General features: G+C 41.0%; 4 protein-coding genes across 4 annotated transcripts in view; all 4 read right to left on the bottom strand.

The window, feature by feature from the left end:
- Positions 1-2,657, bottom strand: part of akna (AT-hook transcription factor) — a 14,160-nt gene extending 11,503 nt beyond the window's left edge. Inside the window, exons 1-4 of the mRNA XM_030767962.1 lie at positions 2,444-2,657; positions 1,957-2,094; positions 987-1,659; positions 72-372 (exon numbers count right to left, since the gene is read on the bottom strand). Coding sequence (XP_030623822.1) covers positions 72-372; positions 987-1,659; positions 1,957-2,094; positions 2,444-2,657 — 1,326 coding nt within the window. The remainder of the gene's footprint in view (positions 1-71; positions 373-986; positions 1,660-1,956; positions 2,095-2,443) is intronic.
- Positions 2,658-13,068: 10,411 nt separating this feature from the next.
- Positions 13,069-70,445, bottom strand: whrna (whirlin a). The gene is made up of 13 exons (XM_030769446.1): positions 69,711-70,445; positions 46,968-47,186; positions 43,806-43,931; positions 36,748-36,956; positions 35,455-35,491; positions 27,158-27,370; positions 26,372-26,593; positions 25,610-25,642; positions 24,142-24,213; positions 22,601-23,090; positions 20,339-20,505; positions 19,445-19,567; positions 13,069-13,251 (listed from the first exon to the last, which is right to left on the bottom strand). Exons 1-13 carry the CDS (start codon positions 70,443-70,445, stop codon positions 13,069-13,071), a joined length of 2,829 nt encoding a protein of 942 aa, XP_030625306.1.
- Positions 70,446-80,709: 10,264 nt separating this feature from the next.
- man1b1a (mannosidase, alpha, class 1B, member 1a) lies at positions 80,710-90,612 on the bottom strand. Its single transcript, XM_030769311.1, has 14 exons — positions 90,569-90,612; positions 89,479-89,619; positions 88,493-88,601; positions 88,137-88,315; positions 87,822-87,961; positions 87,244-87,356; positions 86,803-86,994; positions 86,460-86,608; positions 86,042-86,230; positions 85,037-85,227; positions 82,338-82,458; positions 81,947-82,141; positions 81,294-81,425; positions 80,710-80,992 (listed from the first exon to the last, which is right to left on the bottom strand). The coding sequence occupies exons 2-14, from the start codon at positions 89,578-89,580 to the stop codon at positions 80,786-80,788; spliced, it is 2,019 nt and encodes a 672-aa protein (XP_030625171.1). The 5' UTR covers positions 89,581-89,619; positions 90,569-90,612; the 3' UTR covers positions 80,710-80,785.
- Positions 90,613-93,946: 3,334 nt separating this feature from the next.
- Positions 93,947-131,576, bottom strand: part of LOC115807100 (collagen alpha-1(I) chain) — a 53,214-nt gene continuing 15,584 nt past the window's right edge. The window contains exons 8-69 of the mRNA XM_030767961.1: positions 123,723-124,388; positions 121,839-121,883; positions 121,163-121,282; positions 119,920-119,958; positions 119,761-119,814; positions 119,503-119,556; positions 117,589-117,696; positions 117,369-117,422; positions 117,036-117,089; positions 116,422-116,466; positions 116,122-116,175; positions 115,834-115,878; positions 115,584-115,637; positions 113,806-113,850; positions 113,646-113,699; positions 112,917-112,961; positions 112,621-112,674; positions 111,687-111,731; positions 111,528-111,581; positions 111,128-111,235; positions 110,886-110,939; positions 110,680-110,733; positions 110,246-110,290; positions 109,540-109,593; positions 108,704-108,748; positions 108,224-108,277; positions 107,687-107,740; positions 107,409-107,462; positions 107,039-107,092; positions 106,797-106,850; positions 106,498-106,542; positions 106,263-106,307; positions 105,881-105,988; positions 104,472-104,525; positions 104,334-104,387; positions 104,185-104,238; positions 103,883-103,990; positions 103,724-103,777; positions 103,226-103,333; positions 102,969-103,022; positions 102,720-102,773; positions 102,578-102,631; positions 102,327-102,380; positions 102,118-102,225; positions 101,876-101,929; positions 101,678-101,731; positions 100,705-100,758; positions 100,482-100,535; positions 100,161-100,214; positions 100,004-100,057; positions 99,767-99,820; positions 99,632-99,685; positions 99,434-99,487; positions 99,244-99,297; positions 98,845-98,862; positions 98,642-98,695; positions 98,365-98,427; positions 97,581-97,746; positions 94,941-95,050; positions 94,768-94,848; positions 94,318-94,500; positions 93,947-94,096 (exon numbers count right to left, since the gene is read on the bottom strand). Coding sequence (XP_030623821.1) covers positions 93,947-94,096; positions 94,318-94,500; positions 94,768-94,848; positions 94,941-95,050; positions 97,581-97,746; positions 98,365-98,427; positions 98,642-98,695; positions 98,845-98,862; positions 99,244-99,297; positions 99,434-99,487; positions 99,632-99,685; positions 99,767-99,820; positions 100,004-100,057; positions 100,161-100,214; positions 100,482-100,535; positions 100,705-100,758; positions 101,678-101,731; positions 101,876-101,929; positions 102,118-102,225; positions 102,327-102,380; positions 102,578-102,631; positions 102,720-102,773; positions 102,969-103,022; positions 103,226-103,333; positions 103,724-103,777; positions 103,883-103,990; positions 104,185-104,238; positions 104,334-104,387; positions 104,472-104,525; positions 105,881-105,988; positions 106,263-106,307; positions 106,498-106,542; positions 106,797-106,850; positions 107,039-107,092; positions 107,409-107,462; positions 107,687-107,740; positions 108,224-108,277; positions 108,704-108,748; positions 109,540-109,593; positions 110,246-110,290; positions 110,680-110,733; positions 110,886-110,939; positions 111,128-111,235; positions 111,528-111,581; positions 111,687-111,731; positions 112,621-112,674; positions 112,917-112,961; positions 113,646-113,699; positions 113,806-113,850; positions 115,584-115,637; positions 115,834-115,878; positions 116,122-116,175; positions 116,422-116,466; positions 117,036-117,089; positions 117,369-117,422; positions 117,589-117,696; positions 119,503-119,556; positions 119,761-119,814; positions 119,920-119,958; positions 121,163-121,282; positions 121,839-121,883; positions 123,723-124,388 — 4,638 coding nt within the window. The remainder of the gene's footprint in view (positions 94,097-94,317; positions 94,501-94,767; positions 94,849-94,940; positions 95,051-97,580; positions 97,747-98,364; positions 98,428-98,641; positions 98,696-98,844; positions 98,863-99,243; positions 99,298-99,433; positions 99,488-99,631; positions 99,686-99,766; positions 99,821-100,003; positions 100,058-100,160; positions 100,215-100,481; positions 100,536-100,704; positions 100,759-101,677; positions 101,732-101,875; positions 101,930-102,117; positions 102,226-102,326; positions 102,381-102,577; positions 102,632-102,719; positions 102,774-102,968; positions 103,023-103,225; positions 103,334-103,723; positions 103,778-103,882; positions 103,991-104,184; positions 104,239-104,333; positions 104,388-104,471; positions 104,526-105,880; positions 105,989-106,262; positions 106,308-106,497; positions 106,543-106,796; positions 106,851-107,038; positions 107,093-107,408; positions 107,463-107,686; positions 107,741-108,223; positions 108,278-108,703; positions 108,749-109,539; positions 109,594-110,245; positions 110,291-110,679; positions 110,734-110,885; positions 110,940-111,127; positions 111,236-111,527; positions 111,582-111,686; positions 111,732-112,620; positions 112,675-112,916; positions 112,962-113,645; positions 113,700-113,805; positions 113,851-115,583; positions 115,638-115,833; positions 115,879-116,121; positions 116,176-116,421; positions 116,467-117,035; positions 117,090-117,368; positions 117,423-117,588; positions 117,697-119,502; positions 119,557-119,760; positions 119,815-119,919; positions 119,959-121,162; positions 121,283-121,838; positions 121,884-123,722; positions 124,389-131,576) is intronic.

Below are 131,576 nucleotides of genomic sequence, written 5' to 3'. Positions count from 1 at the left end.
ACTGAAAATGTTTGGCAATATATTTCATTCTACACTGAGGTTTAATGAGCATAGGTTTTCCCTTTCAGTACCTGGAGCTGTTGTACCAGTGCGCTGGCATGCTGTGGGCAGCGGAACTCCTGTGGCACTGTGCTGCTGACAGACCTGTGGCTGTCATTTAGAGTGGAGTGCTCTGTGGGCCTGTCCGAGCTGCTCTGCAGAACCTCCCTCACTATATCCGCAGGTGATTTAAAAACTACAGGAGCTTCTGCAATCATGCCTCTACTGCAAGCACTCTTCTTGCTTTTAGGGGGTTTGTAGCCATTTTTAGGAAAGCGAACTCTGGGCTCAACTTTGGAGAAATCTGGTAAGGGGTAATTCAACTGTCCCTTCCTGAAAATACAGCAAAATAAAAGACACTGTATTAACCCACACACTGTAAACTGAGTTTCAAAAAATATATCATGAAAAAGGTGATGACTAATCATAAATATAAAATTGTGACATAAAACCATGTAATGTCATTCAAAGTTACTCAACTTAACACAGTATTGCTATGTTAAGTATGTTATGATTTTAGAGTCCTACAACCAAATGTCATAAATAACACATTCATGTGTAACATTCTTACCTTTATAAAAAAAAAAATGAATGAGTAAGCTTTATAAATTTCAACTGGGCCCTTTTCTTTTCACCAGTATGCAGTAGCACCTGCGGCTGTAACTCACCTGACATCGCTCTGCTCTGTGCATATCAGTGAAGAGGACCTATGGCTCCTGTGCTTCCTATGATGTGATGAACTGTGTGATTTGGACTCAGGGGATGAATGCCAGGGTTTGGTATTGAGACGTGCTGAGGTAGATGTCTGTGGATCTTCCTGAGCGTGCTGGTTTACTTCCTCAGGAGGGAGACTGTTTGAATGTCTGACAGTATGGTGAGGCCTCCCTATTTTTCTCTTTGATTCATCTCTACTTCCCTCCCCTTGTCTTTCTCTCAGTGCATCTGACCTACTGTTTGGCCCTTTATGCCCGAGACTTTTGCATACAAATAAGGGAGTGCTTTTCTGCATTGACTCCTCCCCCTCAAACTCAATAGTCCAGTGGCGTCTGGGGGTGTGGCTGTGTTGGCTGCTGCGTGATTCTGGTAGGCTCTCGGTGAAAGCTGGCTCTGGAAGTGTCTCAGCTTCAATGCCAGGGTTATCATCCAGCTCCTCTGTGGAGAGGTGAGAGGGAAGGCGATTGATGGAGGGAGCAGTGGAGAGGTGAAGTGAACGAGGCGAGCAAGGAGACCGAGGGGTGACACTTCTCTCCAACCCGACTGAATCACGGACACTACCCTGTGTATGCATCTGCCTCATCTCTGAGGTCAAAAGGTCAGTCACAGGCCCCCCTCCCACTCCATCATGTTTGAGATCATACTGCTCCAACCAGTCACGTCCAGTCGATGCTTGAGTGATAGGAATTGACCTGTTGGTCTGTCCCTGAGGTTCTCCAAACTCCTCCCCTTCCTCCAACTCATCCTCAGTCATGTCTAAGAGTCCGTCCCTCTCTGGAACTGACATCACATGCTGTCTATTTATCTTCTCACTCCCCTCAGCTTCACCATGATACGACCCCTTTCCATTCTCATCCTCACTCCAGTTCTCCATGTTAAGAGTAGCATTGCCATCCAGCTCAAGATCTAGGCAGAAATGGAAAGGAAGAGAGAGAGAGGAAGCATGTAGGCTGTTCATCAGTTTGTAGGGTATGCTGACCAAAGCTTGACGTTACCATAGAGTTCCATAATGTTAGTTTTACTACTTACTTCAACAATTATAGAACTTTTTTCTTGATATCAAGAAATATTTCAAATACACCATCAAGAGTTATTGCATGAAAATATGCATACGGGCCTGAGGGAAAAAAAAAAAAACTGAAGAGGCTATGCTGTCAAGTGTCTGTGGCTGTTATGTTGAGCTGTGTAGGAGGCTAAGCTTACTGTGGGAAGGAGGATTGCAGTCTTCTTCAGTAGGTTCAGACACAGGCTCTGAGTCCAGCAGCTCACTCAGGTTGTAACTCAGCTCTTCCAGGGCAGAAGGGGGGTTCTCTTCAGGCTCTGGAGTTCCAGCATCTATGGCTACAGCAATTATTCAGATTTATTGATCATAATAACATCGATGTACTCACTGATTGCAGTTAGAATATTAAATCAGCCTTAATTTCAAAATGGTAGAGGCAATTCTTCAATCTTTCAAACTGGAAAATAATCATATTTTTTTGTTCAAAATTTCTAATAAGTACACTAGTTTTGTAACTTATGCATCGCAAACAGTGACACTGTACTTCAATGAAATTATCAGTTTTTACAGACACAAAGTGGGTCTTTGGAGGATCCATGTGACAAACCAAGAGGAAGCAATACCCCTGTAAAATACTGAACTTCCAAAGTAATCCAAGAGCGGTCTTACGTTCATTCCAGAGCAGACTATACTCTTCATCAGGGGCCTCCTCCTCTTCCTCCAAGCGCCAAGTCTCTCCAAGGCCAATAATACCGTTTTCATCCATCTGGCTCTGGAAGTCTTCCTCCCTGCCTTCATCCAAGCTCCCCGGTGAATCCGCCCGACTGGTGGGAGAGGTGTAGTCTGGGGCAGGGGTCCAAATCAGAACCCCTGCTCTGGTACTCCCTCCTCTCTTCTCCATTCTCTCTCCTTTTTTTTTTTTTTTTTTTGCTTTTTCAGATCTGTGAGATCTTCCTCGATCCCACCATCCTTGCCCACGGGACTGAGCCGTCAGGATGTTGGACGGCTGTTTAACGGTTATGTTTATGTCCAGTGAGGTGTATCCCTGGCCATGAAACAGACCCTGAAATTATATCAGATGACATTGTGAGTGAGAAAGTACGCATGAATGTAACGTAAAAATAACTGCCATGAAAATTAAAAAAAATCTGCTGTCCTGTAATTAAAAGAAATTGATCAGTAAAAAACCTCACAGCAGAAATATTACTCATTGTGTTTGAGGTGGGACGCAATTAAAAATTCATGTAAATCTACACAGATATTATCATACCTGCATGTAATTACTAATGTAATTACTGCAATCGTTCAACTGGTACAGAGCCCTGTACTAATGAACTGTGATTAAAGACTACAAACAGTAACAAGCTGTTTTGTGTCTGTACACACAGCTGCTCCAAAATGTTAACACTGATCCTCCAAATAAATCACTACATAACTACTGCTGCCATAGCAAACATTTCATCATCATAAACGCTGATATATATCGAGGAATTTGACAGAAATGATTGAAGATGTCGTCTTGAATTACTGTGATACTTTTGTAGTGCTGGCAATAATCGATGGAAATGACTGATTACTGAATAATGACTGAAACATGTTTTTTAGCTTTATGTAGGCTATACTCTACAGCAGGGGTTTTCAACCCGTGAGGCCTCCACCCCGGGGGGAGGGGGGGAAGCACCTGTCAAGGGGGGCACAAGATTGGGAGATTTAAGGCGAAAACCAGGAAGTATGATGTACAGTGAAATAGGAGAGGGAGGGGGTGGCGCAGGTTCAAACATAGATTGGGGGGGGGGGGGGGTCTTTGGTAGTCACAAATGAGTTTATTTTTCGGACATTTAAGATATGTATGTGTGTGTGTGTGTGTGTGTGTGTTTACTCTCTGGGTGATCTCAAAGGATCAGCTACATGGAAGTTTTAATTGGAGTTAGACAAATCAGTCCTAGAGCACTCAACCTCCAGTGAACCTTCCATTGCTATAGCAACCAAGACAACACTCCGCACATGCTGACAGACTCAGACATCAATGCGGCATTTCTCCTCCTGGCCAATCAGCATTCACGGCAATGCCTCACGGCAAAGACAAGAAGTGGAGGAAGAAAAAAGAACTTTCAAGTGTTTTGTTGGAGAAAGTGATACAGCAAGGTGCACTGCTTCATACCTCTCTGTGACATTAAAAAACATTAAAAACAGCCAGTTAGCTAAGGGTACTTGTGTCTTCTCAAGTTTCACCCAAATACCCTAAGAACTAATTTAGACCTGGAAATGGGTCACAAGTTACAAAGAGGAGAGACATAACTTCAGATAAAAAAAAAGGAAAAACAATGTTAAGCAGTTATCATTTGATGTTGCCCTGTGTCTGTCAGTAGGTCTACAGAGTGCCAGTACGTACCATTCCAGCTGCCTATCTGTATGTAATGTGTACACCCCCCCCCGGCCCCTTGGCTTACTCCTGGGCCCTGTCTTCAGCTGCGCTCTCCTGTCTCAAATGCTGTAATGAAGAGTATTTTTCCTTGTGCTATTTTCTCTTATGAAATGTCTCCACAAAATCAAGTACTGATTTATGTTTTAGTCATTCTTCCTTGATTCGATATCTTCATAAAATATGATTCAGACTCTTTAGTTGTGTGGTTGTTCTGCTTTGTCTATTTTTAGAGGAGAGCTGAAGCAGTACACACACTGCTGCAGAAGAAACTGATAGGCTAATGGTTTTACATTCAGCCCCTCAGAAAGGGAACACAGTCACATTAGCTAGTAAAAATACCTAAAGACGATTATTGGAGAGCCACTTATCTGAGACACAAATGCATTCTCATCATACCAAATACACAGTCTCTTCTTTGTTGACCTACACAAGCAGTGAAACCAGTGGTAAATTCATGCCATGTGCTCCATTCAGAATCAAGTGCTGCTGAGTCTATGAAGAACATATCTCAAAGGACATACAGCAATGCACTACGACTACTGCTATTGCTACTACTACTGCTACTTACAATAATAATAATAATAATAATAATAATAATAATAATAATAATAATAATAAATGGAAGTATAAAATCTAAAAAAATTTCATTGCAGAAAACCTTACCTGATACAGTCAATTAGGGTCCCCACCACACAGCACATACACATATGCAGCAACAATATGCTGACATTAAGAAATATTTTGGTGCACACTGAACAGTTTTGGCCCACAAACATGCAAAATGCAATGAATATTTTCTTCCAAGGTTGTAGAATACATATTGTATTTTTGGGACTGAGGTAGGAGAGCCTAACGACCCATGCTCTAGAATGATACTCTGTCTCCTGTGATCCGTAAAAGCACTAATGAATTTCTGTGTCAAGGAAATATGAAACCACAAGGACCTGTAAGCACAACCACACACACACACACACACACACACGGACATACACGCACACACATACCCGCACGCACACAAACACGCGCGCACGCACACACACACACACACACACACACACACACACACACACACACACACACACACACACACACACACAGAGCGAGCCTCTTAATCCCCTGTATGCTTTAGAGTCAGCCATGCTTCATGGATGGTTAGAGTTTTGGGCTAATTAAACATTCTCTTGGAGACTCATCAGCTCCTTCTCCCATCACTGCTGTCAAGACCATTATGATTTCTACAAAAACACATTTTCAGCCACGGCGTCATGCTGTTGTTATAGTGGGTATTTAGAAGCAGTGCACAGCAGAGTTACTAAGACGGCCTTCGCACTATAATCTCTTTATGCGCTAAAGAACTGGCAAGGACACAGAATGAAGACAGTTTACTGGGTGTGCACTGAGACTAAAGAAGTGCCATTCAGAAGACTGCGGTCCGTGTAACCAAAGGTTTGCTTACTCGTCTGTTGTCCAACAAGACTTAGGACACAATGTCCTGAAGTGTGATATTCGACAACATTAACCACGTAAAAAAAAAAAAAAATCAAACCTCTAAATGAAACACTCAGGTTTCACATGGTCTGTACTTTGTGTTTTCACTAAGGGAGGAGAGCTATGGTTTCTGATCGACAGTATGAAAAGAGCATCTCTGTAACTCTCAGTCTGTCTCTCCCTCTCTCAGCGTGTTTCATCGCTCAGAGTAGGTGACGTGCAATTATTCCAGTCTACCAGAGGCCAGGGAACCTGAACAGAATGTTGTGGCTAATCAACTCTTGTCACTCCTGTCTTTCCAATGTGTTGCTTTGTGTTCCTCTGTGACATAAATTGATCTAAATCTAAATTTATCTGTCAGTATGATAAAAACTCATAGGAATATGACATCATGACATATATATTTACAAAGAGTATTTAGAGGATGCTAATTTTGCGCATCTTTACTCTCCTCATAAAGATAGTAAGAGAATTACTGTACATGAGTAACATAAGCCATTTAAGGTTATTAAATCATTCAGGTGTTTTGTTTTGCTAGGCACAGTGAATCAATGTCAAAAGTGTGGGAATAAGACTTATTTCAGGACTCAAAGTTCCACACCAGCATAGCTCTCTCAACAGAGTAATTAGATCTCTATTAACTGGATAGGCTTCCAGTCCCTGGAAAGTGCTTTCTTTGTATGTGATGAAGTTCAAATGACTTGGCATTTGAGTATGTTTTTCTTCCCTCAAATTTTGGAATGTAAAATAATTAGAGCTGCATGGCTCTTCGCTCTTGCTTTCACAAATGTTGAATACTTGCTTGTCTAGCAGGGTAGCCATAGCCAGGTATACCTGTTTGACAAGAGAATGATCACTCAGAAAGTCAGAGATACCATTGATGCCTGGCCTAAATAAGTCAAAAGCAACAGAGACTCTTTTCTCTGAATAAATTCTCAGAGACGTTTGCGAAACTCTTTTTAACGTCTTCTCCTTTCCACTGTTTGAACTTACTTTGATTTCTCAAATGTAATTTTCTCCTGTTTGCTTTTGATACACAGCTGTAGTTTAATAATTCATCCACATTTAAAAAAAAACCCAAAATAATATTTACCGTTAAGAAAACCAAAATCCTCTATTTCAACATAACCAGTGCAACCACGAAGATGCACGACCTCGTTGTCCTTGAGGGCTATGAGTCCATCTAAACTAAAATGTCGTGGGAAACAAGAGAAACTAAATTTGGGGTTCTCAAACTATAAGCAGGGGCTCAAAGATGTATGTAAATACTATTCTTCGGGGACAAATCTGTACCAGTCGCTCGATGTGGAACAATACTCAGTGTCAAACAGAGCAAACTAATGTACGACTAAAAGTATCAGTCAAATCAACCATATTACTGGAACAGCCTAAAAGAGTAAGTACTTAAAACTTACCTTTTAGAAAACCCAAACCGAAAACGTTCCTCAGGAACACGCTTCTAGGCGGACTTCAAAGTCAGCGACCGTGGTTGCCTGGAGAACAGCATACAAACTAATGCCACCCACCTCACCAAACCACTAAGAGACGAGGGAAACCACACGGTGCTAACATTTAATTTTCCCCAAATTTATGATTGCAGACAAAACTCCTCCATAAGACCTTGGCGTTTTTAGATTTCCTTTTATCCTTTGCTTACAATATGTCGTTTGTTTACTCATCTGAAATCGGCAGTAAACTCAACATTGTCTCGAGCTTCGTCCTCGAGCAAATCAAATCTGAAGCTTGCAGTCTCCGCAGCAGTTTCACTTTACACTCATCAGCGCAAAATAACTCCATTCCATTTGTCTGTTCTTGCAATAGCATTATTAAAAGTAGAAACTTCTGTATTAAAGTATCACAAACACCTTGATCGCTTCAACAAGGCAACAATAATTAGAGTAATCATACTACACTCAAGAGCGTGGCGCTGATTTAGGGGCGGGCTAAAGGTTTCAAAAAGTAAACACGACGCTTAATATAAAATGTGCAATTGGTTTATCCCATAAAGGAGGTTGGACCAAGGTTTGAGTGACGTTCCCTCTGTGAACCAGCTGAAAAGAACAACGTAGTGGAACCTGCGAGAAGCGCTATAATAACTTTAGAGCAATGTTACTGGTTTCCATAAGTTTCTTTATTCTTCTCTCTTTTTCATATATTCAGACAAACAGAGGTGATAATAAGGCGAGAGGCTGATTACAGGAAGAACACTGAGAAATATGTCATTATTCAGCGCATGGTAAGCCGTAAAGGCATACGGTTCACTACATGTGTCCACTAGATGGAAATATTGTGTTGTTTTAAGAAGACCTTCCCTTAAATGAAGTGAGTGACGGTAGATGGCAATGTTGACCTATTGTAATTTTGTTATTGTGCAATGCTGAGCACATATTGAAACAGGAAAAGAATAGGAAAAGAGGCACTAATGAAAGTTAAAATTAAAAAAGATCATGTTACAACTATTTTTTATATTATCTTTTCAAATAGAATAAGAATAATTTATGAATGTTAAAATTACAAAAGTACGTATTATAACTATTTCGAATATTTTTCAGTAGAGATAAATTTCTCATTTTGAAATTTTAGCATAATGTGCTCTTAACCCTCAAGACTTTCACTCTCTTTGGGGTAAAACTACTAAACTGTGTTTGTATCTTGTACATAACAGCTGTTTAGGTGGATAGCAGTTTACTGCCATATTAATGCAGACTATTAAATGAACATACCATTACTGCCACACATAACGGGTTCAGAAGAAGCTGCGTTTAGGCCTGTGCTTCAAGTGGTCTGATGGAGAATGTGAATGAAGTACCAGATGTGTATTCTTATCTCTCTCTCTCTCTCTCTCTCTCTCTCTCTCTCTGTCTCTCTCCCGCACACACACACACACACATTGACACACACTTATACTCTCATACACATGCAAACACACAAACACACACACACACACACACACACACACACAAACACACACACCAGACATGTTTACATCCAGGAAAATAAAGTGGGATGTAGAGTTGAAACAACTGAGAGGTGGCTGCAGGGGGTTCTTGATCCTGAACACAAACATGAACAATCCTCCTGGCTCTGCATCCCTGTTTGCAATTTTTTTTCTTTCTGAGAAACACATTTGCTGTGTTTTTTTGAGAAACACATTGAGTGAAAAGACAAATATACATCTGTGTTTGCAGTGAACTCACTTGTTTCTTCAGAGAAACATACAGATATGTTTTGTTAGACACACTGAGAAAGAAAAAACTTTTTCATATGTCCGTGTTCTCTCTCCCTCTCTCTTTCTCTCTCTCCCTCTCTCTCTCCCTCTGTGTGCTCAAGAGGGATATTGTGTGGTCTTGGAAAATAAGGGTAAGTTGGCACCAGCAATGCCATTTCAATTATAGGATATTTCACAAAAACATGTTAGTTGAGAACAGAAGGAAGAGATAGAGCTGAATGCATTTTTCTACATAAGGATTGTGTGGAAAAATAAATCTGTACACACACCTACACTATCTTAATTAGAGACAGATACTTTATTATTTATTTATTTGGTAGGTTTAGTAGGTTTAACAGCAGCAGCAGTAATAGTGGTAGTAATAGTATTTATTTCAATACTTCAGCTAAATGTGTTAACGCATCATCCTATCGTCTACTGGGATAATGCATGCTGTGTTTTAACGCCTGGTAAATGAGATACCATGTCTGCTGTAAGCTCCAGAAGAGTGGATCTGAATGCAAATGTGCCTGTATGCCTCTGTGTGTGTGCACGTGTGTGTGTGTGTGTGCATGTGTGCGCGTGTGTGTGTGTGTGTGTGAGTGTGCGTGCATGTGTGTATTCGTGTTGCTTGAATGAGTATATGAATTCTAAAATAGCCTATTTGTGAACGTCTTCATGTGTCAATGAGGCGTATATACCTATTACATTACATCCCAGCATAGGACAAACTGGTCACACCTTAACTCCCAGTTGTAAGAAATAAAAAAGGAGAGAGAGTTTATTTTTGTGCAGTCATATTTATTGGAAAATTAAACACAATTTCTGTATAAATAGCATGTCTGTGTATAGAGCTTCTCATTTAAACTGTACATGAAGTAGGCGAACGGACAAATTAATACACAAAAACAGTAGAACGGCGGTCTTGTGGGGTACAAAAAAACATAAACAACATAGAAAACAAAGATGTGCAACTGTGCCTAGGCACCCTGAAATAAATACATAAATGGATTCTATATGAAATACCTTTAATATGGGTGATCATGATAAAGTGTTTTGTAGTGGAAGGGAGATAAGATTAGAATGGGTCCACTTTTCCCTTAATCTTAAACCAGAGACAATGCACATGCCCAAAACAGATTACATTAATTAATATAACGTTTTTGTTTTGAGTGTTTGCCTTGAGTGTCGACATCTATCAAACCTATGCTCCTCTTCACACCTCTTAATTGGTATCTAGACAGAACAATCCCAACCCCAAGCCAATAATAACTGGCATGTTTCCATTATCTTAGGTTAATATTATCAGCAAAGCTAATATAAATTTGCAGTGTAACAATCAGTGGTGTAACAGTGCTTACAGTACTGGGAATATCAATGGTGCAAAAAAAGGCTTCTTTTGTTCTCATTTTACAAACATAGGATAAAATCAATGCAGTGGGCAGAATATAATTGCTCTGATATGAGATTTGTGGAACAGTGTAGGCGTCTAATGCATTTCCAATGGTAGTGTTTGGATGTCTATATTACACAGACAGTCCCTCTGTAATGCAAAAGATAGAAACTGAGTGTGGGGTGTGTACATCAAACAATTTTGTCTGAGGAACTCTCTCTCTCTAGTTCTCTCTGTCTCTTTCTTTGACACTCGCTCTTTCTTTATTTCAGACTGAATTCTGAAAACCTGCGTGGTCATTCAGACAAACTCGGAATCTTTGAGCTGTATTTTCCCCTGATATTAAACCTCAGACAGAAAGCAAACATCAGGGGTTTCGAGTGTTTCTCTCTCACATCCAAGAACGTCTCTCGGTTCTGTTTGAAACGATACAGCGAGCTGCTCCTCATAAAAAACGATCTCTCTCCTTGGTTATAATTCTTCAGAAATACAAGTGTTTTATGGCCAATACCTCTGTGCACTGATGGATACACTATGAATATTAAGCGCGAACACTGTAAGATACTGACGAGAGCTGCACTGACAGCGAAAAGAGCCCGTCATTCTCAGGACTGCCATGCAGATGGATCCACTGCTCAGACAGCAGTGAAGGAAAAAGGGGAAAATGCATATAAAGGGCTGATAAACATAAATAAAGTAGAATCTCAAAAAAACGTATTGCGTAAATTAAGGGCGATGCAATAAGAAAAGCACATGTTAGGGCTGAGGTTCCACTGTCAGTCTGAACTTCTGCTCTCACTGCTGCCCGGTTTTCCCGATCAGTTGCTATTTTAGACATACGATGTAAGACTGTACTCAACGTGTGTTGAGTGTTATGACTCAACGCATGTGAACAATTTTAGGGGTGAGATTATAAACATTTTTATCAACAAAATATATCTATATATATATATGTATCATATATTTTTAATATCATGATTATAACTACAACATATTTTGACAGTCCAGGGGTTTATAAATAGAAGATATTTACATATTTAGTGTATTTAAAATGGTGGCATATGTGATGAAGTGAATTTCAAGATGGCTGTTTGTCATATAAGAGGAATAGGGGGTGTAGCAGGAGTCACTGTGCACTTCTACGGTGAGACTCCCCATCTGCTTGGCTCTGTCATTACTGCCGAGCCAAAGCAGTGGCTGACAGTGTGTTCTCCCTCAGGTGTGTCTCCTCCACACTTCACAGCCCTTACCAGATGAGCTCTCTCTCTCTCTCTCTCTCTCTCTCCTTCTCACCCTTCCCCCTCCATCTCTCTTCCTCCCCCATCTCTCTTCAAGTCTCACTCTCTCTCTCAGTGTCACATGCCTTCTCTTTCTCAAGAAAGACACACACAAGACCCCCACACACACGCTCCAGAAGATACACAAATATGTCCACACACACAGACAGACATATACAGACCTCCCCGCCTCACATCACATGTGTTCACTCACACACACACAAACACACACACACACACACACAGACACACACACGCATATGCATACATACTAACTCTAACACTTACACACAAACATCTAAAAAACAGTATAATTTGTTATTTTCTGCATCCACCCCCTCTTACGGGCTTATGTAACACATAAACTGACACACTGGTGGATTGCATGTTTCCCCTGTATGAGAGCTCTTCCACTGACCATCATTCACTAATCACATCCCGCACTGGGAAATTGAGCACTCTACAAGTTTTCATTAGTTTCACTGGTTGCACACTCCCTGATTCTTTCCTTCTCCTCTCTCTGATTGCTATGCCTTACTCCTGATTCACTCTCCCTGATTGGGTAAAGTACCTCTTCATTTTTACCAACCTCTATCTGCATAAACCTGGGGCACATCTATCTCTACTCACCCTAAACCCACAAACCCACAACGCATATCTCATAAGAACCTTCCACATTCTGTCGAGGTGGCAAATTACCACTGAATGAGAGTAATTAACGCAAGACACAGTCGACTGCAAGCCAGCACAAGCAAAAAGACTACAGCCGGCTAGAAACACAAGAAAAGGCAATTAAAGGACTATCGTCTCTGTCACCATCTTCATGAGAAATATTTGTGAGAAGTTGAGCAGCTTTGTTTATAATAATATTTTTTTTCCTTTTATAGCATTTTTTAAATGCATTACATTTTAAAACTCATGTGCATCTCGAAATCAATTCTTTATCTATTCAAATATGCATCTACGTTTGTTCATTTTCACATTTTTCTTAAAAAATGGATGTGAATAGAAAAAAAAAAGTCAAATTCAATCTGACAAACTTTCACATAAGGACCAGAGACTTTGAAGCCAGACTTTGTGATATTGATGGTAAGTCCAAACAAGGCAGAGAATGGAGTTGCCTAATTCAGTTTCTTGGCTCCAATCGCAGGTTGAACAGGATATTGCCATTGGATGACACAGCTGAAAATGCAAAGGTAGATGTGCGATAAATCTCTTCATAAGACTTTATCAGCCTTTCCAAACCTCTGACTCCATTTCAAACCGTTTCTCCACTGCCCTAAAACTCAGAGCTCAGTGAGCTGACATCATGTCCGCTGGAGTGTCCTCTCAAACAGACAGGAAGTAAGCATTGCTAGGAAGTTGTTCATTTTTAAATACTAAGAAGAAAAGGAGTTAGACAGGAGATGGATTAAGATCGGTGAATGACTTCTATCACAGACGGCCTCTCAACACTTCTCTAGTTTCCCTTTGGTGGGGGTTTCAGTCCAGCTGAGTGTTTTTATGCAGTAGGGCAAGGTTCTATAGTGCCACGTTCAATTCAGTGACCAGGAAATCAATGTAATCCTTCTCTTTGGTCTTGAAAGCCTCTGCAATGATGCGTGCCGCCTCTCGGTGCTCCCGTCCCTGTAACGATATTCCATTTACCTCCAGAATAACCTGACCCACCTTCAGTTGACCACAGTTATGGGCTGAGCCTCCTCTCTGATAGGAGAGAGAGAGAGAGAGAGAGAGAGAGAGAGAGAGAGAGAGAATGTAAAACCATTACCGCAGGTTTATCTATCCACAATTACACTGATACATTTGAGAAAGCGAGCATTCAGAACTCTGTGCTCTAGAACTTACAGAGAGTGACATTTCTCCCTCTATCTTGTAATCATCTCTACTTAGAGTCCTTGAAAGTGTAAGTGTGCCGTATTGATTTGCATTTAAAAAAATGTTTTCTGTACAAAAGACTACCACGGACCGCTCGGAACAGAGACCCTTTCAATTCAGCATTTCGTAAAGACTGTTTCATGACATTTAAAGGTCAACAATGCAGTAGCTTTGACAATTTTTGACAGAGTACAGCTGTCATCAGCCTTTAACCATGCTTCCCCCACAGCTATACTGTTATTTTGGGAAAATGAACCGACAGACTAAGTACCACATTTTCAGCGTTCAGAGTTTCTCTGGGCATAACGCGTTGTGGTTTACTAAAGAAGCTGAGACTACTTTGTCTTTCAGACAAAGCTCTTTTTATCAGTGCCCTTATGTACTGCTTCGAATTTCAATTACTCCTTGGTCATAACACCACCAACAAATAGGAGCAACAAGGAAACTGAAATGAGAGTGATAAGGCCTATTGGGCTCACATATTGATCAGGAAAATCCAGTAGATGAGAAACTGGTTTCCGCAGAGAAGAAAAGAATAGAATTGAAGCTTCTCAAGTATCCACCTCAGGTTATTGGGTAGAATAGAACTTGGACAGATATGAAAATGCTAAAAAATAGCTTAAGCTTCATCCTTTCCGGTTGGATGGGTTATTTAAAATGTTTAGAGATCTGTTCCTGTATCAGCTATTTTCTAGTTTGTGGCAGCTCTGAAAAGAAACGATGAGCAATGTTATGCTGAGCTGATGCTTACACCATTGCTGTATTTTTACTCTATAATACACAGTGGTCTTTCAAAACATTCATGACTTTGAGGTATGTATGTCTAAGTTTTAAGGGGGGGGGGGGGGTGTGACCTGAACTGCCTGCATGCAAATCCTATGATTGTGATTCTTTATGTTACTTCTAAGGTCTAATGGGAACACAGCTGCCATGGCAAGGTATTGAAATGGAAATCTCTGCCGCACTGGTCGGACGCTGCGTCCTGTCGAGAGTAAGAGATAAATAAATAAAAAGTTTAAAAAGAAATGGGGGGGGGGGGTTGTCGGTGTGGAAGACAAAAGACTTCAGTCATATCTCACCCGCCACTGGTTTTTGTTGTTGGATTTCCATTACAGTGTTGATGAGGCAACCACAACTGGAGAATTAAAACCCACTCATGCCTGTCTGATAGTCACCTCCCTTTTTTTTTGCACTCTCTCCCTATCTTTCTCTCTCTCTCTCTCTCTCTCTCTTTCTTTCTCTCACTCATTTTCCATCTTGCACGCTCGCCCCCTTTCTCCATTCCCTACACCCACCCTTTGTGTCATGCCTTCATTAAAGCAGCCCTGTTCGTCCTTTTGTCTGTCTCTCTGTCTCTTTTATTCTAAGTGCATTGATTTGCAGTCAAAACAGCAGTAATCAGAGCTCCTTTTATTTCACATTAGCCTCTTTAAGCTCTGCCTTTTAGCCCCTCATAATGCATGTAATCATCTCTCAAACAGCACTGAACCTCGCACACGTTGTTTTAATGTCTTTGAGGGCTTGTGCTTTTTTTTTTTTTCCTTTTCTGTCCTTAGATGTTGTACTTTGTGTGTTTTAATTCTCCTTGTGTCACAGAAAGTTACGTGAAAGATAGACGTTTGTCAAGAACCAAGACTGTAATTGGACACAAGTGCGCAACACGGGAATTTATTCCAAAAAACAGGCAGAAAGGAACAAGGAACTGAAGAGGTACAAAGGCTCTCTTAAACAAGACAAACAGGCTCTAACGTGATCTCAGGCAAGGTCTGTGGCAAGTAACCAAAAGTAGACTTCGCAGGGGAAGTGCAGAACTAAGGAGTATAAATAGGCAGGAGAATTAATGAAATTAACAAGTGAACAGGTGCAGGTGATGAGTGATCAGACCGGTGATCAGTAGACCGGCGACGCTGAGCGCTGAGTGGCTGAGGCCGACAAGGGAGGAGGCGAGGTCGTTACAGTACCCCCCCCCTGACGCACGGCTCCAGCCGTGGAGCGCCGCCGGCCTGGGGGGCGTCCCCGAGGGCGAGGAGCAGGATGATCTGGGTGAGCCCTATGGAATTCAGCGACAAGGTTGGGATCCAAAATGTCAGAACGGGAAACCCAACAGCGCTCCTCGGGACCATACCCCTCCCAGTCCACCAGGTACTGCATGCGGCCCCGACGGCGCCTGGAGTCCAGGAGAGTGCGCACTGTATAGGCTGGTGCGCCATCGATCTCCAGCGCGGGGGGTGGGGTGTCTGGGGGGACCGCATCAGCCAAGGGACCAGGAATCACCGGCCTGAGAAGAGAGACATGAAAAGAGGGTGAAACCTTGTAAGTGGGCGGCAATTGTAAAGTGTAGGTGACCGGGTTGACCTTCCGGAGGACCTTGAAGGGCCCCACAAACCGAGGACTGAGTTTGCGGCAAGGCAGGCGGAGCTTTAGGTCCCGAGTGGAGAGCCAGACTCTGTCTCCAGGCTGGTATTCAGGTGGGTCCCGGCGGTGACGATCAGCCTGGATCTTCTGCTGGCGGACGGCTCTACGAAGATGGACATGGGCCATCTCCCAGACCCTTTCCGCCCGCCGAAACCAATCATCCACTGCCGGGGCCTCCGTCTGGCTCGGGTTCCAGGGACACAGGGGAGGTTGATATCCAAGGACGCATTGGAACGGGGTCAGGCCAGTGGAGGAATGACGCAAGGAGTTCTGGGCATACTCTGCCCAGGGCAAAAATTGTGACCAGTCATGTTGTCTACGGTGGCAGTAGCTGCGAAGAAACCTCCCCAGGTCCTGGATGGTCCGCTCTGCCTGGCCGTTGGACTCCGGGTGGTAACCGGAGGTGAGGCTTACCGTGACTCCCAGTCTCTCCATGAAGGCTTTCCAAACCCGCGAGGTGAACTGAGAACCACGGTCAGAGAGCACGTCCTCCGGAAGGCCATAGCAACGGAAGACATGGTGGAAGAGGGCATCCGCAACCTGGAAGACAGAGGGTGCGTTAGCAAGACCGAATGGCATCACCTGATATTCGTAGTGGCCAGAGGTCGTGCTGAAGGCGGTCTTCCACTCATCCCCTTCCCGGATTCGGATGAGATTGTAGGCACTGCGGAGGTCCAGTTTGGTGAAGAACCGGGACCCCCGAAGTTGCTCGATTGCAGAAGGGACCAGAGGGAGTGGGTACCGGTACTTCACCGTGATGGCGTTTAACCCCCGGTAATCGATACAGGGGCGCAGACCCCCATCCTTCTTCTCCACGAAGAAAAACCCCGCCGAGGCTGGAGAGGTGGAGGGGCGGATGTAGCCTTGCTGCAGGGCCTCGCTGATGTATTCCTCCATGGCTCGGGTTTCCTTCAGGGAGAGGGGGTACACGCGACCACGAGGAGGTGAAGTACCGGGAAGGAGGTCAATGGCGCAGTCCCAAGGGCGATGAGGAGGGAGACGGGTGGCGTGATCCTTGCTGAAGGCTTCTGCCAGGTCGTGATATTGGCTGGGGATCTCAGGAGAAGTCGTGACTGGAGGACTTTCGACAGACGTGGCTGCACAAACTAGCTGTAGGCACCGGTGCTGACAGGTTGGTGACCAGGCGATGATCTCTCTCTCTGGCCACGAGATGACGGGATTGTGGTGCTGGAGCCAAGCTAGTCCGAGGATGAGTGGGTGAAGGGAACCAGGCAGCACTAGAAATGAGAGGGCCTCATGATGGATGGCTCCCACAGTGAGATTGACAATGCTAGTGGTGTGGGTGATTGACCCGCTTCCGACTGGGCGACCATCCAAGGCGTGGACAGAGACTGGAGCTGGGAGGCGATGGAGGATGAGTTGAAGGGCCTGGGCCAAGGCACCACTGATGAAGTTGCCCGCCGCCCCTGAATCTAGCAAGGCTGAAACGGAGGAAGAGAAATCACCGGAGCGAACTGTCACCGGCACCATGAATGGTTTAGCCACCAGAGATAGAGAGGGAGCGCTTACCTCACTACGGTAGGTTCTTCCCCGGGGCAGCGTCCCTCTGATGTACTGTGGGGGCCGAGCAGGTCTCACAGTGCAGCCCGCCAGCTGGTGACCCTCCCCCCCGCAGTAGAGGCATAAACCCTGCTCGATGCGGCGGCGACGTTCAGTGTTGGGAAGATGGGTGTGACCAATTTGCATTGGCTCGGGCTCAGGGTCTGAGTGGGTCTGGAGTGGCAATCTGGCAGGTCCGGAGTGTCGACGCCGCTCACGCAGCAGACGGTCTAAACGAATGGACAGGGCAATGAGGGAGTCCAGACTCATGTTCTCCCCGCGGCAGACCAGCTCCATACGGATATCCTCTCTGAGTCCCCGCCGGTAGATTGAACAGAGTGCTGGCTCGTTCCAGCCACTGGCAGCAGCAGCAGTCCGGAAGGCCAGCGCGTAGTCTGCGGCAGAGCTGGTGCCCTGGGTGAGCTGGAGCAGTCTCTCTCCCACCTCTCGCCCCTCTGCTGGGTGATCAAACACTGCACGAAAAAGGTTCTCAAAACGTTCATAGGTAGCCACTTCCTCACCTCTTCTTTCCCAGACGGCAGTCGCCCACTGCAGCGCCCTTCCTGTCAGTCGCGAGATGATGGTAGCAACTTTGGTCTCGTCTGAAAGGGAAGGATGGTGAGCAAAGTATAATTGGCACTGTAGAATGAAGCCGTGACACTCAGCAGGGGCGCCTTCATAGCGCTCCGGAAGTTTAACCGGTGAATCATGCAGACGGTAAGACTCAGCTGATGGAGCAGGCGGGGGAACCGGGACGGGAGGTGGGCGCAGAGCAGTCGTGAGATGCTCCATGCGGTGGACAACCTCACCCATGGCGGCTCGAAGTTGGGCGAGCTCACGCTGCTGATCAGCAACTGCTTCGGCCAAGGCTGGCACCGGCGAGGACTTCCCACGAGGGTCTGGACTCTCCTCCATTGGTAAGGGAATGTTAGCTGCGTCCAGGGTGGGCGAAGTCTTCTGTCAAGAACCAAGACTGTAATTGGACACAAGTGCGCAACACGGGAATTTATTCCAAAAAACAGGCAGAAAGGAACAAGGAACTGAAGAGGTACAAAGGCTCTCTTAAACAAGACAAACAGGCTCTAACGTGATCTCAGGCAAGGTCTGTGGCAAGTAACCAAAAGTAGACTTCGCAGGGGAAGTGCAGAACTAAGGAGTATAAATAGGCAGGAGAATTAATGAAATTAACAAGTGAACAGGTGCAGGTGATGAGTGATCAGACCGGTGATCAGTAGACCGGCGACGCTGAGCGCTGAGTGGCTGAGGCCGACAAGGGAGGAGGCGAGGTCGTTACAACGTTAGAGTAAATGGAGTTGAAAAACCTCCAAACAGTACGTAAGTCCTTAAGCAGTGAGAAGCTAACTGCAATTCACCACACTTCTCGTATTTGTAAGCTCGTTAAATCTCAAGCTAAATGAACCATGTTACATAGGCTACTCAGTGGCTCAACAGGAGCAAAACAGCATGGCTACTACCATCTAAACCACCAAAGCAGTGCTCAAGAACTTTCGAGCTAAAATATACACTTGCCTGCTCATAGCACAAGTAGGACAGGGAGTGTGGGTTTGGTCATCAGCAATGGACCACTGAAATACTTGGCCCGTTAACTGCGTAAACGCACTGTTGAAGTCATGGTTCGTGGGCTTTACAGCTGTCTAACTGTGCCTCTATGGTTATTTTGTCTACACCTCATTCAAACAGCTCATGTACCCTATAAATAAGCGTCTGTGGGGGAACTCATAATTGGTGCTCTGTTCTTGGCTCTCCATTGTTTCTGGGTCTTTGTGACATGATGGGGACCTTTATAATGAAATGTTATAATCATTGTAAAAGCTGCCAGGTTTCCATTTTGAGGAAACATTGAGTGGCATAGTGTGAATTCATATTCAAATGTGAAGCTTAAATGACAGTGTCAGCGTGTGTGTGTGTGTGTGTGTGTGTATGTTTGTGTGTGAATGTTTGTGTGTGTGTGTGTGTTAGTGCGTGCACATGGGTGGTGTGTATAATTGCATATAGGGATAGGTATAAGGATGTCAAGGTGACTCACCTGTATGGTGACTATACGTGGCAAAGGTTGGCGTGTCTTGGCACCACCTTCTATGGCAATGCCCAATGTGCTGGCACTCTTTGGAACTCTTATTAGAGTGGATGTGGGTTCCAAAAGTCCAGGCTGTGATGCAAACAGAGAGAAAGAAATAGAGGGAGAAAGAAAGACAGACACAGAGACAGAAAGAAAGACTTCTCAGATTGGTTTTGATAATAGCTCTGGAAGTTATTCAAAGGCTGAAAATATCATAATATCACAAAATTATAAGACCAACTGCAGTCATTTCTGAATGTGCTATGCATAACAGTACTGAAGGATCCATTTGTCAGTTGTTCGCTCCAAGGTGCTACAACCGGGTGCTGTCCACCTGAACAGCTGTAACATCTGTCTATGGACACCTATACATAAAACGGTTTTAACAGAGAAGTTTCTACTATACGCGCCGGTAAAGAGAGGAACAGCTTGTGCCTCAATGAGAGATGGAATGAGCATATGACCAGTGGCTAGGAAACCAACTAATGGATGACAACTTACAACAAGCAGAAAATTAAAGAAAACAAATGAACTAAAGGGAGAGGAAAATTAAAATAAATCACAGTTTAAGTCATCTTGCTTTAGGACAGGAAATTCAGCAAAGCAGATTTATGACGGAGCCTCGCCCTGCTCCGTCATCCCAAACCCTTCTTTATCTTTCTTCCTTTTTTTTTTTTTTTTTTACCCCCCCATCCTTATTCACTCGTGCTGACACAAACAATAGAACTCCTCGCGAATCGCTTTGTCAACGCCACTCTGCTTTGCCCCTCCGTCATCCTTCTCCTTCTTTTTCATCTCTTTCTCTCTCTCTCTCTCTTGGATGTCTCTTTCTTTTCCCCGCCGGAGGCATCCCGTCCTCACCGGTTTGGAGGGAACCTCCCCTCCCCCTGCCTGAGCCTCTCGGGAGGGGTGTGTGCGAGCAGGACGAGGGCTACTGTCCTTGCTGAGACGTCCAGACTCAGCGATGTCCACTCCGCTATCTTCACTCAGGGTCTGTCCGCTGTCTGAGAGCTGCGACAGAGTGCTCCCTACGGGACAGAGCGAGCGAAAAGTTCAGAGACAGGTGATTCTGTCACGGTCTCTCTTTCAACTATCATTTCCTCTTTACTTATTTGACTCCTACATTTTTCCTCTTTTTCTCTTGTTCAACAACAAAAAAAAAATCATAGGTTTTTACAACAACAACGCCAAATACTTGTCAGACTAGTAAAAGGAACTAAACTACACTAAACTGAACAAAATCAGTTTTGGTGATGCACTGTATAAGTTATCCAATATTCCCATGTCCGCGTGCTCTCGGATTAGAAAGGTGAGTGTACTTCAGTAACAAGTGGATTATCTGTTGGAAAATTTCAGTTCATATTGTTGCACAGAAAGGCAGGCAGTAAAGCAATGTGCGTAATACGGCACTGTTGCTTTTTTTTATTATCAGTCTACAATAAAAATACTGCGATTAAGTTGTAATAGGGGTGCAGCGGATTTATACTAAAACCAAAAATCCGGTTCTTGGTTCATTTTGGTATGTAGTGAATCTTTCCTTTCTTTTTTTTTTACTTCAGTTCTTGTAAGTGAAGTTTGCTGTTGCTATGGTTTCCGAACTTGATGCCCATTCAGAGAATACATATTCGTTCTATAGGACAATATTCCACATTGTTTATATACCTGGCATCATTAGGAACAACGTTAATCATAATCTAAAGCTTTACCATACGACTCCTCTTTTTCTTATCATTTCTCACCGCGAGAACACATGCGGCATACTTATTATGCGGCACGCAAGGCTTAACTGAGCGTACGATTCTGACAGCTTTAATGTCGACCGAGTAGCCATCTTAAATATCAACAAAACGCATGGTGTCATTACTGAGACCCTATATAATAAAAGTAAATCTGGTCTATAGACATCTCTAGGGGGGAACTTGTTTTTCTTGCTTTACTTTTTCGAAGTGGCCGCATATTGATCTGAAAAAGGTCAGAGCAGTTGGTCATCATTTCGCAGTCTCGTGGTTTTTTTTGTTTTTTTTCTCCCAAAATTCTTTTTTACAAAATAAAATCAAGTACGTTCAAGCGACAGTTCCGAGACTGACAGCCCTCCTGCTTCATTCAAATCACCGATGTGGCAGTACTCGATGTCATTTACAACAACGGAAATCTTTTCATTTTTTTGATGAGGAAACTTGTTTAGAATGTTTAGATGTTTAGAATACTTCCACTCATTGTTACTGAGAAGAACGATGAACTAAAATAACTATTGCTCAAGTTTAGTTTTCTTACACTCATTTTCTAAAAGAGGAGCCTTGAAACAAAATGTATTGAAAATCAATTTTGTTTCATTGTCATTTTTTGAAGTTTTAAAGCTTTGCTGCCTTTTCTGTTAAATTAGTTCTTTTTTGTTCAATTTGTAAATGTTTAAAAAGAAAGAAAAATATAAGTTCTGAGATGGTTCAGTTCCCTTTCAAACAGATAAAAACTGAACCGTGAACAGGGTGAACCATTACGCCTCTAATTTGAGAAATGTTCATCTTTATACAGCATTACAGAAACACATACAGAGTCATTCAGAGATTAATGATGATATTCCTAAGGATAAAAATGATACTGTGCTGTTTCCCCGTTCAGACACTTCAGTCAGATTCCAATTTTTGCTGTTTGCACAGCTTACAAAATGAGCCTATTCATTCTGATCAACAAAAGTGTTCTGTCTAGGAATACTGCCCAACATATGCAAAAATGAATTACATTTCTGAAGATGTCAGCTGTATAAGAAATCCTTTTCAATTAGACATGCTCACTGATGTCTCTATCACCATGTCAGTTTCAGCTTGTCTCAAATTTACAGTGATGTCATAAAATGCTTACCAGCATGACCTGCTATGCATCATAAAAGGTCTCAATAAGATTAGCATTAATAGAATTATACCTGCCCACTTCGATCACACACACACACACACACACACACAATCATATTATTGGTGTATGCAATCTGAGACTGTACAGTAACCCTCTCCACTAAAGGCTTCAATAAAATTGTTCAGTAAATGGATACTGATAATTTAATCAAGGGATAGAGTGAAGGGTACAGATATCTTCTCCACTGATTTAGATGGCAGTCAGCATCCTCACCTCTGCCCTGTGGAAGAGGCCGGACTTCATTGACATCAGGTTCAGCGTTAGGCCTGTGGACCTCCACCATGACAAAGTGCTGCTTTGAGGATGGAGAGGAAGGGGTAGATTTGTCTGGGCTGGAGGGTGGAGGTGGCCCTGGGGGAGCAGGGACAGAAGGTGGAGGAGGTGGCGTGGGACATGGGGTGGATGCTGCAGGTTTGACCCGGCCGGGAGACTGTACCCGCGGGAACGGTCCAATGGGGTGCTGATGGACCACTGACAGCTGAGGAACCGGTACCTCAATTTTAGGAGGATCGGGGGGAGAGGAGGGTTGACTGGGGGCCTTTACGGGGCCACGGGAGGGGGCAGTAAAATAAAGCCCAGCCTGGGAGGACGCAGAGGAAGGGCGTTTACTGCGCACATCTCTCCGGCTGGGGCGACGCTGCACCCCAGGTGGGGGAGGGGGTTTGAAAGAAGGAGGTGAATCTGATGTTGAATGAACTTCATCCTAGGATGAGAGAGGAACTGTTGTCAAACACATTAAAATACAAAGAATGAATTGTACACAACCGAAAAATCGGTTGACTAAAGCTCCTATAATCACTGAGGTTTCGTCTAATAATTTATATTATTAAACAGTTTTATGCAAACTTGTTGTAAAAAAATGTCTCAAGCAATTGTTTTCATCACATCTATTTAATACCATGAGCAAACAGGCAAACACATACATGCGTGCAGACCTGCGCGCGCGCACACACACACACAAACACACACACACCCACACGCACACACACACACACACCCACACGCACACACACACACACACACACACACACACAAGCAGAACAAGCAATTATTCTTTAGTTTTGCATCACAGAACATCAACAGAGACTGTCTCTCTTTGCAGGGAACTCTGGAACAAAACACAGATTTGTATCCTGGGTTGACACAACTCAACAAATAAATAAACAAAAAAAAAAAAAAAAGGCAAAAACATGAGTGGAAATCAAATGGATGGAGCGTTTGTGGTCAGAGAGAGAAAAACAATCAAAACCAACATGAACATGATCTGTTAGAGCGGATTTTTTTTTTTTTTTCCCCCAAGCCAGAAAAGTCTCCAGAAGATTTGCTATACACAGCCCCATTCTGCTGGAGATGGTTGCTGAGGTAACAGTAGATAGAACCATATTCCTGTGATAGGTTTTCATCTTACATCTGGCAGGCAACTTACCGATTCCTGAGAGACGGGTACCAATCTCAAACATATACAGACTTATTAATAAGCGGTTCTCTCTCCCTGCATCCTCTCTCACTCACTGCCTGCTGCACAGCATACCCACTCTCTTTCTTTTCACTTCATTTCTTTCTTTCACCAACTTTGTTCTTTAGTAGGCAGCTCCAGCCCTTCTGCAGTGTGCTTTCCATACCTCCACGCTCGGGGAGCAGGCTGCGTACCCCACCTTCTCCCACTTGCACTCTGCGCGCCCCTCACCTCCTCTCCATTCCCACTGTTTTTCCCCAATGTGTTTGAATTCATATACTCAGACCACAGAGCTCACCAGAGAGATGTCAGGCAGGGCGTTGGCACACTCGTGAGACTCCTCCCCGTTATTTTCTGTCGTGCTGTCATTCTAAGAGACGGGGGGGAGGAGAGAGAGAGAGAGACAGGGAGAGTGACAGAGAAAAGAAAGAATAAGAATAAGAATATAAACGTAATAATGAACAAAAACACAACTGTGCTTCTTTAAAAACAAGAGTTTGCTGTGCATGGTGTCTTGTTATGGCTCTCTCAGAAGGATAGCACCAACCCAACATCCCAGTGACCGATCACAACAGTGATTCAAGACACATGCTCAATTAAACAATTTCATATAGATGTGGATTTTTTGCATCAAAATTTAAAGGAGGGGAATAACTGCAGCATACTGTCCACAGCTCATTGGGTTTAGACCTGCAGCTCACCTCATTAAATCTCTACCCAACCAAAACAGAAGTCTCATCAATTCAAACTAATTAGTCATTCACTGCGAGAATAGCAAGCACTTAGACTAATTCATTTGAAGCTATAATAGGTATGTGCATGCGCTTGTGTGTGTATATGTGTGTGTGTGTCTCTATGTTTTGTGCGTCTGTGTACAAGTGTATCTGTGTGTCTTTTTGTGTATGCGTGTGTATACTCTACTTGCATATCTCTGGTAGTATATCTGAGTTTGACAAAGGAATGCAGAAATTTTACATATCAGTTCTGTCATACATATTTTAACCCACAGAACAGTTCAACCATTCAGCTTTGCATCCCTGTAAACAAAGCTGGAACGCAGCCTAAATAACCAAAGGCAGGGCTTTCAGGTCCTCCACATGGCAGTTATCTCCCTAAACAGCTCTGTGCTGGGCTGCCAAGGCTCTGATTGGTTGTGTGTGGAGCCCCAGTGTGAGAGCAGTACACTGCACAGAGAGAAACATTGTAAAGACCACTCTGTTCCATTCAGAACTACAACTACCTCTGCTCCCCTAATTATGGTTCACATGACTGGCTTCAACAGTAGCCACAGATAAATGCAGACAAGACAGAAAGCTGCTGAACAAACACACACAAGCTTGAAAATACGGTGGATCTTTTGGAAAGTGAAACACACGTAAAATCCACAGGAACAGGGAAATAGACAGACTAAAAAAAATATAAAGCTGCATACTGCAGCTCTCCTTCACACAGACAAATACACACATGCATGTATATGCACACACACACAAAGCACGCATGCATACACAGAATTATGAAACTATACATACATATGAAGAATGCTTTGTTCTTCCTGGGAGAGGAAATCAAAGCACAGCAAGCCCACTGTGTGTGTGTGTGTGTGTGTGTGTGTGTGTGTGTGTGTGCATGTGTGCGTGGGCGTGTGTTTGTGTGTGTGCACGCACGTGTGTGTTCGCGTGTGTGAGTGTGTGTGTGTAAGGCACAGAATCAAACCAAACACTTTCCACAGCAAGCCAACACATGTGTCTATGTAAGCTGAATCCTACCTCCATCATGTCTATCAACCAGAGCAGTCTCTCCTGAACAGTTAAAAAGTGAAGGAGGTTGTTAAACACTGTGTGTGTGTGTGTTTTGTGCTTATAGAACTAACTACATCTAATGTGCAGTGAAGGTATATAGACATTTTAACCCAGCAGGAAAGCAGTTATCCATCTGCTATATCGGCCCAACAACCAAGAGCCAACAGTGCTTTCAGTCAGAGCTCCCAGTGCTTCACAGACTGAGACACAAATGGAAAAAAAACCTAAGTGACAGAATATCAAGAAGAAATACACAGTTTGGAGGAAAGATAAAATGTAGCGAAACAGATTCAGTGAGACAAGACTATGAGAGGAATAGAGAAAGTGATCGAGGTGACACATATCACTCCAGACGTGGGATGAACACACACGCGCGCACACATACACACACACACACACACACGCGCGCACGTACACACACACACACACAAATATCACCTATGGCTCATTTCTCGACTCAAATCAGTTCCCCACCTTCCCAAACTCAGATTAACGAACGCCACGCTTAATCTGATCTCCAGCCCACACATACGCTCCTGGAAACTCGATCATTTAAACCAGCCTCTCTACCCCATCCCATACACACGGATACACATACTCACTCCAGGCAACTCAATCATCTAAACCAACTTCTCTCTCTCTCTCACACACACACACACACACACACACTACCCAGAGCCTCACTTCCCACTTCTTGTAGCCCCACACTTTTCAGAACCCCCTTCGTACCCGTGCGGAGCTGAGAGTGGTGGAAGTCATGTAGGAGGCAGAAGAGGAAGCCAGTGTGTCTGGGTAGGAAACCATGGAGTATGAGTCTGGGTGAAGGGTAGCAGCTCCTGCTCCACTCTGCCGAGCCTTCAACGCTTGGATCTCGCGACGCAGAACGAGCCCGTCAAATCGCTCCAAATCCTGGGGACTGACCAGACCCCGCACCTCTGACAGCAGAGAAAACTGGAGCAGGGACAGATGGGATGTAGAAGCACAAAGGAAAAGTAATAGACATGACTGTGATAAAGTTACACTGTAAAAAGACGCTTTAATTTTTGGAAAATCAAATACATTCTATAAATCAGGGGTTTATTGTGAGATAAAGTGTATCTGGTCTTACATCTACAGGTGGCTAAGAAAAACACATTGCACATAATGAAAGATATACACAACCAATAACATAAATCTTTCCAAATCTCACAAAAGTTGCACTTAAAATCATGGGTGTGTTTAAAATGGTGAGACAATAACCATAAATCTTATAAGTGCAGGAATGAATACAGAGAGCCTGGGAAACAAGAAACTCACATACACACACACACACACAGACACAGACACACACACAAAACAAAAACAAAAACACACACATATGTACAGAATTATTCTTTATCTTTCCATAACTCTCTCTCAAACATACACACACACACGCACACACACACACACACACACACACACACACATACAAATACACTCCCTTCACATGTGCACTCCCTTCACAAAAACACACTTTGAGTCAGACACACCTACCTTAGCGTGAGTGTTAAACAGTTCAAACAGTGCCATTACTAGCTGTTCCACACCAATGTGAGCATCGCGGTATTCCTCCAGGTAGTAGCCCATAGTCTGTCTCTCTGGCTCAGTCAACAGGTGGCGAGCTTGTTCCTCCAGCATTGCCCTGGACTGGTTCACCAGACTGGACAGCGTCACCTGAGAGCCTGCCACACCTTTATAGAACCCTGACTGCAAAGAGAGAGAGAGAGAGAGAGAGAGGAACAGTGGGAGGAAGTACCAGATGTTAGAACATGATCACAATGAAAATATGGTGCATGTCCACTGTGTTGTACGTAATAAAAATGATTCCACTTTGACTCTGATGAAAAGTTTTCTATTATCTATAGCTGGTCTTAGAAACAGATGACGATGATGAGTGGGAGCTTGTTTCTATATTTGAAAACCTCCACAGTCTTGCTCACTGAGGCTATCATCAAAAAAGGTGACTAATTTCATTTGTACAAATGAAATATAGAGCGCCTGTCATTTCTCTGCAACTCCTCCCTCTCCATCTTCTCTTGGCATTTCGTACCCGTAAAACTGCAGATTTTTTATTGGCTTTTTAATCAAAATCTCCACTTCAAAGTCATTTGTAATTGGACTGCGTATACATGAGGGAAAAAGAGAGAGAGAGAAAGAGAGAGAGAGAGAGAAAGGTCAACCTCTGTGCTCTCTGTCCCCAGCGCTCTCCTGAGTCATCCATCTGTCCTGCTTTGTCACAGTCCTGTAGTGGTGTCCCCAGCCCAAAGTCAAAGCACGGGGCCTGCTCAGGCCATCACTAAGTCCACTTACTACCCTAATGGCCTTGGCACTGTGCCTCCATTCTCTGTCCTTGGACAGCTCATCTCTCTTTCTCTCTCTCTCTCTCTCGCTCCCTGTCTCATGCACTTTCTTTCTTTGTTCCATCGAGGGTTTTTTGCTTCTTTTTTCTTTTTTTTGGTATAACTGTAAAAGAGGTCCACCTGAACACTCCTAGACCCCAGTATTTGGTAGTCTGTCTTTTTGGGCTGTGTTCTGGACAGATGCAGTTAGACTGAATGATTGGACTCTTTATTAAACAGATAAACTGTACACACCCCTGAACTGGGTTCAATCAAGAGAAAGACATATAGAGAACACAATCATCTCTTCAATCCTGAACAAGTCTGCAGAAGCAAAAGGCTCCATTAAACTCATTTTAAGATGGATTCACTATTAAAACATGGATATAAATATTATTATAAAGCACTCAAACGGAAATGGGTGCATTCACGTTGCATGGCATAACAAGGGTTGTCAGTGTATGTCTAGAAAAACAAACAGAGCTTGTACCAGTGAGCAGTTCGTCTGGGACAAACACAAATCGCTGCCTTGGATGTGTTCTTTTTTTCTTGCATGAAAATGGGAACACTATCTGTCAAACGAAGGAAAAGAACTCAAGTCTAAGATACTCAGGGAGCAAACAAAAAGCACTAAGGAAAAATGGGTGGAAGAAGGTCAAGAAGAAAAGGAGAGGGGAAGGTGAGCAGTTCTGGAAAATTCAGAACTATTCCGATTTTTGCTCAAAAAAAAAAAAAAAAAAAAAAAAATATATATATATATATATATATATATATATATATATATATATATATATATATACATATATAAATAAACTATTAAATATCCCTGAACAGTAACAAATTTCAACCAAGCAAAGACTGAGGAGCCCCTGGTACAGTCGCCGCAAGTACTCAATTGAGAGTCTCCAAGAGGGTTCATGCTTGCACTAAATGATTATCCAAGAAAAATCACGTCACATGTGAGTTGACTGAACTGAGAGCAGAGCACAAAGGCAGTAAGCTATAATTCAATCTGCTGTTTGGCACACATAGACGGTATGCAGTTTCCATATTTAGTCTGTGTTTAGTCTTGGTTTAAACTTAACATAGACGTGATCTCCACCAAAATACAGGACAAGTAGAAGAACAATATCAAAGCAAGAGGCCTGACTCTGTTCTTTTACTTTTAAAAACAATCAGAGAGGCCCTCTAGCTGATGATGCCACCAAGGTTTGAAAGAGACTAATAAACTAGAACTACAACTCTCTTGACCACAAATTTATTGCACAACCAAAGCACTAGTTCAGCAAAAGTGGCGCTCATATAACATAGCGAAGTCCACCGTAATACGTTGTGAGTGATTATAAAGAGTCTGTCTGATCAATAAAGCTTTGAGAATTTCATTAGAAAGATAGTGGCCATGACTGCATCAATTTCAAAGCTATCATCTCAGTTCTTTAATCATGTGAATTTATAATCACTGGTCAATATCATAATTATAGACAAGGCAATGTTCTGCTCCTTTGGATCACTAGCCATTGACACAGAGAGCAAATACTGCACTGCACAGCCGTTGGACTTTCAAGTTATATTGAACTAAAGTGAAGTAATTAAGCAACAAATCCAACCACAGCTGAGGAAGCAGTGGTATAACTTACTTCTGTAAAGGGCAGTGAAGGACACTTAAAGAGGGTGGTTTAAGCCATAGCTAAAATTCCATTCACATTCTGGCACTAAACACAAAAGCATTGTGGCAGCTATTGATCCAGTGAATTAATAGAGGGGGTTAAGTTAAGAGGAGATTGAGGGCCGGCGGGGGAAGCGTTTCCCTCGTGATGACAGAGATAGCCCCAAAGATCCTCAACATTGATGATTGTGTATGATTTTCAGATCGATGGGCGTACCAGCGATGCTATTGTTTAATAATTTAATAATCTTCTCCTGCCCTCTACCTCTCTCTCTCTCTCTCTCTCTCTTTTTCTCTCTCTGTCTTTCTGTCTCTCCCTCTCCCTCTCTCTCTCTCTCTCTCTCTCTCTCTGTGCATTCTGCATTGATATTGTTCGAAGAAGTCTCTCCGGGGAAATCCATTAAACAAGACTAATTGTAATAACAGATAACAGATAGGCTAACAGCATCCAGACAGATACACCACTGACTGTTGCGTGATGTGTTTATATGCTCTGTTCTATAAGTGATGTGTCTATGTTCTGTTCTATAAGTGATGTGTCTGTATGTTCTGTTCGATAAATGATGTGTTTGTATGTTCTGTTCTATAAGTGATGTGTTTGTATGCTCTGTTCTATAAGTGATGTGTCTGTATGTTCTGTTCTATAAATGATGTGTTTGTATGTTCTGTCCTATAAGTGATGTGTTCATATGCTCCGTTCTATAAGTGATGCATTTGTATGCTCTGTTCTATAAGTGATGTGTCTGTGTGCTCTGTTCTATAAGTGATGTGTCTGTGTGCTCTGTCCTATAAGTGATGTGTCTGTATGTTCTGTTCTATAAGTGATGTGTCTGTATGTTCTATTCTATAAGTGATGTGTTGGTATGCTATGTTCTATAAGAGATGTGTCTGTATGTTCTGTTCTATAAGTGATGTGTCTGTATGTTCTGTTCTATAAGTGATGTGTCTGTATGTTCTGTTCTATAAGTGATGTGTTTGTATGCTATGTTCTATAAGTGATGTGTCTGTGTGCCCTGTTCTATAAGTGATGTGTCTGTATGTTCTGTTCTATAAGTGATGCGTTTATATGCTCTGTTCTATAAGTGATGTTTGTATGCTCTGTTCTATAAGTGATGTTTGTATGCTCTGTTCTATAAGTGATGCGTTTGTATGCTCTGTTCTATAAGTGATGTGTCTCTATGTTCTGTTCTATAAGTGACGTGTCTGTATGTTCTGTTCATTAAGTGATGTGTTTGCATGCTCTGTTCTATAAGTGATGTATTTGTATGCTCTGTTCTATAAGTGATGCGTTTGTATGCTCTGTTCTATAAGTGATGTATCTGTATGTTCTGTTCTATAAGTGATGTGTCTGTATGTTCTGTTCATTAAGTGATGTGTTTGTATGCTCTGTTCTATAAGTGATGTGTTTGTATGCTCTGTTCTATAAGTGATGCGTTTGTATGCTCTGTTCTATAAGTGATGTGTCTGTATGTTCTGTTCTATAAGTGATGTGTTGGCATGCTATGTTCTATAAGTGATGTGTCTATGTTCTGTTCTATAAGTGATGTGTCTGTATGTTCTGTTCTATAAGTGATGTGTTTGTATGTTCTGTTCTATAAGTGATGTGTTTGTATGCTATGTTCTATAAGTGATGTGTCTGTATGTTCTGTTCTATAAGTGATGTGTCTGTATGTTCTGTTCTATAAGTGATGCGTTTATATGCTCTGTTCTATAGTGATGTTTGTATGCTCCGTTCTATCAGTGATGTGTCTGTATGTTCTGTTCTATAAGTGATGTGTTGGTATGCTATGTTCTATAAGTGATGTGTTTGTATGCTCTGTTCTATAAGTGATGCGTTTGTATGCTCTGTTCTATAAGTGATGTGTCTGTATGTTCTGTTCTATAAGTGATGTGTTGGCATGCTATGTTCTATAAGTGATGTGTCTATGTTCTGTTCTATAAGTGATGTGTCTGTATGTTCTGTTCTATAAGTGATGTGTTTGTATGTTCTGTTCTAGAAGTGATGTGTTTGTATGCTATGTTCTATAAGTGATGTATCTGTATGTTCTGTTCTATGAGTGATGTGTCTGTATGTTCTGTTCTATAAGTGATGCGTTTATATGCTCTGTTCTATAGTGATGTTTGTATGCTCTGTTCTATAAGTGATGCGTTTGTATGCTCCGTTCTATCAGGGATCTGTCTGTATGTTGTGTTCTATAAGTGTATTGTTGGGCTTGATTTATCACAAGTAATTCTGGGAGCTTAAAGCTTGATACGAAATTATAATGACGTTATCTTCATCTAACATTAATAGGAATATCAGTGTCACCTTGCTTTTAGGATGATAATTCAAATGATTTAAAGGCTTGGGTTAAAGAAAGTGTTACCTTTTACAGCTTTGTCTTATCTATTATCTCCTGATCAATGAATTTTTAATATGGATATTTCTCAAGGAGCTTGGTAGGCCTGTATATATGAGGTGTTTTTAAACCAGGTTCATCTCAAACGTATGTCTACAGTGAGCCTTTACACGGAGCGTTACTGTCTCCAGGCTTATTCATGAACCTGAGACTGAAATGGCCGATCTGTTTTAATTAAATCCCATGGCGTATGAATCGTTTGCATTTTGACGCTCGCTTAACAAAAAGTGGCACCACAGCATATCATACCCCAGGGCCGAATACGGCACAAAGAATTTTGTGGAGGTCATCTCCTTTGGGGAAAAAAAAAGAAGAAGAAGAAGAGGCAAAAAAAAGGAAAGTTAAGCTCACCCTATGAGGCAATCAGATATTTTCATACTTACTTATTATCTTGCATTTCAGAGCTGACAAATGTCAACACATGATGTAGTGCTATAAATACAGAAGACTCAGCAGGTAAGCAGCTAGAAAACATATGGAACTATATCTATATATTGCTTTCGGCCTGACCAGGTAGACAGATCACATCATATTGAGATACTTGGAGATACTGAAGGGAATTTGGTAATATGACTTCCAGGCAGATCAGCATTCAATTAAAAAAAAAGAAAAAACCTGAAACCTTCCCACACAGGCAGAACACATAAGGCAGTAACTGAATGTGTGTGGTTGTGAGAAAATTTCTGTATGTCTCAAGTGCATTTCAGACAGAGAATGCAAGCGCATGATACCAGTGTGCAGAGGTCCGTGTGATAGTATATAAATGTGTAAAAGTTTAATTAATATTCTATACATCAACAGTGATGAACAAATTACCACAATGGATTTTAATTAGAACTCAGTTACACAGGTTCTATAAAGCATAAGAGTGTGAAATGTCTATTGAATTTGAAGTGATGAAATGGAGATAAATAATTTCACTGACATTGTCCACACTCTATCACTGACAAAGACTTTACCATTTATCTTCTGGAGTTATGGGAAAGTTTTGTCTCAAAGACATGTCCTCTAATCGTGTCCTTTATTCACAGATTTTTGTGACACTTCTGTTTCAGTGACCATTAATTGACCTATACTTCATGAACCCAATCAGCAAACCAATTAGCAAGCACACTTGTGTGTGTGTGTGTGTGTGTGTGTGTGTGTGTGTGTGTGTGTGTGTGTGTGTGCGTGTCGGAGGTAGTTACAGTGCTTCTGTGCTGTGTAATTGATTCATTTACATGAGGAGAGACCAATATACCCAAAAAAAAGGAAATGAAATTAACAACAGTAATTGAAAAAATTTGACATGGACTCTGTCTGATCAGACATCTCTAGAGTTAGTTTGTTTCATGCTGCAGTTAAATGTTACTTAATTACATGCACCAACAATTCAGTGATGTATTTATTCTGCACAGGTATGCAGAATGGAAGAATGATCCTATATGGAAAGTGAAGCCCATTGCTGACAGTTCAATGAAGTCCAAGTCTTTAAACAAGAATACTTCCACTATGGTAAATGATCTGTGTAGCATCTTAACTTCCCTTCAGAGAGACGGGATACGGCAGCCCTTCAGAATGCTAAATGTTTTTATGTATTCAGCACATCTGTATCCACAGCATAAGCACAGCTAGTCTTTATCTGCTGCATGTTTCATCTATTGTCTTCTCCTTTCATAGGGATTAAATGTCCTGTTATAATAATGGGTCTATTGTGATATTCTTCTGTGCATAAATTGCTTTCATTTGCATAGGACCTTGTGAAGTTTGTTCATTAGGTAAGTCACCTTGCAAGCATGTTGTCAGGGCCCCCTGTCTCTTTCTCTCTTTCACCACTCTCTTTCTCATTCCCTTTATCTCTCCTACTCTCGCTTTCTCTCTCTCTCTCCTTCTCTCTCTCTCTCTCTCCCCTGTACTTTTCACTCTCTCTCTCCTTCCTTGCCGGACACCTCACGTAGGCTGTTGTCTGGCCGGTGAGGAGACTAACATTGCTTGACTTATGAGAAGAGCGGTGTGTCGTGACTCATAAGTGTAAGTAACAGGTTTGACGGATCAAAGTGCGAAAGCAGTGACAGCATGACATGGTCTCTTACAGGAAGGGGTTGTTAAAAACCGACACCCCTCACCTCCGCCCACAAGGTCACACTGTTCAACCAACATCAATGCTCTCCTCTTTAGCACCTTGTTTTTTTTTTTCCCTCTGCCCTTTCTTTGTCTTTTGATGCTCTCTGCTTGTTCCCTCCATCAAACCAATATATCCCAACTGTTTAAACATAGAATTCCATCAGGAGAAGCCAGAGATATTAAACCCACAACCCTACACTGTAACTGTGGACCATAAGGTCAGAGTTAGTTACCATTCTCCCTGTAAGTCTATTTCTCTGTGGAAGACTGAAAAGCTGTGAAAGGACAAAATGTTCCATGAGCGATGCAGGAAAAAACCCCCAAAACAAAACAAAACTGAAGACCATTGTTTTCCAGCACAGTGATTTGTGGTCATAACTCTGTTTTTGTGTTAATTTGATCACTAAAGTTCGATAGAAATCAGGATACAAACACTCTTTATTTATCAGGACAAAGCAGATAGACCTTATCTGATCCATTGTACTGTTTGATAATTGAACCCAGCTAATCTCCACAGAGATAATGCCTGTGTACACCACAGCAGGATCCAGCAGTATCTTCAGTGATATATAAGCATAGCCAAAATTCTCTGGGTTTATTATCCATTAGCTCAGAGGCTGTTACAGATTAACATCTGACACATCTAAAACATTAGAATACACCATACAATGCATCTATGATGAGGGTAATTACTACTGATGGGAGAAAAGTTAAGAGAAAATGTCTCTCTGTGATCCACACACTGCTCACCCTCCTCCTATGGAAGTAGAACGTATGGTGTTTGCTGCTCCAGTACAGCAGTTTCACCAGTGTTAAATTAATGGCTGTGACAGTAGTTATTTAGACTCACACTGGACTGCAGCACTGGGCCACAAGACCAATGTGGGACTACAGAAATAGTCTCAGAATTAATCTAATACTGCCGAATTTGCTGTGTGTGTGACCTCCATTGAGAATCTCTCTCTCTCTCTCTCTCTCTCTCTCTCTTTTCAACTGGGGTTATTATATAATCTGTTTGGGCAGATGGAGGAGTAAAGCCAAAGTTGTGCAGACTGTTTCCAACTTTGTACATATGTATAAACACATGCGAAGCACAAACAATTAAATATTCATTAGTTGCAGTTTGGAGCGGAAATCGCCCAAGGGAGATGTTACAGAAATACTAACATAGCTAAATCATTAAGAATGGTGTCAACAAGCCGCTAAAAAAAAAAAAAAAAAAAAAAAAAAAACAAGGAGAACGATAAAGAACAAAAACAAAAACAAAACAAAAAAAAACCTTACCTTTCCTGACGCAGAGGCACCTTGATCCAGCGAGAGCCTGGAGGCCACAAACAAATGAGGTGAGATGGCAGTAACTGGCTTTAAAGCACTTTGCTGCTCTCTGCATATTCTACATCCCCCATTTAACTGGCAAAGAACCCCATACTTTTTAAACATTAGAAAGTGACTGTTCCAGACATTAGACACAATGCCTTTCCCAACTGTCTCAGCTTGAGAACAGTGCTGTTAAACTAGAGCCAAGCGGGAGAGTGATAAACAGTCCTTTATAAAAAGCAACCTTGCATTTTCTCCTCAGTGTGGGATCTGAATCTGAGAGCTCCCTTCAACACCCAGCATCCATTACTGCTAATGACAGAGAGCTAAAGCTGGACACAACCGAGCCCTGTTAGTACATACACGCATACACACAAACACACACACACACACACACACACACACACACACACACACACACAACCCCATACAAACACATTCAAAGCAAACTAATGCTAGCAGAGGAATGGAAAACAGTCAATTCACAGTCAATTCTCTCCAAGCTACAAACAGGTATAAACATCCTACTTTAGCGCCATAATTTTCTCCTTCACTACAAGGGTGGTAATGACTTTTTAGACCATAAGCAAACTCATATATCAACAGGCAAATCTTAGCTGGGCCTTTGTGGCTTATAAAGATGACGAGATATGGAAAAATCAAAGGCCAGCCTATTGTGAGGCTCTCTTTAAATGGCAAATTAAACTCTGCCTTGGAGTGACTCCTAGATTCAAATTAAATTAGCATGGCTGAGCATAAAATTGGTCATTAATAAAATGCAAACATGAAACTTCACCACCCACGGACTATTTATGTCAGGCCAGGCAAAGTTTACCATTAACAAGCCTCCGGACAGATATTACCTTTCCTGAGTCAAGCAGCTAGTCTTAGAGACAGGGATTAGGCCATTTCCTGGAACTAAATTTCATCTTCACTGCAAGTTCTCCATTCAAAATATAATTTAGTCCAGAACAAGTCTTAATCTTTGTCTGGGAAACCAGCCCATACTGTTGGTTTCAATTTGATCAAGAGCACTCTAAACACACAACCTAATGCTGTGTCTCAAAGTCCCGAGACAATTATTATTCAGCGATTCGAAAAGTCATGATTCATAAGACGTGATCCTCGACCACTGCGGGTCACCTGTGTTTGAGTGACTGCTAATAGCCTCAAATAAGGTGACCACAAATCATCTGTGCACGACTTCCCATCGGTTCCTCCGCTCCTCTCCCACATTCATTTTAATCCAGTTTTCCTTACCCTGCCACGCTGCCACTGGCCGAACTCTCCGCGATCTGAGAGCTTGAGATCCACTTGGTTTCTCCCACCACGGTGCGAGCGTGCGGCAGGCGCCCGACGTCCTTCACCGTCATCATCAGGTGGCGAGATGATTTGAGTACACGCACCGCCTCGTCGTGAGGGATGTCCAGGAAACTACGTCCGTTCACTTCCAAGATCTGGTCGCCCACCTGTGGATCAGGGAAGGCACAGACAGGATAGGGTGGGCAGACTGGTGCAGGGAGAGGAGGTACAGACTGGACGTCGCACGAGGTTTAGAGGTTAGTGATAATGTAGGTGCAGGGGGTTGCAGTATTGAGACATGAATACGGTTTATCGTCAAGGAAGACGTTTACATTGAACAGAAATACTTTATGAAATGTGATGATGACAATATGATGACACTTACATCCACCTGTAAATACACAAACAGGCACGCAGACACACACACACACACACACACACACAAACACGGCCTGCTAAATGAAGCACATTGAGTTCTAAGCTTAGACAAGTTCAGAGTCACGTCTCTGTGTTTACTGCTTTCATCCTGCAGCTCCACCTTAATGACTCCTCCTCATCCCGCTGTTTTTCCCTTTATTCCTTATTTTCTCGGTTTCCATCTTATCTCTCTCTTACACTCTCTCCCAAACACACTCGTCTGATGCTTATGTATATGAGGGATGTAGCTAATGTTGGCCTCTATGAAAGGATTAAACAGGAGGTAACTGGCAGAGAGAAATTCACATCTTTCCTCTCCCACCTGGATCAATGCCTGAATCTGCCCTCAGTCCTGCCAGAGAGGCTCCAGGGTAATGAAACAACTACCTAAGTCATGACAATATTAATAAATGTTAAGCTAATCAATACGGACATGAATAAGAAGATTTTTTGTGTTCTAAGCAAACAAGGGAGAGTGCGAATCGATCGATGTAAAGAATGCCGTTGGCCTCACAAACTCTTTCAGTGGAACTGTAGCACTCGGGTTTATTTAGGTTTTTTGTGTGTCTGCTTTCATCTGAAGACCAAATGGGCACCTTTTCTGGATTGTTTATGTATTCAGGTGCACAGGCACGAAATTAACAGGGTATGCTAAGCCTGCAGGCTTTTAGGGATATCTCTAAAATACAGGGATATCTCTAAAATACAATGTCAAACTTGCTCTCAAGCAACATTTACCTTGGGGAAGAACTATTAAAACTGGAGTATAAACAATTTGGACTGTCTTTTGTTTCCAGCGAGAAATCATACATTTTTAATTTCATTCAAATGCCCAGAGTGTGTAAAAGTAATCAGAGATGATAATCACATGTCTGCAGTGATTACATTAAAAAGCACTAAAGTATTTCAGAAGGTAAATCATTAAACCATAACACATTCAAAATCCACACCTACTGAGCAGAAGAAAGCATCCACAGATATGATGACAATATCTCTACAAGGGATGGGAGACTTAGAAAATCTTTGAGTGAAATCATACATGTTCTAGCTAAGTATCAGCACAAGCCTTGGGAATTTCTTTAACTTATCTGATTCACTTAGGAATGGCTTTTGGGTTCTCTGAATAAACAGTATAGAACCACATAATGAAGCTGTTGTAACAGGCAGGGAGGCAGTCCCCACTGTCCACCTACCGCTTCATTTTCTCTGAACTGCTAACTTGATCATCTTCAGTACATTTGACCTTCAATATCAGTAGGAATGGACATTACTCTAAAAAGAAGCCATGCAGACAGGATGGATCAGTCAGGGAAGAGATGAATTGTTAACAGAATAGAGTAAATGTCCATTCTTCCTATATAGCCCTTTCATTCCCTTGCACTCTCCCCCCCCCCTCTCTCTGTCTCTCTCCGTCTCTCTCTCTCTCTCTCCTGTACTTCCATGTATCTGTCTTGATTTGGGAGGACACAGAGAGAGAAAGAGCGCAATAGAGAGTAAAGGTTCAGCATGCTGACATTTTACTCTTTTCTTTGTGTCTGTGATAGAGGAAGGGGAGCTAAAAGAGATTAGATATTGACTTGGCCTGCTCTCTTCCTTTCCGCGGTCTGTTCTTTTTGCAAAGTTAAGCCAGTGTGCCGCTGACACGGGAGGTTGAGGGCCTCTGTAACGTGCACCATTGTTACGCACACGAGACTTCTCATCTCAAACTGGAGTCAAACGTACACAGCGCGATGAAGACCTTTGGCCGAGTTTGACTGTAGTCGGGTTCATTGTTGTGCACTGTCACGAAAAATATAAATAAACAGAAAAACACCTTGGCTACATCGTTTGTTCTTTTACGTGAACATGCATGAATGTACTGTAATGTAATACAATGCATCACTTTGTGGACTGTGAATTGTTAATATGTCATTAAAAAAGATTCAAATAAAACCAACAAAAAGTATGATGCCAGAATCTGCTGACACTCTGAAGATGCTGTCATTTGTAATTACGACATAAATACTACGCACATTTTTAATCTCCGTTCTTCTGCTTCCATCTGTTTTCCTCTCTCTTAATGATGTTTTGTTCTGATGAAGTGTTATGATCTGTTAACTTGCTAGGGAGTAATCAGTTCTGAGTTCATTTCATGCTTGTATTCGATGCTTTACAGTTCTACAGTGCAATGTCAGTAGTCAGTGGTCTCGTTCTCCATTAAGAGATTGATTGAGGATTGAGTTATGTCATTCCCACTCCAAGACTGGGAAAAACATAAAAAAAGACAAATGTTAGTACTACTACAAATGTTAGAGTACTACTTAGAATTCCTGCATACTGATAGTCTTGCTACAACATTTTCTTCTTCTTCTTCCTCTTCTTCTTCATCTTCCTCTTCCTCTTCTTCTTCTTCTACTTCTACATTACCATCCCTTTTCTCTCTATCTCGCTGAAGAAACACCGTGTTCTGCAATTGCCTTCAGAGCTACTTGACTTAATGTCGTTCAAAGAATTGAAAACGCTAAGATGTACTAATGTACTTTTCAGGACCATAGTGGGAATACTAAATCCGAATAAAAGTGATCATTCACAGACTATTTGACTATTTTTTTTTTGGATGTTTTGCATGGCCTGAATAAAAAATGTCACGATGAACATGCTGCACTGCTCTTAAAGGTCACTTTAATACTCTGAGGGAACTTCCTTTTATGATTGACAGGTTCTCCTGCAGAAGAGTCAAGACTGAGGGTAATGACATCAGATCTACGAATCCCTGTTTTTATAATTGGTAGGAACATAAAATATAAGGAAAAAAAAAAAGAAATTCAAAAAGTTCTAAAATGTCTTAACAAAAGTCGATATACATTTCGGCACTCCGGAGAGAACAAGGATTTATTGAAAGTTGTTAAAATGGAAGGAGTTCAGAGGGTAAAACTTCTCATGAAACCCTAATTCTTTGTAAAATCCTCAAAGCTTTTATTGAATCTCGCTTGTTAAACATCACCAGCTCAATACCTCTGATATGAATCCTGACAGGTGGAAACTTGAAAAAGACAGTCAAGTTCAGTCATACTGAATATTTCAAGAGCTCACAGAGAGTGGAAAATGATGAAGATGATACAGAAATGTAGTTTTGCATTTGAACAAATTAATCCATGAGAAATTTACATTTCTGCCAGCAAATTAGCAAAAAAGAATTCTGTTTTATACAATTTGAGTGTTTTCATATAAAATGTATGAACTTATATACATACATCATAAAGTATGTATGTATATGCAAATTCTGTTTCAATATTTACACGTAAAAGAGAAAGTGAGAGAGAAACAGAGAAAGAGACAGAGACAGGGAGAGAATGAGGATGGATATGATGTATGTCCAATGTTTTATTGAGGAACAGTACCTAAAAAGAGGGAGATGCTTAAGTCCAGTGGTCTCTGCACTGATAAATGATTGGGCCTTCATAAGCCTGAACTTCTATGTAATCTCTCTTTATGGGGTAACTTCAGTTCTATAAATGCTTTTTCTTCCAAGCTTTGGTGATGTGATCATTACAAATTACGAGGCGGTCCCATTAAAATGTTTTACCGTCCCCATGCCAAGAGTGCTGCACTGCACCATCACTTCTCCACTGGGCAGAATTATGGAATCTCAGCTCTAGTCCAAAAGTGAGACTGCAACAACAAAGGGCGGAACTGCACAACACACACACACACACACACACACACACACACACACACACAAAGTTGTTCAAACAACTCCAGGCTTGTGATATGACCTCCCCTGTGACTTTCTCTTTGTTTGTCTACCCAGACTCTTTCTCTCACTCTCTCTCTCTCTGTTTCTGTGCATGTCAGTTAGTAATGAACACTTGCAAGTCAAGATGCAGGTCAGCTTCCCCAGTAATCACACCATGCAGTGAGAGGTCTAAATGCTGAGAAAGAGAGAGAGAGAGAGAAAAAGAGAGAGAGAGAGAGAGAGGGGGAGGAGATTCAGAGGATCTTTATTGATGAGCCTATCTAGGAAGGTCAGATTCCCCAGAAGAGCAGACACCTGGACGGGAATCTCAATGTACGCAAGGCAAATGAGCTCCTCAAAGCCCCAGCACTCTTCAGTACGCTTGTTATATCCTTCAATTAAAACTCTATGGGCCTTTACAGCCATTAAGACCACCCAGCATTTCACAGCTGCACTTTATAAGAGCTCTGTTCTCCACAAGTGCTGGATGAGACAGACGGGAGAAATAACTGAATGTTTACAAACAAGCCCCGATTCCCGTCAATGTCACCGTGGTCATAGTCATTATTGCTGTGCCGGGATTAAAGAGATCCCTCAAAACATTCAACAAATGACTGACCCAAAAATACACACTGGCCGTTTTTCTTTCTGACCGCGAAGCAAACCCTCTCTTATTGCGTGGTTTACTAAAGAGGCTGTGAGGACAAACTGTGAAAAGTCACTCATAGACCACATCAAAACAGGCAACATAGTGAGATTGAACACAGGATCCAAGATTTGGGAATAATACTTCAAATGTATGTATGCCATTTGAAAAAGGTAAAATGATGTCACAAAATCAATAATGATGTTATTGGCTACATCTGACACTCTTAATTACCAGTATACTCCGTAATATTCATCAACGCTTGTTTTATGCTATTTTTGTTTTGTTTTTTCAATATGGCACAGTAGGGTTCTCTCTGATTCATTCAATCCATCTGGGGACGTGAGAGAGAATTTCCAGAAATGGAAATTTGCCTTTTACTCCCCATGTTTATCTTGTCACGGTCATTTGTCTGCTCACTAAATGCGTCTGACAGGAGCCTGCCACTGTGAAAAGACAAGAATTGTTTTTGCCATTGTTCTGCCCATTCCTTGGGAGGAGACATTTCGATTTCCATAGGTGAACAAATTTCTGCATTTGGGTAATGCACAAACAGTCCTGGGCATTACGGAGTCAACGTCTGCGTGGAGCCGCACCAGGCCCTGAGGCAATGGGCTCATCTGGCACAGGGCAGCAAGAGCAAAGGCTGGGGGGGGCGGAGGTGGATAACACATGGAAACCGGGGCCGCTGGTCTGCTCCCCCTCTAATAACACGATCACTCAAAATATTGCCCAGCCTGCCAGGAAGGCTCGCTGGCTCAGAGAATTCTAGATCGGAGCGGTGGAAGGTTGATGGAAAGAGTGGACTCAGGTATACACAACCTCCTCCTCATCCATAAACAGCCCTTGGCTCAGTAAGAACATTACAGCTACTGAGGCAGATCATAACAGAAATGCCACATTTAGAACTCGCCATAAAACAGTAACATAATGACATCCGTAATTTTTGAATGATTTTTTTTTTTTTCAGTTCTGAAGCCCGTTTGGATTAATCCCCTGAGAATTGTTACATTTGCGCATATCCTAGATCATACGTACTTAACTGAGTGCGTTTGCGTATAGGGACTTGAACATGTGTGCTTGTGTGAATATGAATACATTCGTATGTGTTTTGGGCGGGTGTGATTGTGTGTTTGTGCATGTGAGAGTGCTGTAGGTTATTTGTCAAACGCCTTTGTGCATTGATGTGGATCAAAAACAATACCAGTGAGATGAGGAGACATCTGTGGGACAAGCGATTGATGTGTAATTTATTTGTCAGGTCAGAGCACTGTAAGTAACCACTGAGCCAGGCTCCTACATTCTTCCTGTTAATGCACACTTTTGTACTCTGCTTGGTTTGTAACAAAGTCTACTTTGAGAAAATTTGAATGTTTCGCTCCACAGAAAGCCATTTTACACACAGTCTCTCTAACTTTCTTCCTGGCCTTTGGTAATGATGGTATTTATCTACAATCACAGTTCCAAATAGAAAGGCAATGCTGTGTGAAAATGGAATAAATGCAGGTTGTCTGAGTAAATGACTCAATGGTTCAGCACGTTCAAGAGCGGATTGACTGAGGAAAATCACGCATTTAGACAAACGCTCTCTGTCCGACACGCGCACACACATACTCACAGGCAGACAACAACAAAGTAACAGGAACCAATTAAACGTTAAATACTTTCCGAAACCAGAAAACAAAATGGAAAATGATTTCCTATTGGGTTTGCTTCGTGTTAAGCCTGAACGCTGTCTGCAAGTGGCATATCTGTCTGTCAGCAGGTAAAGAGAACACTTGTCCCTCACACTGCCTGTGTCCATCTGCATCTCCCTACTGAGCGAGTTCGTGCCTCATCAACACATCAAGGATCAAGGCTGATCAATGTAGGTGTAAGAACTGCCCGCTGCGTAGCCCTGACACACACATAAACACACACACACACACTGCACGCTGCGGTAACCTATCAGACTTGGAGTACGCCGATAGACTCTAATAACACAGAGAGAGGAGTCTGAACCACATTGCCCTGGGAAGCAGCAGAAAAAAGACAGATTAGCAGGAGAGAGAGAGGCAGAGACAGACAGAGGGACAGAAAGAGAAAGAAAAAAAGAGAGAGAGAGAGAGAGAGAAAGAGAGAGAGCGAGGGAGAGAGAGAGAGAGAGAGAGAGAGAGAGAGAGAGAGAGTAAGACACATAAAATGAGAGTGGTTAACCAGTGAAGGAGAGAACAGTTGGGTAGCTGAAGAGCATAGTACCTTCAGTCCCCCAAACTCAGCAGCAGAACCGCGATCCACCCCAGTGATGTAGATCCCCAAAGCGTACTCAGCTCCTCCTCGAATCATCAGACCTAAAGAACGCCCATCATCCAGCACTAGATTCACCTATGAAAGATGGAGAGAAAGAGAGAGAGAGAGGTTATAAGGAGGCACTACATTAAATATGAGCAGCTTACTCAATTCCCTTCAGAGGGCTAGACACAAATAAGCCACAAAGATACGCTGTCAAGTACAAGACCCCAGAGAGAGCGCTAAAGCAAAGAATGTTTTCTCCTGCTGAGAATGCAATGGATCACTGATAATGCTTCAGCATTTCTTTTTAATTTATTCAGTAAACAAAAGCGTCGTCTAACAATAAACAGTCAATTGAATGTGCTTTGGGCATATAGTGGAGCAGAGACTTTATGTCCGCTGGTATACAATAACAAAATGATTTTGTTTGTACATAATAAAAGAACTTGTTTTCTGAAAGGATCACTAACTCGAAATTGCATAAAAATGGACAATATCTCTCAATGGCAATGCTTCAATCTCTCTCAGTGGAAAACAAAAGTGCTATGAAGTAGAGTACATCAATACGTTTGCTGAAAACCAATCAGATTGCTCACATTTGCCCTATCCATCACAAGGTCATCAAAGTAGACAACTCAACTCAGCAGGCACGCTGAAAGATCAATGTAGCACTCTGCTTTGTACCAACACACAGCCTCCAGCTGAATGCCCAGGGTCAACACTGGCCAATAGAAGAAGCCAATTCTTGCTAGTGCTACAATGCTAAAGGTTAGCAGCAGTCATGCCTGAAAATACAGTGTAGTGGGCGCCATCCAATCCCTGTGCATTTGCTTTGAGTGTCATCGTTTATAATGCCACACATTCATAAATGCCTTGGAAGTGAATTATAGTCAGGTTTTTGCGGAGCCTTTCTGGTATTTGCAAATGGATTTTTAAAGTTCAGTGGGTCTCCACAGTTTCTCAAAGTCGTGTTTGCCATGGGGGTTTTTATCAAAATGACTATAAATTGCTTTACTTTGATCTGCAATTGGGTAAACAACATCACAGGAAATGAACTCCTCTTGCTGGGTTTTTCCACCCCGCTAAGATACACCACTAGACCAAAACACTGTTATGGACAAGATTTCTCACACTCGCTGAAGATAAACCGGACTTTTGTAGAATTTTGCTACAGAGTTTCAGCCAGACACAGATTTATATCTGGATTGATTAATAGACGTCTAAATATGAGGAGACAGGAGGTTTAGGCGTAAGGATGTTAGAGAAACAAGCAATACAGATTCAGAAAAAGGATAAGGAACAAATTCGTTTTTCTTTACTCTTGGAAACAATCAGGAACTAACTTTAATTCAATATCCGCTGAGATCAGAACAAACTTCTCTATAATTTGTAATGAGATACCGGCGTACAATTCCACAAGCTCTAACAAATGAGTAAGGAAAAGCATGAAAAACCTTCTGAATACCTCAGTATACAAAATTCAAGACAGGTGTAATACCTGCAAACCACAAACATCTGCTATTGACTCTAGATGATTGAACTGTTGGACTTGCACCCAGTCAAATACACAGTTTGTTTCATACCCACACACTGACTAATGATCATGATAATCCAGACTTCATGCCAAAGGAATCCTCTGTATTGGCAAAGACTTAATGAACATAGACTTAATGATAGAACAGACAGGTTATTTCAAAATACAGTCGTGAAGTCTTTACCCAGAAAGTCCACATTGTGGTAAAGGGCTTTCTATTTGTCTCCTTGGCACAAGCACAGACACACACACACGTAAGGAAAAAAGAAACAACAATTATTTCTGTCACTAAGCCACATTCTCTTTTAATCAATGGGCAATCTTTCATTGAAAAAAGGAGGGAACACATCAAAATATTAAGTAGGTTTTCAGTATTCAGTAGAAGTGAATGCTACAAGAAACACTCTCAGCTGATGTTGGAGAGTTGCTACAAAAGCTTAAGATCAGCGCGGGAGAACTACTTCAGAAACATTTAGACATTTTCAGATGAAAAAAGCCCCAGAGCTCTTCTCAGTGCAGCAGTAATGGAGGAAACACTACAGAACACACTGGGAATGTCTTCGAGAGACAGCAGTTAAGCATGCATATTGCAAAGACAACTTCAAGAATTATGCAGGATTTCTATGTCTCTTCGTCTACACTTTTCCTCCTTAATGTTCATTCTAGTTATTCTAAAGTGCATTTGGCTGTCCCAGATTGCAAATTTATCTTAATTTAATTCACAAAGCAAAAGTAAAATACAAGCAAAATGAAGCCAAAACAAAACACTCCTTACATTCATGGTTTACACTTAAACTTACACTTTTACGTTACCTGAAATCTTTATTTTCGGAAAAGGAAACCATCACCACAGTGCCAAACCAAATACAATTCTATATTACATTCATTTTTACTGACTGTAGGAGTTATATGCAAGACAGATTCTGAAATATATGGACTCCTTCAGACTATGATTTGTGAACAATGCATTGTGCCACATCTACAAACAGTTCTTTTAAAATAGTTGATGAAAAAGTTTCTCATAAAAACACCAAACAAACATTTAAACGACCCCCATCCCCTCTCAAACACACACTCACACGTACACACACATATTTTCACACATACACACAGACACAATCTTTCACGACAACACAACAAAAACAGCCTTTAAGCCATTATGTATTGGAGATTGGAGTCCAGATGAGAGATGAGCCTTTTGACACAGGATAAGGATAGAGTGCGGCAAAAAGCACATAGTTCATTGGTTCCCTGATGCCAGAGATACCAATCAGCCGGCTGAAGGGATAGACACATCAAAGGACAGGCTACAGAGCCTCTCTGTCGAGAGATAACGCAGTGCTCTGTTAGGAAAAGAGAGATAAGCCCCATCTCTCTCCCAAAGCCCGCTTCTCAGCACTGCTTTCATCCTTCACAAACATTTTAAAATAAAAATCATAATTAGAAGGAATCCGTGTAACGGTTTCATGGGAGCTCATTCTAAAAACTATCGGTGTCTGTTAACGATGCCGGAATAGATAGGGCATTCATCTAATCCTGCTCTGTTTGACTTAGAGGCTGCATTGGTGCTTTGTGATGCACGTTCGTGTACTCACTTTCTTCTCGTCTCCCTCTTGCAGCAGCTGCATGTGACTGCGGCGTTGGCTGTCTGTCCGGCGAAGAGTTGCGCTTCGGTGCTCCAGCAGGTCAGGTGGGGGAGACACGCTCCGCCCCGCAGGGTCGACCCAGGTATAAACATGGTTGGTGACATAACCGCCTGGAATACGCCCAACCGAACGTACAGACAGGCACAACTTCTTAGATCCTTTCAGAACCTGAGAGAGAGAGAGAGAGAGAGGGATGGAGAGAGAGGGAGCAATGAAAAAAGTGAAAAAAAGTAAAAAAGAGGCAGAAGTTCAGAGGAAAAGAGAATGAAGTGCAAATACTCATTCAAGCATTTTCTCCATCAGATTTTAACTACCTTATCTCTTACTCACTCACACACACACACACGTAGACTCACTCTCTCACATACACGCACTAACACGAACACACAGAGAAGTTCACTCTGAATCATCTGATGAACTGAAAACCCTTCTTGGTCTTGGCTCATTGGGTTCTGATAGTCTGCAATGGCTGCTATCACTTCACAGATCAGATGTAGTGGCGTTTGAACAGCATGAGGCAGCAGCTGCATTCAGGTGTGAAATGACACCTTACTCCACACTCACACATTTCCTACTGTATTCTTACACGAAAACTAGACCACATACCAAAACAGCACTCCATCCGCTCCAATTCACTTTAACATGCCCCACAGACACACAACATAATTTCACAAACATTCTCGGTGAAATGATCAAGAGTGCGTGTTATGCGCATCTTTAAAAAAAAAAAAAGGCGATCTAAACTTTTGAATGTTCCACACTAAAGACAGTTTTCCCTCAGTAGCCATGAGTTTGGTTTCTGGATGATTCAAGAGACATACCAGCAGCACTTTAGGCAGGTTATAAGCTTAGAACTCTTAAAGAGGCATTATTAATATTAGCTAGTTCCCATATATGGACTATGAAATCAGTGAGCTGAAATCACCTAAATGAAATTAAAAAGGATGTTATTCAGTGATTGGAAAATCAAAAATTATAATGAGGGGGTGTGGCTCATATGAGGTTAGACCTCTTTGCTAAAACCCGTTACAGTAATTAAGTAGTTCAGAGGCCATTTTCACATAAAGGCTCAATATAGAAAATGACATTATATGTGAGAGCCCAAAAAATGAGGGAGCACGTTGAATGTGCTACGAAAGGCAAGAGAGAGACATATAGCGAGACATAGGGAGAGAGAGAGGGAGAGAGAGGGAGAGAGAGAGAGTGTTGTGGAAGGCTGATGGGTGAGATAATTCCGAGAAATGGAGCAGTCCTGTTCCCATGGAGTGTAAGAGTGTGTGAGTGATAAATAAAAGCATTGCTGTTAATGTGCCATCTCAGCCACAAAGTGCTGACTGTAACATTACCTGATAGAGTGTGTCAAAGTGACAAGAAGAGAGAGAGAGAGAGAGAGAGAGAGATAGCATGTACAACGCAAAGGACAGCAGTACTGTCTATCGTTTAGAACAAACCAAATCACTGGATTGACAGACACTATAGAATGGTTTGCTCATGATCTCTTTTGAATAGCAGTGAAGGTGGAAAAACTTTGTTTTGTTGGCTTTTAGAAGGTACCAGTGAACACTGAAATATGTTGGGGTCCTGTCTCTCAATAACATTTGTTAAAGGACTGTAGAAACTCTTGGGTTCCAAGACCGAAAATGCTCAGAACTAAATGTTCCCTGCAACTTAGGAAGCTTGGTTAGATTCCACCCCCTCTTCCCCACATACTCACTCATCCACCCAGCCACCCAGCCACACACACACATACACACACGCACTCGGACACCCACGCAAGCACACACACACACACAAACACACCCTCACGCTCTCGAACTCTCTCAAGTAGCCTGCAGAGAGACTTTCTCTCTTTCGGCTCTATAGTGTTTTATTGGCCCCTCTGGACATGGTGTCAAATAAACTGAGAACCCAGTAATGCATGAGTGTTCGTGTGTGTGTGCGTGTGCATGTGTGTGTGTGTCTGTGTGTGTGAGTGTGCATAGGTACCTGTGCATTTATCTGTATGTATTACAAGTAGGGTGATGTGTACATGGAGTACAGGCAGATCAACATGAACACTGATAGAAACAAAACATGCATAAACATAGAATGGAATTCATTTGTTGAGATTTGCATAACAAAAAGGGGCCAATTAGGAGATCATAGGAGGTAATTAGGTCTGGTTTGCAGTAGTGCGTGTACAGAATCTGATTATGTGTTTATTCAGGGAAGGGAGAGAGAGAGAGAGAAAGAGAGAGAGAGAGAAGTATTTACATGTTTTTGAATCATTATGAGTGATGCCATGGGAAATCAATGTACGTAATGGTCAAAATGCAACAAACTGCAGTGTGTGTGTGTGTGTGTGTGTGCGCGCGCATGCATGTATGCGATGTGTATCAAACTCTGAGAGAATTAATAGAGAGCAATGTTTAATCACAGAGTCATGCAACATGAAGCAAACCCCCTTCAAAACTGTTCAGGCCTTAATCTATCTTCCTTCTCTTCCTTTCAGCTTGTCTTTCAATATTAGCGAACTATAATTCTCTTCAGAGATCTAATCTTTGCAAAATACTATTGACAGCACACATTATTTCCCACCCGTGCCTCAATCAGAGACGAGACAGAAAACAGTCGAGTAACAAATCTTCATAAATAAACAGACGGGGCTAGGCAATCTCCAAAGCTGGAATTAAACATCACTACCCATCCAAACGTACGCAGTTTGCCCCACAGATTTGTTCGATACCATATGATAACACTTGACACCGCAGTCATCACTCATTAGCCGTTAGCGGGTCGGAGGGGCGCCCTCAGAAGGATCGATATCGATATGGCTCCGGTAGGTTAGTACAGTGAGTCCCCAGAGCTTCCAGTCTCAACCCCTGCATTCATATATCCATCACCCACTTCCCTGCCCTGCCTCAGCCAACCGGCCTCCCATCCCTCACGCTTATTTATGACTGCTTCCCTAAGCCCACCGCCGCGACAGGCTGACAGACAGACGGGAGAAGACAGAGGAAAATATAAAGTGATACAACCCCAACGGTGAGGTAAAGATGTAAAGATATTAAGCTTTCAGAGGACGTTTTCCAGATGTTAACTGAAATGGCATCAGATTAAACTGGTTCAGCACATCATACAAACGTCATGGGACAAGTTTATCACGGATGGATGGTCATAGAGATAGGACTACTTTGGAGAGTTTTTTCTAACTAACCACCATCTAACTAACTGTGTGCTGTAGTATCACTAGTGCTTTGCGGTTACGAATAAGAAAAAATGTTCAATAGATGAAATTAGAGGTCAGCGAACGGCTTATTCTGTCACGACCGAGCTTGGATTCCTCCTAAAGAACTGGTAGAAAATTCTAGAAATAGAATGCCTAACACAAGCTTCCAGAAATACTTGAAATGGAACGTCTAATATGAGCTGCACTGATAAGCGCCTTCAAGCATTTACTTACAGACTCTGTGAGAAAGACTAGCTTTACCTGTCATATGTTTCCTCAGATATTCGTCAGGCTTAAGTGTCTAACAGCCATTCTCATTCAAAGAGGATCATATGTCACTTACATCTCTTTTTTCCAAATGGCTGAACGATTTTAGGTAGGTTTCCATTGAAACTCGAGCGAGTTCTTACTTTTAAGCACTTCATAAATTACAGATTCGGTGAAAACGTCCTCAAAATGAAAGAGGAAACTGAATCGGAATCGTTTTCAGACACATTAGCACTGATTTTTTGCTGTATGTCACTGGCACAGGTGCTGTCTGTTCCCATCAGCAGAGCCAAATCAATTAAAGCTTTCATGCATAGCGACACAATGATACACTGTCACGCTTAAATGATCCTCCCAGCAGGCAGTGGGAAGGTGCCTAAGACACAAGCCGGTCTGTGCTGTCATTAGCACTGGCTGGCATATAGACATGCTGCAGAGAGGACAAATACAGCCACAAAGGCACTCCTTAGAACATTCTAGACAGAGCATAACGGCTTTATTGGAACTAATGCTGATTAGGAACAATGGATTTTCTCATTAACCATACTTAACCTAGACATTCCGATTTTAATATCTTAATTTCTTCACACTTTTGCCCAGTGTGATGTTTAAGGTGTTGCGATTTTGATGGGGCAATTAATAACACATTACTTGCTGTGTCTTAATTAGTGGTGATGTGCTAAGCAACCCCTAAGATGGAAATTCTTCACAGGGGATGAAGTCTTTCTCTAATGGGTAACACAACTGTGCAGTAGGATTTTACAGCATTATCAGGCTGTTTAGTTTCCAAATACACAGACAATGGCTATCAAATGCTTCTACTGCTTCAGTCTAATACTGGTGAAGACATACTTCTCTCCATACACTTTTCTCCATCTTTCTCTTGGAATTGAGGAAGAATGTACACAGGCATGAGCGCGCACGCGCACACACACACACACACACACACATATGCCCACATACATCAAAATTTCATCCAATCAAAACTGATTGCTTCCATGCATTGTGCAAATATGGCCAGTTCCTATCGCACGAACCACTATCGAGGATAATCAAACACAATCATCCTTCATAACTTTTGCATGACACTCTATGGACCTGAATGACAAGAAGGCATTTTTTTTTTTAGATCTAAGAATATTAATCATACTAGATAAACATGACTGTGCCCTCAGTAGTCTGCAGATTTCTCATCCCCTCTGTCATACCTACATGCTGCCATGAGCATATCCTTTTCCCTTGCGTAAAAAAGAACACAGACATTGAGAGAGAGAGAGAGAGAGAGAGAGAGAGAGACATACAAAGACAGAGACACAGAGAGACAGGGGGAGAGAGGGAGGGAGGGAGAGAGAGAGAGAGAGAGAGAGAGAGAGAGAAAAGGAATGGTAATTTAAGTGACAATTCAATTGATCTTTTCACGGGTGGAGAAAAGATACCTGAACAGAGCTATTGATCAACACTAAGGTGAAGAATATGTGGACAAGATCAAAATGGAATAAGACTATTAAATAGTCCTGAACTCATTGAACCCATGACAAATTTTTTCACAGGTTCAATATTCAAACCCATACACTGTGGAAATTGTTTCGACTTGTCCACAGCTCTCCATCACGTAAACTTTAATTTTAACAATGCGTCACACACTGTCCTCCATTTTTCTGTTTCAACCAAATTGGTCACATTGTCACATGGTCGCTTTTCAAAGCTGCCCTGAAATAACCCAGATTTCCAACATGTACAAAACAATATTTGCCAGGCTACCTGTCAAGCAGACTCTGAATGTCTGAATAAGTGGCAATATTCATGAGCAAGAAGTCAGTTTGCAAGTTCATTATTTCCACTCTGCTCATCTTGGGCAAGACAGAGTGTGACACAAACCTCACACTGTGAGTGAGTGTGTAGGTGTGTGTGTGTGTATGGTTCGTTGGGCAGTGTGTGCACCTTACACCAAGAACCATCCATCTGTCTGGCACAGCCTGAGACCTAGTGATACGGTTGGAGAAGAGGGGAAACAATGACCCTTTTCTGGGTTACTGTACTGTGCATCCTCCCTGCATCTGATCCTCCTCTCCATTCTGACCTCCTCTCCAGGTCAAAAAACGGCAGTTAAATGCAGGACTATCAGGAAAAGGTCAAGAAAACCAACCAAAGTGACTGGAAAGATGCCCAAAAAGAACAGTGTTGGCTGTAGAGCTGTTAAGTATGGTTTGATTACACCTCTCAGCTCCTTAGCTCTGGGGAACCATGTCTGCTCTGAGGTTTAAACAGGGAGTTTTTACCAGAGGTCAAGTGCCTTTGCTGAGCTCCTAAAACACAGGGCCATTAAGGGCCATACATCTTGCACCCCCTGTGAGCTGCTGTCGCAGATTCATCTCTCTGTTTATGAACGGAGTTATTGGGAAATCTTGATGAATCTAGCACTTGCTGGCAAAGGAACTGTGTTGAGAAAGAGTTCTGAAGTCAGAAACTGAATACAATTCACTCACAGAGAGGGATCATGACAATGTTTTCTCCTCACTTAGACTCTGTCCTCTTTTCCAAAAGTTTAAGACCGAGGAGAGAAGAGCCTCTCATTTCCCTCCTCTTCCCTTCTCTTTCTCTCTAAATGGGAGCGTTTTGTACCCCTTCAAAGTGACATTAAAGAGCAGATGTCCTCTGAAAGAGAGTTTTATTATCTGTTATAAAAAACATGTCACTGACTTTCCTGTCTCACTGACTTTCAGACTTGAAATCCTTAAAAGCTTTTTCCCCCCAAAGCTTTCTCTCTGTTTGCCTGCGCTTGTCGAAAAGGTAGTAGTACCACTTCTCTTGAGGAACAGTTTCTTACCTTTTACCTGTCCCAGAGAAAACCAAATCATTTCTCTTCTCTTTTTTTTGTGACCGTATCTTTTAGAGATCATCACTTTCTCTCCTCCTTTTCCATTGTCTTTCTCTCTAAGTGACTGATGATTCTCTGTCAAAACCTTATGATTCTCTTGTATAGTAAGACATTTCTGTCTAACCCTGTGAAGTCAAAAGAACGATTACCTGGCCTAATACCCAGAATATCTGTGAGTGTGTGTGTGTGTGTGTGTGTGTGCATGTGCATGTGTGTGTATGTGTGTGTGTGTGCGTGCATGTGTGTGTGTGTGTGTGTCGGAGATGCAGACCTTTGTATCTAAGAGCCAGAGGAGTGGAGAGATGATGCATTGTCAGGAGTTTGAATCTCTGTCACTACGGGCTATTCTTTCTCATAGTTTCAGTGTTCACCTATGCAGAAAATTAACTTGAACAGCTGGGACAGTGCCAACACACACACACACACACCTTCCCACACTAACAAACATACAAGAAAATAAATGAAATACACAAACCTAACAGAAACCTAACTTATCTACAAAATCCATTGCTGTGCTTTCCCTAAGGCTCTAGGCAAAGTTATGAAAAATAGTGGCTATTTCTCCATGTTGGACTTAAGTCCAACCAGATTTCTCATTACTTCATTCTCAGATGGATTCACTAATTCCTTTTCATTCATGTAGAAAAAACTGTTCCACACTATCAAATTTTGCGCAATTCATAATCCTCTCTCCATTTGAGAGAGTGAAAGAGACTGTGTAAGAGAGAGAGAGAGAGAGTAAGAGAGAGAGAGAGAGGCAGGATGTTTACAGAAGAGTGTCATACAAAAAGATTTTGTAGTTAGATGGTCAGAGAGTCATTTTGTATCCAGCTAAGACATTTCTTTTCACATGTCACTTCATAATACCCATTTAGTTTAATTTCTCACTAACCTTCCGCCAGTCACAAAATGTGAACACACATGACGCATGTGGAATATTAACGATCATGCACAGAATATATGATGCCTAATCAGACACATAAAAACATGAGTACCTGTGATGTTGTGTTTGTTAATAGTCCTGAATTCCATGGTGATGCTCCTTGCGGTCATAGGACAATGAGACCGGCCTATGTGTCCTGTCCAGACTACTTCATTAGAGGCTTGTCAATGTCACTCCTGGCCTTTTCAAATGAGACCAATTATGGCTGAAGTACATCACAGCCCAAAGAGCGGAGACAAGGGAAAGGACACATCTGAATCACATGCAGGAACACATCACCTCGTGTCATATCAGCACCAGTTCACACACAGGGAATTCAATTTCATTCCCAGCAATATCAGTTAAATTCAATTAGACAAGAGCTAACTGCTCACTTAGATTCCAGTGCACCCTCGCACGTGCGCATACACACCAATACACACATGTTGAACCACACGCAGATCACCAGACAAGTTGCATAATGACCTTGGTCTGTGGTGAATCAGTGACAACTAATTCAATTATGCAAGAAGTAAGCTGCTCAAGTTTTACCCTTAACTCACATTCATAACACACACATTCCAAGAACCACGCATAAGTGCATAAAACAAAACTGTCCTCGGATTCATTTATATATGGCTTGCAGGTGTTGTCCTCTTCTCTAGCTGAATCAGACACATTCTAATAAACCACCCTACATACATTTGGTTTTGGCACCTAAGGCCAATTCAGGTGAGTCACCAACAGATCAATTCAGCTCAGAACTCACTGTGTCATTGGCAAAAGGAAGAGAGAGGGAGAAGAGAGAGAGGGAGAGGGAGAAAGGGAGAAGAGAGAGAAGAGAGGAGAGAGAAAGAGAGAGAGGAAGGTGGGAGAGAGAGGAGAGAGAGAGAGAGAGAGAGAGAGGAGGGGTGGGACATAAGTTCTACAATTATATGTCACTATCCCTCTAGCAGTGGTTCAATTATACGATCAATCAAAGTGATCAACAGAGGTCCAGTTTATCAGTATAGCTATTGCTAAAAGAGAAATACCAACATTCCACATCTGATCATCCAAAAGGCATGCTCCTCAGTGATTTTCAACGAGTACTACTTAAGCTGTCGAGGCAAAACAGATGCATTCACATTTGTTCTACACTTGTATCTGTTTGACCATTGTGACCTCCAACTCTTTGCGGCCTCTAAATTCTCTGGTAACCAACCTCAGTACACACACAAATAGGTTGCTGACTCAAGACAGGATATAATGTAATCAAATTGTTTAATTAGTTAATGACTAAATTATTTCTGGATCTTTTACTTCAGTAGCACAGGACAGATGTCAGATGTGAACGCTGGGAGAGGACGTAGCTGCATCTCCACCGCAGTGGTAAAGGAAAGTGCATGACTGTCAAAGGCATGACAGTGATGGGCAAAGGAACTGACCCAGTACAACATATCTCTTTATTATAAAAATCCATTTACGTGCTGCTGCTCATACATTATTCACAATGCATAGCGCATGACTTTAACATTAAATCCGTCTCAAAGATAAATCAACCAACCACTTGAGACATTTGAGAGGGAGTTGTCCAAAAAGGTACAGGTCAACAAAACTGACAAAGATGATACAGGGGGGGAAAAAAAGCCTTCCGCCGGATTATCTAAGAGTGCATTAACTTGCAGAAGGTGCGTGTCTTGACCCTAGTCGCTAAAAGCGTCTTGCGTATTTCCCGTCCTCCTTCCCTTCTGTGGGTTGGTCTGTTCACTGTAACCATGCACCCACATAAACTGTCACATGAGGGATGGCATGACATAGCCACAGCTCTGGATTTAGGTCCTGCCCAGTCTTTAAGTGAAACAAACACTTGCTGACTGATCACTGGTCATCAGGTCGGAACGTTAAAGGGAACTTTGTTAACCACAGCACCTTCTAGTGCCTCTCTTAGGGGGACTATAGGGAGAGGGATTTTATAGTTTCTTGAAAAATTCAAGAAAGCAATAATTTGTCATGGACTGATGGAGGAGTGCTGCTTATTGTTGAGAACAGAGGAGAGGAGTATGTAGTAACGAGTTCAATGTAACAGTATAATAATATATTAATAAATTAGGGTCTGATGAACTAGCAAATCACATGACAGGAAATAGGCTTGAATCCATTTAAATGGTTCTGAACCAGAAGTCCATGTTAATCGAAACTCTGCATCGCTAGGACACCGCAGTGTTGCTATAACTACAAAGTATGGAAGAGCAAGCGCTGACCCCTTTAGGAAATGAATCAATACTTGTTTAGAGGCCATTTCTCCTTTGCTTTTTTGATATTGCTGACACAACCAATCCGGGACTGCACATTGTGTCATTATTTCTGACCCTTTTTTCCTATTCCCCACTCCAACTAAATTGCAGTAAATGGAAAAAGGTCACTGGCTGATCCAACACCTATCTGATGAATCCACAGGGAAGCCAAAGAGCCCAAGTTATAACTAACGCAAATCAACAAATGCCAGTCCTCTAAGAGAGGAGTGATAGCTAAACCAACCAATCAATACATTCGGTTTCTTTGCATAATGAGGCATTAGGCATCTTAATTATCCTTGGTAAATTTATTACACCGAGACCATATGATGTGGACAATGAATGATAGCCAGTGTTGGAAGAATTAATGAGAAGTTCAAGGCCTTGCACTGGGTTGGGCTCAGTAATCCAATAATTTACTGGGAGGGCATTGGAGGTGTTGCTGATGATTTTATGGCCTTCACTCCTCCACCCCCTAATCCATTACAACATACACTGGTGGCTAGTATTAACACGGGAGTTGCAGACACACTACTCTGCTGGCAACATCGATCATCTGTGACCCCAAAGGCTGTCCCATTTAAGAGGGAATTATTTGTTGGAGTGCAGCATCCAAATCTGACTGATAAAAATTTCATTCATACATTCAAAGCACACAGCTATAAGTGCATCTTATTTTTCCTGAATAAGTTCTGTCACTTTACTGAATCTCTTTGCTGAAACCACTTATTTTTCTCAAGTGCCTCTCATGCCGGTACATTTACAAACTTGTCACAGGAGCAAGAAAATCTTCAATGCTCATGCGAGGGCTGAGGACAGAGAACACAGACTTAAGAGTGTAGTAGTCCTGTCAAACCCAGCTTTAATTTTGCCCACTCTTACATCCCATACAGCAATGCTGTTTGCCAATAATTACTGCAGACCGGAAGTATAAAATAAGCCATGGTTGGGTGGATGGATTGAACAAGGGTAGCAGAGAGTGCATTTGAGTGCCACTATGCTCAATAAACAAAGGAAGTTCAGAGAGGTTAAGTGGCCGGCGCCCAGGCCCTCTACACACACACTATGGCCACAGCAGGGAGGAGGAGGAAGCTATTTATAGAAGCAGACAGGAACAAAGAGGAAGAAGGACATTATGCACTGAAAAGTTCAGTTGTCACTGTGGGAAGCCAAAAAGATAATTCTCTCCCCATCAATGACTCTGTCTCTCTCTATCTCTATCTCTCTCTCTCCCTCTCCCTCTCTGTTTGGTAATGTAACTATTTTTGTAGGATAAAGATCAAAATAACCACAATTTTTCAAATTGCAGAGCTGGTACGTCATATGAGACAAGTCTGGAGCCTTAGCTGGCGGTTGCACAGAGAACATTTTGTGATTTCCTTCAGTGTTGATTAAATGATGACTGGCTAAACAGAAAAAGAGAATGTTTTTAAAACTCAGTCTCAAAGATTAGGGCAGTTCACCATAAAATCCACCAATACAACAGTGTAATTTACTCTTACTGTAAAAAAAAACCCCACTGATTTGAGTAACAGAACATTTACAGGGGGGAAAAACAGAGCAAGCCTCCAAGTATTTACAGAAGAATAAGGAACAACAACAGTGGAAACAAGTTAGGTGAGCTGAGTGAATGTCATTAGTGTCTGGCCTGAGATAGTTAAGCTGATTAGCTGAGGGACATTACCGCTTCCTGTGAACTCAGAGCCAAACTGTGTCACCCAAAATGCTGCATTGCACTGCCTTAAGCACCACCTTACGGCTATAAAGAACAAACAGAGCGAAGCTCCTACCCCTCTCTGAGAGACAAAAGGGATACGGAGGCAACCTCTGTTACATTAAGGCACCTCAATAGATGGGAGATGCAACGGACAGAAAATAAGGAGGAAGGAAAGAGAGAGAGAGAGAGAGAGAGAGAGAGAGAGAGAGAGAGAGAGAATAAATGAGCAGACTGATCCCTGGGTTGTTCGTAATCCCGTTTAATTAACTAAAAATCCACCAGCGTTTCATCAAAGCCAGCCAGAGGAGAGGAGAAGAAAAAAAAAAAAAAAAAAAAAACAGATGACAGATTGTGTGGGATGTCATTTTAAAAGCTTCCTCTACGTCTCACCATCCATCCCCTCCCTTCCCTCCTTTTTTCCTCTTGCTCTCTCTCTCTCTCTCTCTGTGCCCTTGTATAAGAGGCAGCTGTGGGGAGCACCTGGTGGCCCATGCTGTGGATATTTCCATTGTTCCACAGGGCCCTTCACACAGTAGCAAGGTGGCTCGGAGTGCCTCTTAACCCCCACTGAAACACCATCCCAGCATGCACTACACTCTCAGGTTGTGTAACAGACAGCCTGGTGCTCTTGTTATCAGAGGAGGCAGCCACAACCGTGCATCAAAGGAAGAGTTTGCTTGCTGTCCTCTGAGAAAAAGATATCCTTTTTTTTTTTTATACTTTCTTATTCAATCTTCCCAAACGCGTGTATTACTGGTGTATAAGATAAGAGATCAAATTTAAACATGCCAGTGCTGATTCAAAGCGTCACATTTAAAAATCACCTTGAACGGACACAGCTACGTTAAACACATATTTATCTGTAAGCAAGAAAAGATTTTCGAATTGCCATCCCCATATGTCAAGACAAACAAACAAACAAACAAACAAAAAAAACTTGCAAGTAGCTTCATTTGCCCTTTCCTCTGCATCTGTCACAATCTTCCCCTCTCTCATCCCGCTCTCATCAGCGTTCTGTCACTCCACCTTCACTCCTTTATCTGATTCATCCTTGTCTGATGCAGCTGGCGGGTCAGTGCTGACAGCGCTCTCTCTCGTTCCCCTCTCTCCCTCCATTCCCCTATATTCTACCCATCCATCACCCCCTCTTTACCTTCCTCCCGGCCTTGGAGGCGTTTGCTGTGCCTGATGACATACAAAGCAGATTTACAGCAGGTGGGGAGATGCAGCTCTGTCAATGTCAGAGTTACCAGCCTCCCAAGAAAATGCCTCATCTTCTATCTTTTCAGTTTTTGTCTTTTTACTGTTTTTTTGTTACTTGTCCTGCCTGAGGTATTATTTATGAGGTCTGGTTGATCTGATAAAGCAGTGTATTTGTCCACCTGCCTCCTGCCACACGGCACCTTTCATTTCCCCTCAGGAAAGTAACGTCACAATGTTGATCCATGAAGGCCATCATTTGGAAAAAGCATTCTGATTTCACCTCCCAGAAATGAAAGAGTGTCTCAGAAAACAGACATACATATTTAGTCAGGGGAGCATCCTTTAAATCTTATCAAATACTATACACAGACAGTATGTAATGTGCTAGTGAGCAGTACAGAGATGTAAAGTGTGGGTTGAAAGCATATGTGCCGTGATATCACGTCAGCAGCTTGTGCTGTGAACAAAGCAGTGGATGTTTCTTATATGTGTCCTCTCCATGCCAGCTCAGAACAGGCTGAATGTTTTCTGATGATGAATAGCCATTATCACCTCGGAGATGCCTAATAGCCATTACCGAAGCATGTGTGCGTTCTCTAAAGATGAGCGGAGTGGGGGTGGGGGGTGGGGTAGGGGGTAGAGAAAGAAAGAAAGAAAGAAAGAAAGAAAGAAAGAAAGAACTGTAACTATGGCTTTAATTATAACAGGGGAGAAGCCATTGGACTGAAGCACTCTGATCTCTTGACAGCTTCCTTATGAAAGCACTTACACCTCTATGACCTTCATCAAGACACCATCAAACTACCATCAATGGTCTAACAGATTACTTTAGAAGCTACTGCTTAACGCAGGTATTATGTAGCACACGCATAACACATCATTTCAAGGAACATAAATCAGAATTGGCATCTAAAAACAGTTTCTCAGAGCTTGAACAAAAGTGTATGCAATATATAGCTGGGGTTTAACTGATTATTAGACCACTTCTCATAACTATATATAATATCATGATTTTTTTCATAGAATGTCAGGTCACATACAAAGGCACATGCAGTCTTATAATGCAGGTTGACTGCACAGTGAAGTACTATATATGTAGACTTTCAGTCAAATGTCATTGTAATCACATGTCACCTCCTAGGCTTGGATCAAGCAGTAACAACATGTTACTGAACTTTTCAAAATCAGAAGGGGTTGATGTATTGACCCAGACCAGCCCAAGAGAGCTTTACACACAACACAGTCAAAGCAAATATCTGGTTTCAAAACTACCATAGCTCCAAGACCTTTTGAAACAGAAAAAGAGGGGACAAAAAGACAACAGGAAATCTCCATGGTTAAGTTTTATCAAGGGGAAGGAAACCAGTACATCTTTGTGAAACATTACTGCTCACCATGCTTGAGTTTACTGTAAGAGACGTTAGCAGCCACACACTGTTCATAATACTGAGGGTAGAAACACTATTCACTGCCACTGTGCTTCAGGGACCTGCTGTGTGTATGTGTGTGTGAGTGTGTGTGTGTGTGTCCTCTGACTCAGGTCCTTGCTAAGACTTCCATGGCAGGCTGGGCAGTCTGGACCCCTCCTCTCAGACAGCAGCACTCAGGCAGGTTAATGGGCAGCTGAGACCAGGACAGGATCTGCATTAAAAATGCGGCCACCTTGCTAGGAAGCTATCTTACCAGAGACAGAATGGAGCCTCTGTGTGGAAGGGTTGAATAAGACCACGATGTTGCTATTGCTTTTGCTGTTATATTTTTTATGTGATGTTTTTTTATATCAGTACAGAACTGCTCTTAAAACATACATTACAACTCAAACTTCAAAGTCCCAAACATCAAGTTAAAGTACTCAGAGGCTCTCAGGAAAAATATTGAATGTTAAGACCCAGAAAAATCTGGTATTGCTCATGTGTTAGGTTTCCAAATTGTCAGTTAGGGATACTCTTCAGGAATGATTTTATAAAGCATAAGTCTCTTTAGCCCCACACTGGGGCAGAGGAGAGGGGGCTGGATCCACATCCAGTTTCACTTATGTTGCAGTGATATTCAGATGCTTCTTGACCATGCCTAGAGGTGGTCTGACAAAAATGAGAATGCGAATTAGAAGTAGAGTCTTTGAAGTTCAGTATTGGAAGAGAGGTCGATTTTATTGGCAATTGGCTCACTAAGCATAACAAGCAAGAAATTTGGATGCTAAATTCATTATATAGCAATGACTTTGCCAAATGGAATACAAGATGCAGAATTAGTTGCTTCATCTCAGCAACAGATTTCTGTGCCTCGTTACATTAATTAATTTGTAACAGCATAAGAACACACAGCGGGAGGGGGTTTGTCACTTTGTCAAGGGCCAGACAATTTTCACCACGATGCTATCTGACACACAGACCATGTTCTAGTCATGGTTCCATGTGCTTCCATAAAAACACTTCAAAATGAATTTGTTTTTGTTGTTGTGTTTGAAAGGGAGGTGAGCGAAACGAACCTTAAAGGCCACAGGGGCTATAGGTGTGCAATCTATCTAATGTTCACAATGAGCCCTTACCAGCGGTGTTGTCTCCTACTGCTCCTCATCCCATTTATGAGTGTTGAGTATGTCTGACACTGATGATGACTGACAGGGCAATTACCCCACCTATCAAACTCACAGGCATCTCATTATCTTCACCTTCAATCAGAAGACGACATGTCTCAGGAGAGACTGAACATTTCACAGATGTTTAAATTTTCCATGACTCGTGACTGTGCTATATGGCCATGTCCAGATGAAATGAGCGTGTCCAAGCAATCGACCACGCTGGCAAGAGTCCACAGGAAACTAATCATTTCCACTGTACTGTTCTTGGTGGGTACGCGTCCTTAGAATTTCTCTTTCTCTCTGACATTGAAGCCATCTGCTCAGTGCTGATCCATAACACAGACACCACATCACGAAACAACGGCTCCCTCTCACATATTCTCGGAAAAAATAAATCTTCAAACAGAATCAATTACCACGACCTGGCTGACCCTGGATCTCCTCTATGGCAGCTTCCATCATCCAGTAGTACCATAATCCAAAACGCACGGAAACTTATAATGAAACATGGAGCCCCTTTGGTAACCCTACATGCTTCTCTAGTGAATTAATATCACTGTATTGCTCCTAAACCAGTGAGGTCTTTTCGATCTAGTCTCCATATCAATTCTGCCATGGGATGTGTTAGTAATATTAGATTGAGTCACCTTGAAAACATATCATCACTAGAGGATGGTTTTAATCTTCTCCGCTATCCTTTGTGTCCTATCTAACCCCACTGTTTCTACACAGTGTATACTGTGTACCCTGTATGAATACAAATGTACTTTATATTCTCTATTTTTTATGGGAACCAATCACACTCAACAGCCGTGATGATATTACCGTTCTGGATACTCTCCAATACCACAAAAATGTAAATAAAATAATGGTAAAAGCAATTACCGACCATTTGAATAAACAGTAATTTAATAAATACTCTACTACTGCAAAAGAATAGAGTTTCAAAAGTGAACATCAATTTACAAAGCTAAGGCTCCGTTCACAATGTGAACATTAAGGTAAAGGCCCCTTTATCTAAAGGAAATGACTTTAGCAGAGACATGGCTAGAACATGAGTATAAAGGATTTTGAAAAAAATCAGGCATTTGAACTGAGCACATACATGTGCACGAACACGCACACACACACACACACACGCGCACACACACACACATACATATTCATCTACACACTGAGGAGACCCGTCCTTGTACTAGAGACCCTAAATCAGTGGTAATTCTGCTCAAGGGAGATGCCTCCTTCAATTTCATCCTGTTGTGCTTCTCTGCAGTTGTACCTTTGTCAATATCCCTCCCTCATCGAAGGTCATCCCGAGGGCTTCATTTCAAAATAGACTGTAGTTTTGTTTCTACGCCCCAAATAGAATTGTCCTTTAATTTGAACAGCGTGTGTTTGTTGACTGGGCACTATGGTGAGATACCAGGGCTCTATGGCACTGGAGGGTACTTGGCATGGCTTAGTGGCCGTCATCCTGCATAACGGGGACAAACTCAGCAAGACCCAATTATCCTCAGCGGCCCATGAAACGTGCCAGCCATGAAAAGAGCCCATCAAAAAGCTAGCTTGCACAAGGCAAAAATATAGATTGTCCCTAATTCACAAAGGTCTGAGATCAAAACACAGATCTGAGAGCATTTAAAAAAAATATGAAAGCACACACACACACACACACACACAGTCCATAGCAAAATATTGAGGCGAATGACCAACAGACAGATGCTATTATAAAACATGGGATAAAAAAAATAAATAAGTAACAGGCACAGCAATAAATTGCAGAATTGCTGAGGTCAATTATCGACACAAGCTCAAAGCCAGAGAATAAAAGAGAATGTGGGCACAAGTTGGGGGGGGGGGGGGGGGGCTATAGATACAAACAATGTATTGACCCCTGTGCTCTTGAGTTGGGGCATACAAAGAGCAGCATCCATCAAGATAGTTCAGCTTTAGATGAGTTCCCATTTAAACTTAAACAGCACTGAATCATTCCCTCAGTGCACCTCAGACAGGCATAACACACACACACACACACATTTTGACAAGTTGGAAGGTCATAATACAAAACTGTAGACAGCTGACTTTAGGGACCCAATGAAGGAGAAAGGAGTGTGACAGCTGCGTTCATACCAGTGTAGAAGTCATTATCATTTTGAGTTTAGCCCAAGCTTTGTCTAAAATGAATTGATTCCAATCTAGGAGCACACCTCTACTCCTTCTGAAAAACTGAATATAGTATGAATATAGTCAATGCAACTTCTCTTTTTTTCCTTGGTGAGATGTTTGTGAGGTAGTTCTGAGATATATACCCAGACAATTTCAGTTGTGTCCATGTTTTCATGTTTTCACACGTGAAGCGTCCATTGCTCAGGGCTCTTTGTGCATGTCAAAGAGAACGTTAGTCCAATCAATATACTTTCTATAAATATTACACATGAGAGGAGAAGGGCGCCAAATTGCGGGTGTGCATTTAGGCATGTTTATTAATGTATAGATGTGTGTGTGTGTGTTTTATGTATAGATGTATGTTTTAAAGTCCCCTGTGAACAAAGGCAGATGACTCCCTCTGTAGCGTGATGGAGGAGATTTTGCATTCAAAGCATACAAGCCGGTAACCCGCAGTCTAATCAAGACAGGAGAAGAGAGGAGGGGGAAGGAGGGCTATGAGAAGAGTGATAGAGAGAAAGAGTAAGTCCATGCAAACAGCTGTTGTGAAATGAACAAATAAGTGATGAGAGCTTCATAAACCAAAAAAAGAGACCAGTGAAGACAAAAAATCTAAACTTATCTCTCTCTCTCTTTTCTCTTTCTCTCTCTTTTCTCTCTCTCTCTCTGTCTCTCTCTTTCTCTCTGTAGCTTGTCACTTGCTCTAACAGTACTGGTGCCAACAATGAGGCACGGTGCCGTGTCTATTTAATTATTTACAACTAAGAGTCTCTGATCAGGAGAACAGCCAGTCAGAGGACTTAGGTAGATGGAAGACTGGGATTGGTCACTTCGAGAGAGAGCATGCACTTTCATCAATACTGCACTGACTCATTAGAGATGCAAGTATACAGCACCAGAGAGTCTTGATGAGTGAAAAAAAAACTATTCTCTCAGCTTATTCACCCTCCACCCACTCTCTATCTGTGAGTGGCTGGTCATTCAGCAGATACTGCTGTGTGCAACAGATGGCATGGACACAAACAGCAGACAATGGGTGGGTGGGATGAGGAGGGGCAGGTCACGATAGGCAACTGAGCCGTATCAAATTACCCTAGTGGGTCTTTTATGGAGACGGAGGTGTGAAGTCTGATGCTTAGACAACAAGCTTCATGATTCTGCACAGCCCTCCCGACTGTAGCAGAAGAATTTATTAACAGTCAACAGCTTGGTTTAGTTACTAATTCATGTTGTACTTGCTTAAGCAGATCAGTATGCTGAATCTAATCTTAGACACAACAAATTGAACGTCTAAAAGTGAATCAAGTCAGAATTCTATTTTTGCGACAGCACGATTATCACTACTTATTAAAATGTCCACTGCTAGCTGTGGAACGTTGAATTTATAGAAGTCTAAAAAAAATTCACATGCTTGTTTATATGCAACATTTTTACTGTGTTGTTATCCATGTTTGCCTTCCAAACTTATTTAAGAGACACGACAGAAGTGGATATTTTTTAATAATAGATTATTCAAATCTGCACTCTCTCTATAGGCTTATGTAACAACTGTTAAGCCTTTCTTTTCTGCTTCTTGTCTTTCTTTGTTTGCTTGTTTGTTTGTTTGTTTCAAAGCAGTGGGATTTTCACATGGTGTGTTTCATGGCGATACACCACAAAAGCCAGACAAGCCAATCACTTCTCTCATCCCTTTCTTGTCTCTGTTTTTTCTGTTGTCTCTGCTGCAAGGAGGAAAGAGTGGATTATCAGCACACAAGACAGGGTGGTCCTGCCTTATTCTCTCTGGATAATGCAGCTCAGTGTGTGTGTGTGTGTGTAAGTGTGTATGAAAGAGAGAGAGAGGGAGAGAAAGACTTAGGGAAAGAGAGACATTCCTTCACCTAAGCTGTTTGTATGGCAGAAGCGGCTGTGATTGAGTGACATGCAAAACCACTCTGCTCCACATTATACAGTTGTTTCCTTGGCGCCTGTCACCTCCCATCCAATATGGCTTTGTGAAGAGCCATGAAACACAAACTTCATACACTCACTAAGTTATTGTGGACAGTTAGAGAGGCCACCAATACGACATCTGTGGCACATCAAGACAATGGGTTAGTGTATCATAGTCAAAGCATGAGACCGGACAGAGTGCAGAGCATTAAATCCATGGTCAATAATCCACAGCTGACCATGTAAACAGTTCAAGCTTAAATGCTTGAGGGTTAATCCTCTCTACCACCATAAAGATGCAATGCCACTAATGGCCCTACATGCATTTAACAACATCTTTAATACGCAAATGCAAAACATATCATCTCAGACAAACAAACAACAACAACAACATTAACATCTCAATCAAACAGAACCCAGGTGGTGAATCAGAAGCCAAAAGACCACAAGTACAGAATTCCTTTAGTCCACTGTAAACTAATTAGGCCTAGGTCATCACACCAGTTAGGTTTTTGGCAGATTGTATTGGCTCAGCCCAGGAGAGACTTACTCTGACTGTGCAGTAATATTCACTTTAAAAAGCTCTGAAGGGGGTAAGAGCTCAGCAGTACTGACACAAAGCCCTGAGAAAGTGACAAGTAAGCAGAGAAAAGGCTGGAGACGTGACTTTCAAATCCTGCTTTTATGGGGAGACCTACAGAGAGCTGGGAGAGAAAGAGAGAAAGAGAGAGAGAGAGAGAGCTGGGGGGAGAGAGGGAGAGAGAGGGGGGAGGGGGTGGAGAAAGAAGGTAGAGAGAGAATTTTCTGGCTAAGTTATCAACAGGGCTAAAACCTCTTGGAGGTACACACCAGTATGGAAGTATGGAAGCATCTTTCTTAGATTTAAAGACTAGACACTGGAATCGCAAAAGAGGATTTGACTTATTTTCTTTTCTGTTTCTGTTTCTGGTTCCCCAAACACTGGTAAATGTTTTTCAAATGAATTTGCTCTTAGTGTGAGAACAACAAAGGCAAGAAGAATTAGCTTCCTTTGGGCTTCACTGCATTTAATTAAAAACATTTTATGAATTATTTAGGTTGTAATTACAAAGGAGATGGAGCAAGAAACCAAGACCAGCTCAAGCATAACCATGAAGCTCTCCTGGAACTTCAGTGAATAGTGAAAGACTGTATGGTTGTGTAAGTCACTGCGAAATACATACTCAATAGCCTGCAGCCACCTCTGTAAACCATAGTTCCCACACACTGTTCAGACCAATATATTTTACTTTGGGTCCAGAAAAAAAATATAATTTCATACTGAAAATCAAAATTGTATGTCACAATAATTTCTCAATCATTACATGTGTGCTGAATTCCCATGTCTCAGAGAACATGAGGAGGGTTTTTCTTTTAGGAAAGATAAAATGGGTGTAGACTGTGTTCAAAGTGAGTCTGGCGCTTGGCTTTGCTTTAGGAATGAGAAGAAAAGTAAGGTACAGTCATTTATCATGTGTATGAGATACATGGGGGTTGACACTGGGGACCCGGTAGATTGGCCTACCCATCATGAGCTGCCAAAGGGCACTGCAAACTCTCATTATAGCTTCCCTATGACAGCAGCCTATAGTGCAGGCAATCTGTCCTTATCATAACCCCAGGTCCCTAAAGACAGAGAAGGAGGATGAGATTAAAGTAGGCCTGACTTAAGTGCACCGTCCTGTCAACCTGACACACCCTCCACAAACACAGATATAAGATATGTATAAAGTCATCACATCCTAAAACACTGGACTTCATCACACTGTTAATGTCACTAGCAGGTATCACTCCTGAAACCCCTATGGACTTCAACACACAGCACTTTGAAAGAAAATCAAAGTGAGTCACCTCTTGAATGAGGTAAAGATGGTTAACTTGAACAGCGTTCAATAAGACATCCAAATGAGAGAGAGAGGGAACATAGTGCTGCATCTCAGTATACTGCCCTCCCCTGACACTGTTTCCTCGTAGGCTATCTTGGACTGTGTTGCAGGGTCTTTAGCCAGCCAGGCTCTGCTACTCATGCCAGCTATTTAATCTTCTCTTCTCTTCGTGTGCCTCCGCCTTCTCAGGCCCAGATGTGCCTCCATCAGCTCTCTGTGTTAACATTAAGAGGGCTGCTGTGCCCAGCCAAGAGGAAGGTCATCTTCAGAGCTACAGCCCACTCCATTAGAACACGCTGATCAATATGGTTAACTGGGAAGCTTTGCCCTAGACTAAGCCCCACCTCCTTCCATCTCACCATCACTGTGAGCCCAGAGATTTACGTCCGTTCTCTTGTCACACCCCTGCACTTCTGCACAAATAAGTATAGGAGTAGATGACTGCAAGTGTATGCTTGCCTCTGGCAAAACCACACAGATATTTTGTGAACACTTGCTGTTAGGAATGCTTTCCAAAGTAATGTCTCAGTGTAAAGTCTTAACCTATCAGTCAGAGTACAGAGGAACATTCAAAGTTTGGAAAGTTGTTATGAATGCTCTGTCAATGTGTGTCTGACAACTAATCTCCTTTCCACCAGATGCTTAACTTTGATTGGAAATGGTGACATCAGACTCCCTTGCATAAACCAATCTGGCAGCCAAATATACTTACCATTTTGGTACTGCATCTGTTTTGTGGGTCATTTTGGAGGGTCATTTTTCAGTAGCTGTTAGGCAATATATGCAATTTTTCCTCTTTTGAGGGAGTCATAGTTTGGTATACACCCCTGACACGCATAGATGGCATCTAATGGCATTCTCGCTGCAACAGATGCTGTGTTTGGTAATTGAGAGCAGGTAACGTTCGCTAAAAGTGAATGACGAATTTCAGCACCATGGATAGCTCTCGTTCTTTCATGGAATTGTGTAGGTCTCTTTTAAATAACAAGCGATGCGTTCGTCATTCTTTCGGCAATGGAGCAAAATTATCATTCCTGAGCAACTGACTCGTTTTTCTTTTTTATTATGAATAGTTTAACAGCTCCTCAAATTAAGACTTATGAATTTCGACGTGTTGAATGTAGAAATTCACGAGTCTTCTTTGTCTCGAATTACAATCTCATGACCTAACATGTATAACAGAGAAGGGGCACTTTTGCACTTTGGGGGAAAAATAATTGTTGGTCTAAAATAAATGGGCAAGACACAGCCATCTCACTCAACGACATAAACGAGAAGCTCAGACGGCAGGTTCTTAAACAGATGTTACCAACAGCCGCCGAACTACAGTCTGAAATCAACGTACCCGAAATGAACAATCATTCGAATGTTTTTGATGGCAGTTTCAGCCTTGGGCTGCGTAAAAGCAGCCTAGGACTGAACGCTATAGGGTCAAAGGGGCAGACTGGAGCAAATGTCTCCAACATCTGAGCCCCAATAAAAGTCAGTAGTGCGTGCTCAATGCGAATTAAAATTGCGCTGTTTTTATACGCACGCGCGCAGCAGCTATCACACCATTTGCATCGCCAAAACTATTAACACCTCTTAAGGAAACAATCAAACGACAACACAAACAGTAGTAATAAACAATTAATCTACCTTCACTGCTTCTGCGTGCGTGACCCGGTCAAACACTTTATCGTTGACCTTCATAATCTGATCCCCGACTCTCAGGCCTTCTTTCTCTGCCAATGACCCCGGTTCCACCAGTGACACATAGATCCCGACCCCATGCTCGGAGCCGCCCCGTATGCTAAAACCCAAGCCTTCATTGCTTTTGTGGCGTTTGAGGGTCACCTGTCGTAGCTCCCCAGGGGGCTCATGAAGGAAGTCTTTGCCCAGAAGAGGGACCAGTGTCGTTGTCCCATCACTGCTGGTGCTGACGCTATCAGGGGACTCGTGTAGAGTTGCTTGAGATGCGGGAAGGGTTGGGAAATGTCCTGCTGAAGTTGGACTCACATTAGAAATGCTGCGTGATGTTTCGGGGCTGCCATTACTTGCCAGTAAATCCGATTTTAGGTAGAGACCCTCTGAAGTGTACTGGTCAAACAAAAGCTGATCAGAACGAGGAATGACCAGTCGTAGCATGGGCAAAAGCTGGCGTTTGCTGGGCGCATTCAGGATGACTTTGAGCGTCTGAACCAGGTCGTACACGTTGCGTTTTGAATGGTATACATTAAGACAGTGGATAAACTGCTCTCGCTCAAAGTCACTGAGCAGCAAGTTGAGCGCGTTGTGAAGCTTTTTCACATTAACAGACAAAGAGCGAGCGCTGGACGCCACTGAACTAGCCGAGGAGGAGTTCAGTGACATGCGCTCCAGATCTGTGCTCATCCTAGACCTCTGTCTTGATCACAGAGCCACGTTGAAGCAAACAGAAAAAAATTAACATTGGACTACCTGCACCCTTGGGGCGACATATGGCATCGCGGCTCTCGTGTTTGCAACACCATGCTGACTCTGCAACAGAACAGTAGCCTAGCTCTGATATAGTATTACTGTTCAATTTGAAACCAATTAAATGATAAACTGGTGACGAAGACAACAGTTCTTGAACCAACTTCGAAAATATTCAGCATCACAACTTATACAAGACTACACAACTTCAATTTGAAATTACGAAAAGCGCTTGAGAGGTGGAATGACAGATATAGCAAGTTCATGCGTCAAAATTCACCCGCGGAGTCGGCTATATAACCAAACGACAGCAGTAGTAATAACGATAGAGTAGTGGCTCAAACAAGAAAATATATCGTCTTATCTAACATTAACAGTTTTCACACCAGTAGTATGAGCTTTCCGTGGCGTCTTGTTTTCCTGCGAAAAGGGTCAAGTAGCCTGAGCTGCTTCTCCAATATCTCCAAACAATAGTGTGCCATGGGTTGCGAACAATCCCGTAAAAGTTGAGGTGTCTGCTGAATTTTCCGATAGGAAAAGGGCGAACGAAAACCAAGTACAAATAATGAGCGCAATATCGGTTTAAAGTTCTTTCTTAGTCCTGTGTTATAACTGCAACCACTCGAAGCGGTCTAACAGTCTTGGTGAACTTATTTTTTTTGCGCAAACATGTCCAAGAAATGAAAAATACAGCAAACACGACGTTACTGACGTTTGAAAAATAGAGAATGGTCCGAATTCAGTTTTCTTCCCACTTTAAAAGTCACCACCTGCACCTCCGCACGAAGAAGTAGATGTAACACGAGCAGGAGCTCATCATCATTCGCTCACTCACCAGCTTTCCAAGAGGATAGACTATCGCGTACAGACTCGCTCTAAACCGTCCCTCTACAGGAAATGACGCAGCCATGTGGGGCAAACATGTTGCTTGGTAACCAAAATACACTCACGTGCAGTTCTGACTTATTAGGAACTATTTAATTTGCCTTTGAATTATTCCTGTTCATTCTTCTTTCTTCTCCTCTTCTTTCACGTTTTCTTATTTGGACATTATTTTGCCATCACTCTCGCACAGGTACCACGCTAGAATTTACCAGGTCATGCAAAAGATGTAACAAAATCGGTGCACCAAACCGTTTTAATTCGCGGAAAGCGGAAAGAGAGCGAGAGAGAGAGAGATGCTAAAAGTTCCACTCTATGCAGTGGCTAAGTGCCAGCAATCAACTATCTTATCTGATGCCCAGTATGCACATAACGCACCAAGTACGTTACACACATCACATGTCATCTGTCTCTGTCCTTCCATATAACGAAGATCACTACATATGTAGCACATTTAGAGGCTGTCCTTTCTTCTGCGCTGACAAGAAGCTGCTGCCTTTCTCATTCTTCAAAGCTCACATTTCTTTTCATTCCAGATCTGCATACAACATAAATATACTGATTTTTTTTTCTGATTTCTTAAAATGGGATTGTACATTTGCATTACATTATAAGTGATTAAAAAGAAATTGTCTGAGAAATAATATGTCTGTGGTCTGCCTGTGAGGACGTTTGTGCTATGATCGTAAAAACGGGCTAGGGATTCCATCTGTTTGTATAAGTCACCTTTCACTTTTCTCCCACATAATTAAATTTGATCTCAGTTAACAGACAATGAAATCAGCTCAGTCATCAGTGGCAGCGGCACATGACCGTATTTCTGAGGAGCCTCTACCTGTTCCTAACTCAAAATGGCAGTCTCCAAACAGCGACAAGGCTATGTCTATATATGTGCAAAGAGTGAGATGAACATGACCAACACCTGGAAATTTGATAACTTTTAGCTGTTGTGTAATAGCCTATAGTAATTTTATAACCTGGTAATTGTACAATGTCTCATATATGTGCTCATAAACAAACAGAATAAGTGCTGTACCCACCATGTTTTCCATCCACATATTGAACTAAAGTTAATATTGAAGCCAGACTACAAAAATCATGCATTCCAGAGTCAACACTAATAAGTCAAGGCTGCTCTGACAGGTTGTCTGAGCAAGACTACAAGACCGGAAATGTGAACAACACTAATACATTCATAATTAACTGAATATATCTGAGCTATATGTGTACATTTCTGGAAAGTGCTTTGAAAATATTCTCAAGGTATTTCCCAGGGGGTTTTGGGAGCTGCAACGTGTCTTGCAAAGGTTCACCTGTAAAAGATAATGAGAATCCAAGCTCTGTTATCTAAGCAGGCAAACATACATGAGTCAGAGAACAGGGGGTGAGAGAATGATTGATTGGAGTAATTAATGGAGTTAAGGGGGGATAGCGAAAAGTAGGCAATGCAAACACTATTATATTGCAGTGTACCCTGAAACAGACAGAGACAGAGTGACAATAGGCTGAATTCCTCTAGAATAAGCACAGAGGGCAGAGGTAATTAACTCAATCTCATCCCTTCCAGCATCAGCACTGTTGGCTATCTGTTTGATTTTCAATTTCTGCTGCAGACAGCAGTGCCTCACTGTGCATGGCACATACCGAAAAAAAAAAAAAAAAGAAAGATATGCGATGACCTGTCATGTGCTGCTTCTCTCTGGTCAGTCTGACAGGAAAATGAAACGTCTCTGTACAATTGGACACCACATACTGTACCTGACAGTTACAAAAGCAGACGATGATCAATTTTGTGTGTGTGTGTGTGTGTATGAAAGAATTATTTGGTCCCCTAGCTGATTACTTTAATCATTTGGTATTGAGAAAGAGTGACGTAAATCTTTTATGTAATAGGCTTAGCCATGGATGACTCGGTGGTACCTGCAAGTCTCTAGTTTAGCGCAGATAAAATATGTTCATTTCTTCCGTACAGTGAAAAAAACAAACTTTTAAAGCCTACAGTCCCAGAATTTATATCATAAATACCTACAGCCAAATCAACCACAATTACCTTGGGATATATTTAAATTCACTTTTCAGTTACCTTCAAGACATGGCCAGTTACTTCACAAATTAGTTCTGTTAGACTTAATTGCATAGAAACTAGCTGATTGTGCTGTATTTACAATTAGGCATAACATGCCTCCATCTGGTTGATCACATTCTGACGATTCCTAGAAGTCTTAGCTAGAGAAATACACTTTGAATTAGCAGACACGAGGTACAGAAGCTCCAGGCATATCTATTTTCATTTGTCGGCCAACTCTGCCCAGTCACTCATAACACCAGCATCATAATGTCACCGCATTACGAGGCAACTTGCTTTCTCTGTCAGGTTTTATCATTTTAATGCCTCCTTCAAATGAAACTTGAAGCCTTCATAGTAGTCTTTACTTTTATTACTCTCATAAATACGATTCTCCTTACTCCTCTTGGCTTAACCTGACAAAGAATCAGAACATTCCTGCATGGGTTTTAGCACCCATTGTTTCTTTTTAATCTCAGATAGACCTGAAAAACATTGTTTACTCTTGCTTTTGTGTAGGCACAGTGTTTGCTGAAAATCCGTTGGAATGGGATTTTTTTTTTTTCTGAAAGTAACACAAATTATGTTCCAACTGATCAGATGGGTCTCTGTTAAGACAGCACTTGCCAAATGACTTTAAATTTGTTATCGGACACCTGGCACATAAACATTATTGCACTGCAGTATAAACAAGAGAGTAAATCTAATCTTACATCCTCAGTAAAGGCTATGTGAAGATGTAGACTTTTTTGAGGCATAGAGATTTAAAAGGATTAGAGCAAATTGAGTAATATTGACCTTTTCTTGTTCCTCTGGCTCCTGGCCCTGCTTATCCCACTTTTCTCTATGACCTTTACTGGTGTGTCTGTGAATCATGGCTCACTGGTGTTGTCTTTCTATTTCTATCCATTAGAAGAGGCTGTCAGTCTGTCTGTCTGCTCTGCAGGGCTCTAACCCCTGACATGAATCCCCACTTCTGCACGGCAGACTCGGCTGAGTGAAGAACCATGGTATAGCTCTAAGCCAGGCTCATATCAGATCTGTGTCTTGATGGAGTCATTAGCACGACGTTCTTCAAAAGTTACCTCTTCTTCAGGCTGGTACAGATGGCCTGCAGTGAACACTTACAGACAATATTATTCTGGGGCTTAGAGGCTTATCGCTCACACTCACTTAAACTCATTATTTCAGCCCACCTTCTGAAAATCTCAGGGCTTATTTTTCATTCCTTTATTTATGATTGTGTGTGCTTTAAGGGGAAAAGAGAAGAGGCCATAAGTTAAATCTGCGCCAACTCATATTTACATATAAATGACTGTGAGGTCTGGATCTATGGACTCTTGAGTAGTGCCGTATTAGAGTGGACTGCAGCATTAGAAATGTACGTACACAAACACAAACACACACCACACATACACAGACATACACACACATTCACATACACATGCACACACACCGTACACGCACACGCACATGCACATGCACCCGCAGCCACACCCGGATACACACATGCACACATACAAACATATGTACACACACATACACACACACACACACACAGGGTCGATTATAGGCTTTTACCATGGTGCTGTTCATAGATCTGCAGTCCTATTTACAGTCAATCGGCCTCTTGACCTGCGCGTGTAAACCGGTGGAGTCCCACGGCAAGCTATCTGTGAAAAATAGCCCTCAGCTCTGCCCAGCCTCCTTTTTAATCTTTTACTCGACCTTTAGTTTGCTCCCTCTTAAAAGCAGCCATTAAAACTGTGCAAATAGGAGATATGCTTAATTTGCAACTTGCTCATGGCATGAAATTAATAAGAACGAGTAATTGTTGCCAGAATATGCTGCCTCACAAGACACTTTTAAACCCCTCTTTTCTGCATGAGACAGCAATAAATGAGTCCCATATGAAAAATAACTCTGAGTGTCCACACACACACACACACACACACACACACACACACACAGAGACTCACTCACACACACGCAGTGCAAGGTTCAGCTGGACAGCTCACAAACTCATGTTGGACTTGAGAAATGTAAAAACTAGATGCACATGATAAATTCTCTGATGCATTTATGTTTGATGAAACCTAAGGAGGATGTTACAAATCCATGCTCTGAAAAACCCCACAGAAACCAGTACAAGTGCTTCACACCACCAGCATGTATTGCCCATTGAAGACTAAAGATCATAGAGTTATCATTATTGTGGCCTAATTATCTCAGTGATGTTGACTGACTCAGGAAGGAAAGCGCAGATGTGAGGTTCACGACGTCCGAAAGCACTTTGAGAACAAAACATTTCTCCATTATAACAGTGAAGAGATTGCCTTGGAAAAACAAGTTCCATATTCATGAGAAAACACTGCATGCTTTAGCATAATGAGCTAGCGAAACGTATACTGAAGAGCAACAGGTAATTTGATCAGTTTTGGGTAGTTATCCCATAAACAGAGACACAGTGCCACAGCAGAGATGAATACTGATTCGTCACTGCTGAGGAAGAATACAGAAGAGATCAAACGGACTGAGCATGTGCAGTCATCTGAGTGATGGCTCACTTATCAGATTCCTCTGTCTTATGAGTCTGACAGAGATCAAGACCCAGAACGCTTTGGAAAATGTGTGGAAGTGATTGTTTTGTTATGGGCGTATATTGACATACCCACCAGGTTATTTAAACACCCACAGTCTAAGCTGAATGTCTCTGCACTTGTCATTAACTCATAATAGACAGACAGGTTGCTGCCCTCGATGAGGATTCAAAACCACCAGGGAAAGGGACTGACGTCTGAAACTGACTCATTGGTGGGTCCTCTTGAGACAGCAGGCACAGTTAATCTCCATGCTGCACAGCTCTCTGGTTCATCAGCGCATGAACAATCTATTTATTTACCTCTATTTCAGAAAGGATGTCCCATCTCTCCCTTACATCAGAATGTTGAAAGCTCCTCAGAAAACGTTTCTCAGTGTGTTTAACCCGATTTAACCCCTGTGTCCACTTAAACATGTTCGCACTGATGTCAGAGACCAGTTTAACATCAGTGTGGCCTGTTTGTGAATTGTCATTTGACTAAAAGAGGCTTATACTTAGTATCATGTTTTTTTCTTCTATCCTGGAGAGAAGGCTTATGTTCTAGAAAAAGAATTGTGAATCTCCTATTCAACTCTCATTGTTTTTTCGATATCTCCTTTTATATAAAGAGAATAAATAAACTTGGTTCCACATCTCCAAAGGGCAAGTGATATACTAATAATGTGTTCTATCATATTGCATGTCAGTCGTTAGCCTATATAACTAAATAACGCCTTTTTCTATAACCGAACTGAGACATACACATTACACAGGCAACAAAGGGGTAATTTTGCCCTTACTTACTCCTCACATAAAATGTTCAAAGTGGAGTTGGCATGCCAAAGACATCTAGACAGCTAATCACGTCTACATGATTACCGCTTGATCTCTCTCTCTCTCAGCTTCAATCAGGAGCACCCAGCAGCACTTGCCTGCAGCTACAGACAAAGAGAAACCACCACATCCGGTGTTGGAACCCGAAGTCCCCGCTTGAGTCCACCTGCAGTCCTCTGCCTGCTGTTTACTTCACATTCATCACCAGCAAATGAGGGTTTCTCGGCAGAATGGTAAATGAAAAAAACAAAAACAAAACCAAACTGTTAAATTGTATATTTACCTTATATTAAATTAACAAATTATAAACTGCATGAGTAGATGTTAAAAATGTGTTGTGTTTCCATGGCCTGTCTGAGATGTTTTTGGTACTGTAGCAAACTACTGAAAACTAACTGGGCAACACGGCTCAAAGATTTCAAAGATTAAATGCAAAGACACCTCAGGCAAGGGCAGGTGCCAGAACGCTCTTTCCTTGTTACGCTAAATAAAAGTGGACGCAGTCAATGAATTTTCATACCACAATTAGCAGTACTTATTCAGTGCAAAACTAAGATGCTACTTTGGAGGCTCTTACAATACGCTCTAATAGCCATCATCGACACTTAAAGAGATACAAAATCACTCGTGGGGAAGATGTAATTAAAACATTGCAATTGAGCTCTACAGTAAAGGAGCGCTATAGAATGTCCTTCATCACAACCAAGCAGAAAATGACCCATGTTGCCAGCATACTGAGTCCTTGACTTAAGATTGAGTCTGATGGAACGACCCATAGCTCAATCTTCATAATGCTGCTATCTTCATGAAGACATACAGCCTCATCTTTCAGCACCACGTCTCATCACTGTACGTAGACAGGGCTATGGGAAGTGGTGAGCAATGTATCCTTTATCCTACTGAACTGTTTTTCATTATTCTTGTTCTCACAGTTAAGCCATATGCACTGATACTGATTATAAAACCACTCAGTATTACAACCGGTTGAGCATTTTCTAGTTAGCATTCATCAGAGTTTGTCAGCCTGAAAAATGAGGCGAAAGAGTTGTGTAACTCTGTGTAAAAGCATGATCAAGGCCATACATGTATGTAACAACATCGTCAAAGCTCGGTAAGGTTTTAACTTATTTCTTTAAATGCTACACTTATATGAGGTAGGTTATTCCAAAGTGACCAAATATATGCTAAGAATTATAGGAGCATATACTTAGTGTGTTAAAATATACATAATTTTTCTCCTTCAGAAAGTTATAAATAATGATATGATGGGCTAAATGAGTTCAGAGACAATTCATTGTGATTATTTCCAGAAAACTTTAAAAGCAAGGTTCTCCAGTTGACTAGCTCCAGTCAAAAAGTTTTATTGTCTATTCCCCGGTGGACGCGGAGAAATTGATCACATTTTATACAGGGCCCAAAACAACATCGGTCAATGAAAGGGGAAAAAAAGGAAAAGCTTGGTATAGAGAAGATCTTTGTGTGCAAAGTTTCAGTAAAGCTCAGCAGACACAGATGTTAAATAACAGCAAACCAAATTTTAGATTCATCATTAATACGTCAGTTTTACAGAGCTTAGCGGAACTTCACATATTTGTGGAGCAACTAAATCCAGTTCCGTTTCCATTTTTCAATAGCAACAAAGCATAGAAAATCCATCAAGCTTTAGGCATTTTAATGTTCAAGACCAGGTCATTTCTCACTCAAAAAGACACAGGCAAGCCTCCGTCACATCCGAGGTAACGTATGAAACACTCTTCCATAACAAAGAAAAACAATGCCACGCACTCCAGTGCTCACAAACCGAATCCGTATTGGTCCAGCTGAAAAATATGGATGGGAACTGAAAAAATGTTAGTGTGGCAGTTTTTTTCAATTTGATAGTGTACAATGACATTTTGACGTCAAAACATATATTCACCCTGAATATAAAGTAAGCAAAATCTGTACATGTATAACAGCCCATGTGACCTAACCCATATGGTCAGCTGTTCAGCCCCTTTACATTTTTACAGTCGCATGTGTATACCAGCTAATGGGTCACGTCAGCTAATCCTAAAGAGTTGTCACTGAAAATATTCCATGACAAGTTAATAATGGGCATTGATAATACCTTGCTTTGCAAAACGAGGTCAGATGTCAATAAACTTCATCAAGAGCACGTGTACTCCTCATTTTGATTAAGAAGCTGTTTTGCAAATCACAAAAAGAGCATTCAAAGCTTTTGACTGTGATGTAAAAAAAGTAAATGAAGCACTCTCGGGCGAAGAAGTCTTTTTTTTCCCCCCACAGATGGCTACTTGTATATCGTACATCAGAAGGCACAAGAAAGATTCACTTCATTTCTCATCAAAGTTCTGACAGCAGAAAGAGGACGGGGACAGAGTAGCTGCTGCAGTTGAGCAGTACAAAAATCACTTATCTTTTTGCAGAGGATTCATTTTCTCAGAAAAACAAAGACTGATCAGAATCAGAAGAGGAAAAGAAAACCAGTTAACAACAACAACAACAAAAAAAATTAAAGGAAACCACTTTATAGAATAAAGGCAGAAATAAATATTTGCAAGTCAGACAGCTGTAAAATGATCAATAAATCTTTTACCTCACCCCACACATCTTTTTAAAAGATAAAGCGCAAAAAGAGAGAGAGAGAGACAGCGAGAGAGAGAGCGAGCGAGAGAGAGAGAGAGAAAGAGAGTGCAATAATTGCACTAGAAACTTGTTTTAGTATCGAGAGCATTTAGCATGGTTTTTATGCACAATGTACAAATGATCTTATTCACTTCAATTAAGCAACACCATGTAAGTGGCGGACTTTATGTCCCCGTGAATGTGCACTGCAGCAGACTTGTCCAGATGCTGCAGTCTGCTACGGCTGACCGGTTCATTCTGGCACATACTGCACTGAAATGTTCACTGCTGTGTTTAGCTTAACCCATAGCTTCTGTGCTAAATGGGGGTGACAGGTTAGCAACAGTTCTCACAATGTGCTGTTTAGAAAACTCCATCAATGCATTTAAGCAAAATAATTACATGTTGAATTTAAAAATTGGCAGCGCATTATCATATATTCCAGCTTATGCATAATGTGGATCGCATCAAAGTGTCATTTTCAACACTTTTGTAAAGATTTTAGGATTTCACATCAATGACCGTTTTTAAACATCAGTACTGTTTTTTGGGTTTTTTTTAACGACAGTCAAAATTTTTCACCATTTATGCATAAAACAGCACTGCATTTCCAGAAATCCCTAAGGGTACGTGTTTAAATTAGATAATTGGGTTTTGCAAAAGTGCTAAAAATGCTGGATGAAATAAACAAATGCTTCATAAGATATCCAATGCATAAAACCCACTTTGCAAATTAAAATAATCTCAAAATAAATAGCTAACTATAAAACATGGTCCCAAATGCAAATGCCATAAAAAGGAATATTCATTAATTGACTCACAAGTACTATCAGTAACAGAGCAGATACACGCAAATAACAAAACGCAAAATACAGACCAAACCAAGTTGTCCGTTTTATAACAAAGTGCTAGGCATTTTTCACAGTGTATGAATTCAGCAGTCTTCTTTTCATGAGCTATTAACGGCAAAAAGGAGTAGAAGAGAGTTGTGCATACTGAAGAGCAGAACTGCGACCCCCACTGTGCGTACAGTTCTCTCTTCAATATCTGGTCCATTTTAAAAAATAAATAAACGGTGAAGCGTATCCCTCCTGTTTCTGCAGTGTTTAAAATTCTACAACAATACACCACAATTTCTTTCAAGCATCGACTCACTCGGCATCGCTAAATCAAGCTGTCTGCTTCAAAGCTGCCAAATCACAAGAGTCTGTAGCAGAGCAATTATAAGACAGTTTCTGTACGGATCAGCTCCTGTGAACATAGTAATGCTTGCCTTCCCCTGTGCCCTCAGGATGTAGAAGGCCAGATGGGTAAGGGGTGGGCTTCTGTGTTCAACACGTACTTATCCAGACTGATCAATTCTGTGTCGTTTGAGAAAAGCAGAAACAGGTACTTCAGAGTCTCTCCCAAGAAAAAACTTTCCATTTTATCCCTTGGTCCAGGGTTCATGGGGTCACGCACGTTTCCAATGGAAGTGTAGCCACCACTGGGGACCTGGGAAAGACCATGTGGGAGCATATTTTAATTTTCCTTTTAAATGTATCAAAAATGAAACAACATCCATGAAGTATTATTGTTTTACTATTAGCAAGTGTGGATTTTTAGTGAAACACTCTAGGCTTGACCTGAAGTGATAATATAAAAGAAAATAAAAGATATGGCATCAGCTGCGACTTTATTTATTTACCAGTAACTACAGTGAGACTGAACAATAGTGAAGCAGTGTTTGGTGGTGTATTATTGTGTGTAGAGTCTTAGAGAAATCTGGGGTGTGAGTGTCTGTGCTCAGACTCACTCTGGTGTATTTGTTAAAGCTCTGCAGAATGTTCCAGCCCCAGTCTCTGTATTTCTTATCCTTAGTGTATCTGTACATGTAAAAAAGACTCTCCACCGTCTCTGGTCTCAGTAGGTTGTGTCTGTCTGCAGGCTAAACAGATGATGGGGAGAGGATGAACATGATTTTTCCTCTATATACACACACAGACACACACACACACACACACACACACAAATGCGTATACACCTATGATCACCCACCCACACAAACTAGCACACACTTTTTACAGAGACTTCAGCAAAAGCACAAACCGTGAATCTGATTTACTGAAAATGAGCAAAACATCAATTAAACGCTATGTGAATAGATTGAATTGCAAGTGAACAGGGGCTGAAATTAATTAATATAGTAACAGTCAAAGCTTTTTTTCCAAACCAGTTCCCTCATTTGCACTTTGATCATTTGTTCTATTATTAAAGCATTAAAAAAAAAAAAAAAACGTATTATATGTAAAGATTGGAATGGCTAGACAGTATAGTCATACAGACTGTCTAGGGGCAAGCCTGACAGAGGACCTTTGAAGATCCTGTCAGTACACACTTTGACAGGGTCAGTCTGGGGAAGACAGACTGACTTCCACAATTTAGGATTTTGGACACCCTTCTGTCTACCTTGACGTCAACGTCGCGGCCGTTCCGTGGCTGGAGGTTGAAGTGGGCAATCTCAGGGCTCAAGCCTGTCTCCATCTGGGCATACATCTGATGGCACGTCTCCATCAGCAGCACAGCCAGGTCCATATGATCTGCAGGTAAACCACTGTGGGCACCCAGTGCAAGCGTACCCGGCAAAAAGCAGACTAAATGATCCTGAGCGTGGAAGAGAGGATAGGAGGGAGGGAGGGAGGGAGGGAGGGAGGGAGAGACAAGGCGGAGGTGAGAGGAAGCAGGACAGAGTTGGAAAGAGATAATGTTTTAATAGATGATTGGATCACGCAGTGCATGACGAACACTTGATGTAGTAAATTAAAGACACACAGTAATTTGAAGGGGTTTGAATTCATACCATCTTTGGGTTGAGTCGGCCGTGAGATAGCTCTCCCACAAATGTTAACTCACTGGGAGATGTCTTTTTCAAGAGGTTCTTCTTTATACCCTCTACAGCCTGAAGGTAGTCCTCCAGCAGTCTGTATAGTAAACATACACACAGAGGTAATAATTCAGTACTATTATTTATAAGTTTCAACAAACTAGTAAAACCTCTCCCACTCAGAGGTAGAAATAGGATTATGCACCATGCATGTCAAAACAGCACTGATATGATTTGATGGCACTGCTTTCAACACAACAAGATGCATATTTCTCAACTTTAATGAACTCTGCATGTCAGTTCTGAGCCACTTCCAGACCAGACTAAGGGAATTGGGGAGCAGTGCTTCAGCACAGTAGATCAATTATGCAGAGCTTTACGTTTCGAAAATGGACAAATGTGAGAATGAGGTCTGAGTAGAGGGACTACTGAACTAGACCACTCAACTCATTGAGGAGCAGGTCACAAAACAAGTTAAACTTTCCTTAAGTTAGTCGACTCCCTTTAACCACAAAACCCAATTTTGGTTTCATCAGTGTCACGGACGTAGTTAATAACAGGTTAATTCAACTCGGGTTTATTCAATCCAGCTGGACGCACGTTCAGATTAAAACATGGTTGGTTTTAGTACCGAGAAAGTAAAAATGAAGAAAATCAGGGCTGTCTACTTTGGCCATTTGGTACAGTTTGTCATTCTGAAAGGTCCTTCGCAATTCAGAGCTAAAAGGTAATATATATGCTAAAGCTAATATAAATGCTAAAAATAATGTATTCCCTGCTGCCAAAGCTTGTGAAGATGTGTGGGGAAAAATTGCTGACTGTCAAAATGTGTGAATTCCAACACAGACATTAACAAGCACTTTATAAATTATTCTTCTAATCTCGTTACTTTTGTAACGATATATAAGGACCACCAATAGCTTATGAAGCAACAATATAGGCGATGTAGATATAAATCTAATTAACGGCCATGTTCATTTTTACAGCATTCTCTATATTTTGAGCTGTGTTACAGGCCTAATTATTTTAGGATCATTTGTCTGAGGAAATCCTAACAGTCTTAAGCAGTCTTGGCAACAAATGAGTCCAACTATGAAGACACCATAAAAAAACACTAAGCGATAAAAAAGTGACTTAAAGCATAAAGATTTCCTTGGTCCTTGGTAAAGATTTCCAACACTCTTGGGATGTTCCAGGTTTTTCAAAGAAAATAGAAGAGGGTGTATCACATAACACATAGGAAAGGAAATAAAAAAAAAAAGGAGAAAAACTGGAGGAGCCGTGCGCCTCCTGATTACATCGCCATGAGGAGCTGGCCCCGAGCAACAATTCTGCACATAATGGAGGACTTTAGACTGGTCACCTCATCTGACTCCAGCGATTTATTAGAACGCACCATGCACAAACAGGCCATCCAACCAAACCAAAGTCTGCAGGTTTCAGACAGAACTTTACTAGGAATAAAGTGTATCCCAAAAATGATAAAATTTGTTCTAATCAAAAAAAAAAAAAAAAAAAAAAAAAAAAAAAAAATATATATATATGTATGTATGTATGTATGTATGTATGTATGTATGTATACACACACACACACAACACGCACACACGCACACACACATACATACACAATATAAATATATGCAGGTGGAGTTTATATGTGAAAAATATACATCATCTTAATTTACTCCAAAGCAGATTAGGCATGGACCAGCAATCTACTCAGTTAATAATGAGCAACATTGAATTGAACCTGAACCTATGAATAGTGACACATACTATAGTCCTCTGGTACACCTCGGGGTCAGGTCTTATTAATATGGACTTTTCCATTCAACCAGAATAAATTTCAATACAATTATATTTTAAATAAGTGAATGCATAAATAAATAATGACAGTTGTCATTACAATCTCACTGATTATTTTTTTATGTGGGCCCCCTTTTACTTTGTCATGAAAAATTAACTTTGCTCAAATCAGTTAACTTTTCAGCAGTATGTTTCTGGCTCCATTAAAACTGCTGTTTTCTGTGCCAGGAGCTTGATGAGGTTCAGGTGTAAAGCGTTGAGTTGGGGGTGCATGAAAATGACCTGTCTCATTCCTCAGTGGATGAGTCAGACAGGTAGACAGACAGACAAGCCATAAAAGGCAGTGCAGCCTGAATTTCAGACAGCCTGAGAGATACTACAGAGAAGAACCCTCTTAAGGTAGACTGCTGTCAGCACCACGCTTTCAAGCACTCTGTCAGTGCAGACCTGTACATAAGAACAACCATGTGAGCCAATTCGTGCAATGACATTAATTACAGCAAAACATTCAGAATCAGCACTTTCAGACTGACAGCATGCTGCTCGTCTCCTATCAGAGTGATATTTATACAACGGGGGATTCATCTATTGCGTTTTCTTTTTTTTTTTTTTTTAACTTTAACTACTTCAACAGCTTCCTCTCCTTTAGAATGCTCTCATTATAACTATTACACAACTATTCACATCTCTATTTAATCTGAAGTAGTCCTTAGCATTAGTCCTATGTTGAAGGTCAAACGGATACTGCCGTTCAGAGAGAAAACTCTCTTAGTGAGCAATCAATACAAGCAACCTGGCAATTTTCAGCATGTTAAGCGCTCGATTACACAAATCTCCACAAATTGCCACAAGAACGAAGTATGACTCACTCGGTCTCCTTCTTCCCTCCCTGAAGCCACTGTTTAAGGAGGTATTCATAGTAGCTATCTGCACGAGCCCCAAGGGTGAACACTCCACGGTGGGTGAATTTGCCACTGTTGGTGTTGATGAACATGGGCACCAGGCCGTCGTGTTTGCCTTCCAGCCTGTGCACTTGTCTTGTCACCTCCTCCACAGCTTTCTGACCATGTAGGAGATAGAATGAGACAGGAAGAGAGAGAGAGAGAGAGAGAGAGAGAGAGAAAGAGAGAAAGAGGCAAACAAAGAAGATGACTAGAAGAACCTGTCCACAACAACATTTTTCAATCTGCAGCCTCACCGGTTACTTAACATGTTTGTGTTTGTCCAACAGCGCAATTCAAAACTCATCGAGAACTTGGAGCCACGCATTTTTATAATAACTTCAAAAGTGACTACTGGTAACTTCTGTGCAAATTTATAACCATAAAAGTCACTTTTGAGACAGCAATAATAACCTTTAAAAACGTGTAAGTGATATAAAAAAGTAATGCGTGCTGACATAGTACTTACAGTGATATAATGAAGTTATTTATATGTAAATGCACAGATGCTGAGAGGCACAGGTGCTGTTCTACTATGTGAAAGCCACAACAAACAGGTGAAATGGGTTGTGATCCCCAAGGAAATGACTGTGGAAAAACTCATCCAATATACATGCAACAATCAATTGACAAGCGACAGTCCATTATCAGGAATTGCTAAAAGACATGTATATCACTGGACTGAAATGTATGTCACTGGAGTGCTTTCATCCCCTGGGACCAGAGTCCTGGTGGTGTTCTCGCTGTACCTCGTACTTTATGGTTGATTTTTATATTAGAGGCACATGTTTTTCTCTTAAGCCTTCAGAGGTGCTCAGAGAAATGCAGTTGTTGAGAGATAGAAAATTTAATGGAACTACTGCACTTGAACTGTGCAAAAAAGTATAAGCTTAGGTAGGTTTATCAGGTTTAGAGTGCTCCTGCTGGTCTTACCCGGTACTGCGGGTCTTGGGTGAGGCGGGCCAGTTCTCTGAACTCCAGTTGAATGCTGGTCACCTCAGCAACCGTGCTGTCAGTGGTCCAGCGTGGGGAATGGGCTATGCCTTTGCCGATGTTCACATCAGAAAACGGGATTTTTGATGGAGTGTTGAAGGCAGGCATTAATCTGGAGCCGATGTCTTTCTACAGGAGTAAACGTAAAGTATTAGAAAGGTTTCCCACACTGCTTTTCAAAATTTCGGAGACAATTATAAAACTGACATTTGCATAGCAATGTGGCTTACAAAAAATGTAGATATGTTTTTTGTTCATTTGAGAAACTCTTGCAGCTGAGGAACCAAAGAGTTAACTTAATAAGAACTTGAGAAAAAGATGCAGATAAACAACTCTAGACTGACTAAAACTGACTTACTGCTTTGTCCAGGAACAGAGAATCTCCAGTCAAATGGTACGTGCTTAGCAGACCTCCCAGAATACGGATGGTGGTTTCAAACAGGTTCACATCCACGTTCTTATTAAACGACAAGTCGGTCTCAACCCATTTCCTGGCCTCCTCAAACTCTGACAAAAACAGTTATGGAGTTACAGAAAAAAAACAAGTAAGAGAGTAGGCGAGGGACAGATGGAGGAGGTGAATAAAGAGAGTGAGAAATAAGACATATGAATTAATAATCTGCTACCAATTTCCGTGACAGCAGAAGACACTGTGATTCTTCGAATGAGAGTTTTCATAAGCATGAGAGGGAGTTTCTCACCTTCTTTCAGGCCCAGGATCCACATAGTGTCTAGAGCATCTACGAGGGTCAAGCCCAGGCCAAACCACTCACTGTAGGACTTGGAAATGGGCTTAAGCTCATCATGACCCCAAGCAAACTGCTTATAGCCTTTCCATGCATGACGGAAAGCTTCTCGAACTGCCTCCAGACGGTCCACTGTGCTATCTGAAACTAACATAGAAGCCCAAATTTTAACCTTAGGTTAGTTTGTGTATGGCAGCCCAGTAGGATATAACAATTCAACTTGGGTTAGCAGCAGGTTGAATTAAAGGTGTGTAAAAGAGCCTCCCAACAATATTAAAAAAAACAAACAAAAGAAAAACCGTACCTATTGCACCTGTAGCATATTTAGATTAGGTTGTATGCATATTATGATAATAAGACTCAGAGGCTAAAATTAGAAAAGGGTTAAACGGTAACCTGGTGCTAAGGGGGCAACACCCGCAGGATCAGCGGGTACAGCTACCTCCCTCTCTCGAGCAGAGGGGGGCAACTCAGTGGCCTGCTCAGGTTCAATCACAGCTCCTCTCCAACTGTGCAAACAAACACACAAAGTAAACAAAACAGGTAAGCATCAGTCATATCCAAAAAACATAGCACAGTGTTTGAAATAATCTATGAGTAACTGTTATATACTGAAGATTGAGGCAAAACGGAAAGTGAGAATTTATACTTTAGTAAGGCCATTTCCTGGCTAAATTTCAACAAGTTTGGGCACACCACTGTATCCCGCTGAGGCTGCCCAGAATTAATTTATAACTTTACTTTGTGTGAGCGATTTAAAGAGCTTACATTACATTACTCATTTCCTTAATGGATTATCCTGCAGTTTTATGAATTAGACATTTGGGAGAGGCATATGTGCTTGGATTCTAAAAAAAACTAAATATGAAATCTAAGTATAAAACATTAAATATAAAACAGTTGAGTTTGTCCATTTTCCTCATTAATTTGGCTCGATGCTCTGACAGCACTGCCGTGGTGGTTACAGGCATCACCTGATGAGGGTTTTCTCTCCTTTTTCCTCTTCATCCTCTTCTCTCTTGACCACTGGTTCTTCTCTTTCTTTCACCTGCCAGTCTGACACGTTCCCTCGCTTCTGCATAGTTGGAGGACCCCTCTTGTTCAGAATGGGTTTCTTTTACATGTCAAAATTCAGCAAACAGAAACAATACGACAAATATTAATCAAATCTATGACCTCTGCTGGATTCATAAAGTAAATAATTCAGAGGCGGTCTGGTTCTTTATCAAAAACAAATGAACAAACAGCTCAAGTTGAGGGCTTATGTAGTAAAGTTTGCTAGTGCTGACCATCGCCGGTGGTTTGGGAAGAATGGGAATATTTGGCCTCTGTGGCTCAGGCACGACCTCCGGCATCGCATCCTTAATGACCCCAGACACGACCTTTGGGACTACCCCTGGCGGGACTGGCCTGAGACCTCTGTTGTCAATTTCAGCCCAGTCATCCTCTACTGACCTGTCAGAGACACCTACATAAAAAAAGTTAACGTTAGCCTGAACTGTGACAGAACATTCTCAAAAACATCCAAGGACTGGACTGTATAGTTGGTCACTTGGGAAGTACATTATCAACACCACTGGTGAATAGTCAAGAGTGTTTCACTCTTATTAAGACAACAAAGGACAGAGGGGTGAGGAAGATGTACCTCTCCATTGCTCAGTAAGACTAGGGTAGGAGAATATCCCACAGATGAGCAGAAAGGCTAACAGGAATAGGATCAAACTGCGCTGCATCCGCGACAACTGTTTCCATTTCTGTTGACACAGATACACACAGAGTTTAGGACACTAAAATAATCTCACTGACGCCATGCACTAAATAAGACAACACTGATGCGATGTTTCATACAGCCAAAGGTTTGAAAATTGAAAGAATTGCCGGAACCAACCCATTTGAAATAAATGTCAACCATGGCTTGATTAACATCAGAGCACTACCGACATGTCATAGAAAAACAAATGAATGAATCATCTTTTCCTCCTCTAAAGATCCAAACCACTACAGCACCCGTCCAATAGGAATATCTGACAGCAATGAAAACATAGCGGTTTCATTTATTAAAACGGTTTATGTCCAATGAATTTACTCAAAAATATATCTAGATCGTTACAAAAAGCAGATGATGAACTGTCATCAACTTAAAAACCATAGGTGACAGGATTCCTTGCTTTGAAAGTGGACAGTCAGCACTGTCAGTACTAATGACTTTGTCATTTTGGTCATTAAGTAATTGGGTAAAAGTTTGAAAATGAAAGGAGACCAGAAAAAAAATTCTGAAGGCGTCTCAAAAATGGGTCAGAGGAAATTCTGATCTGACATTTAAAAAAAACTAGAGCATTGTGAGAGAGTTTCTTGACGATTCTCAGAGGATAATTTGACAAAGCACGTGTCTGGTTTTGGGTTTAGTTATCTGGTCATTTTTTTAAAAAAGAAATTTCTATCATGTGTGTCTAGTGCTGACTGTGCAGCAGAATAAAATCAGCAGAACAACAACGAATAGAGAACAGACGTGACAACAATTAGAATTAACACACTAATTAGACTCTTCCGATCTTCAAGATGCCACAGAAAACCTAGATTACTACAGTGTCCTCGGGTACAGTTAAGTTCCACTAGACATGCTGTACTTACCCGCCAGCAAGACTGTCTCCTGTGTTTGCCGTTGTTGTAGTTTCGGCTGTGCTGCTCTCCCACAGTCAAAGAGACAAAGTCTTTCCTTGGTGGAGAGTACATGTCTCCTAACTGGGCAACGAAGTCATAGACACAGAGCTACTAGAAATGAATGACAGAAAAGAGGGATGTAAGAGAAACAGAGAAGAGAATCACCTATATCTTTTTTTCCCACAACACAACCAAGCTCCTATTCAGAGGAGTACTGAAAAGAGCTCAATTCTGGTTGCTACAGCAACACAACAGTTTGCAACTCCCTGATGAGAGCTGAAGTGTTGAACAAACACAGATCTGTACATGAGATTAATTATCATCTCACTAAAAGTGGAACAAAGCGACTCTAAGGAGTAGGCCACATATGCACAACTCAATACTGCTATCTCTGTTAGAGACTGTGAATACTGCTGTGGGTCAGAGTGCTGAGAGCATTGTACTGAAGGATTATGAATGACTGTGTGACCATCTGGATGATATTTTGCCAAATCTTTTGACAGCAACCTGGCTTATTGGATTTAGAACAGATTTACCACATCTACAAGAAGCATATTATCTGCTACTTTGGTTGAGGCTAAGACTGCGAAGAACAGTACCAAAGAACACCAGTCCACAAAAATCAGAAACATCAGTTAATTTCTGTAGGGTAGCTTCGTCAATAAAAATGAAACGACGTAGATGGTCAAAGACGTTGAGATGAGATATTTTTTCAAGCCGGCGAGGGAAAACCGTGGATCAGTGGCCTATCTTCAGTCTCGCTGTTCAGCCAGGTAACTCGATATCTGTCCTTTCCATTGTGCCAAAATTCCTCAGGTGTGCCTGACGTATCCATTCACGTAATTTCCAGAGGGAGGACACATGTGTATCCATAATTTAAATTAACAGCGCCTTTCGCAAATTTGTTTATGAGACGGGAAAAGCTACAATCTACACCTCCAGTATAACCCAGTTTTACACAATGTAGACAAATTTGGTTAGTCTGAAAGGAACACTGAATATCACTCATAAGAAATGGCAATCAGAGATAATCGCTAGTGAGCTAAACTGATATTCTTACCTTGCTCTATCTTCCTCCAGCTCCAGCTTATACTTCCCAAAGGCCGATTAAAAATACAAATAGAAATAAACGATTACAACCAGTCCATTTGAGGTGACCTAATTTAACGTATATTTACTGGACAACATGTATTGTCTCCTCCATTGAGGGTGAACAGATTTTGTTGGGTGGAATAGCTATCTAGCTAGCTAACCAGCGTCACTCTTCTCTAGACTGTGTGGCTCTTGCGTCAGAGTGGCCAGTACATATAAAATTATTCGGATTTATTTCGATACCTTTTGGTCTCACTGAAAGCTGAATCTGGAGTCTAAAATTGTATGAAATAGGCTTTCAATCAATGGAAACTGGACGGACAGCTCTATGTTTACGTGACAGCTCCTTGAAAGTACCACATGAACACGCATCATCATTGCTCCGCCCGCCCTGCGCTTAACTCTTGCCTTGCCTGCCTTTCCTATGCGAACACAAAATCTTCGTGTTTTTTGAACTCACATTCTGTTTGTTTCATAAGACATTTGTCAGTCTCTTCAAGACCCCCGCCCCCCTCCTTTACTATATTTTATTTACAGTGATGCCTGTATGTTACTGCTCTTGTCATCGGTTTAATGGTCTGCCAAAACTTTACATTCATTGTAGCTCTAGAGTGATGAATGCCAAAGTCACCCCCCCCCCCCCTCTCTCTCTCTCTCTCTCTCTCTCTCTCTCTCTTTCTGTGCGTGTGTGTGTGTTTGTGTGTGTGTGTGTATAAAATAAAACTATGATATATGATATGATGTGATAGGCATTTCACTGATACTGTGATGGTCTATTTAAGCGTTTCCTTTCAGTGAGAACTGTTATATGTTCAAGATATCATCAATGTGTATGTCAAAGCACTTTGTATTAGCTTTACTCAACACAGAAGTGACGTATCACATTGCGGTTTCAAGGCAAATTACAATTTGAAATCATTTTATAAGCATTTTGTTTAAAAACAGTGATACAAAACATACCAAAACATCTCAAATGATACAGTTATGTCTCTTATATGTTCTTTAAAAAGCCTACTGGGCCTGTTTGAAACTAATGACCAGCATGTAATCTAGGATGATTTTTCTACAAAAACATACAGTATGTAAAATACATAACAAAACATTTTTATGCAACCCATGGTAAAATATGCTTTTAAATCAAAACGCTCAAGTTCAGACTCACAGTGTACACTGTGATTAATTTGAAAGTAATCTATGTCATGGTAAAAAATTATGTGATTTATGTTAAGAGAATATGGGGGGGGGGGCAAAATTGCAGTATTTATACAATTAAAAGGAAATTTTGTTCATGTGTATATTACTGCACAGGACTCACTCAAGAACAAAGTAAGATTCATGCAATAACAGCTCTGATTAAATTATGATTAAACATGAAATTTTAAAGTAACTTAAACATAGGGATCCTTGGACAAAAACTGAGAGCACCTGTTTTGTCAATCTCAGACTCTATCAAAGCAAACCACACTTAGCATACTTCTGATATTGTGGTTGCATAGTACACTTAGATACATTGAATGTAGCTAGCCAGAGAAGATGAAAAAAATGAACCAAATTGAGAGTTTCAACACATAATACATGACTTGGGTATTACAAATACTCCCTGAGACTTACATACAGTACCTGAAGTCCCATTTAGGAATTGACACTCAACACATAGTGGTCCCCAGTATACCTGCAACACCATATCTCTAGGATAACTGTTAAACTCTGTTTTCCTCTGCCACTGTACATAAATGTGCACCTAAAGAATTGATTTGGTTAATACAAAAAAACCCTGATGTTCTAAGGCACAAGAACACAGTAGGAGAAAAGCCAGACTAAAATGCAACAGTCATTTCTAGGGCACCAAATATCACATAACATGTGTGTACAGTCATTTTTTTACTCTTAAACATGTATTGACATAGTGTACCTGAGATTTTTGCCGTTGAACAAGAACTGATAAGACTTTAACTCCAGCAACTGAGGTTGAGACTAAAGAAACATGAACTTCCAACTGATGTACATTTACATGAGTTAGAGAAAAAAGGTCATTTTAAATCAGCCATTAAAACAGCTGTTACTTTGGTATATTTTGTCTTGTGATTAAATTTTTCACACAGAAATCTACAAATTTCCTAGTTACTTCAGCCATTACCTATTTATATAAGTGGTATACAAACAAACACACACACACACACACACACACACACACATATATATATATATATATATATATATATATATATATATATATATATATATATATATATGTGTGTGTGTGCACACCATTTATTTACCACTTATGAATAGTAGCACCAAAACTGACTTACAGTACTGTATATAACATATACGATATATATATATATATACGATATATATACGATATATATATATATATATATATATATATATATATATATATATATATATATATATATCTCATATGTGAATATGTGAATAAGCCCAGATGAGTAAACTTTAAATAATGTAGTTCCATGTCCATGACCGAATAATTAGTAAATTTGTTGGGAAGCCATGAGACTCAGAACAGAAACACTCAGAGGAGATACAAGTCCTATACCTTGCTTTTTTCCATAAGGAAATGAGGAAAAGCAATACTATGGAGACTTACTTATGGAAAACAGAAGCTGTATCCTTATTTGAACACATTGTTGAAAATTTTGTACCCACTGAAGCCAATAATACCTTCTATTTCAGTATATAATTCAATATTATAATTCAGTATGCTGAAGTGTTGACATTGCAACACGTTTATTATGTTTTTCTCTAAGTAATTATTGAAGACTAAAACCCTTGTGCTGGGGTGGATTGAGAAAAAGATGAGAACGCGGCTCTACATTTATGCATGTTTTAAGAGGGAGTTACACAGTTAATCCCTGGATTGTGCAGCCATGTAGTGGTTCCATTATAACCTAGGATTTACAGAGGCTGTGTGAACAGAGAGAATATGGCCACGGTTATGCTACTTTATTAGACTACTGAATGGATTACCTGTTGTGTCAAGGATCCATTAGGTTCATCAAACGGAGTCTAACTTTGCAAGTACACCGAAACACCAAAAATGGACAAAAAAGTACAGTTACTTCAAAAATACATAACAATACATAAATTATTTATTCAAAATATAAGTCTCTGTAAACAAACAGCAAAGGTCCATTTGAAGACTGGCACCAATAAAGACTTGTTCCCTTGAGAGGAGTCATGGAGTCATTTTGTCTGACTGCAGAAGGTATGTCTGTGATCAATAAGAAACACACATTCTTTTCATCCTCATTATCTCCATTTGTCCTGTCTGTGTTTATGTTGGAAGAGCAATCTCAGAGGGCTTTCTTTCCCTCTCACCCTAGCTGAAACAGACCGGTCCCATGGTAAACCCAAACTCCTGTGAGACGCTGTTGTTTCCATAGACTGCTATGTCTCGCAGTGGGAGCAGTTCAAGGTCTTCAAACTGGAACACAGACTCTCTTGGCCCTGAATCAACTTCTTTTGCAGGCTAATCAAACACATGGAAACACAAAAAATCATTGTCAAAGTTGTGGCTTTGTCAAAAAAAGCATTTGTGCAACAAAACTAATACTGTAATTTCACTGAATATCAAGACAGATTAGAACAATTAAAATGATGCAAGTAAATGTCAGAAATCCTACTGACATTTACAGTCATTTTTTCCAAATATGAAAATATTCCAAATATAGTGATGAAAAATGAACATACCACACAATCATTTAATGTCCCTAGATAGCTTTGCCTCATTGTGTCTGCAAGAAATTTGACATCTCTCTCTGTGTGGCCCAGCCTATATCCAGGGTAGCATGAGAAGGTCACTCTCTGCTCTGCAATGTTGCTGTGTAACCTCAGGAAACGCACCTGCACCACAGTAAGTCCTGGGTACTCAAACTGTCAATTCAGAGGAGAGAGGACAGAAAGATGTATTTAAGAGAAGATATGAGAAATTGTGCTTAATAGAGCCACAGAATAATCATTTGGGGCAGTTGCACTGGCTTTCATGCTCATCACTAACTTATGGAGTGACATCTATCGGAGGTCTATAATTCCATCTATATAATCATCTTTTGGGCCAACAGATAAAAACACCAGCTGGTTTTTGGTCATTAAAGGGCAGAGTTAAATGCCCTTGGACTACAGGCAGATTCTCTTTCCTACCCTGCTGCCTCTCTCAAGGGAACTGAGCCAGTAGAACGTAGTATTTGTTCCAGAGCCATTCAGCCAGGGTCTCAGTGGAAGCTATGGGATGAACAATGAGAGATGTGTTTTCAGAGATGTCAAGCATGTATAAATTTGATTGACTGAGTTGAAGTTTTATCATAATATAGTACCTGTGAATCTCTGGGATATAAGCAGGTTTTTGCTCCTGAAGCTGAGAAGTTGCAGTAGACCAGGAGAGCATCTGCAGAGCTCCCCTGATTTGGATCTATGTAATAAAATCCTGAAACATTATGAAAGATGATTGTCATAATCTTACTTCAGTGATTTCTTATAACAGTCATAGCTCTCTGTCAGGTAATACTTTTCCTCAAACAGGTACTACCAGTAGTCATCGAACCTCCTCTAAAAATAATCAGTTCCTCACTTAGCACTGGCTATATACCTAAATCCTTTAAATTAGCAGTTATAAAACCCCTAATGAAAAAACCTGACCTCGACGCCTGTTCGTTGCCCAACTATAGGCCAATATCAAACCTCCCCTTTATCTCCAAAATCCTAGAAAAGGCTGTAACACAGCAGTTATGCTCATACCTACATAGGAACAAAACTCATGAGATGTATCAGACAGGATTTAAGTCTCATCATAGCACAGAGACAGCACTGGTTAAAGTTGTAAATGACCTACTACTGGCCTCTGATCAGGGTTCTGTCTCTTTGGCTGTGTTGATTGACCTTAGTGCAGCCTTTGACACCATCGATCATACTATTCTCCTTGATAGACTAGAAAATGTTGTTGGAGTTAAGGGAATGGTCCTCTTATGGCTTAGATCCTACTTGACTGATCGTTATCAGTTTGTTGATGTAAATAGTGACTTCTCTACACATACTGAGGTCAAATTTGGTGTTCCACAAAGTTCTCTTTTAGGCAGGCTGCTTTTTTCTTCATATATGCTACCTATCAGTAATATTATTCATAAACACGGTATAAGCTTCCACTGTTATGCTGGTGACACACAGTTGTATATCTCAGGGAAGCCTGACAAGAGACACCAGCTTAACAAAATTAAGGAATGTGTAAAGGATAATAGGCACTGGATGCTTACTAACGTCCTCCTATTTAACTCTGAAAAGACAGAAGTACTTGTATTAGGACCACATGCAGCTAGGAGTAAGCTTTCTGATCATGTAGTAACTCTGGATGGCCTTTCTTTTTCATCTTGTACGGCAGTAAAAGACCTTGGTGTAATTATTGACTCCAGTCTTTCATTTGAAGCTCAAGTAAATAATATTACCAGGATAGCCTTCTTTCATTTCAGAAATATTAACAAGATAAGAAATGCAATGTCATTTCACAATGCTGAAATACTAGTTCATGCTTTCATTACCTCTAGGTTAGACTATTGTAATGCCCTACTATCTGGATGTTCTTATAGGTGTATAAATAAGCTGCAGCTAGTCCAGAATGCAGCAGCCAGAGTTCTTACTAGAACCAAAAGATATGACCACATTACCCCTATCTTATCCACACCGCACTGGTTCCCAGTCAAATCTTGCATTGATTATAAAATCATACTATTAACCTATAAAGCACTGAATGGTCTTGCGCCACAGTACCTGAGCAAACTCCTGGTCTTTTATGATCCACCACACCTACTTAGATCAAAAGGTGCAGGCCATTTGTTGGAACCTCGAATTGTGAAGGCGACAGCAGGGGGCAGTGCCTTCTCTTATAGAACCCCACAGTTATGGAACTGCCTCCCAATTAGTGTTCGAGACTCAGACACAGTCTCTATGTTTAAGTCAAGGCTGAAAACTTATCTGTTTAGCTAAACCTTTTGCTAATAGCTCTTTACTAGGTAAAGGAGCAGATCTGGACGGTTCTCGGGCATAGAGTGTTTGGTGAACTGGGATGTTTGGATGATGTCACCCCCCCACTCTAAGACGTTCACTCAGGTCGAATGGGTGGCCGCCTTGTGTCCCAGAATGCCCTCATGTCCGTATTACCTTCTAGCTCTCCCTTTTAGCTATGCTGTAATAGTTAGTCCTGCCGGAGTCCCTGCCTGCACTCGGCACACAATGTACATTGTCCCTTAACCATTGTTTGTAAATGAACATATCTAACAATGTCTCTCTCTCTCACTCACTCACTCTCTCTCTCTCTCTCTCTCTCTCTGTCAAGCCACACATGCTACTCCTGAGATACCAGTGATCCTGACTCCTCCTGCCCTCCGGACCGATCCCATCTTTCATCCCCTTGTCACTCTCCTGTTAGAATCATCATCCCCTTTGTTTGTGTTCTGATTGTATTTACTTGAAATTGTAATTGCCCGCTGGGTCGGCACCTATTGCACACCTGTCTGGCCAAAAAAGGCTCTCCTCTTTCTGTGGTCCTTCTCAAGATTTCTCCCAATTTTTCCTTGTTATTCCTGTTACACCTGGGTTTTGGGGGAGATTTTTCTTGCTCCTCATGAGGATTAAGTCAGGGAGTACTGTCCTGTTTTGTTTGTTGTGGCATGTAAAGCCCCTTGAGACTGTAAACAGTTATATTGGGCTCTAAATAAACTTGACACTTGAAACTTAATACTGTCTTGATTATCAAGTTCCTATAGCCATGGACGTATGTAAATCTCCTTTACATGTGCACATCTAAATTCATCTGTGCATGTGTGTGTGTGCGTGCGTGTGCCTGAAAGTATAAATGCATTCCATAAGGCCAAGTCTAATGTTACGACAGTATTATTATAGTAAATTTCAGACTGTTCTAATAAGACCCTGTATCATCTGATGTGTGCTAGGTATAAGGCTCTAACCACTGGTGTAGTTGGGTCGGCACAGTAACAGCTCCAGGCAGGTAGTGGCTGGATGCTCTTTGCTGCCGTCAGGTGGGTCGAGAAACAGCCTCAGGTCATGAAGCAGAGAGTCCAGCAGGGTTTGGATCAGTGAGTAGTTGGGTTTGTCTGAGACATACATGAGGTCCTGTGGGGAAAAAAAAACGTAAATACAGATTCTGGACACCAAGCAGTGATGTCAAGCAAGGATGAGAATACAGGGTATGGACAGGAGTTGGGTTCGTGGAATTGGCCAGGTGTGGATGATTGGGTGGAGGTGTATTGTAGCTGAGAATGGACAAGGTTTTGAAGGACTGTCTCAAAATTTTCCCCTTGTAACTTCCTTCCATAAAAGTCATTTAGACAAGGCTGGGCTGGTGAGATGTTCTACTACAATTCTCTTTTCTTCACTTCACTAATTTACTTACATTTTGTATAGCATATGGTTATTCAAACAATCTCAATTCCCCAAAATTCCCCTCTGAAGAACCTCAAGCTTTTGCATATTGCCAGAAGGGTAAGAGATAAACTGGCCAAGTTCAACAACATTCTGTGATTCCTTTCAGGAAATTCTTGCATTCCAGATTCTATAAATGAAGATAATGTCAGTTTTGCTCAGACAAGCGTTGACCTTAATCTAGAGATTTTCTGCAGTGGAATGCAGAACAAGAAACTGATTTTTGCAGTAAGGAAGACATTCTAAAAGGAAAAAAATTAAAAAATCAAACTACATTGAAACTACATTTGCTAGTGACAGCCAACTTACTTTGAGCTGGGTAATAGTAAGGTTCACGGAGAGGCCTGGAGGTCCTGGAGCGCCTGGTGGCCCCTAAAACCCCCAAATAAATACAAATGTGTTGTCAAATGGACATACATGAAACCCCGTAACCATTAGATATTTTATCGAACATGAATAAAGAAGTTCATTCCTAAGACGCCCCGAGTGTTTACTAACTGCACTATAATGACTGTGAAACAAAACAGTTGGCAAACTATACACCTGGTCATTTAACCTGAGAAGTATTACAACACAATTAACTTACTGGAAGGCCTCTCTTTCCAGCTTTCCCACGAGGACCCTCAAACCCTTTCAGACCCTAGAAATATTGGGAAAATGTGCAAGAAACACAAGAAATATAAATCTTACCTTAATAACACAATGCATACTAATGGGTGACATGTCTTGGTGGCGTAATTAACGTAAAAGCATCTCATTTCCGTGCAATATTATGAATCAGGATCATACCTTTTCTCCAAACAAACCCTGTAGAACATGAAGAAAAGACAGGAATTAATTTGATTCATGCTGACAAATGTAGTAATACTCTTTCTTTCAGTCTTATAAAATTCATTAACTGCTTTCATCCTCTCACAGTTCTGGAGAAATGTGGAACTGTTGTCTCAGTGGATTCTGCAAATTATAGTTTCTGGATATACCTGCATGGTCTGCTTATCAAGGAACTGACTAATAATTAAATCATCCAATTTAAATACATCCTCCTCTGTTCCGCATCACAAAAGATTGTCTGAGGTGCCTCCCACCATAATGGTTATGACAAAAGGCTAATGACTCAGTTAATCATAGAGCCAGACTCATTTTTTATTTCATTCTTTACTTTTATACTTTTAATTGTTGTGCACTCACAGGCAGCCCAGGCAATCCAGGTGTCCCTCTTGGCCCACTTGGACCGATATTCCCCTATGCCACAAATACAAAGTTAATATCACCTTAGTCATTCATCTATTTTAAACACAAAGGTAAGAAAAAAAACATGAAAATCTTTAATTTAGGAGAAAAGAAACTGCATTTGAAAGTGAAAGTGTTGCCAAGCTACCTGATCTCCCTTTGGTCCAGGTGGTCCTGGAGGCCCAACAAGACCTATACTGCCCTGAAATGCAAACAAACAAATCAAAACATATGTAAAACTCTTGTTCATAATAAAAAAAAAAGTTTGGAAACTCCTTTGCAATGCAAATTTAATGGTCTGAGTTCTTTTTTTTTTTTTTAATTTTTTTTCATTTTTAGGGCACACCTTCAGGCCAGCTCGTCCTGAAAGGCCAGACGGCCCCATGTCACCTTTCTCCCCCTGTAGATGACATGCAATGTGTTATAGCCTCAAAAAGATCAACAATGGTACTACAGAGTGATAAAAATTTCTTTATTATACCTGTTCCCCTTTTAGACCCTTCTCTCCAGGCTCTCCTCGTGGCCCTAGGAATCCCTAGAGAAGAGATATAGAGCACACTATCAGTTTGATTTAGGAGAAATGCAAAAAACTTTTTATTATATTGTCAGTTTCTTAGTTAAAAGAAATGCCTCTTGTAAGTAATAGAGATGAAAGGGAATTTGACAATTAAATATAATAAATAAATAAAGATTTGTATCATTGTGTGTCACAACTTACCATAGGTCCCTCCCGGCCTAGAGGCCCTCTCTCTCCCTTCTGTCCTTTCTCACCCTAAAACAAAAAGGTACAGACAAATCTAGTAAATTACTATGTGGATCCATGATTTGACAACAGGACATAATCTTTGAGACAAGAAATCATCCGGAACTGTAACCTTTTCTCCTCTTGGTCCTCTTGTGCCCCTAACACCAGCCTTGCCTCTTTTGCCCTGCAGATTTAAAAAAATAATCTTTTCTTACCACATGATTTATACAGCTGACTTTCTCAACTACTAAATAATATTACCTCAAAATGTAACACATAATGTCAGGCAGTTATAAATCTCAATATACTATCAAAGTGTATAGGAACACAAAGCACCAAAGCAAAAAAAAAACCCATGGGTTTATCAATAGCTTGGCGAGTAAATGGAGGGCTTGATAGCATGTGGCAATAAAAGTGTAATATTTTCAGGGTGTTATTTTGGCTGTCTCACCGTCCTTCCAACAGGACCAGTCTTTCCTGGTGATCCATTGATGCCATCATCTCCCTGAAATTTTTTTCCAGTAAACACATACTGGCCAGTTAGGATAATTTCTTTGGGTGATGCAACTTCAAGCAATGCTTTATATTCCAATATTGAGGACAGAGGCAGAAACTGTTTTATTTTTTGACAAATTTAGAACATTTGAGATGAGACACAGGACATGTTGACCTGCCTTCTCTCCTTTCAAGCCTTGCTTCCCCTCAGGTCCTGGGTTACCCATGCGGCCCTGAAATGATCAAACAGTTATGAGACGGCAGCTAGCTGTCTTGTCTGGACAAAATATTCCATTTTTGTTTTTTAGTAATACATTTGCTATCTGCCATGGACAGCTTAGTATTTCACTTTAGTCTTTTAATGCAGTGATATGGATGGATTAATATGTATAAATCATTTTTAAGTAAGCCTATTTGGGAGAAGTTACTCAGTCATGCAGCAAAATTGTCTGAGTTAAGAGTCTAAGAGTGTAATATGGATCTTGCAAATACTTTTTAGTGCTATATAATTCTCACTCACCAGAAAAAATATCATTATAAGGGCATTAAAAAAAACCTCTCATTTGTCACAATATCCTCTGTATAACTTTTCTGATAACAAATTAAAATAAAGTAGCACAGCAAAAATTATCTGCAGATTCATAAAATTCACCACTAAAACTACATGTTGGCAGTGGTAATATCAACAAAAATATAGTTTAAAAATATAGTTTAAATACAGCTCATTTATTTTTAAAGCAGATTACAAACCATGTGAAAGAAGTTAAAAAAAAAAAAGTAAATAAATAAAAAACGTGAGTCTCATCTGTGCAGATTGCAAAGGCTCAGAGACTTTTGAAGGATATGCGGTTGTGTGGGTTGCTGGGAAGGCAGATAAACATTGTTGTCACAGCCCTATACTCTGCTTGGCAGTGAAAACATACAGAAGGATCTTGTTTGTGTGTTAATTAAGAATATGAAATGTATAAGAACTAGCGATGCTGGCATCTCTGCAGTTACAGTGTATGCATAGTGACTCTGTTGGATGTGCTCCAGGAATGAGTCACACTTTGGTTCACATATCTGCAATGAATCACGCTTCAGAAAACACACTCAAATGGCAAAAATATGGCCTTTGGTAACCTTCTCCTCTCATCCTGAGTGAATACTGACCGGAGTTCCTGGTGGTCCTGGTGTTCCTGGTGTTCCACCCTCTCCTTGTGTCCCCTGATTGGTTGCATGAAAGAACAAATAATCTATCAGTTCATTCAACCAAAGACATGAGCTTTAGACTAGAGTTTTGTTTTCAAGTTTAACAAATAGTTCTGCAAGGTTTCGACCTTCTACAGCTAAGACAGGTACTCTCCATACCTCCAAACCAGGGAGTCCTGGGGGTCCCTGTATTCCTGGCAGACCCTCTGGCCCCTAGGGAAATAAACATAATAGATATCATAGTGACTGAATTGAGCAGATACTCAAATAAACGCCTACTGATTAATTTTATTCTAATTTCTTTATTACGTTTCATGAAACTGGTAGATAAAATATGATCTCACTCATCAGTTGTTCTGAAAGTAGTGTTTCAGATTAGATCTCTGTGGTAGTGGCCTCACCTCTTCTCCCAGTTGTCCTTTCTCCCCCATGTCACCTTTGTCCCCGTCAGGCCCTTGTAGACCTTTAGGCCCTGTATCTCCTGATGGCCCAAGAGGCCCTATACCACCCTACAGTGAAGTCCACAGTACATGTAGGTTATATTGATAATATTATATAACCCAGTGAAACACTGGTGAAAGCACCATTATACATTTTAAGAAACATGTACCTGTGGTCCAGGTTGCCCTGTGTCTCCTTTGACCCCTTTTGGTCCAGGTTCTCCCTGTTTTACAAAGTATGGAACTTGAACATTCTGATGGAAACTACACCCGCAGACTCAACAGAAAACTGAGTGACTCTGGTTTATTTTACAGAGGGAATGACAATGTAGGCAAAAGAATATGTTTTTTTATGTATTTTCAATTAATATAAATTAGTCAACACATCTTTGCTTGGTATGTCCACTGGTCAGGTATATACCTGTGGCCCTGGATCTCCTGGAAGACCAGGTGGGCCACGAGGGCCCATCGCACCCTGTTGGAAAGAGCAGATGATTTGTTCATACACAAAGTACTTCAGGTCTAGATCCATACAATGAAGTAAAATGCATAACAAGAAATACCTTCTCTCCCTGAGGTCCAACAGGCCCGAGAGGCCCCGGAGGGCCGATGGGACCCTAAACGAAAAGGGAAAAAGACCCGTTTACCCAGCTGATAACAACAGGCTGAACTAAGAGTTGTTGATGAGAAAAGTAAATCTCAACTGATAGGCACTGAATGTTAATAAATGTCAATAAAGTCCAGCATTTTATTAGTGTATTTATTTGACATCCATTTATTTGATGTATTTGATATTTGTTTATTTCTCCCACCTCTAGACCTCTAAGACCTGGAGGTCCAATCCCACCCATGAGGCCTGGCTCACCCTGTATAAGACAATTACAATTAGTGAGAAATAGCTGATAAAACCATTATGTTCACTTTTGGTTCTTACAACTGCATTTATATTCTGCATACCATGCAATTATTTGTGTGTGGATGGATGTGTGGACAGAGAGACGCATTTCTAGAGGGACGGATGGAGGAATGGGTGGAGGGATGAACAAGAACTGCATTTTCTTATTCTCACCATCAGCCCAATGTGACCTTTGTCCCCTTTAGGTCCTCTCTCTCCTTTCTCTCCCAATTTTCCCCACGGACCCTCTAGGCCTGTGAAACCTCTGGGCCCATTGTCTCCCTGAAAAGAACAAACTCTAATGCTGATTTTTGCTGTATAGCATACTGCTGCAAAAAATCAGTCAAAAGCATAGATCAGATTGTGCAAGAATTACTTTTAGATCATCTTGTATATTTTACAAAGACATGAAAAACCTGAAATGAACAAAGAAATACTCATTATTAATATATAGCACAAATGAGATTATGTTACAACTGAAAAACTGAACACAGATGAGAAAGATGAAATAGTGGTCTCCAGTGGATGAAACTCAGCATTGCACTCATGTCAAATATTGACACTCCCACAAAAATATGTTGAATGTTTATATTTGTCCACAGATCAGTATTTTATGTTTCATTACATGAGGTCATATTGTCATTTTACAGGGACTCTTGTTGCAACACGAACCTTTGCACCTTTAGGTCCTGGGTCGCCAGCTTCACCAGGAGGACCAAAATCACCCTTTAGACAGGAAGTAATGTAGGTTAGACAGAATACAAAAGGATTGTGGTGTGGTCAGAGAGTGAGTACTATGGTGAATACTACGCTATAACATTACCACCTTACCTCTTTACCCACTGGCCCTGGAGGCCCCGGCAAGCCTTTGATGCCTGGTGGGCCAATCTCTCCTTTAGATCCCTGAAGACCAAGATTTCCACAGGAACCCTGGTCCCCCTGTATTTTACCAATAAAAAAATTATATATATATTACAAAATATTACTTGTTGAAAATTAAAGATTGTTCCCATTTTATCTTACAACACTGCTGTTAACAGCGGATGAAACAAGTCTCACACCTAACTGTTATTACTATTATGAGATCATGCTAAAAGCAGTACATTTAATATTAATGATAATACATTTAGTACCTGATCTCCTTTCTTTCCTGGAGGTCCCTCCACTCCCGATGGACCAGGATCACCCTGAGGAAAACCAAACATAATCAAACAAATGATAATCGTGAGGGACAATACATATTTTAATTGCATTCTAAGCATCATGTCAGTGAGAAACAGACCTGCTGTCCTTCCAGTCCAGATGGACCAGGGTCACCAGGGGGCCCCAGTGCTCCCTGTAAAATAGTTGAACAGAATCAGTGTCAGGTCATATGGCATATCAAACTGTAGCCAGGACCTAACATATCCTCCTTCCTTACCTTCTCTCCTTTCTCTCCTCGTGGTCCTAACAGTCCTTCCTCACCTTGTAGGCCCTGGGAAAAGCAAAAATATTGCTGTTTTTGCATACCAAAGCAGGGTTTAGAAACGGTTCAAAGTATGAAAATGAAAACCGGGAAAGAATAAAATTTGGGATGAACGTAATCGAAAACAGGAGCAAAAGCAATTTTAGTTGTTCTGGAGTGAAAACGTTATTTCCAGTTTTAGATAATCGGTAAATAACACGATTTATCGTTCCTGTAGACAGGTTTCTTGTTTAGAAACATTACTGGATGCACATGCGTTCAGGGGGCAAAACCGCTTTGGTAGCCGTTCACAAGATTGCAGTCATATGATCTATATGCATACACCTATCTCATAGAGAAGCCCAGTGTTTATACAAAGGAAAATCTGTGTGCATACAAATCCTTAGATGCATTTAATTATGCACTTTGTGGTCATGTGCAAGAGATAAAGTTTTATGACACAGGATCTTTTATGACACAGTTTTGAATTTTGAGGGCAGGTGTCCTACCTATCCAAAGACAAGGTTTAAAGACAGTTCATAAATGAAATGTAAAACTGTAATTGATTTAATGTTATTTTATTTCATTGAAAAGTCATAGGCTAACCCAGTAGGCCAGTTTCCACAAACTTGGAAAACGGTGCGTCCCATTTACACCCGCAGGTCCTCCACCCACACCCATCCTTTTAGTGTTGCTTAATGACAGGTGGAGCGCTAGCATGTTCGAATAGTTTCTTTGCACGTTTCTTTTCACCTCGTTTGTTTGGAATGTGGAGAGGGTGGGGTTCCAGGGGGAGGGGCTGTCAGGCTACATGGTAGAGGTAAATCTTGTGCGTTGCTCATTCAGCCTTGTGCAAAGCTGCAAATATTCGTTGTTCCTTCCCCCTGATGCTTATCTATTTTATCCTACTGATATATAAATCATTTTGAAAAGGCAATGTCATTTTAAAAAGAACGTTATTAACCATTCCTCTACGTTCTAACCGTTTATTAATTAGAGAGGAGGCCTCGGAACACTGGAACGGGAACGTAAAAATGATGTTTCTGCTAAGAGCGAACCGAAATGACATTTTGTTTTTAATCCCTGCCACAAAGACAGACACAATTCTGCATTTATGTTGCAACATCCAGGAAACATGAGCAAGACATTTTTAATTCAAGATTAAAGATTCAAGAACTTTAACAACTTTTAGCAACTTTTAATCAGTCCTGCAGCCTAAGTAATCAGGCCATCATGGGTAGCATTTGTGGTTTTTCAGCTTGGTGCAAAGTTATTGTTACATTAATTTGATGTCATGAACTTCTAAAATGCTATCTGTTTCATACACTGCATTTTTACTTGTACAGCTTATCAGTATGACACATAATAAGAGAAAAGCCACTTACTTGAATTCCTGGTGGCCTGCTTGGGCCTTGGGGCCCTGGAGGCCCTTTACTGCCTCGTGGTCCAGGTTTCCCCATCACTCCATCTAAACCTGGGAGTCCGGTAGGTCCCTAACGTAAAATTGATCATCATCACAACCAAAGTCCTCTCCAGATACCATGCTCCATCAAAGAGGAGATCTTTATATGAAGTCAACTTACAATTATGACTATTAGTTACACCATTTTCACTGGACCCCTCATGTCAGACATGGTAGCATATTCAAAACTCAACCTCAAGGTTATAAGGATATCAACTATTGCCTAAAATATGATTCCCGTCCAGCCAAGCATTCTATCAGATCCTAAATCTTTTTCAAAAGTTCATGGGAAATGATGAATTCACCACAGCTCCTGGGAAGCCTTGGGGTCCTTGGTCTCCTTGTCGACCCTTTGGGACACATATAAAAGAAAATACATTTATGAGAACTTGAAAGCATCTAGATAAAGTGGAGGAAAGCATGTTGGTTTGCAGTGATTCAGTGTCACTGATGCAGTAAGGGAACTTAATTTTCTACTGAATGATTTTGTGGATTCTTTCTACCGAGCTGACTATGAGGACAGTAATTGAAATCTCTCACCTGGGGTCCTGGAGGACCTCGTTCCCCAACTGATCCAACCAGACCCTGCAACACATTAACAAATAAGCAAGCTAAACTTGAACATGTTGATTGAAAGCAGACAAAAAAGTTCTGCTCATGTGGAAAAGAGACACATTACTCTCTCCAGGGGACTATGTATTGTAGATACACATTTTTCATAAGCAGGGTAACAATCTCCTTTTAGATATGCTGAAGACCCTTAGACAGTTGATCTAGCAGGTTAAGACTGATCATGTATAACCATCTCCGCCCACAGGAGCACAGAAACACCCACTTACTGGAGGTCCTGGCTTCCCAGGAGGCCCTGGTAAACCTCTTAGGCCAGCTTCTCCCTGGTACAGACACAATAGTTTCATATTTAAAATAAAAAAAGTATGTACAATTGAAACTGTAGGTAAGAACACACAACAAACCCTTTCGATTTGTATTAAACTTTGTAATCATGGGCCAAAGTTTCTAAAACTCCTTGATGAGGAGTAAAACATAATGTGAATTGACAAGATTTCAAGCTATTTTTTACCCGCTCTCCCATGTGTCCAGGCCGTCCACGCATTCCCAAACTTCCAGGGAAACCCTTAAGAAATAGACACCACAAGAATGAGCAAAACTAACACCTTCAGTGGTAAAGATTTCAGTATACTATCTCAATGTACTTCTCTGTCAGCTCCAATTTTATTCCTCACTGTTACTTATGTGCAAGTGCATGATTAGTGCATGCTCAAACTCCACATGTATTAGAGAGGCCTGATGTAATATGGGACCGTATGCTGACAGTTTAATGTAATTTACCTTTTGTTGATAAGATTTACAGCTCAACCGGTTAAACTTTTCTCCTGTGTCTCATGTTATTACACCCTTATTCCTGAAAATCCAGTAGAAAGATCACTTACATACATGCCTACAGGGCCCTGAGGCCCCTCCGTTCCTGGTTTCCCTGTAAAACCCTGAAGACAATACACACACACACACACACACACACGCGCACACGCACACACATACACACACAAACACAAACACAAAAACAAACAAAGATGCAAGAAGTCAGGGTGAAATGCAGATCATACAACACATGCATACATAAATGCATACATAAACTGAACACCTCATCAGGCTATTAAAGTTATTCACAGTGTCTGTCTGATATGTGCCATTCACAGCGGCAACTCACCCTCTCCCCTGGTGGACCAGGGCTGCCCATTGGGCCTTCCTGTCCAGGTGGACCCTATCATTGGGACACACCATTCATATTGGGTTATTTCTTTTAAGAACAGTATACAACTAGAGAGATTCAAAAAGAATTCGAATAAGAGAATATGAATTTCCAAGTGAGAACTAATAAACACAAATGACTGTTTCCAAATTTACAATTTAATTCCTTTACAGTATTCGAGAGCCTATGAAAACATAGCACAGTTGAATTTATTTGATATTGTTTTGTTACTCATGAATACTCTCCAAATACACTTTCAGGAGCTAATTCATAATCTTGGGACAAGGCACAATGTTTTTTCACAGAAAAGATAAACTAGAACAATGAACAATTACATCAGCTACACAGATAGACTTAAGTGGGAACTAATGTACTGCAGTCGTGAGTTTTCATATGAGCTCAGTTCAGGTACTAACTTGCTGGAAGCCCTCTTCAAAGTTAAATAGGTGAATGTGTGTGTGTTAGTGTAGCATTATTGAGAGTGAGAGAGCATACTGGTGGCCCTGGGGGTCCCTCTGGCCCAACTTCTCCAGAAATCCCCTGGAATCCCTGAATAAAGAAAGAATGAAACATCACAGTTACACGTTTGTTTACTTGTCTTGTTTACATTTATGTTTATGGTCTTTCTGCAAGTACAATCTTTTATTAAACTGTTCCTGATGCCTACTACTATACATACTGCCCACACACTATATATATCTACCTTTAGCAATCCAGATTGAATTTTGAATTCCAGCAAAACTGCTTTTGCATTTGATTACTTTGCTCTAAGATAATAACAAGTATATTCCAAACCTAAATAAAAAGGTGTTTTTATTCATGTTTCACAGTCATTGATTCCACTAGACCCATGATAGCAGTTACAAAGGAGAAGCCTACTTTAGGACCATAAGAGAAAGGGACATAAAGCATAACATTTCATGTACTCCTGAGGATTATGCTTGTGTTCTGTGAAGGGAACAACAATCTACTCACTGTCGGGCCTTTCAGGCCTGCATTACCCACCGCTCCTTGGGGGCCCTAGAACACAAAAGCAACTGCAAGAGTTAAATTCAACAGAATAACAAATGTCGCCTCCGTTAACAACCTCTGTAGCAATAGCACAGCCAACCTTTAATAAAAAGTCTGACAAAAATTTTGGAGTGAAAATGTATTTTTGACTATATCAATAAAAGCTCAGACATCATTAGGTAAGACTGCAGTACAAGACTCAGTATTATGATTACAGATTAACCCTATGTATCTGTACAAGATACATTAAACACTGCATTAAACTCAATGATGAGCATAAAAATGTTTTAATACACAGCCAAAGCTGTGATGCACAGCAGCAAACCAAATTATCAAGCCAAAAGAATTAGCCCCCTGCTGGTGGAAATTTGAATGTTTAAAAAAGGAATGTTTGGGTAATCCGGTAAATAATTTAATGATGTTGACATTAGTGCAGTACACTGCCTACAACTTCATTTTTACCTGAATTAGGATTTTTAATGGAGAGTGCATTTTTTTCATACTTCACCAAACAATGATTCTTTATCTGTCATAGGATCACTGACCAGCATGTTTCTGAATGTGAGGAATGTTGATGTTTATTTACAAAGATATTGACTTTGAAGCTGTGTTAAGGTGCTATGAAACACATATGAAGTTACTATATGGCTCTACTATGGGGCCATTTCAACACAGCGCAAACATTTATTCAGCAAAACTCCATCCTCAGGAATCACCATGGAACTCTCTATCCATGTATAAATATAAAAGGCAGCAGAAAATGAAACAGTAATCATGGTATTAGAATATAGAATGGGAACCTGTGTACCAGGCTTTCCTTCAGCTCCCTCTATCCCAGGTAGGCCTGGCAAACCCTGCACAGACAAAACACAATGATTGTCTTAGCCAGGTGAATAGCTTGACAACCAATCCATACATAAACACATTTATATATGTACACACATACAGACACAGACTCACAGACACACACACACACACACACACACACACACACAAGCAGTACATGGCCTCTCAGGGACATCTCTCACTACTTTAAATATTTTAAACTACGAATGAAAAATAATAAAAGAGTGTTTCCTTTTTTTGTGTGAAATAAAATTATTGGCTCACGAAGCAACTTCCAAAATCTTATCTTAATGAAAATTTCTGATGGAAAAAAAAAGAAAAAAAGAAAAAGAAAAAAGCTGCTACTGCCACAAACAAAGTGCTCCCTATTATTCCATTCATTAACGGCATACATTTTATGACTGGCTGCTTCTCTGAGCAGAATCAAATATGAATTACTCTCATTTAATTAATTTCTGTGAATGAAAAGGCATTTCAATACAGTGATTTTTTTTTTCAGGTTTCAGAAAACAACCTCTTTTCTAAATCCACGTTTTTAGTTACTAATAGATTGTAATGCAATATAAATTCAAGAGTAAAACCCATATTCTAATTCCCTGTTTTGTAATTCATATGGGAACTGTAGTAATAATGGATTTAGTCATCTCTGGATTCTCTCACCACTGGTCCAGGCATGCCAGAATGACCACGTTGTCCCGTTCGACCCTGAGTGAAGAGCAGGCATCATCAGTCACATCAATCATTTTACTTCATAAAAGAACATAACAACTTTACTCACATTACAACCTGTTAATAGACACTATGGACTTTATCAAGGCTTCAATTTTCTGAGAAAACGATTTGAAAGAAAAAGAACCTGTAACTTTAATTTGTTCAATATCACTAAATTTGTTCACTGTCGCTAAGAGGTAACAGGATTTAATTAAATGAAACAGTGAATGGATAAGACATCATTTTTTTCTGGTGGTACCTCGAATGCTGTCTTTAATAATTGACTTTAACAATGCCTGATGACTCATGGGAGGAGGAGGGGGCATGTCTGAAAGTCTACAATCAAAAATATAGTCAGAACAAACTGCTGATAGGTATGCTACCTTTGGCCCTCTTGGTCCAGGTTTTCCACTTCGACCATCTGGACCCCTACTCCCCTTCAATGACACAAAGACAAGTACTTAATATAGATAACATATAGCTATACAGAGACAGTCCAACATGCAAGCCAGTTCCTTTTCGCTTGCAACCCAGGGCTATTTATTACAGTCAGTGGGAGAATTGATCTAAATGGTAATACAGCTCTGACCTTTGGTCCCTCTCTTCCCAGTTTTCCCTGTGGTCCAGATTCTCCATCTTCTCCCTATGTGAGGACAGACAAATGCCTTAGTGTATAAGATGTATATTACACATAATCCTCTAGTGGCCATATAAACCAATATCTGCCCAAATCCATCAAAGGGCCCGTATAAAACATTTTCTCGTTCTGAACAACTCACATAATCCAAATAGAATATGAGGATATAGTGAGGTGTTAAGAGCAATTTGTACCTGAATACCCTTTGTGCCAGGCTGACCTTTGACCCCAGGAAAACCAGGAAGGCCACTTGGTCCCTGCTCCCCCTGTGAACCCTGTATCCCAGCTGCACCCTGGGCACCCTGAGGAGAAGGAGAGAGAGGCAGAAAAAGCTACCATGTTAAAATTATTACTTTGAGTGGACGCTGCTGAAATTTATCTGGGTGTAGTACACTCAGATTGAATCTATGTCATGTATGAGTGGACTAAGGATCTAAAGAAAGAAAATTCGGTAAGAGATGCAAGGACCTATTTCATTAAGCTAAAGTTAACATAGTAATGGAGCAGGAAAGTTGTGTCTATGCATATATTTAAATTCCTTAATAATGCAGGAACGCGAAGGGTTTGACCACTGTGTGTGATCCGGGTTCGTACTTTGTCTCCTTTCGGTCCAGTGTCCCCCTTCTCTCCATCTGCTCCTCTTTTCCCCTATACATAGTTTCAATTTAATAGTTTCATAGTGTCTGTTTCAATTACATTTAATGTAAAAAGATCAAAAATCTAGTCTTTAAGAACTTCGTAAAGTTTACTTACAGTGGCACCAGCAAACCCCTTTGGACCCTGTGTTCCTAATGCACCCTATGATGAGAGAGAGGAAATTAAAGACTGGAATCGTTCACATTTTCAATACTGACAATTAAAATATTTGTTCAGGAAACTTCGCCTGTGAGGGCACAGATAATGTTCACAGCTTAAGAGCAGACATTCACTCACATAAACGATAAAGTCTGTGGAAGAGTTAGTTTGTACAGGAAGAGAACATTTGGCATTGCAAAAGTTATTGTTGTTGTTGTTCTGTTTTTATTGTGTAAGCATCCACTGAGTTAAACAGATGTCTCACTGCATAGTTCAAAGCAGTAATCCGAATTTAGCAGTGACAGTGTTGTTCAGATATTTCGCGAATGTTAACAGTTACAAATGTTCTGTGACGATTAAAAACAAATGGTCATCTAACAATTTGATGTATGTTAGTAATTGAAAACACTGATGTTGAGCACTTGCCTCATCTTGGTCTAATCAGAAATGGTAAAGCCTTGAATTATATGTCTTCTCAGGGAAACAGACATAGCTACAAACATCATTTAATTGCAGGTCTGGAATTTCATTTCTTATGAAGTGTGATTTTTTTTTTTTACTGGTTTGATGTATATAGAGGCACTCCTATCAGCTGTTACAGTCGTCAAGCAGAGCACAGTGTCACTGGAACCAGAGCTATATGATAACTTGAAAGATAATCATATGTAAACCATATGAATTTTGTTCCATCCATGATAGTGTCACCAAACAGGAATTCAAAGTCAGCCAAATATTCACTTACAGGACAAAGGGCTTTGTGGCATGAATTTTATGTGCTCCATTCTCTTTAGTTGTACAAAAAAACAGAATATTAGATCCAAATGCACTTCAACAGATGTTCCTCTATTCCTCACTAAAGTGGGGATTATTTGAGACGCGCTGTAGGACTTACTGCAGGGCCCTCAAATCCTGGCTCCCCTCTAAGGCCACCTGGACCCACAGGCCCCTGGGAGAGAGAGAGAGAGAGAGAGAGAGAGAGAGAGAGAATTTGTATAATTAGTCAAATCAACACATATAAATAGCAGCTCTATCACAAGGAACTATCTTGTTCTCAAATTATTTCGTCATTTACATCAGTGGTAAATGTTTTGTTTCGGACACCATTATTTCTTTGTAGTCATCAAAATGTACTCTAGCAGGAGCCTCCCATCCATGTACAGCTCACAGGAAACAAGTGGATAAACTTACAGGATCACCTTTTGGACCTGGCAGGCCCTCCTTGCCCATCTCACCCTGTGGAGTACATCAAATGGATTCTGATCATTAAAGGCTGCTCTAGTCAAACACAACCATTCAGTGACTTGGTGTAGTGATTTAGCACTATAGTAGAGTCATTTTTGGAATTTGGTCCTGACTCTACATATTTTCTGAGTGACTACAGAAGAAGCTGTTCAGTGAATCATACTTCAGTTTGTTGCATATATGTGCTACATTCTGAAATAAAATCATTAATACCGTGTCTTTGCAGAGTGATTCTATAGACACCATGGAGCTGGTGGCACTCCATGTTCAATTTAAATAGAGCAAAATATAATGATGAGACACTTGGACCCAGCCAACCAATCTTTCTGTACTTCTGAGTTAATTCCATTTGACAAGCTGAAAAAAAGATCCATGATGTATATGGCCTCTGAAGAGGAGATTATTTGTCTGACATTCATTAGACAAAATCAGGGCCAGAGACAAGTACAGAGGACAGAAAGTGCATCGTAAGAGCGATCATTAAACCGGATAGCACTTTGCTGTTAAATGTTAGGACTGCCTTCACCGAATGCAATTATTTTAAGTTGTTTTGAATGGTTTGCAAGTGTTTCATTTCTAGCAAGTAAGAAACGGTTTCAGAGTTAAAACATAGGTTTTAAGATGTAAAAGTCTTTATTGCATTTCAGTACAGCTACAGTTCCGGTAGGTTCTCACCTGTGGACCCCTGGGCCCTGGAGGCCCCCTCTGCCCCTGTAATCCTTGAGGCCCCTAGTGATAATGCACAAATAATAGAAGAAATTTCATAGAAATCATCACTGTGTTTATCAAAAAATTTCAATGTAAAAAAATGACAAAAATAACACCATATACACACCTGTGGCCCTGGAGGGCCAACAGCTCCAGCTGGCCCCAACTCTCCCTGTAAACCAGAGAAATCAGCATGTTGATCATTCCTCCATAAATTGATAGCTTCACTTTATATATCATAATATTTACACAAGTATGCAGTGCAGAATGAGCAGCATATCTTGCAGTTTTTTACGATTGCTTAAAAGCACAATTTTGAAGACAGGGCTCATTTTGTCAAAACAGCACACGCAATTAACACAACGTCACACACAAGTAGCAGAGCACCTAAGATCTTTTGCAAAATGAAGCACTTCATTCAAAACTATACAATAATTTATAAAAACCCAATTTTGTCACTGTATGTCACACACATGATTCATACGATCCAATTCTGTTTGAACCAGTTACACACTGCTGTGCTCAATCTAAAACACTTTAAACATTTCTACTCTTCTAATGATATAGTCTGGGTTTGATTTTTTTTCAGAGATATTGTTAGAGTGAAGTACATGAATATAATGACCAAACACAACACACAAGACAAGTGCTGCACACTGATGAAAATATTTATCTCTCTTGATACATTGAAAATCAATTAGTACATCTATGCATTTCCAAAGGTTGCATTGTGCACTGAAAATCAGATCAGAACATATTCTAAATAGAATATAGTACATACCATAAACACAGCAAAAACATTTGTGGAGACAAAAAAGAAAGCATGAATTGAAATTAAAAAAAACCCTAAGCATCATTTCTTTGCCTAGCTGGATCTGGCCATAGCACTTTGTCTACATCACAGGCTATGTCCTCTCTCATAAGACAGTAAGTGAAGAGTCTTCTTAAATGGTGAATCCATCCTTGCATGGGCCCTGTATCAATTTGGTTGCAGGCCTCCTCCACGGCTTGAAGGAGGGGTATCCTGCCATAGGGCTGGAGACCATAAACCTTCCACCGCCATGCCGATAAAAAAAATGGTTAAGGAAGGGAGAATATGGTGGAAGGTACTGTAGTGAAAATTGTGGATGCTGATGAAACCAGTTTTGGACCAGCACAGACTGGTGGACAGATACGTTGTCCCAGATGACAATGCATTTCATCTGCTCTGCATCCATTTGGTCTTCTGCTGTGACAATGTTGTGTAGTATGTCCTAAAATGTGAGTATGTGGGCTGTGTTGTAAGGACCCCAGTTGGCATGGCGGTGGAGGACCCCATTCTGCGTGATTGCAGTGCACATTGTGATTTTACTACCATGTTGGCCTGGGGCATTCAAAATAGCTCTGTGGCCAATGTTCCATTTTTGTTGAAGACAGGTAAACTCACCTGTTGCCTTTTTATAGTACTTATGCCTGATTAGTGAACTTACAATGAAGCACCTAAGTGTTTGTACACCTGACAACCGTGTTTGATCAATTGGTTCATAAGCGTGGTATTTTGAAGGGCAGTGTCTTGAAATGGCAAAGAAGTGACAGCACATTAGATTTCTGTGTCTAATGTAGAGAAGTGTGTTTAGTGTTTTGCAAAACACTGTGTGTAGTGTTTTGCAAAAAGTGTGAGGCTGAGAATGTGCTTATAGTTGTGCAGATCTGGGCTGAGGTTTTGCTCCTTGAGTGTCAGGTTTTACTAACTGTGTGTTATTTTTAATTTTAGTGTGTAAGCAATCGTAAAAAACTGAAAAACACCATTATTATTATTAAAATGAGGATTGCCTCAAGTCTAGTTTCGCATGAACTACAAATTGCTTATTGAACGCTTTGTTCTCCTCTCTGCATAGATGTTATAGTGCTGTGTTATTCACTCACCTGAGAACCATTCACTCCCTGAGCTCCAACCATACCTGTTAGACCTGGGGGTCCCTACAGAAATATTAACACAGATATAGCTACATGTATTCAGTTGCAACAGTTATCCCCAGAAGTACTGAATGGGGCAAGGGCATTCGAAAATTACCGAGATTATCTCGGATAATTATTTGTTATAAGCAGATAATTAAATGTTTCACACGATAGACTTTTTGGCATCTGTTCTGTAAAGGATCCCACTCTGACTTACTGGTACACCTGGAGGACCTGATGGGCCATCCAACCCATCTTCTCCCTGTAAAATCAAATAGCTGTGAACAAAAGATTGACAGGAAGCAGGGGCAATGACCTTAAAAACCATCTTTATTTAACCCAAACACGGCCCCTTTTCAAAAATCATCTTTCTTTGCATATGCTGATGTTCTCAAAAAATAACAGACACAGAAATATCTTGCTTGTCTGAGATTCACCATGTGTGTCATATTATTGTATTGTAGGAACACAGTGCATTGTGTAGAGCTGGTATGGTCTCACTCACATCTGGACCCAGAGGCCCTTCAAGGCCTTCTATCCCTCTGTTGCCTTGTGGTCCCTGCAAAAAAAGAGAAAAGACAAATGATTCAATTGAGTCCATATTGAGATATGATAAAGTATGTCTACTTCAAAGTGTTTTTAAAATGAGACTGTTTCTGCCCCACTTCACATTCACAGAAAGAGCAATAAGATATTTCAATATATTTCAAGAAAAAGTATCACTTCACAATTAGAGTGTAGCATATAAACTCATAAATGATCACAGTAATTTACCAATACAATGTTCAAATGCGAAAAGACTTACTGGAGGTCCAGCTGGACCACGCTGTCCAGGTGCTCCTTTGAATCCCTAGATAATCCAGATCACAATATTACATATACTGCTAGAACTGATAAACATGCATTGTAGTTCCCTGAGATAATTTCATGGTAAATACAGGGAAATTGTCAATGACTGGATTACACTATGAATGATGAATACTTCAGGCCTGAGAATTCTGCATCATCTGACTCTCTTTCTAAGCTATAAAGCCATCATTCCAGCCAATTCTGTCGCTATTCGGTATCCTAAGTAGAATATCTCAGGCACTAATGCCGTAAATTACTTTATAAACTGTTTATGGGCATCATCAGATGTCATAGATTTTTATCTCCATAAGAGCATTTCCAAAAAGCAATTGGTAAAAGTGCATAATAAATAAAAGTATACAATTATAAAATTTCATGCTATACAGAGCTACCAGGGATGTTATGCAATTTTATTGATCAGTTCTTCATCTAACCACTAGATGGTACCATATTTCAGGCTATTTACTGGTATAAACCAGAGCTCATCATTCTAGTGTTACAACAGAAGAAAATGAAACAGTTTGTTCAAGTCATCGTGAAAAATAAAAGGAAAAAAAGTGTAGACCTTACTTTCTCTCCAGGGTCCCCGATGTCACCAACTGGCCCCTCTGTTCCTATCAGACCCTTAGAAGTGTAAAACAGTGGTAATAGTACATATAGATGTATATATGTATAATAATAATAATATAATATTATGTGTAATATGTATATAAAGAACTTCCTCAACGTATATAAAGAACCTCTTCAGCTAACAAAATTTAAGTCTACACAACCTTTCATTGTCTGTGAAGAAAAGGGACTGTTACAACACAGAAAATATGTAATGATGATTCTACTACAAAATGACACAGAATCCATGACCACCATTTCATCTCTCTGTCTCTCTCTGATTAAATAATTCACCTCATCTCCTTTCTCGCCTGGTGAACCTGGTTCCCCTCTATAACCGAGTGGTCCCTGGATGACAGATGGGACATGACACAAAATGAATACAAGTGAAACTGTGAAATAATGATAGACATTGACTGATAGTGCATACATTATTCAGACATCCCTCGCTTCAAAACAGAATAATATATCAGGCTTTGATGATCTCTGAGGACAGTTTAAGCTTTGTTTTTACCGGTGGCCCAGGTACACCTGTGGGTCCCTGCTGCCCATCCAGCCCATTCTCAGCATCTTTGCCATTTTTCCCTGCCCTGCCAGCCACACCCTTTGGGCCTGGGTCACCCTATAGTGCAAACCAGACAGATAACCAGTAAGAGGTAGGTAAGTATGGTAAATAAAGGTCCTGTTAGCCAATACCAAAAAATTACAGTAATAACTTGAAATGTGAGATGACAGGATTAGCACACTTGTGGATATTATTTGTCATCATAACATCTTGAGAGAACAGGTTCAGGTCTCTTCTGTTGTCATAAATGATTAATCACAGAGACATTTTCAAATGGCTCTGAACCAAGTCGGCACAAGAACCAAACTGGTTCTGAATTGCTCTGTGTTGATGCATACTGACTGTACACTGCCCTCTACTGACGTACCATGCAGTTAGAAGCTAAAGTTGGAGGTATTGTTTGTCAAGTCTGTCCAGTTCTGGGGTCTGTTTTTTAAAGAAGTTGAAAAATGTCACAGAGGTTAAAGTGGAGTTAAAGTTATGATTTGTAATGGTGCATGTCAAAACCTGAAAAGCCAAAGACTGATCATTTCACTATGATAAAGGCACATGCCAATCTGTTCACATTAAGGAAAAAAAATTAAAAAAGGAACATCTGGATGCATTCGTCCTTGAGTTTGCAAAACAGAGCTTTGTGTTACTCTGTTGGAATGATGGATATGTGAAAGTTGGTCAGACTGAAAAATGAGGCATGTCCTTTTGGGACAGAATGGGAGGGGTCACAAAGCTACCACACACACACACACACACACACACAAACAAACAAACACACACACAAACACATGCACAAGCACAAGCACATGCACATTAATATAAACCATTCTAGCAAGTCTGTGGCTGAATAAATTGCGTCACATGGTGTAAAGCCAGTGAAAGCAAAAGTCTATCACACAAATTGTGTCTACCCCAGTCTTTGTTATCCACAACCCATACATTACACCTTTGTGACTTAAAGAGAATTCAGTCTCTAACCTGACCCTTACCCTGCCCTAATTTTGAATATTCAGAGAGGTTCAGAGGTCTTCAGAGGGCAAATGAGTCCTAAAAATCTGCCACTTGGCTGCTTGTGCTTCATAGTATTTCAAGATGCTCTGTACCAAACTGCAAGGCTTGTGGCCACTTCCCCAATGTCCAGTGCTCTCAAATGCACACAAATACTCTATTAAACTAAAATACATTCTCATAAGTTCAAAGTTTCAGACACCAGACAGACAGCAGAGTTTACAGAGCAATTCGAGAGGAGGTGTATAAAAATAGCTGAATTCCCTCCCATTTTGATGTGAAATTAGGTTTCATTTTGAGGTTAGAGTCAAGAAGGTTTATTAGAAAGTTCATCTGAGGTCTTTGGGAAGCAAAGGGACAAAACCTGTAATGTCAATTTCTACAAAACCATGAGAGGAGTGTGGAGTGCCAGAGCATGTGTTTTATGTACGGTCAGACTAGTGGACTTGCGTCTGATTTACTCATTTTCCTATTCCACAGATAAAATATAAAATATAAACAACTTAAAATGAAATGCCTTCAGTTTAATGAAACTGCAAAATTATAATGAAACCTCTAATGTCAATATGGCCCCAAATGTAAATGAAAGAAATTGCACTTGTCACCATAGTATGACTGGATTAAAAAGTAAAATATTTTTTCAAACAACTAATACAGTGAGCATCATCCCACAGAATTCTGAAAAGATGAAGAATTTCCCTATCTCCCCATATATTTTTCTCCTTCACCCGTAATTTTTCTTTCATTTTTGCTGTACATTCCGCTCTTTTTTCATTTTATTTTTTTCATTTCATTCATTTTTTTCCATTTTCATCTGTTTAATGCATTACACCAGCAAATCACAATGAGGATATTGTTTACCATGTCTCCCATGCGACCTGGAAGGCCTCGCACACCTGGTTCCCCTGGTGGCCCCTGGATGAAGGCAAAAGAAGACAGAAATGAAGAGACGTATACATTCAAAAGACCAGACTGTATCTGTTCAGTGAGGACATAGCAAAGCAACTGATCTCGTCTCAAAGGTCAAGACTGCACTTCTGTCTTCAAACTGTGGCCAGAGGTATCTGAATGGACATTTTCTACCAAGTCTTGCATGGAAGTAAAGGTAGTCTTACTGACCTGTGGGCCTTGTTTCCCCATTGGCCCCTCTGGTCCAGGAGGACCCTGCTGCCTCTACAAGCTCACAAAGAAGAAAACAGTGTCAGCGATTTTCTGTATGGACAGACATCACACATCTTCCTAGTCTCGAACTCTTTCTCGGATGCGCTTCATACTTACAGGCCAACCCAAAAGTAGCAGTTGGAAGAATGAGGATTTCTGGTAGAAGATAAAAAGAAAGAATGGATTATTACAGGATGTCAGCAGCTTATTCAAGCAGTTTTAAGTCTTTGGTCCTATGTACAAACAACAGTATTCACAACAGGGCATTCCTGTACTTGTTCCTTGATCCTATTTCAAACATTCTCCAAATGAGCACCTCCTTGTGTAACCTGAAGACTCTGACCCTGTAGGCCCAATGGCTCATGAAATACAGTCTAACTGAAGGTCATCTAAAACTGAACCCATGGCTCTTCCTCTAAAAGCCTGTGTAGCAAAGCTGAAAGTACTGGAAAACTTTACAGTGCTTTAAACCTGTCATACTATTTGATCTTATCAATCCATTTCAATTTTGCTAACATAGCCAAAGGAAAGTGCTGGTTGTATTTGATCACGGATGTTCTTGAGTCTCGCATAGCTTCACACCCATATGAACTGATCGTGATTTCTCTAGCCAGCGACATCTCTGTGTCATGTCTCGCATCACTATGAGTCATCCCTTCCACTTCAGGCCTGTTGTTAAAGCAGCACTGTTGTGCTGGAGCTGTAAAGCACACGCAGTTCATAAAGACAGCATCTTGCATGCAGGACAAAGCACAGACCTAGAGTGAACCTGGGCCAGATTCTGGTTCAAATTAAAGCGCTCTGTTCTGGGAGCAAAAGAGGAGAAGATGTATACATTTTTGTGGAGACAGATGGTGGGAGGGAAGACAGCGTAAATTGGAGTGGAGAGATTGATGGTACACTGATGACCCAATGAAGGGCATGTTCGCTTGAACTGGTAAAGAAATCTCCTCAAACTCCTTTCCATAACGGAAATGACCTTTGACTTATTGTAACCAAACATGGATACTCAAATATCTCCCTTTTGAGGCAGAATTGCATTAGGGTATCTCAGCCTATGATAAAGTTCAAAGGCTTGCAGTAACAAATAGGCCATTACTGGAGCAATGGTCCCTCATTCTCTAACAGCGTCTTTTTGTCTTGTCTGACTGCTCTTACACAAACTGCAGCTGTGTCCCAAATCTCCATTACAGAGATGAGAAATGGAGTGTGTGTTCACAGTCACGAATGTTGCAGACAGGGCAATAACACTCAAAGGATGGCTTAGGGGAAGGACTAGAGTGATCCAGGCTGCTTCATCTCATGTGTTTCTCTTGACCCGCTGCGTGACAAAGATGTGAGGCTGTGGGCAGAGACTCACCCTAAAGGCAGCCCATTCCTCTTCTGTGTTCCTCCACAGGTAAAGGCTGGGCAACCCAGGTGGTCCAGGTGGTCCTGAATCTCCTTGCCAACCTGGGCGCCCCTCTGGCCCTAAAGAGCCCTAAGAACATCACCGTGACAATGTGCTTTGACAGCCTTATTGAACAGTCTTTCAAAGAGACGATAAACCTATGTCTCTACTATTCTCTTACAATAATGAGAAAAAAATAGGTAGATTAAACAAATTTATTCCCAAAATTATGTCTGCCTGAGAAATATCTAAAAATAAGAAAAAATATAATTTGATTTTGATTAATGCTGATGATTAGAAATTTGTTAATTTCCCTTTTGTGATGTTTTATTTTTTATTTTGCATAACAATGTAGCTTTGCATATACAGTGCACTGGTTGACAGATGCACTAAGGAGCATTTTTGAATGGCACTTGACGCAGAGCATAGAAAGATGACAGAAACCAGACAAAGTCACTGAAAGGTCAAGAAGTTCACTCTTCAGAAGCACTCTGAGCAGAAGCAAATGAATTTTTACATAAACTTCAGCATGTCTGAATTTATTGTGACACAATGTTAAACTTGAAATAGAACCTTTGAATACCACAACACTGCCACTGTCCATCAACAGAAAACATTAAACATGAACTAAAAATGTTGCCCTTACCTTGTCACCTTTAAATCCAGGATAGCCTTCATTCCCAGGACAACCCTAATGTGAACAGGAGACCATACCAATAGTGATAATGTACACAAAAGGCACAGGTGAATGCTAGGTCTTAACATATGGAACTAATTCTAGGCAAAATAAAGATTCAAAGCTTTTATAATCCCAAGTAAGAAATCCTATACTAAAAAGCAAAAACTGTCAAAGAAAAAAAGCCCTCAAAACTGTGCCACATTGCAAACACAGAATGTCAGTATTGTTTGCAACAATAAAAATTAGGCAGGATTCCTTTAGAGCGCTGTCATAAACTCATCAGCACAAAAGTCCTCAAAAATTAGACAGATATATTGTCAGCACTATTTGTGACAGAGAAATTTCAGGATTTTTGCCTTCACCAGGCTTAACACCAGTTGAAGAGTTCATTTTCAAGGTTTTTCTCCCCCAGTGATTATAAAAGCATTAAGTCAATAAAAAAGACAAACTTAAGTGGCCTGTTGACTACCATAAATATGAGAATGTGTTTAATCTCAGTCCCTCTACCCCACAATGTGCATTCCTCAAAGCAAAACAGTCCACAAACCAGCTTCCTCTCAGGACCTCATAAACACAATCCTTTGAAAACAGTGTCAAGTCTATAATTTTTGATGACTTCATAAATCTCTGTCTCAGTCATCTTGACAGCGTGGTTAAATTAAACGGCAGTGTCAGTTAATTGGCTTTGAAGAGCAGAAACCTACATGTCCATGCTGACACCTTTGGAAATACTGGCCAGATTTATTTTTGCTTTCTGTTCCTTTACTCATTCACACCTACTTCACTTCATTGGCAAAAAGGATAAATATTCAAAATACAGAACAGATTTTTTCACTCAAGCCACTTAAAAAAAAAAAAAAAAGTCTACTCGTACCAACAGGCAACAGTAAATCTCCAGAATTAGGAAGGAACTGCACACAGAGTGAAAAGCAAGAACAGAGAGAAATGTCCAGGGGTTCCAGTAAGCAACCACTGCCCACCCCCTTTATGAGTAAGGACAGAGACTGTTGTTTCAGCAAACACGCTGCACTGGAATATAACTCCGGCTATTTTACGACCATCAGCAGGAGATAGGGACTTTATCTGAGTTTGCTGGGGATAGAGGAGGGATTTTAATTACAGAATCTCTCCCTACTGCTGCCTTTTATTCCCTGCCAGCAGGGCATCTTCCTTCATGTCTCCAACAGCAGGGATGAATCAGTTGATTCGTGAGCTCCAAATGGGAGGTTTTTATAGCCCCCAAACCGCTGGACTTAGTCCAGATGCCTCCAGATGTACCATCTGGGTCTGGTTCTACTGGGCTACAGGGCCTGTGAGGGCCTGGCTCGTAAAGCCAGGTGAACATGGCATTTTGATTGGGCTCCACAGACGGGCCTTATTTCCTTTCACCAATCAACAGGGCTGGATCAGCGTGATAAAGCATGTAGAGAGACGTGCTGACACTTGCCGTACATTGTAAAGCTTTGAACAGCTGAAAAATGCACACAGAGAATAACATCAAAGACATTAAACATCTCCCTTATGTGCAAACAGTTGATGGATGAGAATAGATTGACTCTCAGAGCTGCCCGTTCTATTGACGTGAGGCTAAACGAGGCATGGACTTGGTTTTCTTTCGTTTCTTTCTGTATTATTTATTTTCCGCAGAACCAGGGTTGATATTACATTTGTTGTGGTTGATATACGAAGAGTGAATGAATGCTACTCTTTTTTTCTTTTTTTTTAAGAAAGCAGTGGATCTACATTGTCAACATGGCAAACTAGAAAGCTATAATTCCCAGCACAGTGCCCTATGGCTGGCAAAGAAAAGAATATGAGATCACCACAAAAAATGAGAAAACCCAGACTTACTGGTTCTCCAGGGGGTCCCATTGGCCCTGGGGGTCCTCTGCGAAGCCGATACATTCTACCATCGGACCCAGTTACAATGTCTCCGTCTCTGGGTGTGAGTACCACGGTACGTGGGTGCTCCGCACCTGTTCTTGTTGGGACATTAGTGCCACTGTGAGGTGTTCCCTTCCTTTGTGTAAATATATGGACAGTGCTACTGCGAGGAGGAGCACGAGTGGATGTAAGGTAATCTTTCTCTTCTGCAAGAAGGTTTGACTCTGGATCTTCTGGTCCCAGCGGGGTTTGCGGTGAGCTTTTTCCGTCAGGAGGCCCCTCGGTGGGCTTTTTCTGAGAAACAGAGGGTGTCCGAATATCCGTGTCAACGATGGTATTATCTACAGGTTTTTTTGGAAAGGGTTCCTTGGTCCTGCTCCTGGAGTCAGTCTTGATCTTGTCTGTTGTGATGTTCTCATCCAGGATCTTGGACGTAGATTCAGGCTTGCTGCCTTTTGTCTGTGTTGGCTGTATTTTGTGAGGTGGGCCACCGTTCTTAGACAGGATATTGTGGTCGGCTAAGTCGGTGTCCTCGTCTACTACAAACACATCCCCTCTGCCCACAGAGCCTTGACGCTCTGAACCTGTGGGAAGAGTCCCATCACCACGAGAGGTACCGACTCCCCTGAGAGCCTACAGAAAGAGGAAGCGAGAGAGAGACAGACAGAGAGAGAGAGAGAGAGAGAGAGGGAGAGAGAGGGAGAGAATCACTGGAATAGTGATTACATTTCCCTATTTTTACTTTTAGATGAGAATCAGGGACCACACTGACTGTGATCAGCAGGAGTTGCGAGATATCTGGCAGAGAAAAAGACAAGATGATAAATGATCTTTTAATGTTACTAGTCACCATCTTTGTTGATATAGACGTGACAAATAAGAATGGATGTGATTTGATAAGAGTAGGAAACCGGTACAATATTTCGACAGAATCCTGGTGCAATGTGCAATAGATTACCCCTCACTCCAAAGATTATCCATTCCAAACTCCCCCTACATTTTCCATATGTATGCTACATAGTCTCCAAAACAGTCCTGCTTTAAAGCCTGAACTTCTCTGTGTTAATCATTCTCATATTTAAAGGGGAAACTCGGTATACAAGGACTGCTAATCCATAAAGTTACTACCATATTTTAAATATATCTTGAAGTCTGTGTTTTGATCTACAGCGTAAACAAAGACATAAATGACACAGACATATTTTTCTCATTATTACAATATAACAAAGCAATTTCACTGACAGGCCCTATTAATCAAATGAATATGAATTATTATTTCAGTTTGACTGAATATCAGTCTACAGGTTCTGATTTTTAAGTTGTCGATTTCTTGTAGCTGGGCACATTCAATGTGCAGTCAAAAAAGAGGCAATATACAGGCCATATCTAAATTCACACATGCATACAAACACACATGCAAAGGTTAATGGACAAAAAGCCCATGCAATCCCATGGTCTAGGTGTGGTGTTTTGGGCTAGAGGGGACAGGGGTACCTAGTAACTTAGCAGACCATAAATCCTGGATTCTGAGGATGCTGACAGGGGGAGCCACAGCAGGAAACAGCGCTGTGTGGCAGGCACGCATGCCATGCAGCCGCCTGTGTCCGTTTGAGAGACCAGCCATGACAAGGTAATGCAAAACACTTTGCCTCTTTGTTAAGAACAAGCGCAAACTACTGGGAAGGGAGAGAAAGTGTTTCCGTGCATCTGTCTGTGTTTTACTAACTGCTGTCTTCTTTTTATTTCCACATTATACCATGTGTTAACATTTCTACATCTAGTATCTTCTATACTGCTCCGTTTTTCAATACTAGATGCACTGGTCCATTCCCATGGTGGTTCAGAACTGATCTGTTCCCATGATCCCCCCCCCCCCCCCCAAAAAAAAGGGAGGGGGGCATTAGTAGGAGAGAGAAACACTTGCTGAGATTCAAGCTGTAATCATTTTCTTGGAGAGTTAAAGAGCCACCGAGACTGTGCTATGCTCAGGTGACATGTAGGGGGCTTAAGGGGGAAGACCTGGGCAGCAGGCGCTGGACTGTTCCGGCCCTGCTAACAATGGCTCTTTCTCTGGCTCAGTCCTTAACGCTATTAGATAAGCTGATACTCAATCCTCTTCTATACAACCATCCAAGTTGTCTCCCCAAAGACTGCCCGATGTCCCTCTGATAGGCTGCCAAAGAGAGGCTGCCGGCAGGGGCCCTTTCTAAAAAGGCCAGTCCTCTCAGATATGAAAACCTCTGTGTCAATGCCAGCAGTTACATTGTATCTCCACTAGGTGGCAAACATATCATTCTCGCCACAAAAGGCACCTGTGGGGTAATGTAACAGCTCACATTTGTCTGAGAACACTCTGAAAAAGAAATGCCTTTAAGGGATTCCAGTTTGTTTTGTTTATTTAAACTGTACCACCCATATTTGCTAATGAGTGTATACTGACAATCACTTAATCACAGCAACTCATCCAAGGTGTGGCTGGCCTCCCCACATTTGCTCTTATAGTTGAGTGGGCTCAGTTCTGACTGGTCTAATTCTATGAAAGAATTGTTTGCTTGATGTGATCAGTGCCCAAACAAAGATGGATTTGAATGGTCTCGGACCCAATGCAACTCTAAGCAGCATGACAATAAAGCATGTCAAAGCCAAGTTAACCATTAGATACATCATCAGTTACACACTTGTGTGCACCACAAAGCAAAAGAGGACAGGGAGAGTGACAGGACTACTGCTCATTCTCTCTGACTGTGAATCATGGGATTGGAAAAAGTGAAGAATGTTACACTGCCTGATCCTCAATTTTTCAGGTTTGTTTGGAGTCTCTCTGTCTGTGTTACTGATTGGACTGGTGCCCACAGGCAAAACAAGGTAGTCTGGATCAACTAAACCCAGCAACATAACAAACACACACATACACACACACGCACACACACACAAATACAATAGGTGGCTTTGACTTGAAAGGCGGCACTGTATGTAAATCTAGTTTTGAGACATGGGCATGTCTAAAGGCAATGTCAAACTGGCTGATTCTTGTACCATGAACAATGCAAATAGAACTACCAGTAAAAAAAAAAAAAAGGTTATTTTTGTTCTTCCAAATAACAATACCAAGCAATTGTTAGTGAAAGCAAAAAAGAAACAATCTGGAAAACACAAAATTCAAGACAAAAAGAAGAAAACCTATTAAATTAGCTAATAAAAGATCCATTAGAATAACTTAAGACAGAGTGAACTGATTCTTGGCTTCATTTCTGTCTTTAGAATGTCTCAGTCATAAAGTTGTTACCACATTTTTTTCCTACCACAATATTGTGTGATGTTTCAAGCGGGTAATAGCAACTGTCACCTGCCAGAAAGAAAAAAAAAAAGAATCTTTTCCATATGACAACCAAACTGAGTCCAGCTCCACTGGAATTGTAGAGCAGTTTCCCAAAAAACATACATTTACATCATACGTCATCCAAAATGACAACTAAAGGACTGCTATTTGTGAATTCTGTGATATGATGCAAAGCAGAAATACGGACAGAGCCAAAATCAAAAATCACCAGTGAAACACGGCAACAAAGCTAGATATGCCAAAACTATTCACACACTCTCTTGCGACACTGTCCTTGAATTCAACCACATTGAAAATTTCAGCTAAAGAGGCAGGGTGACGACTGTTATTCACTCATGAAGAAAAACCATGATGAACATCTTGGATCCAGATGCCAAAACCACAACTAGTCTCCAAAGAAACAGAGCTGGTTTATAATTACATACATATTACATATGTTTGCATATAAATCTGTCTAGATTGAAACACTTCATATTTATAAACTTGTGAGTGAGACTACCGGCAAGTTTGTCAACATGAGAGACAAAAAAAATGTAAAGGCATTATTTGTTAACAGCCATGAAAAATGCATAAATCTCTTACAGCCTTCTTAATACCGTGTAATCAGCAACTGCTCTGATGGTTTGAAAGTGCTGCAGGAATCTGATGCAGCATGGATGCACATGAGAATACTCATTCATTGTCTAAACAGCAAGTGAACACATCGGCAATAACTATAAAAAAAAAAGAAACCCAGAGACATGTTTTAGGACAGGATGTGAAATGAATGAAGACCATACCCTGCGGAGGGCATTCTGCTGGCCCTCGGCAGAATGCCTCAGAGAACCCAGCAAGATCCATCCAAAAATCCACAGCCAGGTCAGCATGGTGACAGAACAGCTACAGGTGCTGCAGACCACACTGCGCCACCACTACCCACACTGATCAGTCCATAAACACACATACGCACCATCCGTTCATTCACAGCCTGACACTGCTGCCTTGCCTACTTTTGCCCTACCAGTGAGAGAATCAGATGCTAACCCAGCCCAAATCTCCCTGAGGCCACACAAGCAAACAGGTGTCTCCTTGATTGAGCCTGTCTTTCTCTCAATGAGAGCGTGTTGAATGTGCGTGTGTGTGTGTGTGTGTGTGTTGTGTAGCGTAGTGCCTTAAACTCCAAATTGGAAACCTGGCTTGCTGCCAAAGTAATGTGAACATGTAGCAAACTTCAACAAATGTATCATATGATATTTGTATAATGAACAGCTGTTTCCCCCCTACTTTAGTCTGAAAAAAACCCTTTCCAAAATGTTAATAATGTTGATAAAGCAGATGACTGTTTTGTGTTTCATAAAGTTAATCCACATTAATCCATAATCTTTGTTTTGTCCACAAACAAATTCCCTGCTTTCATAGGGAAATGGATCTGAAAAACATGAAATCTGATGAGACGTAATAAAATGGTGGGACCGAATTGCCAAACTGCTCAAAAGTGTTTAGGGTTTTTTTTTGTCTTAGAGTGTCTGAGAAAAAAAAAAAGCCTCAAGTGTCTTCTCTTTTTGATCTCTTTGAGATTAAGGAAATCCCAGTGGGGCAAATTAAATTAATATGAAGCTAAGAGAGGGTACTTAGAGGACCAACAGCACACAGAATTAAAGGGCTAAGAGAGGCATGACATCCACAGGAAGGATTACCTCATGTCTACAGCAATGGCAAAAAAAAAGAGGACATTCACTGGAAGTTTCCAAAAGCGTGGAGACTGAACAAGAGACAGTTCCTGGTGAGGAGGGGGACACACATGAGAGAATCTTCTTCGAATAAGCCTCAATTACAACAGGATAATTGTTTCCAGAAACTTCCACAATCTCAACAGATTGGTAGGACTCTGGAGCTTGTGGGGATTTCCTAAACATGGCAAAGAAGAGTCCACGTTGAGTCAACAGCCCTGGCAATCATTTTGGACGACTTTTGACTTGGATGCCGCAGGGAGAAGGAGGACAAGTGAGAGGAGCAGATGCAGTGATGCATCTCCACTTAACCGTATGTGATTTACGCTAGGAGATTGGGCCGTCTGCATTAAATTACAGCCTCACAGAGGATAATTATATGTTTAAGAGCTCTGAGGCCAAAGGCATTGAAAAAAAAAAAGATCTGATTGCCCAGGGTTAGGGAGAGAGAGTTGATGCGACATGAATGCCTTGTATTTGAGATGTAATTATGAAACTTTAGATGGGAGTAAGCAATAAGGTCATGCACAGTGAGGGAAAGGCAACATCTTTTATATTTCTTTTTCTGTGACCTAGCACCACTACATTACAGCATTTTAATTCTCTTTGCATGAGCCCTTCATCGTTGTTCTTTTTTTTTATCATATGCAAAGTGTCTCTGCATTAATGTTTTGCAAGACTAATTAGTGAGTGCAGACTGAAAAGAATTGGCAATGTTAATGAAACACTATTTGGTAAAAAAAAAAAAAAAAAACCCACTAAAGACATCAATTAAGCCACAGAATTCGGAAAATTTAGAGGAACCAACTACAGTGCATGGGACTTGTCAAAGCTGTCTTTGGGAAACATATTTCAACAAACACAATCCAGATGGGAAGTCGTTCGATCTAAAATGATTTAATTAAAGGAGAATAGCGAAAGATTAGCATTCTTCATCTCTTATAGATGACATCTGTGGTGTAAGAAAAATTTTGGCCGAAATGTAATGTGCTGTTCCATTATTTTCCATGCGTTTTGATGTACCAAACACTCTGCTGTAGAGCAATACAAATCTGACATTTAAAGGGCATAAATGTACCACATGGAAATTGCTTAGATCAGCAAACTGACTTCATTGTGTATTAGCAACAGATTCAGACCTGACATGTCCTCACAATGCATTCCAAAGAAGAACATAATTTCTTCTATATAATAATAGCAAGGAAAACCTCAACAATATCCAGTATTACCATGGCAACAGATTAAGTGGGATTATGTTCTTTAAAAAAAAGAACAGAGAGAGAGAATCTGGTATCTACACACCTTATAGTTTTCATACTTTCAGCAGTAATGAAGGGAAACCAGTCTTTACAATTAAGTACATATTTATGAGTGTGTGTGTGTGTGTGTGTGTGTGTGTGTGTGTGTGTGTGTGTGTGTGTGCATGTGCGTGTGTGTGTGTGTGTGTGTGCGCGCGCGCACGCCATGCCTGTATTCATATGTGTGCACATGTGTGTGTTCAGGTAGGGGTGCCTTAACTGTTCTTATAGTATCATAATATTAATGTCACAATGTCAAATTCTTTACTGTTCTGTCTGCAATACAAGTTTGCAGCAGTGACACTCACTAAATCAGTTCATCAGAGACCTCAGGAAACCAGAGCAGCCAACAGATGTGTTCATCTTGCAAACCCAGCCACACCAACACTGAGACACATTAATCATGATTTAAAGCACCCTGGCAAAACACATCACACTGGTGGGAATATTATCTGACACAGGTCACTCATCCAACAGAATTCCTCACAAACTGTCTGTTTAAGATGGTTTCCTAGGTCCTATTCAAAGACTTTTTTTTTTTTTTACACGAGATACATTTCCATCAGACTCCCTCAAACTTTCTGCCTTCTCCTATGTTATAGTTGCTATGTAACAACATAAATTGGTTTACCAGTGTAACTTACAGTCTGCGCCCTCTGATGCACATGAAATGTGGGCGGAATGAGGAACGCTGGATGACAACCACAAGACAACTCTCAACGGTTCAGTGCATGCCAAAAATTCAATGAATAACCTGCTGTTTGACAAGGGAAACCCTCAGTCCTGGAGCTGCTTTGAAGACCTGCTACAAGAAGGAGAACATTCCACAGCAGAGAAATACTCAGATGTCCTCAGTTGCTGATATCCTCAGATATGCTTATGCACTGGAAAATCCTGAAACCCTGAAACCCTAAATAGACCCAAAAGCTTCATAGTAGCATTTTGAGCCTGGAAATGTGGTTCTTTAATACAACTGCGAATAAACTGGCTCCTAAGATGAGAGATAACCTTATGTATTTATTGTCTTTCTAGTTCATTGTTGATGACAGTAAAGAGATCTCTTCTGGAGTTCATAAAACAGCAGAACCCAGAATATTGTCAGGAAAAGAGTCAAAGAGAGCTTTGGGAGAGGTCAACTTCTTCAACCTGATCTTTGGCCCCTGCGGTGTTGAAGGTCAAAGACAAGGCCACAGGGGCATGTCAATGGAAATTTCAAACTTCTCTCAACCACTCAGCTTAAAATACTGTCAGCAGCCAAACTGAGGCCTGCTCACCTGCACAATTATCCAGGATTTCTTCAGAGATGGAAACATGAGCAAGCAAGCATTAAGACCTGATACAATCTGGATTTGCCATTAACACCGACTAAAAGCAGAGGGTGAGTCTCATTTGATTAAAAGAAGTACTGTCTTGACTAAGACTAGAACTACTGAACTGGTCGACTCTGCATGCATTGTGTAAATAGATTTTGGAA

Source organism: Chanos chanos, chromosome 3 (genome assembly GCF_902362185.1).
Source record: "Chanos chanos chromosome 3, fChaCha1.1, whole genome shotgun sequence".
Lineage (NCBI taxonomy): Eukaryota > Metazoa > Chordata > Actinopteri > Gonorynchiformes > Chanidae > Chanos > Chanos chanos.
This window is presented reverse-complemented; position numbering and strand designations above follow the sequence as displayed.

Bases quoted from the DNA above. Each gene is read 5' to 3' on its own strand.
- whrna (XM_030769446.1), bottom strand. From the start codon at position 70,445: ATGAGCACAGATCTGGAGCGCATGTCACTGAACTCCTCCTCGGCTAGT. The intron at 27,371-35,454 runs GTAAGGTTTTTT...CTCTCTTTGCAG, and splicing joins GTGCCTCTGCGTCAGGAAAG to TCAGGGTTCTATAAAGGTGT. The intron at 25,643-26,371 runs GTACGAAGGGGG...TTAACTGTTCAG, and splicing joins CCACTCTCAGCTCCGCACGG to GAGAGACTGCTCTGGTTGAT.
- man1b1a (XM_030769311.1), bottom strand. From the start codon at position 89,580: ATGTACTCTCCACCAAGGAAAGACTTTGTCTCTTTGACTGTGGGAGAG. The intron at 86,231-86,459 runs GTAAGTCAGTTT...TTACTCCTGTAG, and splicing joins CTCTGTTCCTGGACAAAGCA to AAAGACATCGGCTCCAGATT. The intron at 80,993-81,293 runs GTGAGTCTGAGC...GGTCTTTCCCAG, and splicing joins GCTTTAACAAATACACCAGA to GTCCCCAGTGGTGGCTACAC.